This window comes from Bos grunniens, chromosome 2, assembly GCF_055505025.1.
Source record: "Bos grunniens cultivar Pamir isolate PY7600 chromosome 2, Bosgru_T2T1.0, whole genome shotgun sequence".
Lineage (NCBI taxonomy): Eukaryota > Metazoa > Chordata > Mammalia > Artiodactyla > Bovidae > Bos > Bos grunniens.
Window position 1 is genome coordinate 8,792,430 of NC_141166.1, and position 144,179 is coordinate 8,936,608.

Below are 144,179 nucleotides of genomic sequence, written 5' to 3' on the forward strand. Positions count from 1 at the left end.
CCATGATCTTAGTTTTTCAATGCTGAGTTTTAAGCCAGCTTTTGCACTCTTCTCTTTCACCCTCATCAAGAGGCTCTTTAGTTCCTCTTCACTTTCTGCCATTGGAGTGGTGTCATCTGCATATCTGAGGTAGTTGATATTGCTCCTAGCAATCTTGATTCCAGCTTGTGATTCAACTAGCCCAGCATTTCACATGATGTACTCTGCATGTAAGTTAAATAAACAGGGTGACAATTTACAGCCTTGTTGTACTCCTTTCCCAATTTTGAATCAATCTGTTGTTTCATGTCTGGTTTGAACTGTTGCTTCATGACCTGCATAAAGTTTCTCAGGAGGCAGATAAGGTGGTCTGGTATTCTCATCTCTTCAAAAATTTTCCAGTTTGTTGTGATCCACACTGTCAAATGCTTAGCATAATCAAGGAAGCAGAAGTAGATGTTTTCCCGGAATTCTTTTGCTTTTTCTATGATCCAATGGATGTTGGCAATTAGGTCTCTGTTTCCTCTGCCTTTTCTAAATCCAGCTTACACATCCTGAAGTTCTCAGTTCATATGTGGTTGAAGCCTAATTGAAGGATTTTGAGCATTACTTTGGTAGCATGTGAAATGAGCACAGTTGTACAGTAGTTTGAGCATTCTTTGGCATTGCCTTTCTTTGGGACTGGAATGAAAACTGACCTTTTCCAGTCTCGTGGCCACTGCTGAATTTTCCAAATTTGCTGGCATATTGACTGTGTAGCATTTTCACAGCATCATCTTTTAGGATTTGAAATAGCTCAGCTGCAATTCCATCACCTCCACTAGCTTTGTTCATAGTAATGTTTCTTAAGGCCCACTTGACTTTACATTCCAGGGTCTCTGGCTATTGGTGAGTGACCACACCATCGTGGTTATCTGGGTCATTAAGACCTTTTTTGTATAGTTCTTCTGGGCATTTTTGCCACCTCTTCATAATCCCTTCTGCTTCCATTAGGTCCTTGTTGTTTCTGTCCTTTATCGAGCCCATCTCTGCATGAAATGTTCCTTTGGTATCTCCAATTTTCTTGAAGATCTCTAGTCTTTCCCACTCTATTGCTTTCCTCTGTTTCTTTGCATTGTTCACTTAAGAAGGCTTTCTTATCTCTCCTTGCTATTCTCTGGAACTCTGCATTCAGTTGGGTATATCTTTCCCTTTCTCCTTTGCCTTTCACTTCTCTTCTTTTCTCAGCTATTTGTAAGACCTCTTCAGACAACCACTTTGCTTCCTGGTATTTCTTTTTCTTTGAGATGGTTTTGGTCACTACCTCCTGTACAGTGTTATGATCTTCTATCCATAGTTCTTCAAGCACTCTGTCTACTAGATCTAATCCTTTAAATGCATTTGAGAGATGTATACCACCTCCACTGTATGATCATAAGGGATTTGATTTAGGTCATACCTAAATGGTCTAGTGGTTTTCCCTAGCTTCTTCAATTTAAGCCTAAATTTTTTGATAAGGAATTCATGATCTGAGCCCTAGTCGGCTCCCAGTCTAATTTTTGCTAACTGTGTAGAGTGTCTCCATCTTCGGCTGCAAAGAATTTAATCCGTCTTATTTCAGTATTGAAAATACTAATGTATTGAAAATAATCTGGTGATGTCCATGTGTAGTTATCTCCTGTGTTGTTGGAAGAGAATGTTTGGTGTGACCAGTGTGCTCTCTTGGCAAAATTCTCTTAGCTTTTTCCCTGCTTCATTTTGTACTCCAAGGCCAAACTCGCCTGTTATTCCAGTTTATCTCTTGACTTTCTGCTTTTGCATTCCTATCCCCTATGATGAAAAGGACATCTTTTTTTTTGGTGTTAATTCTGGAAGGTCTTATAGGTCTTCACAGAACCTTCAACTTCAGCTTCTTTGGCTTTAGTGTTTGGGGCATAGATTCAGATTACTGTGATGTTGAATGGTTTGCCTTGGAAAAAACCAAGATCATTCTGTCTTGAGATTACACCCAAGTACTGCATTTTGGACTCTTCTGTTGATTGTGGGGGAGTACTCCATTTCTTCTAAGCGATTCTTCCCCACAGTAGTAGATATAATGGCTGACCCAGGGATAAAACCCAGGTCTCCTGCATTGAGGCAGATTCTTTACCAACTGAGTCACTAGGGAAGCCCTAGATAAAATGGCCATCTGAATTAAATTCACCCACTCCTGTCCATTTTAGTTCACTAATTCCTAAAATGTCGATATTCACTCTCACCATCTCTTGCTTGATCGTGTCCAATTTACCTTGATTCATGGACCTAACATTCCAAGTTCCTATGCAATTGTTCTTTAGGGCATTGGACCATTGTCCCTTATTACTCATTACTGGTTGAGAGCTCTTAAGTAATCCCTTCTTCTGAACTCACCATTGCTCATATGCTCACATCTGTGGCTGCAGCACTTACGTAGTTTTAAGTTAAGGCGACAACCTGTTTCCTCGTTCTGCTTCTTTCTAAATAATTTTTACACCTTGTAGAGCCAAATCTCATGTAAGAGAGGATGTGATTGGTTCTCTTATCGTTAGCTTGCCAGTACTTCCCTTGCTGGCCAAAGCATTCATGCCAGCTTGCCTGTTGGTTGCTAGCCAACCTATAGATGGCTGTCCAAAGACCAGAGCCCCGCCCACTTCTGGACAGAGATGTTTGGGGTCATTTTTTAGCTTTGGCTTTTGCAAGTGTTTTCTCCTCTTATCCTGATTTTCCTGTGGGTCTGGGCCAGTTCCCCCACCAGAATTCTTAGCTCATTGTTTACAGAGGCTTATTCTTCTCCTTCCTAGTGTTTCTCCACCTTTTCCCTGCCGATTGTGTGTTTTGGACACAGCTCTGATCATTTCAACCAACAGTCACATGTATCGCTGTGAGCAAGTCTCTCACCTGCTTTGAACCTCAGTTTTTCTGCGTGTATGTTGGGGCTGCGTGTGTGTGTGTGTGCTCAGCTGCTCAGTCACGTCCTACCCCATGGGCTGTAGTCCACCAGGCTCCTCTGTCCATGGAATTCTCCAAGCAAGAATATGGAGTGGGTTGCCATTTCCTCCTCCAGTGGATCTTCCCAACACAGGGATAGAACCCACATCTCTTGCATCTCCTGCACTAGCAGCAGATTCTTTATCACTGAGCCAACTGGGAAGTCAGTGCTGGGGTCACTAATTCTCATCTCACAGGGTTACTGAGAAGATGAAAGGAGTCCATGTGGGCAAGCTCCACAGAACTGAATCCTAAACAAACTCAGTGTTGGTCTTTCCTTTTGGCATCAGCCCTTAGTTAAATTGATCAAAAGCTGGACCAGGAGTGAGAAGAGGCTTGAGTTCAAGCCTCAGCTGGGCATCTAATTTTCTGTGTTTGGGAAACTCCCTTCCCCTCTCTGGGATCGGTTTTCCTATCTGTATACAGCTTCACTGAAAGGCAACTCCCCTTACCTATCACCCATGGATCAGTGAAAGTCTACCACGTCCTCACACATGACCTTGGAGAAAGTTTTTACAAAGTGGGTGGGCTGTGTTCAACCTTTGGGTTACCAGTGGAGTGGAAAGGGCCTTTACGGGAGTGGAGAACTGAAGGCGATCAAGAATTCAGCAGGAGTAGGTTTTATGAAAGGAGGAAGTGAATAGGCTGACTAGGAGAAATGGACCCCCTTCCCAAGAACCCCCATAGAGATTAGGAGGCGTGGTGGTCCTAAAACATTGTGCCCAAATGCTTTCTGCTCCTCCCGTAAAAACGAGGGTTTTTGTACGCCTTCCCCTTGAACATGGATTTTGTGACTGACCAATAGAATATAGGAAATGACCCAAATCTTGAGACTGGAAGGTCACTTCCTATTTCCAGGAATACTTATTCTTGGAATCCAGCTGCCATACTCTGCACAGGGAACCTTAAGAGGCCACGTGTGAATGTTCTGCCAGACAGCCCCGGCTGACATACCAGCCAACAACCAGTATCAACTGCCAGACATGTGAGCGGAGGAAGCCTCTCAGTTCAGTTCAGTCCAGTTCAGTCGCTCAGTCGTGTCCGATTCTTTGTGACCCCATGAATCGCAGCACGCCAGGCCTCCCTGTCCATCACCAACTCGCGGAGTTCACTCAGACTCACGTCCATCGAGTCAGTGATGCCATCCAGCCATCTCATCCTCTGTCGTCCCCTTCTCCTCCTGCCCCCAAAGTACTGGAGTTAACCTCTAGAACACTCCAACTCCACTATCTACACGTGATCTCAGCCAAAGGCCGAGAAGCATTCCATCCACCCTCTGATTGCAACCACATGGAGAACCGTGAGACAGAACCCAGCCTAGCTAAGCACAGTTGACCCAGAGATCTGTGAGAAATAATAACAAATGATATTGTTTTAAGCGACGAAGTTTTTCAGTTGATTCATTTTACAGCAACAGTTTAACTGGAATAGGAGACTAGTTATGAATCCTTTCACAGTGGGATAGGATAGGAAAGCACATTTTTCATGAGATCTTAAAGCACGGGGGTGGGGGATGCCCAGCAAGCTGTTAAACTTGAAGGTCGAAAGCAGTGACATCTGGAGGAACTTGGCATGAGATAAAAAAGTTTCTGCTGTGACCTTTAGGAGTTGGCCAGAGACTCACCAGGTGAGTAAAAGTGTGACTTGGAAGTTTCTATCTTGAGCAACTGCCCTCAGTGATAGCAGGAGATGAGCAGGTTTGGGTGAGATGATGAGATCAGTTCTGGACACAATGTTGCATTTGCCAAGTGTCTTCTATAAATACAAGAGCCTGCCCATGACAAAAAGAGAGGAAATCTTTCTGGAAGCTTCAGCTTAGAACCCCAGTCCTCATTCATCAATGCCCATGCTAATTCACTCATTCATTCATTTATTCATCCACTCATTCACTCATTTTGTAACCCATTCAGACAGAAAGGTATATTTAAGAACCCAGACTCTAGAGACTGCCTGGGTTCAAAGCTCAATTCTCCCTCTTCCTTCCCACATCCCCCATGGCCTTGGGCAAGTAACATAATCTCTTGGTACCTCAGCTTCCTTATCTCTAAACAGGAATGATAATAACAGTATTTATATTATTATAAAGATTAAAAGAGCACATACTTGGAAACCCTTAGAATAGTACTTGAAACATAAATACATATTACATGTTAGCTATTAATAGTTCAACAGAATCTTTATGTTGGACCCCTTACTGCACTGAGGGTGCAGCTGAGAACTGGGCAGACACAAGCCCTGTCACAAGGCTTACACTTTTGTCTTTATCCCGCACCTGGGCCCTAGGCTTCCTCAAGTTTTCTTTCATGTGTATTGTCCCATTTGATCCTCAGGAAGAGACTATTAAAAAGAAAAAACAGAAAGAGCCCATGAGGCTGGCATGATACTGACCTTCTCCCCATTTGACAGAGGTGGAAACTGAGGCCCAGAGAGGAGCATGGATGTCCTCTTTGCACAGTGCCTCTGTCTAGGCACAAATCGATGTGTCCCTTTAACAAAGGCACACTGGGGACTTCCCTGGCAGTCCAGTGGTTAGGACTCTGCCTTCCAATGTAGAGTGTGTGGGTTTGATCCCTGGTCAGGGAACTAGGATCCCACACTCAGTGGGGTGCAGCCAAATAGTTAAACAAACAAGCAAACATAAAAACAAAGACACTCCAACATGAGTGGGCCTTTCTCCTGTCAGGTAACCATGCTTCCTCTGCCCGTAAATCCTTCAGCAAACGAAATCTCAACCATGATTAACTTGGGACCTCTGAGCAGGGATCTCCACAACCCTTTGAAGGCAGAGTTTCTGGAGGGACGAGGTCAGGACCCTGTGCTCACACTGCCCCTCTTCTTACTTGGTCTTCTAAGTGAACTGGGTGTTTTTCCGCTTGGTGGGACCACACCAAACCCCACCCAATCCATATTATCTTCATGGATGTCTGAAATTCTAGCGCTCATGATTCATTCTTTCAAGTTGAGCAATGGCTCCCAGAAACATCCTGTAATATCCCCAAATCCCTCTGAAGCGGGTCACCAACACCTTATTGAGCTAAAAGCGGGCCTTGAAGACGATCGCCTTCCTCCTACAAATGAAGAAACTCTGGTCCAGAAGGAACTTGCCCGCGGGCGCAGAAGCGGTCAGTGGCAGAGCAGGAGTGGGAGACGGCCCTGTTTCCTCTAGGTCCATGGGTCTCCTGCTCATTTCAGTTCAGTTCAGTTCAGTTCAGTCGCTCAGTCGTGTCCGATTCTTTGCGACACCATGGACTGCAGCACACCAGGCCTCCCTGTCCGTCACCAACTCCCAGAGTCTACCCAAAATCATGTCCATTGAGTCGGTGATGCCATCCAACCATCTCATCTCCCTGCTCATCTCATCTCCCTGCTCGTGTACAGCCTGCAAAGAGCTTCCCCATCGGAGCTAACCTGATGGAGGCCATGCCTACGAGCAGACCGTCTTCCTGCGAGGTGCACGCGGGCTGCCTGAGGCTACACAACAATCACGCCCTCTTCTGATAACAGGGCCTGGTCGATCCTTTAGGGAATCAGCTCAAAGGTACTGTTCATTGGTCCTAGCCCAGGTCCCCCGAGTGGCCCTGGTTGCTGGCCTTTCCAAGGCCTCGTTCAGCTCCTCCTCCCATTCTTTCTGGGCAGACCCAGACCCTTCCAAGGCATTCCATTTGCTGTCGTTTAGGGAAAGCCAAGTTGCTTTCTGTCGTGGTTTCTTAAGAACTCTAATTGACATACCCACTTTACAGGTAAGAGGGATGAGGTGTGGAGAGGAAATGTGAACAATAAGAGATAAGGCCAGGGGACTTCCCTGATGATCCAGTGGTAAAGAACCTGCCTGCTACTGCAGGAGACGTGGGTTCAATCCCTGGTTTGGGAAGATCCCCTGGGGAAGGAAATGGCAACCCATGCCTGTATTCTCGCCTGGGAAACCCCATGGACAGAGGAGCCTCGCAGGTTACGGTTCACAGGGTCACAAAAGTGTCAGACACAACTGAGTGACTCAAACAGCAGAAGCACCTCCCCTGTGCAGTCAACAACTACACACAACAGCCCTAGAGACAGATTGTTGTTGTTTCGTTGCTAAGTTGTGTCTGAGTCTTTTCTGCAACCCCATGGACTGTAGCCCTCCAGGCTCCTCTGTCCATGGAATTTTCCAGGCAAGAATACTGGAGTGGCTTGCCATTTCCTTCTCCAGGGGATTCTCCCCACCCAGGGATCAAAACCAAGTCTCCTACATTGGCAGGTGGATTCTTTATCACTGAGCCATTTGCCTTATATGGTATAAGGACTAAATGACATAAAGTCTTTGGCACTGTGCCCAACACTTAGTAAGTGCTCAATAAATAGTAGCTAAATATGACACCCTCATCACAGGCTCTGTCTGGAAGGTGTCTGGCAGTCTGTGGTGAAACTGCAAGTCTTAGGTGCCTCCCTTTCTCACCGCCCACTCCCAAACCTCCCAACCTTTCCTGGATGGCCTCCATGCCTGGTTTCTTCCTCCAGGGCCCTGCAGGCTTGGCTGGGCTGTTGAGGAACAGGGTTCTGGCCTTGTCAAGCACACCGTGGCTTCCAGTTTGCCGAAGGCCCCAGATATACCAGGGCTCAGCTGTCGTGTTGTTCCTGCTCCAAGGTTCAGAAGGTTCCAGCAGGGTGTTCTACCCTCCAGCCTCCTTCAGCCCCCAGGCAGATAGAAATCAGAACGCAGCATTTCTTCAGGGCCTACCTACAGCAGGCCCAGTAGCCTCCATAGCTGCCCAAGCCTCCTCACACCTCCTCCGCCCTCCCACGCAGCCAGAGACAGGCATGGCTGGACCCAGGGCCTTTGGGAGAGCCACGTGTGCCAGCCCAGCGCCTGCCAGCTCTCAGGCTGATCTCACAATGGCCCCTTTCACCAGGGAGAGGAGCTGGCTACCCTGGAGCCCCAGGGGTGACGTCCCAGCCCCAGGGGCAGGGAGGAGGAGGTCAGAAACTGAGGAAGGGGCGGCCGAGGCTGGGAGAGGGCAAGGTGCTCAGTCCCTGCCGCCGCCACCACCACATGACAGCGAGGTGACCACCACACAGCCAACACCACAGAGATCAGACTCCCTGGGGCCCGGGTGTGGGGGAACAAATAAGTGTGGGAGCAGATGGAGGGAAGGAGTTAGTCATGGGGTTCTGGGGGAAGGGAGGCTGGGCCCTCAGCCCACACTCTGGCTGGCATCTCCAGGCCCATAGCAAAAGGGTGACGTGGTCTTGGTCCTTGAAACAGCCCTTCCCGTAACAATCCGGGCATCGCAGCCAGGCACCTTTTGCCCCTCCCCTTTGTCCCCATGCCTTCTGCCCCAGGACTCCAGGAGCTCTTAAAGGAACTTGCATCTTCCTACAAGTTTCTCTGTCCCTGTTCAGTTCAGTTCAGTTCAGTCGCCTCTGACTCTTTGTGACCCCATGGACTACAGCACACCAGGCCTCCCTGTCCATCACCAACTCCCGGAGTTTACTCAAACTCATGTCCATTGAGTCGGTGATGCCATCCAACCATCTCATCCTCTGTCGGCCCCTTCTCCTCCTACCTTCAATCTTTCCCAGCATCAGAGTCTTTTCAAATGAGTCAGCTCTTCGCATCGGGTGGCCAAAGTATTGGCGTCTCAGCTTCAACATCAGTCCTTCCAATGAATATTCAGGACTGATTTCCTTTAGGATGGACTGGTTGAATCTCCTTGCAGTCCAAGGGACTCTCAAGAGTCTTCTCCAACACCACAGTTCAAAAGCATCAGTTCTTCAGCACTCTGTCCCTGTTACCTGCCCCCTTCTCTACTCCTAGTGCCTAAATTTAATCTAAGGCACTCAATCCCCAAATTAAAGCCTTCACTGGCTCCCCACTGCCCAAAGGACCATGACCTCAAAGTCTGGACTTTCGCCACCTTTTCCTTAATATCTCTAAATTCCTTTATTCTAGGGAAGCCATCCCTCCCTCACTCTGTCCATGCAATTTGGATGAGGCTCAGGGCTAGGGAAAGGCTGCTGTTGCTGCTGCTAAGTTGCTTCAGTCGTGTCCAACTCTATGTGACCCCATAGACGGAAGCCCACCAGGCTCCGCCGTCCATGGGATTCTCCAGCCAAGAACACTGGAGTGGGTTGCCACAGCAACTTGGCCAATCAGAGTAGTTCAGCCCCGCCCCCAAACAGTGATTGGTTCAGGCGTAGTCAGGCGTAGACCCAAACCAGTCCAGGGAGAGTCAACTGCAGAACCTGTGTTTAACCACTGGGAGACATTGATTTTTTCCTTCCACTGGGCTGGAAATTGGGATGGGTTCAGTCTGGAGCTGCCTTCATTTGGAAAGGAACTGCTCCAGAAGGAAGGCAACACAGGGAGAAGCAGAAAGATGGGGACTAAGTCCTCGTGGCAGCATTTCAATCCCTAGATACAGCTCTTTCCTGAAGCAGGGAAAATGAAATTTTTATTTTTGGTGGGGGCAAATTTCCGTCTCATTTAAGCCTCTTGGGATTGTGTTTTCTGTGTCTTGCAACCCAGGAGTTCTGACCGATTCAGAGACCCTCCCTAGTCCAGTGGAGCACCGCAGCTGCCGTTTTGTCTGCCTTCGTCTGGGTATACCAAACTCGCTGCTCTCCCAAACACCCCATGTACCCGATGACTCTACTGGGCTCTCTGCCTGTGATGAACTCACTTTTCCCTTTTGCTTTTGCTCAGCTCTTAAAAGGTCCAGTTCAAATGCCCAGTTCCTCCATAGAGCCTCTGTCAGCTCCTCCAGGGGGAGAATTTGCTCTTTGCCCCTGGTCACTATAGAACCATTATTTGGCTGGATCACAGTGGTTTGTGTGTGAATCCATCTCCTCCACTAGATTACTGAGCTTCTTGAGGGCGACTGTGATTTTCTTTTCTTAGCATACAGTACCTGGTCTGGCATATCACAGGGGCTCAGAAATGCTTGTGAAATGATCTGAATTGCCATCAGACTGGGTGGCTCCCAGCTTGGGGTTGGCATCATGGGGCTGAGCCCTGACTCCTGCACCACTACTAGGCAACTCTGCGGCCCGTTTCCGCCTCTGTGTGGATGAGCTTTCCTCAGCTTAAAACGTCTGTCTCGGCCTGTCCTGGTGGTTCAGTGGTTAAGACGCTATGATCCCAATGCAGAGGATGTGGGTTTGATCCCTGGTCAGGGAACTAGATTCCGCATGCCATCAGTAAGAGCTCATCTGCTGTGACTAAGATCTAGCACAGTCAAATTAATAATAATAAAAAAATCTGTCTCCCCTCAATCTATAAATCCTGCTCATCCGTCAAGGAGCTCACATCTCTTAGTATGTGAGATGAAGGCTGCTTTGAAATTGAACAGACTTGAGTCCGAGTCCTGGCTCTTCCACATGACACACGAGTTTATGGGGCGAGTCGTAGAACTTCCCTGAGCCTCAGTTTCCTAAAGTGGCAAGTGCATAGGGTTTATTACATGCTGGGCATTGTTCTAGGTGCTTTACTGGTGCCAGCGTGCCTCATTCTTCTGTCCACCCTCTGGGGTGGACATACTCATATTATCCTTATAATAGATGAAGCAACAGAGGCCCAGAGAGGTTAGGTGCTGCCTGAAGCCATGACTTGGAGGTGGTAGAACTGGGATTGGAACTCACACATCAGTCGCCAGAGCAGTCCTGCCCCTCGCAAAGTGAGGGCAAGACTAGCACGTTCTTTTCAAGGTTGTTGTGAAAGTTAACCTCCGAATAATGTGTGCCGAGGACTAGCAGAGCTGAGCACTGCTGTTACCTCTGGTGTGTTCTGAGCCTGGTAAAGTCCAGTCTTCCCAGAGAATCCTGGACCAGGCTGGAGGGAGTGGGGCTGTGGCTGGACTGGGACAGTGTCCACATGGCTTTGGCTGCATTTTAGGGCTCTCTCTGCTTGGCAGAAGGTTTCTGCTCATAATGCTCATTTGTCCAGACCGTAGGTCAATGGCTTCTGCATTCTCTGCATGCACTTCCCTGGGCACAGAACGGGTGGAAGAGGACAGTATGGGCTCCAGCCAGGCTAGGGAAAGCTTCTGGGAATTGGGAGGTCTGGGGTGGCCAGAGGGCCTCGTTTCTAGAAACCCCAGCTCTGCCACTGCCTGGATATGAGAACTTGATCACTTAATCCCCTGGGGCCTCAGTTTCTTCATCTGTAAAGTGGGGACAGTCATGATACCTACTTGATCTGGTGGTGTGAAGATGAAAGATGGTGTGTTTTGCAGGATGTGTTGTGGGCACTCAGTGAAAGACAGTTGATTATCAGTGTCATTTTGCTTTTTGCTCAACCAGACTGTCTGGGTCTCTGTCCTGGCTCTACTGTTTCCTAGCAATGGGACTTTGAGCAAATTACTCAACTTCTCTGTGCTCAGCTCCTCATTTATGAATCAGGGACAGTGACAAGACACAATGAAACAACTCTGTGTCTGGCACATTAAGGATGCTCCATACCTTTCAGTGCTTGTTGTTATTATTCTCCAGCTGTAAGATCTTGGGCGACAACCAGTCCCTCCCCAAGTCTTGGCTTTCCCATCTATTCAGTGAAGTTTAGACTTGGCTCTTGGGGCCATTTCCTAAGAGATTCCCGATTCCAGCCCCCACCACTGAAATCACTCCCTCTGGGAGAGAGGCCAGATGTCCTTTCTCTGGGAGCCACTGTGTCCTCCTTCTTCTTGCTTCATTCCCTGCTGGGTCACCAAAACCTGACCTGGACCTGGCACATGATGGACCCTCAGTAAATGTTTACTGAATTTATGTGTGTGTGTGTGTGTTTAATGAAACAAACACCGATTTAGAGATTTTTATGTTCCAGGCACGCCTCTGAAGTCTTTACAGACAGATATAAATGCATTCACTCTTTGCGATCTTGGAGGAAGGGACTCTTTTTTTTTTAATTAATTTATGTATTTGGCTGCACCAGGTCTTAGCTGCAGCACAATGGTTCTTCAATCTTCGTTGTGGCATGTGGAATCTAGTTCCTTGACCAGGGAGCAAACCAGGGCCCCTTATCTCCATTTTTTTCACAAATGAAGCAACTGAGGCAGGGAGTCAGGATAGTGTACCCAAGATTTACACTCAGGCCCTCTGGCTCCAGATTCATCTTCAGACCTTCTCTGACCCTGCCCTGTCTGTTCAAGAACTGACATACACAGCGTACACACCCATCCACGGGCATCCGTTACACATCTCCTGGGATGGGATTCTCCCATCCTCAGGGTGAGAGGCGGGGACTGGCCACGAGATGCGCAGAACTGAGCAATGGGTCCAGCCTCTTGGGGACAGTCTGCCAACACCTGCCGCTCTGCCAAGTCCAAAAACGGCCTGGGAAAAGCTCACATCCTGCTGTTCTTCCGGAGCCCGAGGAGCTAACAGGAAAGGCTGAGAGGTCTGGCTGCGGTGCTGACTCGCTGGGAGGCGGGGCGAGCAGCCGGTAGGGAAGGGCGAGCAGCACATTAAATTCATCCTTCCTTTCTTGGGCACTCACTGGAATAAGGCTGGGTCAGGGAGCCAGAGGCCTGAATCCTCCAACCCAGAACCACAAGATGCTGGGTTATAACCTGGCCATGACAACCCTCCAGGAAGATGAGGGTCTCTGCATGGCCAAACCCAGTATTGGCAGCCCTGGGCACTGCCCACTTGCTGACCACAGCCTGGAGGCCTAGAAAGGCCCAGGAAGGAAATAAGGAGAAACTCGAGGCCTGAAAGTGGGAGGAGGGGACGAGAGCAGAGAAATGCAATTGGAAGAAAGAAGCAATCTGTCTAGACTCTGAAAGCCCCTAGGATGGAAATGGTTGCTGGACTTTTAAGAAGAAGGATATTTAATACTCAAATTTTATCTTTTAGTGGTGCCTCCACCCACCATTACCACCAACCGTCCCACAAGATGGCCTTGTGGGATAAATTGTGAGGGTGTGAAGGGTAGGGCTTTGTTTCTGGCTGGGACTTGGGGGTATGCACAGCACAGGTGGGACACAAGAGATGTCTGGGGACTGAGAACTCAGTAAATGCAGCCCTGGGAGGCTGGTGAGTCAGGCTGGCTGTAACCTGCACATCTCCTGGGCTTCTTACAGGCAGTGCTGGAGTGTGGTAGAGTGCAAACTTCAGAGCTAGATTATGTGAGTCAAACACTCACTACATCTGTCATAGACTCCTTGAGCCTTGATTTCATCTGTAAAATGGGAATAATAAAGACTAATTTTTTTAGTACCTAGTATGTGCTCGACACTGATATCAGTGTACCTTATACGGATTACGCCTCTTAAAATTCTTACTGCAACCCTATGAAGTACCTTCTATTTTCAGATGAGGAAACTGAGGCATAGGACGTTTAAGTTTATACAATAAGTAGCAGAGTTGCAAAAACCCAGGAGGTCTCAAATGACACGGGTCACATCTACCTACTAAGGGAGTTGTGAGTGTTCAATGAATTTACACATATAAATCTCACAGACCAGTGCCTGGCACACAGTTGCTGCTGCTCAGTCTCTCAGTCGTGTCCAACACTTGTGACCTCATGGACTGCAGCACGTCAGGCTTCACTGGCCTTCACTATCTCCTAGACTTTGCTCAAACTCATGTCCATAGAGTCGGTGATGCCATCCAGCCATCTCATCCTCTGTCGTCCCCTTCTACTGCCTTCTATCTTTCCCAGCTTCAGGGTCTTTTCCAATGAGTCAGCTGTTCACAACAGGTGGCCAAAGTATTGGAGTTTCAGCTTCAGCATCAGTCCTTGCAGTGAATATTCAGGGTGATTTCCTTTAGGATTGACTGGTTTGATCTCCTTGCAGTCTAAGGGACTCTCAGAGTCCTCTCCAACACCACAGTTTGAAGGTATCAGTTCTTTGGTGCTCAGCCTTTCTTATTGCCCAGCTCTCACATTCATACATGACTACTGGAAAAAACATAGCTTTGACTATACAGACCTTTGTAGGCAAAGTAATGTCTCTGCTTTTTAATATGCCATCTGGGTTTGTCATTGCTTTTCTTCCAAGGAGCAAGCATCTTTTAATTTCATGGCTGCAGTCACTGTCCACAGTGATTTTGGAGCCCAAGAAAATTAAGTCTGCCACTGTTTCCATTGTTTCCCCATCTATTAGCCATGAAGTGTTGAAGCCACATGCTATGATCTTTGTTCTTTGAATGTTGAGTTTCAAACAAGTTTTTTCACTCTCCTCTTTTACCTTCATCAAGAGGCTCTTTAATTCCTCTTTGCTATCTGCCGTTAAAGTGGTATCATCTGTATATCTGAGGTTATTGATATTTCTCTCTGCAGTCTTGATTCCAACTTGTGATTCAACCAGCCTGGCATTTCCCATGATGTAGTCTGTATAGAAATTAAATAAGCAGGGTGACAATATGCAGCCTTGATGTACTTCTTTCCCATTTTGGAACCAGTCTGTTGTTCCATGTTTGGTTCTAACTGTTGCTTCTTCACCTGCATACAGATTTCTCAGGAGGCAGGTAAGGTGGCCTGGTACTTCCAGCTCTTTAAGAATTTTCCACAGTTTGTTGGGATCCAAACAGTCAAAAGCTTTTGAGAAGTCAATGAAGCAGAAGTAGATGTTTTTCTGGAATTTTCTATCTTTTTCTATGATCCAACAGATATTGGCAATTTGATCTCTCATTCCTCTGCCTTTTCTAAATCCAGCTTGTACATCTGGAAGTTCTCTGTTCAGATACTATTGAAGTCTAGCTTGAAGGATTTTGAGCATTACTTTCCTAGCATGTGAAATGCGTGCAATTGTGTGGTAGTTTGAACATTACTTGGCATTGCCTTTCTCCCTCTTCCAACAACCTAAGAGATGACTCTACACATGGACATCACCAGATGGTCAATACTGAAATCAGACGGATTATGTCCTTTGAGCCAAAGATGGAGAAGCTCTATACAGTCAGCAAAGACAAGACGGGGAATGGACTGGCACATAGTAAGTGCTATGCACCCTAAGTACTGGTACATAATAAATTAAATATGAGCTTTTAAATATGCTGGCAACCCACTCTAGTATTCTTGCCTGGAGAATCCCATGGACGCAGGAGCCCGGTGGGCTACAGTCCATGGGGTCACTAAGAGTCAAACACGACTGAGCGATTTCACTTTCACTTTCACTTTCATGCATTGGGGAAGGAAATGGCAACCCATTCCAGTATTCTTGCCTGAAGAATCCCAGGGACAGAGGAGCCTGGTGGGCAACCCCTGCCATCTATGAGGTTGCACAGAGTCGGACACGACTGAAGCGACTTAGCAGCAGCAGCAGCTTGGTCATAGCTTTTCTTCCAAGGAGCAAGTGTCTTTTAATTTCATGGCTGCAGTCACCATCTCCAGTGATTTTGGAGCCCCCAAAAATAAAATCTCTCACTGTTTCCTGACCTATTTGCCATGAAGTGATGGGACTGCATGCGATGATCTTAGTTTTTTGAATGTTGAGTTTTAAGCCAGCTTTTTCACTCTCCTCTTTCACTTTCATCAAGGGGCTCTTAAGTCCTTCTTCACTTTCTGCCATAAGGGTGATGTCATCTGCATATCTGACATTATTGATATTTCTCCTGGTAATCTTGAGTCCAGCTTGTGCTTTATCTAGCCTGGCATTTTGCATGATGTACTCTGCATAGATGTTAAATAAGCAGAGTGACAATATGCAGCTTTGTTGTACTCCTTTCCCAATTTGGAACCAGTCTATTGTTCCATGTCCAGTTCTAACTGTTGCTTCTTGACCTGCATACAGATTTCTCAGGAGGCAGGTAAGGTGGTCTATTATTCCCAACTCTTTGAGAATTTTCCCCATTTTGTTGGATCCGCACAAAATGGATCACAAATGACTGGCTTTGGCATAGTTAATAAAGCAGAAGTAGATATTTTTCTGGAACTCTTGCTTTTTCGATGATCCAGCGGATGTTGGCAATTTGATCTCTGGTTCCTCTGCCTTTTATAAATCCAGCTTGAACATCTGGAAGTTCACGGTTCACACACTGTTGAAGCCTGGCTTGGAGAATTTTGAGCATTACTTTGCTAGTGTGTGAGACGAGTACAATTGTGCGGTAGTTTGAACATTCTTTGGCATTCCCTTTCTTTGGGATTGGAATGAAAACTGATCTTTTCCAGTCCTGTGGCCACTGCTGGGTTTTCCAAATTGCTGGCATATTTTCCAAATATGCTGGCATATTGAGTGCAACACTTTCACAGCATCATCTTTTAGGATTTTAAATAGGTCAACTGGAATTCCATCACCTCCACTAGCTTTGTTCGTAGTGATGCTTCTTAAGGCCCACTTAACTTCTCATTCCAGGATGTCTGGCTCTAGGTGAGTGATCACACCGTCATGATTGTGTCATGAAGATCTTTTTTGTGTAGTTCTTCTATGTATTCTTGCCACCTCTTCTTGATACCTTCTGCTTCTGTTAGGTCCATACCATTTCTGATCCTTTATTGTGCTCATCTTTGCATGAAATGTTACATTGGTATCTTTGATTTTCTTGAAGAGATCTCTAGTCTTTCCCATTCTATTGCTTTCCTCTATTTCTTTGCATTTATTACTTATTACTGAGGAAGGCTTTCTTATCTCTCTGTGCTAATCTTTGTGTTTTTTTTTTAATTTTATTTTTAAACTTTACACTATTGTACTGGTTCTGCCAGATATCAAAATGAATCCGCCACAGGCATACATGTGTTCCCCATCCTGAACCCTCCTCCTTCCCCATACCATCCTTCCGGGTCTTCCCAGTGCACCAGCCCCAAGCATCCAGTATCGTGCATCGAATCTGGACTGGTGACTCGTTTCATATATGATATTATACATATTTCAATGCCATTCTCCCAAATCATCCCACCCTCTCCCTCTCCCACAGAGTCCAAAAGACTGTTCTATACATCAGTGTCTCTTTTGCTGTCTCATATACAGGGTTATCATTACCATCTTTCTAAATTCCATAAATATATACATGTATTGGTGTTTTTCTTTCTGGCTTACTTCACTCTGTATAATAGGCTCCAGTTTCATCCACCTCATTAGAATTGATTCATATGTATTCTTTTTAAGGGCTGAGTAATACTCCATTGTGTATATGTACCACAGTTTTCTTATCCATTCATCTGCTGATGGACATCTAGGTTGCTCCCATGTCCTGGCTATTATAAACAGTACTGCGATGAACATTGGGATACACGTGTCTCTTTCGATTCTGGTTTCTTCAGTGTGTATGCCCAGCAGTGGGATTGCTGGATCATAAGGCAGTTCTATTTCCAGTTTTTTAAGGAATCTCCACACTGTTCTCCATAGTGGCTGTGCTAGTTTGCATTCCCACCAACAGTGTAAGAGGGTTCCCTTTTCTCCACACTCTGTCCAGCATTTATTACTTGTAGACTTTTGGATCACAGCCATTCTGACTGGCGTGAAATGGTACCTCATAGTGGTTTTGATTTGCATTTCTCTGATAATGAGTGATGTTGAGCATCTTTTCATGTATTTGTTAGCCATCTGTATGTCTTCTTTGGAGAAATGTCTATTTAGTTCTTTGGTCCATTTTTTGATTGGGTCATTTATTTTTCTGGAATTGAGCTGTAGGAGTTGCTTGTATATTTTTGAGATTAGTTGTTTGTCAGTTGCTTCATTTGCTATTATTTTCTCCCATTCTGAAGGCTGTCTTTTCACCTTGCTTATAGTTTCCTTTGTTGTGCAAAAGCTTTTAAGTTTAATTAGGTCCCATTTGTTTATTTTTGCTTTTATTTCCAATATTCTGGGAGGTGGGTCATAGAGGATCCTGCTGTGATGTATGTCGGAGAGTGTTTTGCCTATGTTCTCCTCTAGGAGTTTTATAGTTTCTGGTCTTACGTTTAGATCTTTAATCCATTTTGAGTTTATTTTTGTGTATGGTGTTAGAAAGTGCCCTAGTTTCATTCTTTTACAAGTGGTTGACCAGTTTTCCCAGCACCACTTGTTAAAGAGATTGTCTTTAATCCATTGTATATTCTTGCCTCCTTTGTCAAAGATAAGGTGTCCATATGTGGGTGGATTTATCTCTGGGCTTTCTATTTTGTTCCATTGATCTATATTTCTGTCTTTGTGCCAGTACCATACTGTCTTGATGACTGTGGCTTTGTAGTAGAGCCTGAAGTCAGGCAGGTTGATTCCTCCAGTTCCATTCTTCTTTCTCAAGATAGCTTTGGCTATTCGAGGTTTTTTGTATTTCCACACAAATTGTGAAATTATTTGTTCTAGCTCTGTGAAGAATACCGTTGGTAGCTTGATAGGGATTGCATTGAATCTATAAATTGCTTTGGGTAGTATACTCATTTTCACTATATTGAATCTTCCAATTCATGAACATGGTATATTTCTCCATCTATTAGTGTCCTCTTTGATTTCTTTCACCAGTGTTTTATAGTTTTCTATATATAGGTCTTTAGTTGTGCTAATCTTTGGAACTCTGCATTCAGTTGAGTATATCTTTCCTTTTCATTGCCTTTAGCTTCTCTTCTTTTCTCAGCTATTTGTAAGGCCTCCTCAGACAAGTATCTTGCCTCTTTGCATTTCTTTTTCTTGGGGATGGTCTTGATCACTGCCTCCTGTATAATGTCACGAACCATTTAGGTATGACCTAAATCAAATACCTTATGATTATACAGTGGAGGTGATAAATAGATTCAAGGGATTAGATCTGATAGACAGTGCCTGAAGAACTATGGATGGAGGTGCATAACATTGTACGGGAGGCAGTGACCAAAACCATCCCCAAGAAAAAGAAACACAAGAAGGCAAAGTGGTTGTCTGAACAGGCCTTACAAATAGCTGAGAAACGAAGAGAAGTGAATGGCAAAGGAGAAAGGGAAAGACATACCCAACTGAATGCAGAGTTCCAGAGAACAACAAGGAGAGATAAGAAAGCCTTCTTAAGTGAACGTTGCAAAGAAATAGAGGAAAGCAATAGAGTGGGAAAGACTAGAGATCTTCAAGAAAATTGGAGATACCAAGGGAACGTTTCATGCAAAGATGGGCTCAATAAAGGACAGAAACAACAAGGACCTAACAGAAGCAGACGAAATTATGAAGAGGTGGCAAGAATGCCCGGAAGAACTATACAAAAAAGGTCTTAATGACCCAGATAACCACAATGGTGTGGTCATTCACCTAGAACCAGATATCCTGGAGTGTAAAGTCAAGTGGACCTTAGGAAACATTAGAACAAAGTTAGTGGAGCTATTTAAAATCCTCAAAGATGATGCTGTTGAAGTGCTGCACTCAACTTGCCAGCAAATTTGGAAAACAGCAGTGGCTACAGGACTGGAAAAGGTCAGTTTTCATTCCAACCCCAAAGAAAAGCAATGCTAAAGAAAGTTGCTAAGACACTACCGTACAATTGCTCCCGTCTCCTATACTAGCAAGGTGATGCTCCAAATCCTTCAAGTTAAGCTTCAATTGCATGTGAACTGAGAACTTCCAGATGTGCAAGCTGGATTTAGAAAAGGCAGAGGAACCAGAGATCAAAGTACCAGCATCTGTTGGATCATAGAAAAAGCAAGGGAATTCCAGAGAAACATCTACTTTTGCTTTGTTGACTACTCAAATGCCTTTGATTGTTGGATCACAACAAACTGTGGAAAATTCTTAGAGAAATGGGAACACCAGACCACCCTGCCTGCCTCCTGAGAAACCTGTATGCAGGTCAAGAAGCAACAGTTCAAACCAGACATGGAACAACAGACTGGTTCAAAACTGGGAAAGGAGTACGTCAAGGCTGCATATTGTCACCTTGCTTATTTAACTTCTATGCAGAGTACATCATGTGAAATCCTGAGCTGGATGAATTGCAAGCTGGAATCAAGACTGCAGAGGAAATATCAATAACTTCAGATATGCAGATGGTACCACTCTAATGGCAGAAAGTGAAGAAGAATTAAAGAGCCTCTTGATGAGGGTGAAAGAGGAGAGTGAAAAAGCTGGCTCAAAACTCAACATTTAAAAAACGAACGTCATGGCATCTGGTCCAATCACTTTATGGCTAATAGATGGGAAAAAATGGAAACTGACAGATTTTTTTTCTTTGGCTCCCAAATCACTGTGGACGGTGACTGTCACCATGAAATTAAAGGGCGCTTGCTCCTTGGAAGGAAAGCTGTGAGCAACCTAGACAGCATATTAAAAAGCAGAGACGTCACTTTGCTGACAAAGGTCCATCTGGCCAAAGCTATGGTTTTTCCAATAGTCATGTACGCATGTGAGAGTTGAACTGTAAAGAAGGCTGAGTGCTTAAGAATTGATACTTTCAAACTGTGGTCTGGAGAAGACTCTTGAGAATCTGATGAACAGCAAGGAGATCCAACAAGTCAATCCTAAAGGAAATCAACCCGGAATATTAATTGGAAGGACTGATGCTGAAGCTGAAGCTTCAGTACTTTGGCCACCTGATGTGAAAAGCCAACTCACTGGAAAAGACCCTGATACCAGCAGGTATTGAGGGCAAGAGGATAGGGGGTGACAGAGAATGAGGTGGTTGAATGGCATCGCTGACTTAATGGACATGAGTTTGGGCAAACTCTGGGAGATAGTGAAGGACAGAGAAGCCTGGCATGCTGCAGTCCACGGTGTCACAAAGACTTGGCCGTGACTTAGCGACTGAACAGCAAGTCTGATTGGTCAAGCTATGTCTTGTGCTCATTCGTGGGCCAATAACAGCACCAGAATAGTGCCAAGAGCTGCTAGTATTAGCCTTTACTGGCTCCACCCCCAGAGCTGAAACTGGAGCAAACATTCCCAGAATAGGGGGCGCTGGCCAGAGGAGGACTCTGTTGGGAAGGTATAAGGAGGGGTATGGAAGCAACTTTAAAGAACCGGTGACCCTTGTTAGCTGGAGGACAGGGGGAGCCCTGGGTTACACAATACTGTGTGCTCATCCAGTGTCCAGTGGTGTTGGATCCAGAGGAAGAAGAGGTTTATTTGGATTGAGGGTGGAGGTATGTTTTTGGAGGATCCCTGGAGGCTTTGCCTCTGAATTCTGAAATATGAGAAAGATTTCCTCAGCCGGGAATGTCTGGAAAGAGAGTCGGAGGGTATAGCATGAGCAAAGATCTGTCGATTTCGGGGAAGTTGGGACCCTGGGCAGAGTAGCCTGGGGGGAGGGAGGTGGAATGTGAGATGGGGCCTTCAGGGCACAGGGCTCCTCTCCACCCCCATCTCACCTCTGGGCTGAGAGGACCAGAATAACAGATAACATTACCAAGTGCTTGCTGTGCGTGTGTACTTTCTGGGCAATTAATCCTCACCACAGCTCTACGGAGAAGTACTGCTGCTGTCCCATTTTACAGCTGGGGAAAGTGAGACACAGATTAAGTAATTTGCCTAAGATCACACAACTGGCCAGGGCAGACCCGAGCTACAAATCCAAGCAGTCTGACCTCAAAGCCTGTGCTTTCAACAAGCCCTTTGCCTTCCTTGCTTGTCCCCATCCCAGTAGGGGGTGAGCAGCACGGGGCAGAGAGAGAGAAGTTCCACCAGGCCTGGGCGTCATTTTGTGAGTCACTGCAGCTGGTGGTTGCCGCAGCAGGGGCACCTGCATCTGGCAGACAAAGGCTCAGGAAGGTTTTGTCTCCAGTGGGCAGGGAGCCGGGCCCCCTCCTGCGGCGTGGGAGACAGGGAGAAGGTGGGAGAGCTGACGTGGAAGGAGCTCCAGGGCCAGGAGATCTTCCTTCCTAGTACTTGAGTTCTTTGAGTCTCCGTTCTCTCCTTTGAAATAATAATAATTCTCATTATTCCAAATATCATGCTGTTAGGAGGAGGCAAATGGAACTCGGTAAAGAATACAAAGCTGCTTTTTACCATGTCATTCAAAGGTTATTTGTTTTTCTTGCTAAAGCAGAAATCCTGGGTTAGAAATGTTAGCAGAGATTGCCTTTGCAGCTTCATTCTTTGTTCTGCTATTCTTTTTTTTTTTTAATCCTCTGTACAATGAACATATTTTACTTTTTAATGGACTCTCCCCCACAAAGAAGAACATTAAAATTCATTATTAAAGTTCTTCCACAGGATATATCTACATAAACCTGTGCAGATGTGTGTAGAATGGCTTCGGAAGGCAACCCAGGAAAATGACTATGTGCAGCCTGGGGGAGGGGAAATGACAGCCTGGGGTGGGGGTGGGGGACTGCCCTTGAGCTGTAGGCTCTCTGGGACTGCTTGAATTATTATTTATTTATTTTAGCATTTGCTTGCATCACCTCTCAAAAACTTTTCTTTTTTTTTCCCTGGTCAAGAGGAAGAATCACACCCAAGTCCCAAATCCTCACTGGGTCCCCTGGTGACCATACTTGGGATCCATCTCTGAGCTCCCCCTCCCCTTCTCTGTTCTGGCTTTTTAAGAGATGCCTTAGGGAGGGACCCCGGTGGGACTGGAAGACTGACTTGCCTTGTCTCCCAGCCAAGCGGCTGATTGCAATGAAGTGGGTGCCAGACATCTTGGAGGTGGGGCAGGGGCTGGGGTGTTCTTCCCCCACTCAGCGTGGACCTACTCACTGCATCCTCCACACCAAGGCCACATTTCTTTTCTTTTTAATTAATAAAATTAATTAATCTTTAACTGCGACGAGTCTTTATTGCTGTGCATGCTCAGGCTTTCTCTAGCTGCAGAGAGTGCGGGCTACTATTCATGGTGGTACGAGGGCTTCTTATTGTGGAGGCTTCTCGTTGTGGAGCACGGCTCTAGACCCTCGGGTTTCAGTAGTTGCAGCCCAATGGGCTTAGTTGCCCCACTGCATATGGGATCTTCCCAGATCAGGAGTTGAACCCGTGTGCCCTTCATTAGCAGGTGGATTCTTAACCACTGGACCACCAGGGGAATCCTGGCCACGTTTCTTAGGGCAGTATAAGGCCCTCCCTGCCCGGCCTTTCCTCTGTCCAGTTTCACCCTCTCCACCCTCTCATCTCAGACTGATGGCCAGGCGCCAAAAGAGCCTATCTTCTCTCACCCCAGGTCCACGCACAAGCTGTTCCCTCCACCTGAACAGTCCTTCTGCCCCGCTGCACAGCTAATGCCAACTGATTATGCAAACCTCGTCTTACGTGGACCCTCCTTCAGGAAGCTCTCCTTGATCCATCCTGTTAAGGGCCCTCCTCTGGACCACCCTGGGATCCCCTAGTGCAGAATTCTAGCTGCGCCACTTTTGGCCTGGCTGTGTAACTCTGGGCTAATGACCTAACCTGTCTGTGCCTCAGTTTCCTCATGTGTAAAAGAGCACTTAGCTCAGACTTGTTGTAAAGATGATATGACTCAATGCAGATAAAATGTTCAAAATTGTGCCTGGTACACAGTAAACTCTGGATGACTCTCGTTCTTATCACATGATATTTGGAATGGCCTGTTTATCTGTCTCCCCCGCTAGACTGTTAAGAGCTTCCTGAACCCTGTGGCTGGGTCATGTCCTGATGCTCACTCAGGGTCTGGTACATATTAAGACAATCTTGAAAAATTCCTGTTAAATAAGTGAAATAATCTGTTCAGATTAATAAACATTTCTTGGGCACTTGCAAAGCATGTACAATATGTAACACTCCTTATTAGACACTGGACTACTAGGTATCTTCTAAGCAATATTTCATTTAATCCTTATTACAAGGGTTTGAGTTAGGTACTTGCAGCATTCCCATTTCACAGATGGGTAAACTTTCATTTTTTCATCATAGCGCATCACCTCCTGACATATTATACATTTATTTGTCTGTGAGAGAGCCTGCCTCCCCTGGCAGTTCTGTAAGCGTAGGGACTATTTTGTGTTACACTTTGCAGTGTTCACAGGGCCTAGGACAATGTCTTGCACAGAGCAAGTGGTCCTTTTTTATCTGTGTTAAACACCATTGCCTCTTGAGAAAACTTTGATGACTGTCTTGCACCCCAGACTAAGTTAGATGCCCTCATCTGTGCTTTCATAGCACCTGGAAATTATGTGCACTTCCCCTAACCCAGCAGTTATCAGGCTTTGCTGATATTTCTTCTTAAATCTGTGGTTTTCTTGGCCAATTGGCAGAATCTGGGAGGGCAGGACCTGTGGTTAATAATAATAATAAACAATGAACATTTGTTGAGTATTTAGCGTGGGACAGCTCTTTCCATGAGGTATCGATCCCTGTCAGTAGTATCTGTCCTCCTCAGTAGGAGCCTATGAGGTAGCATGTTGTCTCCATTTTACAGAGGAGGAAAACTGAGGCTCCTGGAGGTCAAGAGACTTGCTGCAGGTAAAGTGAGTAGCAAGTCACGTGCTAGCAGTGCCGGGCCCAGGCAACTGAATTTAGCATTGGGATCCTTAACCACTACACCTATTGCCTCTTTAGAAAAGACAACAGCTATTTATGCCACGAACTGAGTGGGGAGCACTTGAGAAATGTCTTCTGAATGCCTCTGACAAGCAGGAAACGAAAAGGTGTTCCCTGTTCCGGTTCTGCTGATTTCTGGTCCACCGGAGACAATAGGGGGCGGGGTGCCGAACCAGTCTGCGTAAGGGAGGGACCACGTGGGGCTTTTTGGAAAGGGCGAAAGAGTGCCTCTTCCTTCTCACTCCCCAGCGCAGGTCCCAGAGGCTCAGAATCCCTGGAAAGACCAGTGCTTAAGCCGGTACCGCTGTTGTTTCCTGGCTGGCCCAGCCCCTATGGCCAGACTTGGGGGTGGCCCCAGAGATGATGATCTGGGAGGCTGGAATGTCTTCCTGGCTATTAGCAAAAGGGAAACCAACCAACACATTAAAAAGTCCTTCAAAAGAGAAATATCATAGAAAGAGTTCCATTGGTTCAGCCATTCCAAGAGAGAGGAAAAAAACCCCTGGATTGCAGTTAGGGATCTAGCGTTTCCTGCCTCCGGGCCCCTATGATGTTTATTTTAATTTAAAGTAATTTCAAACCAACAGAAAAGTTGCAAGAATAATATGAAAGCTCATATTATTGATAAGCTTATTTATATGAGATATACAAATATATGTTACTTATATATGAGAAATATGTAAATCTTTGTCACCTAGATTCCACAAACTTTTTACATTATGCCACTTTTATTTTCTCTCTTCATAGATAGATAGATGATAGATATTAGATATAGGTCGATAAGTAGATGGATATTAGATATAGATAGATGATAGAAGTTAGATAGAGATATGGATATACATCTAATTCTAGGGTATATACTATGGTTTCTGAACCATTTGAGAGTAGACTGCAGATATCACAGTCCGTATCCCTTAATACTTTAGTACATATTTCCAAAAAATAAGGATATTCTCTTCCACAACCACAGTACGACCATGAAATTCAGGAAACTTGGCATTGACGTGATTCTGTAATTACTGTGCATACCGCCATCCTGTCAGATGACGCAGTGACTCTTTATGGTATTCTCTTCTCTAGTACGAGCTCCGGGGCGAGGTTATGTGCTGCGTTTGGCTGCTGCATCGTTTTACTCCCCTCTAACCTGGAAAAGCCCCCTGCCTTACTTTGCATTTGTGACATTGAAATCTTGAAGAAAACAGAGCGTTTTACAGAATGTTGCTCGTTTGGGGTGTGTCTGATGTCTCCTCATGATTAGATTTGGGTCATACACTCTCGGTTGCAATCTTACAAAAGTGATGCTGTGCGCTTCTTCAGACATCACTTCAAGAACCCCCAGTGTCTGTCTGCTTGGAGAGGGTGCTCTTTTTATTTTTCCTAACTTGTTATTTTATACTGGAGTATAGCTGATTAACCGGAGAGGGCAATGGCACCCCACTCCAGTACTCTTGCCTGGAAAATCCCATGGGCGGAGGAGCCTGGTGGGCTGCCGTCTATGGGGTTGCACAGAGTCAGACACGACTGAACACTTAGTAGTAGTAGTTGTATAGCTGTAGTAGTAGTAGTTGGGTACTAAGTACCCAACTTAGTAGTAGTAGTAGTATAGCTGATTAACAATGTTGTGGTAGTTTCGGGTGGAGGGAAGAGATTCAGCCATATATATACATGTATCCATTCTCCCCCAAACTCCTCTCCCACCCAGTCTGCCCCATAATATGGAGCAGAGTTCCCTGTGCTATGCAATAGGTCCTCATTGGTTATCCATTTTAAATAAAACAGTGTGTACGTGTCAATGAAGAGTGTGCTCATTTTGATCTCCGGGTTAAGGGGTGGTCTGGTTTCTCCACTGTATAAGTTGCAATCTCCCCTCCCTTTCTGGCGGGGTGGGGGAAAGCAATCTGTTAGGGGGCACTTGAAGGTCAGGTAAATATCATGTTCCTGCTGATTCTTGCAGTGTTTATTTCCGATCAGCAGGAAGAGGTGCCCAGTCCCCTTTTACCTTCTTTGTCCCAGTCAGCCCCCACACCGTGAAACTGGGATGAGGCCTCTCCTAGCATACTTCATCAGCGTTCTGTGGGGCTTGGACATGTTTACCCCACCTGACCCTGTTATTTGAATCCAGGGACTCTGGTCCCTGCCTTAACAGGGTGGACTCAGCAGCTGAAGGGTATGGGCAGGTTCTGGGCAAGAAAGGACTCCTTTTAGAGTTTCGCTTGAAAACAAAGAGGCAAACCAAGTTGGGGGAAAAAACAAGAGTTGGGCTCAGCCTTCAGAACCATGGCCATGTCTGAGATCAGCTCAGGAGGAATGGCTGTTGTCCTTCTGTTAGGGATTGTCCCCTGTGTGTATACAAATACTGGCAGTTCTGGTCCAAATACAGACAGCCCAATAGGAAGCACAGTGCTATTTGAGGAGATGAGTGGCTGTTTGATATGGGAAACAAACAGATCAACCAGCCAAGCCTCCAAGTATCACTAAGCCACCGACCACGGAGGGAGGAGGACTGAGCGTGTGGGATGCAGCTGGGAAAACACGGCCCCGCGGCTTGCAGGTCTCCTCTGGATGCTGAGACTTGGCACGGCTCAGAGCTGGGGGCCGTGTTTATTCTTTTGAAGCGTGAAGGGTACTTCTCAGCTTTGAAAAAATACAGTTGCCGGCTTGCGTTTCAAATAGTTCAACGCCTCCTCTGCTACCCAGCTGTGATCTAAAAAACTGGGATTGTTCAGGCCTCAGAGTATCAAATAAATGAACTGTGACTGCCCAAGGATGAGAAAGAAGTGTCCTTATTCAAATCAACCTTTGTGGCTGGAAAAGATTGTCGATTTTTGGTCTGATGTTGCAGGGAAGCTGCTGGGGGCTGGAGACCACCCCCTGCGTTCTCCTGTGGCAGCAGGTGGCTGTCTCTGCACCTTTAGACCATAGGAAATGGACACCTCATCTGAGTCGAGGCCACCACCTCTAGCGGTGAGAGCTACTTCTCTGTGCTGAAGGTCATAGCCATGGTCTTAGGTCAAGAGGCAAAGGGCGGAATAGGCGTCTGGGGGAAGACGGTTGAACGCAGGGTACTGCCCACAGGATGGCTATGGGTGATGGGAGGGGGTGGTGCAGTCTGGAGTCAGAATCGATTTGGGTTCAAATCCCACCTCTGTCCCTTGCTTACCAGCTATTTGACTCGGGCAACTGATTGAAGGTCTCTAAGCCTCAATTTCTTCCTCTGCAAAATGGGGTTCAATAATAACAGTGGACTTGGGTTGTAGGTATTGTATGAGACTATGTATACAGTGTACCCAATAATAAGAAGAGTGCTGATGGCGGTGGTCATTATTATTATTTCTGAACCTCCAGGCTATGTTTGGCTTGGCTAGGAGGCTGGAGCTGGGGTGGAGGTAGGAGTGGGGATGTGGGCCGAGGGAGCAGGTGCGTGGCCCTGAATTGAGGCCACCAGGCACAGAACGCCATCATCCTGATGGCCAACTCCACTAGCTCCTACCCTCATTAGCAGCCTCATTCTCAGCAACCTTGAACACCATTTTAAGGGACTGTGTATTATTGCATTGTGTAGATGAACTATGGGGGGTTTTTGAACTATGTTTTATTTGAGGAATTTTTAACAGCTGCAGAATATTCCAGTGATTGGTTGGATCATGTTTTGACAGGGAAACAAAATGGTGTATTAGAATACAAACAGGGTTTGGAAATACAGATCTTCAACTGTTTAGTCAACATTTTTGAAGCATCAACTTTGGGCCAGGCCCTGTGCTGTATACTGGTCATATAAAGGTTAAGAAGACTGACAGGGACCTGCCCTCAAGATGCGTAGGGTCTAAAGGGGCTGACAAGCATACAAGCGGACCTGAGCTTAAACCCTGGCTGTGTGATCTTAGTCTCGTGTCTTCCTGAGCCACAGTTTCCTCGGATACAGAGGCTCAGTGTAGAGTGTTATAGCCACAGTTTTTGGCCAACAAACATTAGTTCTCTTTTATATATATGCATATATATATGTGTGTGTGTGTGTGGTTTTATATATATACACACATATATGCATTAGTGGTTTTATATATACGCATATATATATAAACATGTATACATATATATCTGTATTATATATACATATATAGTGTAAGTGAAGTCGCTCAGTCATGTCCGACTCTTTGCGACCCCATGGATAGTAGCCAACCAGGCTCCTCCGTCCATGGGATTTTCCAGGCAAGAATACTGGAGTGGGTTGCCATTTCCTTTTCCAGGGGATCTTCCCAACCCAGGGTTCAAACCCTGGGTCTCCCACATTGTAGGCAGATGCTTTACTGTCTGAGCCACCATTAAGATGGGTACATATATAGTATATACATATCTAATTATAAAATATATTATACATAATTATTAATATATAATCTTTTTTTGCCCTTATGGGTAATATGGCCATGGATAGCTTCCTAAAATAGCTTTTTCTTTTGGAGATGGACTATTTATCATAAGCTGATTTTTGCTATCTAGCTAAAGAAGGTGTTTTTTATTTTTTCTTTCTTTCTTTGTGTTTTTAGGCTGTGCTGGAGGCTTGTGGAATCTTACTTCCCGGACCAGGGATTGAACCAGGCCCTGGCAGTGAAAGCACCAAGTCCTAATCACTGAACCACCAGGGAATCCCCTAAAGAAGTTTTTCTAAATCCTCTGCTAGTCTCCAGTGTTCACCAGGCAGGAAATGGGCAGGAGCCACCGAACTGGCAGGAGGCCTCAGCAAGTAAGACCTTTTGTTCTCATCTGCCTATTTTGTGTTCCTCCAACACACCAAGGAAATTCTTGCCTCAGTGCCTTTGCACCGGCTGTTCTCTCTGCCTAAAGCACTAGATACTGCCTAGATATCACCTTCACTTTCTTCAGGTCTTTACCTAAATGTCATCTTATCAGAGAGGCTGTTCTTAACCACTGCCCCTCAACTCCTCTCTTCATCTCCTTTCTCCTATTTCTTCTTCTTCATAACTCTTATTACCTCCTAGCATAGGTATATTGGCTTAGGTATTGGCTTATTATCTTTCTTCCTAAATGGAATGGAATGTTTGTGAAAACCAGGATGTTGTCTGACCTGGGCCTGGAACAATGCCTGGCATATAGGAGGCCCTCAGTAAAAATTTGTGGCATAAGTAAATAAAGAGATCACATGGGACTACTCATAATACATACAGTATATACTAGTGTCTGGAAACAGTAAAAAGCTGTTCAAATGAAAGGGAGAATGAAAATAATTGGAAACTGAATATCGTGCCTTATTTGGGTGATAGGCCATTGAAGATCTTGGCTGGGGTGTATGTGAGTGGGGTTTGGGATTGGAGAGGCAGTATTTCTTCCTGGCCAAGCTGCAGTGAGAGGCTGATGGCCTCTATGGGGATCCAATCCAATTAAGGCCCTGGCTCCAAGTCAGCTCGGATTCCCTTGCTGGCTGCAGCAGCTTCCAAGCGACAAAATGAAACCTGTAACTTTCCCGAGATGAGACAGTCTCCAGGTGAGCAGGGCAGAGAGGGGCTGAGCATAGGGTTTCTGCTCCCAAGGGAGCAAATCTGCATTGCATGCACAGGGTTCTAATATTCTGTGTATGTGTGTGTGTGTCTCTGTGTGTGTGTCTGTATGTCTGTGTCTGTGTGTGTGTCTGTCTCTGTGTGTGTGTGTCTATATGTCTGTGTCTGTGTGTGTATCTGTCTAGGTGTGGCTCGTGTGTGTGTGTGTGTGTCTCTGTGTGTGTGTGTGTCTATATGTCTGTGTCTGTGTGTGTGTCTATCTATGTGTGTGTGTGTGTGTGTCTGTCTCTGTGTGTCTCATGTGTGTGTGTGTATGTGTGTGTGTGTGTCTGTCTCTGAGTGTGTGTGTGTGTCTCTGTGTCTGTGTGTGTGTCTATATGTCTGTGTCTGTGTGTGTGTCTGTCTATGTGTGTGTGTCTGTATGTCTGTGCCTGTGTGTGTATCTATGTGTGTCTCGTGTGTCTATATGTCTGTCTGTGTGTGTGTCTGTCTCTGTGTCTGTGTGTGTGTCTGTGTGTCTGTGTGTGTGTCTGTGTGTCTGTGTGTCTGTGTGTGTGTCTATATATCTGTGTCTGTGAGTGTGTCTGTCTCTGTGTGTCTCGTGTGTGTGTGTGTCTATATGTCTGTGTGTGTGCGTGTCTGTCTATGTGTGTGTGTGTGTCTGTCTGTCTCTGTGTGTCTCGTGTGTGTGTGTGTGTTCCAGGCAAAGTGGCTATTTACCATCCTCCAAACCCAGTGCTCACAGAGAAGCAGCTGGATGCGGTGGAAAGACGTCAGATGCAAAGCGAGGGGACACAAGTTCTGAGATCCGCTCCTGCACAGCTGTGTGACAGGGCGAGAAACCAAGAAGGCAGGGAGGCTGAGACCTGCCCCGACTCACATAGCTCCCTACTACAGAGCTGGAAAGGTGGCTGTCCACAGGTTTAGGCTTCATTGCGCTCAGAATGCTCTTTCAACTTTGTTTTTCTTTTTTCAAAACATTTTTTTGGAGAGGTAATACATAGCTTAAGGACAAAATTTTAAATTTATGTAAAAAGAATCCATATTGTAGAAAACAAATGTACATCTCTCCCCCCCAGTGACCTGGTTCTTCTTTCTGGGGGTAAACACGTGTCCAGTTTCTTGTGTATCCTTCCAGAGAGAAATGCACTTGTGACATAGAGTTATGAAAAGATTATTATGGTGTGTGAATGTGATACGCAAGCATGCAGAAATGATGCACAGGCATTACATTAAAATTTAGACTAATATAGAGAAATCTAATATCACAGGTAGAGATTATGCTTCTTTATGTATCCAAGCATTTTCAAGGTTTTTTGGTGAACATATTATATGTGTGTGTGTGTGCTCAATTGCTCAGTTATGTCTGACTCTTTGGACCCCCTGGATTGTAGCCCGCCAGGCTCCTCTGTCCATGGGATTTTGCAGGCAAGAATATTGTGGAGTGGGTTCCCATTTCCTATTCCAGACTATCTTCCCAACCTAGGGATCAAACCATGTCTCTTGCATCTCCTGCCTGGGCAGGCAGATTCTTTACCGCTTTACCACCTGGGAAGCCTGGTTCATGTATATGTGTCTCAGTCAGTTCAGTCGCTCAGTCGTGTCCAGCTCTTTGCCATCCATGGACTGCAGCACACCAGGCCTCCCTGTCCATCACCAACTCCCAGAGCTTGCTCAAACTCATGTCCATCAAGTTGGGGATGCCAGGTGATGCCATCCAATCATCTCATCCTCTGTCATCCCCTTCTTATTCTGCCTTCAGTCTTTCCCAGCCTCATGGTCTGGGTCTTTTTCAATGAGTTGGTTCCTTGCATCGAGTGGCACTGGAGTTTCAGCTTCATCATCAATCCTTCCAAAGTATATATGAATATACATATTCTAAGAATATATTCTAAGCATATATATATGCTAAGTTGCTTCAGTCGTGTCTGACTCTGTGACCCTATGTACTGCAGCCCACCAGGTTCCTCAGTCCTTGGGATTCTCCAGGCAAGAATACTGGAATGGATTGCCACGCCCTCCTCCAGGGAATCTTGCTGACCCAGGGATTGAACCTGGGTTTCTTTTTCCTGCGTTGCAGACAGATTCTTTACTGCTGAGACACCAGGGAAGCCCAATTTCCCTTACAATGTGCCTTATATATAAATAACATATATCTGCCATATATATGTATGTTTCTCAAAAATAATTTTGATAGCACTTCACATATTATTGAGGGATTTCCTATTCCCAGATATTTTTATGTTTTTGGTTGCAGGAATAACTGAGATGTTTACTTCTATTATAATTTCAAACTGGCAGGGTTTTGAATATAGGAAGGCACTGGTTTCTAAAAAAAATATTAACTTTATATCTTATCATTTCCATGAGATTGCTCTTACTATTTTGTTGTTATTGTTGTTTCGGTCATGCCATGTGGCATGCGGGATCTTAGTCCCCAGACCAGGGATTGAACCCATGCCCCCTGCAATGGAAGCATGGCGTCTTAGCCACTGGACTGCCAGGGAAATCCCAAGATTGCTTGTTGTTGCTTACGGATTTCCAGTTGTTTTTCTTTGGAACTAATGTAGAAGACAGTCAGCCCAGTAGATCCTGCTCCCATGGATGCTTTGTTAATAAACTCTTTTTGATGTGACTGATGACCTATCACGTCTGTGTAAACTTCCCCTTCTTTCCCTGACTCAACATAAGCCTCTGTTATAGACATTATACCCACACTTGACAGAAGAAATTGTGGCTTGGCAAGGTGAAATGATTTGCCTTAGCTGGTGAGTGGCAGACCTGGCATTTCAACTGAGGTCTGTTATGCAAAATCTTTGATCTTAGCATGGCAAAATGAAGGAGAGAAGAGGTTAGAGAGGGGTTTGTGCAAAAGCAGCAGAAGACGACATTTTTTGAATGCCTAAGCCGTGCCAAAAACTTTATATACTATCGTTTTGAATGTTCATAAGATCTCTTGGAGGCCAGCATTATGAGCAGATGGTTGGCCAGGGCCTGGGCTCAAGGACAAAGAGATCTGGGTTTGATTATTAGCTTGGCTGCTTTCCAGCTGTGTGACCCTAGGCACATTGCTTAGCTTTTCTGAGCCTCAGTTTCTCTGCTGTATCCTTGTTACAAACAGTACCTGAATGGTCCTCCTCTCAAAGGTCTGTGTCCTGGAGCTTGTGGCCGAGAATACCTCAGTCCTTGGACCCACACACTGGAACTTTGTTTCTAGAGCCTAGAAAAGTGGAATTGACACGTGTCTCCAGCTCCTATGTTTGTTGAATGACTTTGCTTTCTCCAGGGGAGCCCATATCTACAGGGAGGTGGGAAGTTGGTGCTTCTGTGGACACAGCATTCAGGTTAAACTTTAGCCAAAATTATGGCTAAGTCACAATTAGCAGGATTTTATAGGACCTAATTCATATTGTGGGGACACATCTGAAGTTCAAAGATGCATTGGGATTTTCCATAACTGAGTTGACTGACATCACTAGAGATTAGTTTGTTGTTGTTTAATCGCTCAGTTGTGTCCGACTGCTTTCGACCCCATAGACTGTAGCCCACCAGGCTCCTCTGTCCATGGGATTTCCCAGGCAAGAATACTGGAGTTGCCATTACCTACACAGGGGATCTTCCAGACTCAGGGACCAAACTCATGGCTCCTGACACGTCTCTGGCATTGCAGGTTGATTCTTTACTGCTGAGCCACTGGGGAAGCCCCCAGAGACTAATTAAGCACCTGTTACAGGTGGAATGAGAAAAACAACAATGTGAAACTCAGGGGATGGAGGTTAAAAGGCAGTGGTTGAATTTTATGTATTCTTTCACTGAATCTCATCAAACTTGGGGCTTCTCAGGTGGTGCTAGTGGTAAAGAACCTGCCTGCCAATGCAGGAGACATAAGTCTCAGGTTCAATACCTGGGTCGGGAAGATCCCCTGGAGGAGGGCATCAAGATTATTATTATTTTATTATGTCCCAAGCACTGAGCTAGGTATAAGAAAGCAAAAAGAAGAATTATAGGTATACATGATTTTGTTGTACATCATTGTATTGTACTTTGTAAATATTGCATTTTCTTACAAATTAGAGGCTTTTGGCAACCTGGCATTGAGCAAGTCTATTGGCACTATTTCTCCAACACTGTTAATTTATTTAATATACTTATTTTTAAAATGTATTTTAAAATGTATTTAAAATCTTTAATGTATCAAGTACTCTGCTAAATCATTTGCATGCATTATCTCACTTAATCCTCACAATTACCCTGTGATATTAGTATTCTTATCACCCTTATCTTATACATAAAGAAACTGAGGCTTACAGACTAATTTGCTATTTTTCCCATTGTCAATTTAGTTAGCAAAGAATAAATATTTGAAACCCAGGTCTAGTGTACCAACAGCATTATTTTTATTTACTTAGTTACTTTATTTATTTACTTTTGCTTGTTATTTTTGTCTATGCCATGGGATCTTAGTTCCCCAACCAGGGATCAAACCTGTGCCCTCAGCAGTGAAAGTGTGGCATCCTTCTGCCAGGGAGTTTCCTAACACCATTATTTCTTTTTTGAATTTTTAATTTTTTTAAAACCTTTAATTTTGTATTGGGTTATAGCCAATTAGCAATGCCATGATGGTTTCAGGTGAACAGCAAAGGGACTCAGCCATGCATACACTTGTGACCATTCTCCCCCAACCTAGACAGCATATTCAAAAGCAGAGACATTACTTTGCCAACAAAGGTCCATCTAGTCAAGGCTATGGTTTTTCCAGTAGTCATGTATGGATGTGAGAGTTGGACTTTAAAGAAAGCTGAGTGCTGAAGAATTGATGCTTTTGAACTGTGGTTTTGGAGAAGACCCTTGAGAGTCCCTTGGACTGCAAGGAGATCCAACCAGTCCATCCTAAGGGAGATCAGTTCTGGGTGTTCATTGGAAGGACTGATGTTGAAGCTGAAACTCCAATACTTTGGTCATCTAATGCAAAGAGCTGACTCATTTGAAAAGACCCTGATGCTGGGAAAGATTGAAGGCGGGAGGAGAAGGGGACGATAGAGGATGAGATGGTTCGATGGCATCACAGACTCAGTGGACATAGGTTTGGGTGGACTCCGGGAGTTGCTGATGGACAGGGAGGGGTGGCATGCTGTGGTTCATGGGGTTGCAAAGAGTCAGACACGACTGAGCGACTGAAATGAACTGAACTGAACTGATTCTCCCCCAAACTCCCCTCCCATCCAGTCTGCCACATAACATTGAGCAGGGTTCCACGTGCTATATAGTAGAACAGCATTATTTTAAAATTAAAGTATGTATATTATTTTTTTCAGGATAATGCTACTGCACACTTAATAGACTACGTACAGTGCAAACATAATTTTTATACGTACTGGGAAACCAAAAAGTTTGTGTGACTTGCTTTATTAAGATACTGGCTTTATGAGTTAGAGGTAGCTGCGGAGGAAATTGAAAGCTTAGGCTTTGCTGTGATTACTCCAGTATTACCACAGTGGGCAGGGAGACCAGGTCTACATGCTGAAGAAGCCTGACTCTATGGCACAACAGACCCTTTGGGCTTATCCTGCTCAATTCTCCCTGGACGACAAATACTCTCAAGATGAAATCACCATCAAGAAATGCTTCAAGGTACTCATGACCCAGCAACCTCGGCCTGTCCTCTGAGGATCTCTTAAAATCTCATATCCCTTATGCTGCCTGCTAGCCCCAGAAGACTTTCTGAAACCATGCTCTTCAATCTGTGAGCCTTGAAGTCTTGCTACAACTCTTGCTTCTTGAATCTGGTCTCATCCTTGCTTTTGATCATGCTTGTTGTGAGGCAATTATGGTAGCATCCTCTTTAAAGGGAAGATGTTTGAATCATCTTTTCATACTTTGAATCACTGCCAGGTTATTAAAATGATTTGAAAGAGAAAAAAAAAAACCGATACTGGCTTTATTACGGTGGCCTGGAACTGAACTCACATCTCTAAGGCCTGCCTCTCATGTTTATTAGCACTTAGTATATGCCAGGCCGTGTGTTAATAAGCTTTACATTTATTTACCTGTTTAATCTCCATAACAACTCTATAAGATAGGTATTGTAATTATCATCATTTTATAAGAGGAAATTGGTATAGAGGGGACTACTTGCTCAAAATTGCAGAGCTAGGAAATAAGATATTTTGCTCAACTAAAGATGGATATAAGGTTCCTTTTATTCCTAGAATCTCACAGTATACCAAAGAAGAAGACATTGATATGAATAGTAATAATAGCTAACATTTATCAAATGTTTATAATTAAATGCTTTACATGGATTATCTCATTTAATCCTCAAAGTGACTTTATTAGTTAGGTTCTATTCTAGTCTCTTGTGATGAGGAGGCTTGCTTGAGTTAAGTAACTTGTCCAGATGGAGTTCAAAATCAGGCAGTTTGCTAGAGAAGCTCACTTTAGTACATGCAATACCACCTAACCTCCTTGATGGGTGATGTAGAATCCAGACCAACACATTGGTTCAAGGCAGCTCCTTGGAGCAGGGGAATATTTGAGCTGGGCCTTAAGGATAGGTAGGCACTTACCCATACCCACTAAGTATACAATGTGGTGAAAAGACAATTGTGGGTTGAAGTCTCAGCTCTGCCACCTTTCCAACTGAATGACTTGTGTTTCATCTCCTGTATTCCCTAGTTTCCTTAATTGTAAGTGTGGACAATGAAAATTATTCATCTGAAACACCATGAGGAATAAAGTTTTTTTATTTTTTTGAGTGCAGGCTCAGTAGTCGTGGCATGCACAGGCTTATTTGCCCCAGGTTATGTGGGATCTTCCAGATGTACAAGCTGGGAATAGAAAAGGAAGAGGAACCAGAGATCAAATTGCCAGACTCTTTTGAATCATAGAAAAAGCAAAGGGAGTTCCAGAAAATTATCTACTTCTGCTTCATCGACTACTCAAAGGCCTTTGACTATGTGGATCACAAAAACTCTGGAAAATTTTTAAAGAGATGGGAATACCAGGCCACCCTACCTGTCTCCTGAAAAACCTGTATGTGGGTCAAGAAGCAATAGTTAGAACCTTACATGGAACAACTGACTGGTTCCAAACTGAGAAAGGAGTACATCAAGGCTATACATTTTCACCCTCTTTATTTAACTTATATGCCGAGTACACCATGCAAAATGCTGGGCTGGATGATCACAAGCTGGAATCAAGAGATTGCTGGGAAAAATATCAACAACCTCAGATATGCAGATGATACCGCTGTAACGGTGGAAAGTTGAAGAGGAACTAAAGAGCCTCTTGATGAAGGTGAAAGGAGAGTGAAAGACCTGGTTTAAAACTCAACATTCAAAAAACTAAGATCATGGGATCTGGGCCCATCATTTCAAGGCAAATAGAAGGGGAAAAAGTGGACGTGGTGACAGATTTTCTTTTCTTGGTCTCCAAAATCACTGCAGACAGTGACTGCAGCCATGAAATTAAAAGATGCTTAATCCTCAGAAGAAAAGCTATGACCAACCTTCTAGCATATTAGAAAGCAGAGGCATCACTTTGCCAACAAAGGTCTGTGTAGTCAAAGCTATGGTTTTTCCACTAGTCATGTACGGATGTGAGGGCTGGACCATCAAGAAGGCCGAGCACTGAAGAAATTATGCTTTCTAATTGTGGTACTGGAGAAGACTCTGGAGAGTCCCTTGGACTGCAAGGAGATCAATGAGTCAATTCTCAAGGAAATCAACCCTGAGTATTCATTGGCAGACTCTTGAGAGTCCCTTGGACTGCAAGGAGATCCAACCAGTCCATTCTAAATGAGATCAGTCCTGGGTGTTCTTTGGAAGGACTGATGCTAAAGCTGAAACTCCAATACTTTGGCCACCTCATGCGAAGAGTTGACTCATTGGAAAAGACTCTGATGCTGGGAGGGATTGGGGGCAGGAGGAGAAGGGGACGACAGAGGATGAGATGGCTGGATGGCATCAACGACTCGATGGACATGAGTTTGGGTGAACTCCGGGAGTTGGTGATGGACAGGGAGGCCTGGCATGCTGCAATTTATGGAGTCACAAAGAGTTGGACACGACTGAGCAACTGAACTGAACTGAACTGAACTGATTCATTGGTAGGCCTGATGCTGAAGCCGAAGCTCCAAAACTTTGGCTACCTGATGCGAAGAGATGACTCATTGGAAGACCCTGATGCTGGAAAAGATTGAAGGCAAAAGAAGAGAACATCAGACGATAAGATGGTTAGATAGCAACATCAACCCAGTGGATATGAATTTGAAAAAACTGTGGGAGACAGTGAAACATAGGGAAGCCTGTAGGCCATGGAGTCACAAAGAGTTGGACATGACTTAGGGATTAAACAACAATGTGTTCCCCAACCAGGGAGCCAACCCACATTCCCTTCATTGGAAGGCAGATTCTTAACCACTGGACTCCCAGGGAAGTCCCCATGAGGAATAAATGTGATTGGATATAAAAACACTCAGATATCTGGCATGCATCATGAGAGTTCAGTAGTTGAGATTAAGGACAGATGGGTTTAAGACCAACAGCTATTTCCTAAGCAGCACTTACCATGCACCAGGCACCCCTGCATGCACTTAACATGGATTTACTTATCCACAATCCTATTAAAAGTCATAACTATTATTGGTTACTATTTTCAGACCCATTTTACAGAGGAGCAAAGTGAACACAGCCAAGTTAAATAAGGTATTCTGAGCTAGTAAACGACAGTGGCAGAACTGCAACCTGGGCAGTCTGCCCCAGAGTCCACGTGCTTAGTACTTCACTGCCTCAGTTGCAGACAATGGGTTTGAGACAGTCAGCTAGAGCAGCACTACAGAGTCAGGACTGGGAAGAGGCAAGTGTGCCAGCAGTGGGGGCTTTCTGGAGGTGCCATCTTGCCCCTTGGAAAACCTGACTTCTCATTTAGCAGCAATCATAGACAAACACAAACCACCTGACCTCTCAGAAAGGCACGAACAAGACCTTCCAAAGGGTACATCACGGGTACAGGAAACAGTAGCTTAAACAAGGCACATACACCCGTTCCGTAAGTTCTTACTGTGTATTATGAATTGTTCTATGAGCTGGGAATATTAGCCATAACCAAAAATCAAACAAAAAGTTCTGCCCTCATGGAATTAATGTTTAGTGGCAGGAGAGAGACAATAAGCAAATAAACAAGTAAAGTATTTCAGAGGGTGATACATGTTATGGAGAGAAATGAAGTGGAGAGTAGAATGAGGCTGGACCACTTGGAATGTTGAGTAGGATGGTATTGGGGGAGATTTCCCTGAGAAAGAGGTATGTGAGCAAAGACCTGAAGGAGGCAAGGGAATGGGAATTGCAGGAATCCTGGGGGAAGAATGTTCCTCTGGGGGAAGAGTGTTCCATAGAAGGAGGAGAGCAAGTGCAAAGGCCCTGAGGCAAGAGGGCATTTGGCACATTCAAAGAATAGCAAGGAGGCAGATGTGCCTGGGATAGAGAGCAAAGGGGAGAGGAATAAGAGATGAGGTCAGAAGCGGGTGGGGGTGGAGGAGGGAGAATACATCTCTACCTGTCTTCAAGATCTGTGTGCGTGTTATAAAAACAAACCAATACAGAATGCAAAACATGCATGCATTTCAAAACTGGAATATGAGACTTAAATGCAATATGCTTGTGGACCCTGCCCCACATACACTTCCTGGTTCTCTCCCTTTCTACCTCTCCCTGGACTGGCTCTGCCCATCCATGCAAGCCACGTGGTGGTGGAAATTGGGAAATGTAGGTAGAAGTGACTGTGATCAGATTTCTAAGCACAGGCTCCGGGTCTCATCACTGCCTCAAGGTTCTGTGGGGGAGAATGTCAGCGGCTTCCTGTCAGTTAGGATCTGCCTCAATAAGGCCTAAAATCTCCTGGTCAGCTCATCCCTCCACGCCTTGGTCAGCTGCATGCCCTCGGCCGAGAGGCCAGTACGGGGCTGTCAGCAGACACTCACCACAGGTAATAGTGACTGATTCAAGCTGAATTTGATGACCATCAGGCAACCTTTTCACAAGAGGAACGCCTGGAAACATTCTTTGCCTCAGGGCCAGTCTGGGGTCATCTTGGAGGTCCCATTTGATTGTTTTGGACCTGGATCCACTTTGAACTGGTTCACTATTTTGGTTCCTTTTCAGGCAGGTAGACACTGGAAGCAAACTTTGGTTCACTTTCCTGACTCCATGAAGAACTAACACTTAGGTTCAGTTGGCACTTCAGTTTCTGTTTTATTGTTTTTTTGGTTTGGGTTCCCATCTCGGGGACAGCCTTCTGGCATTTTACTTCTTCTCAACAAATGGGCTGGTCTCGGGGAGTTGAGTGTGACGCCATCCTCGCCTGTAGGGGTGGACAGGGACAGGAGGCCTAGAGTGGCGATAGTAGCTATCACTGACTAAGCAGGACATGATGTAAGGAAGGCCCAGTAACAGCCCCACCCCCATCTAGAGAATGAAACTGAGGCTTAGGGAGTTGGGGCTTCCCAGGTGGCTCAGTGGTAAAATAATCTGCCTGCCAATGCAGATTCCATCCCTGTGTCAGGAAGATTTCCCTGGAGGAGGAAATGGCAACCCACTCCAGTATTCTTGCCTGGAGAATCCCACGGACAGAGGCTCCTGTACAGTTCATGGGGTCGCAAACTGAGTGACTGAGCAGGCAGGGATTTCAGGATCTTGCAGTTTAAGGGCTTAGTCTGACTCTAGATCATGTGCTTCTAACCCCTGGGGTAGGATGTTTCTTTAAAGAGTTCCTGCAAGAGAATTTGAGCAACAGGCTATGGACTGGGAGAGGGAGGAGCTGCCGGTTTCACTATATTTTCACACATACGTTCACTTTGTTAAAACATTCTGACATGTGCTATGCTCTGAGGATGTGGAGAGATAAACCTCGGTCTGATCCTCTCAGGACTCAGCCTTCAACTTAAGCTAGGAGGTGGGGAGGAGTAGCTGAGTCATGTTACGGAAAGTCGGAAAGTCAGAAGAGGGGACAAGTAACTGTTTCCAGAGGGGATGACACTTGCCCCAGGCATTCATCAGTCGCAAAACCAGACCGGTGCTTACCTCCTGCCTGACTCAAAGTATACAGCCACTGTCCTCAGGGACTTCAAATCCCAGTAGAGTTTTTCCAGTTTGAAGACCACCCGCATTCAAAAGGTCCCGGTGCTTGTTAAAATGGGAATTTCTCCCTTCCCCTCGGGAGGAGAAGCAGAGAATTGGGTAAAGCAGGTCTGGGTGTAGCACCCAGGTGATTCTGATATTTCAGGTTTGCCAGGTGGATGGGGAAAGGAAATCACTTCGGGGAAGAGGAACCCTATGAATGAATGGCTTGAGAGTCCTTCGTAGCCTCGGGCAAAGGCGTTCAGTTCAAGCAAGACCTTAGGCTCTCGGAGGAGAGGGATCACGGTCCGTGCTGTTTATTGCGGGGGGGTGGGGGGTAGGCACACTGTAGGGTCTCATAAATATGTGTTAATACGCTGGCTCCCAAGACAGAAGTGACGGGAGAGTCAAAAGGGAAAACGGAGAAGTCAGAGAGGAAGGATAAAACGGTGCTTCTAAGGGGATGAAAACTTTCTTCGAAGAGGCAGAAGGGAGCTCTGCCTAACTGAGGGTGTTGCGGGGAGGCGACTGCTGAGGTAAAGGGCGACGAGTCCTGGGGGGCTGCAGCAGAGGGGAGAGGGCGGGAGATGCCTTCTTGCTTCTCCAGGCCGGCCGAAGGCTGAGGTCACTTGGCACAGCGCCAGTAGCAGCTGCGAGGACGCGCGCGCACTTCGGCGGGAGGCGGTGTCAGGCGCTGGTTCCCGGGGGACTTTCCCCTCCGCCCCACCTAGGGAGGCGAGGCTCAGAGTCCCGCCCTCCGCTCGCCCAAGCCCTGGCTTCTCTTGGTCCCCACCGGCGCCACGCCCCTGAGCCGAGGTCTAACCGCCTCAGCAGCCTCCAGGGGCCGGAGCCATCCTTCTGCCCCCAACCCCCCACCCCAACTCAACACCCACTTGGCCGAGGCCACGCCCCCGAGCTCCGGCCGCCCACTTTTCCTCTGGAGAGTCGGGAGACTCCGGCCTTTGGCCCCGCCCCCAGCCGAGACCCCGCCTCGGTGCCCCGCCCCCGCGACTTGAAGGGGCCGGGGCTGCGGCCGCCTCAGTCGCGCGCGCGGGGCGTGGGGCGGTGCTGAGGAGACGAGCCTGAGGCGTGGAGGCTGAGGCAAGCTAGACGCCAGGACAGTCCAGGGAGCTGCAGCGCGGCGGGAGCCCGTAGCCAGAGCAGTCCCGGAGCAGAAACAAGCCCAGCCGAACCGGCCATGGCGTTGTCGATGCCGCTGAACGGATTGAAGGAGGAGGACAAAGAGCCCATCATCGAGCTCTTCGTCAAGGTGAGCCCTCGCCGCCGTCCCGTCCTCCCAGAGCCGCCAACTGCCCCCACCCTGCGCCCGCCTGGCCGCGGGGGGCGGCGTCCCCTGGGCGCTCCTCAGCCGCGGCGCCCCCACGCGGCGCAGGGCAAGCGGGCTGGAGCGGAGCTTTGCTCCCGCGCCCCCGGCCCATTGTCTTGGGCCCACCCGCGCCTTCCCGGCGCCGAGGCCGGTCGAGGGAGCCGGGGTGGGACCGGGACCCCAGAAAGCCAGCACTGAGGGGCGGGGAGGCGGGGGCGGGCACCGTATCCAGCCGCGGGGACCCCGGTGGATGCCTCACATCGTCCCGCGTCCGGGTGGGGCGAGCTTCTCCCTCCACCCCCGCCGCCACCCCGGGGCCCCGGAGGCCCCAGTTCCTGGGACCGCGGCGGGGGTGGGTCCTGTCACCCCCCTCTCCCCAAGCCGCCGCCGGGGCGCCCGACCCCACCCCACCGCAGCCCTCGGCTCTCGACCCAAGTCCACTCCCAGCCCGGGAGGCGAAGCCTCAGCCGTCGTGAGCTGATGGACTGAACTTCTTTGAACGCTTTCTGAAAGAGCGTGTCACTCCGGCTGTAGGAAACTGTAACTTTAATTTTCGATTCCGTCTGAAAAAATGTTTTAAAAAGAGTAGACATTCCTGGGCCTCCGGAAAAGACCGAGATTCCCAACTTGGGTTTTCCTGTCCGAGGTATTTTACCACCATCTGGTTTCTTGTTTCTCAAGCGCGAGTGTTTTGTATGATGCAACATTTTGGCTGCTCCCCTCGGTGTTGCTGCCTCGGGAAAGATTATGTGCCCTTTTGTTTTGAAAGAAAAACTGACGAGGAAAGAATTCGTAACTTGCTTGGGCTTTAAAGGGTTGATTTTTCCCCCCCTTCTGGTCTTTTCAGTTTTTATATCCTGGAACTACCATGTTTGTTGACAAGTACTACCTCTAGCCCTTTACTTTTTTTCTTCAGTGTTTTTCGTTTTCGCAAAGGAGAAAGAGAAGTTATGAACATCTGGATCCAACTGCCTCTCTCAAAACTTCTTTAAAATCCTCCAGATTTTCTATCTTAGTCACTTACTTAAGCCAGCTCTCAGATTTAAGCTCTTAGTTGGAGAATTTAACAGATATCCGGAACAATTTTGTTCTTTATTTCCTGAGTTTTTATTTTAAAGTACAGAAGACATTTAGGTGTGTGTTTGAGACATGGAAGGAAGAAATGCTCTGCAAGTGATGGGAACAGTGTTTTGAGATTTTCAGTTATCAGTTTTAGAAGCAGTTGGATTCAGGGAACTGAAACAGCAGACAGGTACAGAACTCGCAGAGTATCTTCAAAGAGTCTCAGTTATGTGTAGTGGCAGATATAGTACTTTGAGATACAGAGAATGTAGGAAGAAATCTGAAATAAGAAAAAGGAAAAAAAAGAAAAAGGAAGAGGCCTGGAAGGCAGTATGGAGAAGGGAGAGGGGTGGGTCAGAGAGAAGTATTCAAAAAATTTCACTGAGCCAGAAATAGGAAGGAATTTCCATAAATTCAAGAACAGTGTGTCTACTGAAAACCTAAAAAACATGTTACTTAAGCATATTACTTCAGAAGTATCATTAAATTTACAGTCAGATAAAGGTGCTATCAGTACTGGCCTTTCAGCATTGTACTGGAGGTCTAGCCAATACAATAAGACAAGAAAAAGAAATAAAGGATGTGAATTATAGGCAAGGAGATCAATGCTTAATGCCCTATTACTATTAATTTAACTCTTCAGTTAGGAGAGAGATGTGGTGCCTTGTTTCCCAGACTTGAGTCACTTGTATACATCCCTTCTTAATTTTCTATATATTTCTTGAATTGGTATTATTTACTAAATCCAGCTCACTTTTTAAAAAGCATAAACACATTGCCCTAAGCAGTAATGCTTGTGAAACTGGATTAGGTGTGGTGGTTATATTTCTTACGTGCATAACTATCTAAATAAATGTTTGTGAGCCATTTAAAAGCATCCTGCTTCTCAACAGTTGTAAGTCTCCGTCACTGGGCTTGGTGGCAAAGAACCAGGTTCAAGTCATAGTTCTGTACTCACCGGCTAGTTTAATCTGGGCAGGTTATTTTCCCTCTCTGAGACTTGTTTTCCTCTTTATGAAGTAAGAGGTGAAATGTTTTCTGCTGCCCCATGATTCTGCATAGGCAAAACTTTGTACTGATATAAATCAGGATAGCTGTTTCAAAGGGGGAAAAGGGGACAGGTAAGTTGTGGTAAAGAGTATTCTTGATTACCAAAATCTATGTGTGGGAAATGCCAGTGGGGAAAATACCCTTGTAAATAAAATTATTTTGAAAGCAGCAAAGGGGTGGAGACTGTGGTTGTCCAGTGTGGTGTGTTAAACACCTGAGTTTGTAGCAGGAAACTGTTACCTACACCTAAAGGAAATGAGTATAAACATGCTGCCTGTTCAGGTAGCATTAAATTTTATGGAAATAGGCTAGGACCTTACGAGCTAGTGTGACTAGACTCACTGCTACATTTTTTCCCCCTTGTTTTTGGAGTTGTCTGTTCATGAGCCCAGTGAATTCTCATTGCCTGTATAACAGCAGTGCTCCATTTTTGTTTACCCCAGCATGTACAGGATGGGGGGGTGCCCTTCCAACAGTAAAAGAGGCCTACAAAGGCAGTCATTCTCAAGAGTTAGGATGCCCTCTTTTTCCTACTCTAAGGGGCTGGTATGGATTTTGATACACTAGCCCTACTTGGGGACCACTGATTAATAGGGTGAAGTTCAAGCCCTTTAGCAAGGTCATAAAGTCTCTTATCTGCTGCCAGGTTTCTAATCCAATTTGTCCACTTACTAATTGTGAGTCCCAGAGCACATTGCTTAAACCTCTCTATGGCTCATCTGCATAGGTGAGATATTAATAGACCAACCTCATGGGATTAAATTAGTTAATAGATATGGTGATAATAAGCTTAGAACAATGCCTAGTTCTAAGATACTAGAAGTAAATAAATAAGTAAATAAATGCTAGTAGTGTGTCATTTTGTATATACTTATTTGTGTATACATCTTCCCTGCTTGAAAGGCAGTAAGTTTCTTGATGGTAAGGTCTGTGTATTGTTCTGAGTGGGTACCTAAGATGGTACCAAATAGTTGGAATGAGATTGTTTCCTTCTTTCTGAGCATTTTGGTGTTGATATATGTGTCTGACATGCTTTGGAATTGATGGCTACTTACTTTTTAGATCCTGATGGTCTGTGTCTCAAACCTCAGTCCTTCATTTGTTCAACTTTGCTTACCCTCCAGCCTCCAAAACTGTGTGGTTTTATCTATTTTCCTTTCCATTTTTGGTACTTCTAGTCTTTTCATGTATCTGCCATATATTTTCCACCAGTATTTCTTCTTTGTTACATTCAGAATTTGAAAACTCAGATTTCTGTATGGGGTAAAAGTAAATACTGTGTTGATCAACAAAATGAGAGAAGATGAGAAGAGTCTGAATCTTTGGATTTTTCCTTTGCTTCTATATGCCTAACTCCTGTTGATTCCCCTGCTGCCCTCTCACCCCTCCCCCTGCTAGAATCTTTGGTATGATGTGATGATGTTTCTGATCTTGGGGAGGAGGATTCCCTTTGCAGAGTTTAATTTTATTGGCTGGAATGTGAAGTTTTTGGTGTTGCCATTTTGAACTGGGACACTCACTATTGGCAGTCATTCCTAAATTGCTAGAATTGGAGTGGTGTAAAAAGTTAATCTGGTGCAGAGTGGCTTAACACACAAGAATAATTGTTTCTTTTGAGGTATTTGGCAGAATTTTTAATGTGCGTGAACCCTGACTGCTTGGAGCCAGACTGCATGGCTTGAATCTGGCTTCTAGAGGTGTGTCAGGGAAGTTTCTTAAGTTCTTAGTAGTACCTCAGTTTCTTGACCTCTAATATTGAGATGATGAGAACAGCACAATTTTATGGGGTTGCTGAGGGGATTAATTGGTGATCTATGTGTATTAATTAGGGTAATCTAAGCTTCTGTAATAAGTACTGTTATCTACCCCAAACAGTGGTTCAAACAAAATGGAAGTTAATTTCCTTTCTCACCTGGCAACCCAGGCAGGGTGTTCTCAGTGTTGACGGCTTTCCTCCTTAGAGTCATTTAGGGACCAATGCGCTTTTCAGCTTCTTTTCCCACCAGCCCCCATGGCATTGTCTTCTTCAGTTGGCAGAGCTAGTGACTGAGAAATCAGCAGTTGGTGAAGAGTATGGAGGAGGCTCATCATAAGGGCACCAGGCTAGAACTTCTACCTGTCACTTCCTTTCCTTCTCCACTGGGGAGAACTATAATCACATGATTTCATCTAACTGCAAGGAATGCTGGGAAATATGATCCAGCTATATATCATCATATGTAAAGTATTAGGAATAGTGCTTGGCACACAGTAGAACAGTGGACACCTATTTTCATTCTTGATAATATATTCTTCTTCTTTTTTTGGCTGTGTTGTATGGCTTCGTAGGATCTTATTTCCCACCAGGGATTAAATCCAGGCTGTCGGCAGTGAAAGTAGAGTCCTAACCACTGGATTTCCAGGGAATTCCCAATAGTGTATTATTCATAAGTACGAGCTTCCTTAATTGGATTCAGGATTTCGTAAATCCTTAAAATTACATCTAAAATTCTATATGAATCTCTTTTTCTGGGAATTAGGAACCATTGTTCTAAAAAGTAGATGGTGGCATTCTGATTGTTGAATATTAATTCGTATAAGAAAGATATAAAAGATAAGTTTGACCTAGATGATCCTTAAAGTCACTTACATCTGATTATCTGTGATTTAAAGCATTTATTGGAATGAAGTAAGTGCCTAAAACTGAGTTAGGTATTATGAGAAATATAAGAAATTATTAAGAATTTTCTATTTTTAGGTTTATAAATTTTATTGGAGAGAAAACAACAATACAGGGTAGTACGTGCTTAACGAGTCAACTGTGGTTCACATTAAGTTGGGCCAGGACAGATGGGTAAAGGCAGAGGAGTAAGCTTCGACTTGACTTTGAAAAAATAGCTATCATAACGGAATTGGGAATAGCCAAGAATGGGAATGTTAGGGGAGTGTGTGTGTGTTTTATAATTTTATTTATTTATTTCGGCTGTGCTAGATCTTCCTTGCTGTGAGGGCTTTTCTCTAGTTGCTGTGCTCGAACTTATTTCGGTGAAGGCTTCTCTTGTTGCAGAGCGCAGGTTCTAGGATATGCAGGCTTCAGTGGTTGCAACTCCCAGCCTCAAGAGCACAGGCTCAATACTCCTGGGATAGGGACTTAATTGCTCTGCATCATGTGGGAACACCCTTGGACCAACCCAAGTCTCCTGCATTGACAGGTGGATTCTTAACCACGGAGCCACCAGGGAAGCCCTGGGAATATTAGTTTTGACATCACTTGTAAACTCATTATGCAGGAAACAGTAGATAGATGATACTTTCAGAAGAAGAAGGAACCAGCAGTGATTCAAACTCTTAGTGCCAGGGAGACCAGTTAGTTAAAAGTTGAGAATGAGGCTTTCAAAACCTAAGTCTGAGTCTCATTGTTTTCCCAACACTTCTCTACTTTTTGGATTGTTGTCTATTCATCAGCTTCTCAGCAGCATTTGGAAAGGTGCAAATGGATTACGGGCAGGCTCGCAAGGCAGGCTTTTTTTTAAACACAGACAAGTGAAATTAATTTTCTATAGGCAGTGATGCTGAGAACTTTGTTTTAACAATTGAACAAAAACTAACCCAACATCAAGACAGTGTTACCTTGGATGAATTGCTTTGACATTTATTTGAGATTTTCAGAGGGGAAAATTCAGGAGATAGAAATGAATGTAAAAATGTGAAGTTAATGGCAACACTATTTTGTTATGTTTTGTCTGAGCTGTTCCTGAAAACTTAACAGTGCTCCTCTTGGCAAAAGCCAAGGTGATAACTTTAAATGTAAAATTTCTGAGAGAAAGGGGCCCCAAATGGGTAACAGATGGGAGGATTCTGAGACAAGGTGACTGAATACATGAAAAGTCTAACATGAAGGAAGGAGATTGGTGGGAAGGATAAATTATGAGGTAGAGGTTAACACGTATACACTACTATATATAAAGTAGATAACCAACAAGGATCTACTCTGTAGCACAGGGACCTATACTCAATATTATGTAATACCATAAAGAAAAAGAATCTGAGAGACTGTGTATAACTGAAGCACTGTGCTGTACACCTGAAACACAACATTCTAAATCAACTATACATCAATTAAAAAAAGTCTAATGGTATGAATAATAATAGGAAAGAGCAATGTGGAAGACCTGGCTGTCACTAAAAGTTAGAGCTGGTTTGGAAGGGTGCTTACAGAGATGCCTGGAAGCCAGTTAAATGATGGTGAGCAAGACTTTCCCATTTCCTGTTTGATCAGCAGTGTGGAACCTCAGTGTTCTTATGTCTCCTGACTAGGAAATTAGTGAGTCCATAAAAGGGAAGTTTGTTAGCCAGGGTGAAGAGTGTGATTAAGGCAGATTTCAGTCAAGTAGGGGAGTGAGTTAAGATGGGTTTGTCCATTTATAGGTTCTTGTAGAAAATGGAAAGGGAGTTTCTGAAGCAAAGTAACATTAAGGTCATGAATGCAAACTGTCCAAGTTTGATTTAATAGAAATCTAAATTTAATTCAGAGATCAGTTTGTGAATTCTTTTGGAAGTTTTAATCCTTTTGTCTTTTTGGTAACTTGACTTTATCCCTCAGTACCAAGAAGTGGTATACAGAATATCAATTAGCCTTATTTGGTTTGTTGTTTTCCTTTATTTAAAACAGAAACCCAGGAAACTATATTAGTGTAAATTGATGAAAATAGCAACTTAATGTAGATAAATGAGACTATATTTTAAAGGTGTGCCAAAGATGGTCTAGGAGTATTTTATATTTTAATATCAATGTAAAGAAGTAGTAATATTAGAGTCAGAGTCAGGTATTGACCCTCAGAGCATATATTTTGTTTTATAGATTTTTTGTTGTTGCTGCTTTGCTTAGAGCTGAAATACATTATGATTCTGGGCAAGAGGTATAACAGTTTTCTTACTTTTTTTGTAATAAAATTATTACTTCCAACTTTACAGGTGAGATAATTTATTTTTATGGAAAGAATTTTTATGGAAAGTTTTCATTATAAGAGAATTATAAAAATGTCAATCATCTGTAATAATTTATTAAATTTTACCATCATGTAGCATAGCTGTTTATTTGTATGTGTGAGAGAAGGAAAAACAATCTGAATAAATATTAGAGACTACAAAAGCAATTAGCTGAAAGTTGAAGTACTTAAGAACTTTTAAGAATATGTGAGTTCTGTGTATGTTTTCCTTAGTTAACAACCTGTTGCTTTATTATGGAGGTAGAGACCAGGTGGTAGATTGCTAGTGTGAAAGTTCATTAAAAGCTAAGGACAACCCAATTAGTCTGTTGTGCTGTGTAGGAAAATGGAAGAGTGGTAGCTGTGGGACCAGACTACATACATAGACTGACTGAGAGAAAAGAAGACAGTTAGGCTTAAATGAACTTTTGGCCTTGAATATACATATGCCCAAGACTTAACTGAAAAATTTGCAGAGGTATAAACTTATGAAGAGTGTGGAGTTTTGTATTATTTGATTTTCTAGGTTACAGAATATATTAGTTAACATGTGAAATGGAAGTCACACTCAGTCGTGTCCGACTCATTGTGACCCCATGGTCTATACAGTCCATGGAATTCTCCTGGCCAGAATACTGGGGTGGGTAGCCTTTCCCTTCGCCAAGGGATCTTCTCAACCCAGGGATCGAACCCAGGTCTCCCGCAGCGCAGGTGGATTCTTTACCAGCTGAGCCACAAGCAAAGCCCAAGAATACTGGAGTGGGTCGCCTATCCTGTCTCCAGCGGATCTTTCCGATCCAGGAGTTGAACTGGGATCTCATGCATTGCAGGTGGAATCTTTACCAACTGAGCTATGAGGGAAGTCGATATTAGTTAACATAGAGATCTAAAATTTTGATTTAGTGTTGAAGGCTTGTTGGTCTTCATTAAATCAAGTAAAAACTAATGCTAGCCATCAATAACATAGACTTTACTGACATTTTTAATTATCAGCAGGACCCTTGATTGCAAAGGTATATAAAAAAAAATGACTCAGCATAAGTGGTATCTGTTTTAGTTTAAATATTGGCCCTAAATTTGAAAAATAATGTCATTTTTCTTCTGCTTCCTAGTGTATTCATCTGTGTGTATTATGCTTTTAAAAAAATGTTTCTTTCTAGTTATAAAACCAACAGTTATTTACTGTAGACAATCTGGAAAACACAGAAAAGCATCATAAAATAAAATTACTTTTGTCCCCCTTTTCTTAAAATGACTGCTGTTGCTATTTTGTTATATGTTCTAATCTTATTCATAAACTTTCATTAATTATTGTGACAGTTTATGTATAATGTTTTAATGTTCTTCATGCAGAATGCTTGGAAGAATGAAAAGTGAAACCCAATCTAAATTGAGTTAAGTGAGTTGGTTTAAAGAAAATTAACTTTATTTAAGTTTTACCAGAGAAACTCATATTGAATTTGGATTTATTTTCCTAATGGCACTAAAAGAACGTTTACCCTGTTTGATCTTTGCAGGAAGAAGGGAAGCTTTTAAGTTGTGAAATCTGCCAACACCTGTAATTGCTCTCAGTATAGATATTGTTTAAGTGGTTTGAAGGTAGGCCCTCCTCTGTGCTCTTTGGGATATCCGTTCTGAAAAGTCTTTTTTTTTTTTTTTTAAGTATTTTCCTCCTCAAGTTCTATCTATTAATAGTAGGCTGAGGTTTGCCCATTTTATAGTTGGAGACATAAGATGCAGTCTTTGTCTAGGAACAGTCAAGCACAGTAAAGGGATCATAATAGAAGCAAACGTTGAATACTTTCCATGCACCAAGTGCTAGAAAGATAAAGGAATAAGAACAGTTTCCTTTGTTTTCAAGGAGCTTGCAAAACAGTTTAATGGACAGGGGGTGAGTAAATGAGCCATGTTTGATGATGACATTTTCCATATAATACAGTGACTTTTTTGTCTCATGTGCTTTTAAAAATCCAGTTGAATTAAGGTCTTAAGACACAATTTATGTGGCAACCTAAATGACAAAATTGACTTAAGAGATGAGTGAGATGTTTATGTTGTATTCTAACAGATGAAGGGTAGTTGGTATTACTGAATCTACCAGGTATTATATATTGCTAGTTTGAAGAAACTTTTATCCTTTTCTTCAATAATTGTGTTATATTCTGTAATTTTGCCTGAAATAAAACTGATACTTTAGTCATAAATTTTAAATGGATCCTACTTTCTCTAGCTGTTTATTGAATTAGATACAAACTCCATGATCTAGCATTTGTAGTCTTTCAGATCATGATCCCAACGTGTTTTCAGTCTTGTCCCCCCACTGCAGCTGCAGATATGTTATGTTCTAGCTGGATTGGTCCTCAGCATGCCCTGTACTTCTCTGCCTTCATGGAAGACTTTTGCTCTTGTTTCTTTCATCTGAAATATGCTAGCCTCTCCCCCTACCTCCAGTTTCTGCCTGCCAGAATAATATTTGTTATTTTTTCAATCAGTCATTTAACAAATACTGCAATACTGTTCTGCTGCTGCTAAGTCACTTCAGTTGTGTCTGACTCTGTGGGACCCCATAGACGGCAGCCCACCAGGCTCCCCTGTCCCTGGGATTCTCCAGGCAAGAACACTGGAGTGGGTTGCCATTGCCTTCTCCAATGCATGAAAGTGAAAAGTGAAAGTGAAGTCCCTCAGTCGTGTCCAACTCTTCACAACCCCATGGACTGCAGCCTACCAGGCTCCTCCGTCCATGGGATTCTCCAGGCAAGAGTACTGGAGTGGGGTGCCATTGCCTTGGACTTGGATACACCAAAGAACATTATGGCATTCATATTCAGTTGAGGGAGGCATGTAGTAAATGTATGTCTACTGGTGATAAGTGCTGTGAAGAAAAATGAAGTGTAGGGAAAGGAGTGTGGAGAATGGTAGGGGTGCTCTTTTTGATTTAACAGGACATTCTATTAAATCTTTAGCTCTGCAGAAAATAGCAAATACAGAGGCGAGGGCAAAAGCAGAGACTAAGTAGTGGCTGTCTATAATTCAGGCAAGAAATGATGGTGGCTTGGGCTAAGGTGAGAAGTAGTCTAATCTGGATATATTTCTAAGATGGAGATCACAGGATTTCCTGATGGATTGGATGTGGAATTTGAGAGAAGGAGAAGATGATACCGAGATTTTTTTTCTTAACAACTAGAATATTAGCCAGGATGGGAAATGCTTTGGGAAGGGCTAGTTCTGATGGAGAGATCAGGAGTTTTGTTTTTGATATGTTAAATTTAAATATTTTAAGACCTCATAGAACCTGTTGTCTAGTGAAAGAGGCTTCTGTTAAAGAAATACACAGATATGATATATAATTACATTAAGGACAAGAACAGGGTATCTAAAGAAAGAATGACAGGAAACCAATTTAGATGGAAGCTTAATGGGAGCTTCTCTGAGAAAACTACTTATAGGGTGAATAGTAATTAGGGGAAGAATGAGAGGAAGATCATTCCAGGCTGGAGGAATTAGCATATGTAAAGGCTGGAGATACTCAGTGGAGGTATTCAACACACTGAGGCTGTGTTTGGAATAGAGAGAACAAGACTGAGGTGCAGAGTGAGAAACAGGCCACATCATGGCAGTCCTTGTGTGTCATGTGAGTTTCATCCTTAGTAAAACGGCAGTGTCATGATTTAATCTGCATTCTAGGATGAGTAGTCTAGCCATTCTGTGGCAAGAGTGGAAACAGGGAACACTACTTGTAGGCTGTTGTGATGGACAAAGATGGTGGTAGTAGTGGCTTGAATTGGCTTGAATTAGGATGGTGATGGAGAGAAGAGAATGGATTTGAGATAAATTTTGGAAGTGGAGTACATAAGAAGATGCTGAAGAAGGAGTTCTATGAGATGAGCGGGGCATCTTGGTAGAATCACTGGTTGATAGTGGTGCCTTTTATGAGAAGGAGAAGGAGCAGTGTTCAGGTTTTGACTTGTTGAGTTTGAGATGACCGAGATGTCAAGCGGATATTTCTAGTAGAAAGTTGGATGTACAGACCCAGTACTCGGAAAGAAGTCTCAGGAGGGTAGGGAAATTGTGTGTGTGTGTGTGTGTGTGTACATACTTTATGTGGTATTTAAAGTGTGTGAGATCATTCTGGAAATGAGTGAAAAATAGGAAAATGCTCAGGACCAAATTCCTGGGAGCTCACAACACTGAGGGGTTGTGTAATAAAGAATCTGGAAAAGGGAAAGTAGGAGGAGTTGCAATCAAGCAACAGTGGAAAGAGGAAAACTATAAGAGCAAGGTACCAAGGAAACTGGAAATTTTTGAGGAGGGAGCGATTGGTTGTGTCAAGTAAAAGTTGAGTGTTCTATTTGCTTTATCAGCCTGAAAGTCATGGGTAACCATAGTAGTAACGGCTTTGGTGGAGAGGTGGTGGGGAAGCTATAACTGAGCTAGAAGAGTTTAGAGGAAGCGAGAGAGTGGGCTCAGTGAGTAAGTGAAGCCAAACTAACAAGAACCTTGGCTGTGTCAAAGAGACAAGTTGGTAGGTAGAAGGGGATACACGTCAAGGGAAGGGTTTTAAGTTCAGCTGTAAGAGCTATAATGTAGGAAGGAAAACTTACAACATCATCTTAGAAGTGAAAATAGTTCTCGTGAGAATCATGATAATTCACTGATTGGGATGCCTTTTTACTACAAGGAAGATCTGATTTGTAGATTTTAAAGAACAGATGCTTAATCTCACTGACTTAATTTTTCTGTTACATTTTCCAAATGCGTGAGATAGAAATGTAGAAGAGTATTTCATACTTAACTGAACTAATATAAATATTTATGAGGTGCTTTCTATGTGCCAGGCACCACTGTTCACTGCATTATGTCTATTAACTCGTTTGATTCTTCTTCAATAAAATATTTGCTGAAAGAACATACAGAAGCTTTTTTTTTTTCCTCTGTTCCCTTGAATAGAGTTGATTCCAGAGGAGACTGGGGGGAAAAGAAGAAATAAAAAATCACATTACTGGGGAAAAGCAGATGCCTATTAAGTTCACAGAAATCTTCATATAGAGAAGCCAGAGAAATAGGCTGAGAGTATAGTGCACATCATGGGGCTCAATTCATATTTGCAGTTTTGATTTAGTACCTCAAAATTGTTGTTACTTTAGATTGAAACGAACAGTTACCTTTTTTTCCTGGCAAAATAAAAAATTGCAGGGAGAGGCCTTGGCTGTGTTCTGGCCCTGAGTTTGTGGTTTAACAGCCGCTGGGATGAAGAGCTGCTGTCATTGTCCTGATGACTCAGCAGGGACCCCATGCTAGACTGTAGCGTTGCCTCTGTGTTACTTGCAAAAGTTCTTTCTATCCTGGGTAGTAGTTGAGATTCCAGACCCCAACGTCAGAGTCAGAAAGTGATTGTTGACTTGAAGTATCATTTGTATTCCCTCTGTGGGCACTGAAATAGTCTATTTCAGAGTTGAAGATCATTAGGATTAATATTTCAAGTAAGGTAATTGAAGTGTCATTTGGAAGAATTTGCTGCTACAGGGTAGTGGTTAAGAGCCTAAGGCTCTGAAGCCATGTAGACTGTTTTAATCTTAGTTCCGCCTTTCTTCTGCCTGAGTGTCTCCACTGCGTAACAGTGTTTACTTCTTGGGTTTTGTGAAAAGTAAAAGAGTTAATATAAGAAAAGCATTTAGTGTCTGACACAGTTAACAATGTTTGCTTATTATCCCATGGACCTTTGGGAATGCTGAGTTAAGCCTGCCTGTGGTTACTTTATATGTTTAACATATCTGGTTTCAACCACCAGGATGTTACTATGAGAAGCATCTGCCAAGCTGTCATAGGTGGGGAGTTTTCTATTCTTTATCAAAAGACCAGGTTTAGTACAAAAAAAGATTAGTTCTGAACTTATTCCTGAATTTAACTTCAGTGAACCATGATCCTGTTGACACTTATTAGGTAACCAAAGGACAGTCAGGTGGACTCTGCCATCTTAGAACATCTGCCTCAGCAGCTCTTTCTGGACTTGGAGCTAAAGCTGAGAATCCATTATTATCAAGAGTGTTTTTCTTATTTTTTTATTTCTTCTTTATCTTTCTTTTCTTTTTGTGACAGCATAAAAAAAATAGAGATAATCTAAAACATATAGGATCTAGTGGTTCTGTAGAAGTACGTTAAAATTATGGCTCTTGGTGTATATGTGTGTGTATACATATATATGTGTGTGTGTGTGTTGCTCAGTCATGTCCAACTCTTTGCGACCCCATGGACAGTAGCCTGCCAGGCTCCTCTGTCCATGGAATTCTCCAGGCAAGAATACTGGAGTGGGTTGCCATTTTCTTCTCCAGAGGATCTTCCAAACCGAGGGATCAAACCTCATGCATTGCAGGCAGATTCTTTACCATCTGAGCCCCCAGGGAATCCTATATATTACATATATATATATATATATATATATATTTTTTTTTTTTTTCCCATTTAGCTCCCTGTGGTACTAAATTTTGGAGAAGGAAATGGCAGCCCACTCCAGTGTTCTTGCCTGGAGAATCCCAGGGACGGGGGAGCCTGGTGGGCTGCCATCTATGGGGTTGCACAGAGTCAGACACGACTGAAGCGACTTTGCAGCAACTTAGCAGCAGCTACTAAATTTCACTGTTCCTTGATTTTTATGGTAAACTTTGGCATGAATATAATTGATACATGATGTAAGGATCATAAAGTGACTTTGAAATACTTATTTTATAATGTTATAAGCTTCTTGAAACTACTTGATTTATTCCTATGCAAGACAGAGTACACTGGTACATGAAAATGAACAGTAGGTTTTTGTTTTCCTAACAATAGTCATAAGATGATAGATCGCTTTGAGTGCTTGCTGCGGTTCATGCACAGTGTGCCAGGCCCTGTAACTGTGTTAGGGAATTTAATCTTCATATAAACTCAGAAATAAGAACTATCAATACTGTTTAACACAATGAGGTTTAGTTCATTTCTTGTGTATAGTAAGAAATGAACCATTACAGGCCTGGTAAGTAGCAGTACTGGAATTTGTACCAGGCTCTTTGTAATTCAGAGAGGCTGCCTCTTAACCACTAAGAGCTTTTTTATTTGTTTGTATTCTTTTTCTGTATTTGAAACTTGAATTTTTAACTAAGTTTTGTTTTCACTATTCACTATTTTCAGTCACCCTGAAATATAAAAAAGAAAGAATTCAGAGAATGTTTAAGAATATTTCTAAAACACTAACCCATGGACTTGGATGGTTTTTAAATGAGTTTGGTGCTTCCAATTCTCTTGGTTAAATTTGAAGGAAGCTATAAATTTTCCATTATTTCATCTCTTTGCATTTTGGGGGCCTGGTTAATTAGTATTTTTAAAAGTACTTGAAGGGTTTATTGATAATCTTGTTGAGGAACTTGAACATCACATATTTGATTTAAGGATTGTTTTCCAAGTTAAAAGTTTCAGACAGTCCCAAGTTTAACAGAAATCACATACTAAATTGTTAGTTTTCCTGTGTTTTTTTTTTTTTTTTTGACCTCTCCCTTCAGAGGAGCCTGCACTAATCTTTTCATTGTTGATAGAAAAAAAGCAAGGAAGTTTCTTTTTGTGGCGAAAGGAAATGGCTGTTAGTCCAGGACTTTATCCATATTAGGTATAAACTAAATATAGATGTGTAATCCAGGAGTGAAGTCACATCTATAAAGTTTCTTAAGCAGAGCCAATGACATCAGTTAGTGCTTTTGGATCTGGGTTTTTTTTCTTTAAATTTTTGTTGTTGTTGGACTTTTGGTTCACTAAAAGGTTACCAAACTTATTAGTTCTATGATCTGCCTTCCATGTCCCTTGAATTTTTTAATAAGGAATCTTTCTTTAAGCAAACATAAATAAAAAAATTCTGCTTTGTCTGTAAGGAATAGTTGCTTATGCTTTTTTTTTTTAATGGCTGCACTGCACAGCTTGCTGGACCTCTGTTCCCTGACCAAGGATTGAACCCTGGTAGTGAAAGCCCAAAATCCTAACCACTAGGTCACCAGGAAACTCCTGCTTACGCTTCTTTTTGAGGGGAGGTAATAAATATGTTAGTTTCTTTAGTTTCTTGACCCTATTGTTATTTTCCTATCTCTGTGTTTTTTTTTTTTAAACTTAGTTGCACCCTTAAGTCTTCTTTACACATATTTGTACTACACGGCTAGACTCGAGTCTTGTGTAAGAAATGTGTTTTACTTAGCATCTTCTTGGTTTAAGTCAGATCTCATTGTGGCCAAGTGGTAACAGGATTCTTCTGATTAGTTAGTTAGTACAAATACTGTAGCAGAACAGAATGAAGGAATAAATTTCCTGTTTCTGGCCAAAAGCACAAATGAGGACTTTTAAAAGACCCCCCAAAGAATTCTTATAAATGTAGCTTTTATGCTTCTTCTCAGAGCCCTTTGCAAGCATGCTGGCACATTCAGGCACTTAGCACTGTTCAGTGCAGCTGAAGAGAATGATCTACCTTATGGCATATCATCATTATAAATATTTTAAAATACAAACTAACTGTAAAAAATTTTATCTTAATGTGCCTCAGGGTTTTAGTTCATGAAACCAGTGCCCTCCAAGATTTAAGTTGAAATATCTTGTGAATCTGTTTCTGACTTGGTTACTCCCTCAGCGAAGCTAATCCTTTCCACTATCCGTCTGGAGCACTATGTGTATTTGCATATTCTGCCACTCATTGAGTCATTTTTCTTCATATCTTTGTTCCAGTTAGAATGTGAATTCCATGAGATCAGCGATCAAGGATTATTTTCTTCATCTTTTGTATCTCCTAACACAAATCTTGTTACATAGGAGATAACTCATTGATTCAGTAAATATCTATTAATGTTTTGGGACAAATTGGTATGTGTAGTCTGGGGATGGAAGCATATAAGAGAGTATTAAGCCTATTTCTGGTATTGTATTCTATATTACCTCATAGTAAAATACCAGAAATAAAAATAGTGTTCAGTTATTGAACTTGAGACTTGTAATTAGGGTTTTATGACTAAGCTGTTCACTAGATAGATAGCTGTTATTCTAAACTTAATAATAGATTGGTTTAGAGGGTGAGAATCTTCAAATTATATAACTGGAAGATCAGGTTTAAGTTGTTTTCATCTGTAAATCAGGTGTGGTTTCTTAGAAATGATGACCACTCTAGCTCAGATTTATGTTATGTACCCAAAGTAGACTTAGTCTTGAGTATTTGGGTCTAGACAGAAAGTTGAGACCTGAGATTTCAAAATCAGGTCCAGATAATTAAATTTTCATAATTGGAAGCAGTTTATTAGAAAACAGATATAAATGGAGCCAATAAAATTTCTTAGTGATAATGGGGGCAGTTTGCCAGAGAAGTGAAAAATATTTCAGGAGTAACTTATTTGACCAGAAAGAATATATTGTATTTTTCAAATAAACTACCTGGAAGATAATGGGAAGATTTTGTTGTGTCTAAAAAAAAAAAATATATATATATATATAGAACTATTTTAAGTTCTATAGAACTGAGTTCTATAGTTCTTGTACTATAGTACAAGAAAGAACTATAGTACAAAAAGAACTATATTGTCTTTATAGTATTTAAGGAACCCATGCATTAAAATGGTAAGTAACTTTTCATACCTGCAATATGTTGTTGAATATATAGTTTTAAAAGAAAAACTTATTTTGTAATATATTTTAATGAAAAATTTAAACATAATCAGAATAAAATACCAGAGAAAGATTAATTCGTTCATGTGTTCATTGTGTGCCAATATTGTATAGTAAAATATTCTTTAGCATTTTTGTGACTGCAGTTTTGCATTGCTCATTATCACTATTAATCCTCTGTTCCTAGTCATTCAGAGGTCCAAAATTTAGCTCTTAAACAATCCTGTAGTGTAGTGAGCACTTGAAAAGGTGCTCAGCATCTCGAGTGATTAGAGAAATGCACATCAGAACTACAGTCAGGTATCACTTCACACTGGTCAGGATGGCTATCATCCAAAAGTCTCCAAATAATAAATGCTGGACAGGGTGTAGGGAAAAAGGAGCCCTTGTACACTATTGGTGGGACTGTAAATTGGTATAGCCACTATGGAAAGCAGTATGGAGTTTCCTTAAACTAAGGAAACTTAGTTTAAACTAGTTTCCTTAAACTAAGGAAACTTAAGGAAACTTAGTTTCCTTAAACTAAGAATTGATCTACCATATGATCCACCAATCCTACTCCTGGGCATATATCTGAAAAAGATGAAAACTCTAATTTGAAAAGATACATGTACCCCTAATAGCACTATTTACACTAGCCAAGACATGGAGGCAACCTAAATGTCCATTGACAGATAAATGGATAAAGAAGATGTGGTACATACATATAATGGAATATTCCTCAGCCATATAAAACAATGAAATAATGGCATTTTTAGCAACATGGATGGACCTAGAGATTATCATACTAAGTAAGTTAGAGAAAGACAAATATTCTATGTTATGACTTTATGTAAAATCTAAAAAAATAGAATCAATGAATCTATATATGAAGCAGAAACAGATTGATAGACATAGAAAACAAATTTATAGTTACCAAAGGGGAAAGGGAAGGGTGGAGTATGGAATAAACATATGTACACTACTGTATATAAAATAGTTAAGCAACAAAGATTTACTGTATAGCAAAGGGAACTATGGTCTTCCCTGGTGGTTCAGATCATAGAGAATCTACCTGCAATGCAGGAGACCTGGGTTTGATCCCTGGGTCAGGAAGATCCTCTGGAGAATGAAATGGCAACCTACTCCAGTATTCTTGCCTGGGGAATCTCATGGACAGAAGAGCCTGGTGGGCTACAGTCTGTGGGGTTGTAAGAGTTGACATGACTTCGTGACTAAAACTACCACCATCACAGGGAGTATAGTATAGTATAGTAAATATAGTAAATATTCAATATCTTGTAATAACTTGTAATAGAAAATAATCTGAAATATATATATACACACACACATAACTGAATTACTTTGCTGTGTACCTTGAAAAGTGAAAGTGAAAGTCAGTCACTTAGTTGTGTCTGACTCTTTGTGACCCCATGGACTGTAGCCTACCAGGCTCCTCTGTCCATGGAATTCTCCAGGCAAGAGTGCTGGAGTGGGTTGCTATTTCCTTCTCCAGGGGTGTGTATACCTTAAACTAATACAAAATTGTAAATCAACTGTATTTCAATTTTAAAAAAGGCAAAAATAAATAAATAGGTCAAGAAAAAAAATACCCCGTGCTGTAATGTGTATTTTTATAGCCAATTTTCTGTGCATAACCATATCATGTAATTGTTTTTAAAGACCCTCACCTATCTCATTTATCCTCTGAATTCATTTTCCTTTATTTATGTAAAGGAAATTTACATAAATTTACATTTATGTCTCTTAGATTCTTTGTGCTCACTTGTGTCCAACTCTTTGCAACCCCATAGACTGTAGCCCACCAGGCTCCTCTGTCCATGGAATTTTCCAGGTAAGAATACTGGAGTGGGTTGCCATTTCCTACTCCAGGGTAGGTTCTTTACAAAGGAAGAAATTTTTGACTCTACTGCTGAATGCTTGATGGAATTTCTAGTTAAAATCGCTTGGTCTTGGAACATGTTGATAAAGAGAAATAGCTCTTACCTACTATAGTTAGATAGTTGCTGTAAGCACAGACTGGGGAGGGAGGAGTATTTTTTTTTTTAACACTCAATTGTTTTCTTCCTCTCCTAGGATTCTTTCTGTATATTTTTAAACTACCTTTAGGGATTTTGACTTGCATTAGAATTTCACTCATACCTCTAACATATTTGTCTTCAGCTGATAAGCAAAGGAGCACTCTGACAGTTAGTGAATTTATCTTTGGTTAGAAGATGTTCAAAGAACAAGGCTTAGGCAGTGACAAAGTTTGAGTTACATTTTTTCTATGTGGCCAGAATGAGAATATCTAACTGTAAAGGGGATGTTTCTTTTTAAAAATAATATAATCATGCCTTAATATAATAAACATTAATTAATTTAAATGAAATTAACTCATTTAAATGTCAGACATTCAAATTCTGTATAGTTTTATCTGAAAATGCCTTGATTCACCTCCATTCCAAGATATTTTTTCCTGGATGTAAGGTTTGGGGGTGATTTTTGTTGTTTTTGTTGTTATTGTTGTTATTTCAGTATTTTAAAAATGTGATTCTGTGTTTTCTGGCCTCCATTATTTCTGATGAGAATTCAGATGTCATTCAAATCATTATTCCTTTGTTTGCAGTGTGTATGTGTGTGTTTGTTCTGGTTCCTTTTAGGATTTTCTTTTTTTTCCTTCACTTTCTAGCATTTTAATTATGATCTACCTAGGTATGGCTTTCTTTATGTTACTTCTACTTGATGTTAAACTTCTTGAATCTGTAAATTTGTCTTAATTTGGGCAAACTTTGGCTGTTATTTCTTGAAATTTTTTTGCCTCATTCTTTCCTCTACTTCTGAGATTCTAATTAAACATACAGACCTTTTGATATTTTCATGGGTCTTTGAGGTTCTCTTAGTTTTTTTTCACTTATTTTCTTCTGTTCTTCAGATTGAGTAGTTTCTTGCATCTGTCTTCACATTCATAGATTCTTTTCTCTCTATTCTACTGTTAAACCCATCTTGTGGTTTTTAAATTTTTTCAGATACTGTATTTTTTAGTTCTAGAATTTACTTTTTATTCTTTTTTTGTGGTCTCCTTTCTTTACTGAGAATTTTCTACCTTTCTTTATCATGAGCTTATTTTCCTTTGTCTTTGAACATAGTTATAATAACTGCTTCAGAAATTCTTGTCTAGGGACTTTGCTGGTAGTCCAGTGTCTAAGACTTCATGCTCCCAAAGCAGAGGGCCTGGGTGCGCTCTCTGATCAGAGAACTAGATCCTGCATGCTCCAGCTAAAGATTCCACATGCTGCAATGAAGATCAAAGATACCACATGCTGCACCTAAGACTCGGTGCAGCCAAATAAATAATATTAAAGAAAAAAATCCTTGTCTGTAAAATACAGCATCTGGGTCAGTTTACCATGTGTCTCCTTGATTATTTTTTCTCTTGAGAACAGTTCATGTTTTCTCATGTTTTTATAGGGAATCATTTGGATTGTATTCTGTATATTGTGAATAATAAATTATAGAAAATTTGGATTTTGTTATATTCTTCAGAAGAGTATTTTTTTCTTCCTTTTTTTTTTTTTTCCAGGCTGGTAGTTTACTCAGCTGAACTCAGATGTCTCTTGAAGTGAAGGCAGCTCATATTTCAATTCAGTTCTTTTAGCTGGCCTACTTGGAATCTGCCCTATGCATGTGTATGCCAGGGATCAGCCAGAGATCTACACAGAGTTTTGTGCAGATTTTAGGACTCCCTCCCACTAGTTCTCTTTTTTGTGATGTTCGACGTTATTTTCCATTGGTTATGGTTTCCCTGAATCGCTGAACTCTGTTCTTCAGTTCTTCAAGCCAGCAGGACTGTGAATTGTTCATTGGAATTTTAGCTGCCCTGCATAGCACAAGGTTAAAAGATAAAAATTGGAGAAACTTGTCCAGTGCATTTTCCTCCTGGGTATCAGCTCCCCTCCAGCATATGTTGCTTTTGTTCATTCTGCAGTGTAGTTCACTGCAAGTGGTCGTTTCTGTCTCGGTGTTATCATTGTTATGGGTGCAGAGAGTTGATCTTAGGGAACTACAGTTCAGTTCAGTTCAGTTGCTCAGTTGTGTCCAACTCTTTGCAACCCCATGAACTGCAGCACGCCAGGCCTCCCTTTGCATCACCAACTCACGGAGTCCACCCAAACCCATGTCCATTGAGTCGGTGATGCCATCCAACCATCTCATCCTCTGTCGTCCCCTTCTCCTCCTGCCCTCCCTCAGTCTTTCCCAGCATCAGGGTCTTTTCAAATGAGTCAGCTCTTTGCATCAGGTGGCCAGAGTATTGGAGTTTCAGCTTCAGCATCAGTCCTTCCAATGAACATTATTGATCCCCTTTAGAATGGACTGGTTGGGTCTCCTTGCAGTCTAAGGGACTCTCAAAAATCTTCTCCAACACCACAGTTCAAAAGCATCAATTCTTTGGCGCTCAGCTTCCTTTAAAGTCCAACTCTCACATCCATAACATGACTACTGGAAAAACCATAGCCTCGACTAGATGGACCTTTGGTGACAAAGTAATGTCTCTGCTTTTTAATATGCCGTCTAGGTTGGTCATAACTTTCCTTCCAAGGAGTAAGCATCTTTTAATTTTATGGCTGCAGTCACCATCTGCAGTGATTTTGGAGCCCAGAAAAATAAAGTCAGCCACTGTGTCCACTGTTTCCCATCTATTTGCCATGAAGTGATGGGACCAGATGCCATGATCTTAGTGTTCTGAATGTTGAGCTTTAAGCTAACTTTTGCACTCTCCTCTTTCACTTTCGTCGAGGCTTTTTAGTTCCTCTTCACTTTCTGCCATAAGGGTGGTGTCATCTGCATATCTGAGGTTATTGATATTTCTCCTGGCAATCTTGAGTCCAGCTTGTGCTTCATCCAGCCCAGCGAACTACTGGGTCATACTAAATGCCTCAAATTGTTTTTTTAAAGCTAACTTTATAATTTAGGAATAGTTTTAGATTATAGAAAATTTGCAAAAATAGTGTAGCGTTCTAATTGGTTTTATTTGTTTTTAAAACTTATTTATTCTGTCACTGTGCTGGGTCTTCCTGGCTGTGCACGGCCTTTCTGTAGTTGTGGTGGGGCGGGGGCACTGCTGCCTTGTTGTGGAGCATGGGCTTCTCCTTGCAGGGACTTCTCTTGTTGTGGAGCATGGGCTCTAGGCAGCGAGGCTTCAGTAGCTGTGGCACAGGGGCTTAGCTGCCCCAGGGTCTGTGGAATCTTCTTGGACCATGGATCAAACCCATGTCCCCTGCAGTGGCCGGTGGATTCCTATCCACTGCACCACCAGGGAAGTCTAAAATTGATTTTAAATGAAAATATTTCTAAAATATGTTAATACTTCCTGGACTTCTTAAAATGCTGAATTTAACTGTCAATTAATGTCAATATTCTGAATACAAATTCAAAAATGCAATGATGGCCTCAGAAACTGTTGAGCTATGTGGACTATTTTTGCCTTTCTGCTAAAGGGCCTCAGCTATCGTGCTTTTTGAATCTCCTGTGTGTGTGTGCATACCATGGCTGCGTGTGTGTTTGTGTGTGTGTTTTCTATTTCTTCCTTTACCAGCTGAACTCTATTGATGCAGCCCATTTCCTTTAATTTTCTATTGTAGTCTTTTGTGGCTTGGGTAAGCCAGATAAACAAACTCATTAAAGTTTGTTTGAAATAAGAGTAAATAATCTGAGTGTCAGTGTTGAGTTGATGCATCAGGTACATGACTTTTAGTACATGGTCTCGGTGACAGACATTAGTGTTTGCTGTTCACAGACTGATGATCTGGCCATGTGCTGTCTGGTATGATAGCCACTAGCCATATGTGGTTGTTAAGTGCTTGTTTGAATTGCGATGTACTCTAAGTATAAAATATACACCAGATTTCACAGATTTAGTACAAAGAAAATAAGCTAACAACTCTGTTGATTACATGTTCAAATGATACTAATAATATTCTAGATATATTGGATAAAATAAAATATTATTTAAATTAACTTCACTTTTGTTTCTTTTTAAGTATGGCTGCTAGAAAATTTTAAATAACGTTTCTGGATCCCACTGTCATGGTTGTGGTTCAGGTAGTTTAACTTACTTGATAGTAATGTCATGTGTAAGATGGTGGTTGTACCATACAGATCATGGGACTAAGCAGGTGCCATTCCAGGTTTTCTTTCTTATCTTGGTGTTAGAAACTGTAAAAGTGGTTAATAGCATGAACTTAAAGTTCAAACTTCAGTTCTGCCCCTCCTCAGTTATATGACCTATGGCAAGTTACTCAGTTTCTCTAAATCTCAGTTTCCTTATTTGAAATATGAAGAAAACAAATACCTAACTTCATATGGTTATTGTGAGGGTTAATGTATCAATAAAAAGCACTTTCCTATAGTGCATGTTGAATGATAAATTAACCACTAAATTAAACAGTAGCTGTTAACTTGTTTGTAGGCAGTTTTGGCAACATTTCCATTTATTATTGTTGATTCATATAAGGAATACTTTCAAGATTGATCCAGACAAGGAAAAGGGTTATACCTTTGGCTGTCTTTTTTTTCTTTCTTTCTTATCATTCAGTAGTTTTAGTTATATGAATTATAATTTGTTCTGAAGAGATAATAGACTTTGTTCCTCCTAATTTAGGCTTTGGGTGACTGACCGTGAACAGGGTTTGTTTTTTTCCATTATGGTTCTGTTGTTCTTAGATGGAAAGCCTGGTCATTGTATATCTGGCATTTAGTTTTAACAAATGATTCTGGCCAGACAGTTCAGATTTGATTTTAATCTTGATTAGAACTTTTGTTTTCATTTTCAGCATACATTTCAAATATGTAATGGAGAACAAAAGTAGTACTCAGTAGAATCTCAACTGTCATTAATTCCCTACATTAGTTCAGGTAGGTTTTGAGTTTGCATTCAGAATTTCTTTTGAGTTCTTCATAGTGCTTGAAAAAATGCTGTCATATTTAAACAGCTTAATCTTTTGACAGTGATGAGGAGCATGAATAAAATTATCGTGTATAAACATGTGGAACATTTTCTTTAAAAATTTTTTTAAATCTTAAGAAGAAACAGTACAGAGATATATAAAGTTAATACCCCTGTTTCTACCTTTTCCCAAGTCTGTCCTGAGGTATAAACAATGCTAATTTTGGTTTGTAGTCTCCTACACCTGAGAAATACCTTCAAATCAAGATTATAGCTCTTGTGGTTAAGAGCTGTAAGTGGTTATCTCTTGAAGGGATTTCTCTTTCTGTCCTCCAGCAAAGAACAGGCAGGCACAGCCTCACCTCCATCCATCTTGAGGCTTTTCTCTACCCAGTTGCCGAAACCCAGAAATCTAGAAGATACTTGATTTCTTCATTTCCCTCACTTCTCACATCCAAACCATCCACAGTTTAGGATTGTACCCTCCCCAGTTAAATTTGATGCATGCATTTCTTTCCACCTTCATTGCCTCCCTGTAATCCAAGCCACATTCCACTGGGACTATTGCAGTAGATCTCTCAGCTTCCATTATTCATCAGCTTCATGCTCCCAACCTGTTTTCCACTTGATAGCAAGTGTTATTTATTGTCTTAAAATTGAAATTGGATTTTACCCTCATGTACCCCCACCTACCAAAACCCTTCAGTGGCATCCCATTACTCTTTTCCACACAGACACACTCCCAGCACACACACACTCCCTTCCCATCAACACATACTCCCCTCCCATCAACACATACTCCCCTCCCAACACACACGTGCTCATTCTATACACACACACCCCTCCCAACACACACACACTCCCCTCCCAACACACACCCATCCCAACACACGCATGCTCATTCCATACACACACACACCCTCCCAACACACACCAGTCCCAACACACGCGTGCTCATTCCATACACACACCCTCCAAACACACGTGTGCTCATTTCATACACACACCCTCCAAACACACACCCCTCCCAACACACGTGTGCTCATTCCATACACACACACCCCTTCCCAACACACACCTCTCCCAACACACGCATGCTCATTCCATACACACACACACCCCCTCCCAACACACACCCCTCCCAACACAGCATGCTCATTCCATAAAGTTGTACCCCATTAACACACATCCCTCCCAACGCACACACACACATGCTCATTCCATAAAGTTGGAATATATTCTCTTCTTGGCACATACTTTGTTACCAAGCACCTACCACATGTTGGCAATATTTTAAGAGATTTTCATATATTAACTCATTTAATCTCATAACTATGAAATGGATATTATTCCCATTTCATATATAAGGAAACAGTTCCAGAGGTTTAAGTATGTGCCCAGTATTATACAGGTGTTAAGTAGGAGAACCCTTATGTCAAACCAGGTTCTCTGCTTTCAGAATCCTTGCTCTGATGTTAAATGATTTTTTTTTTTAACATAGAGGGTGCATGATAAACATTTGTTCAATGAATATAAAATTGTTCCCTCTGCGAGTGTAAGTTTAAACTCTGTAGTTTGGTCTAGAAAGTCTTTCATGATCTGGCCCCCTCCAACACCACCTTCTCTAGTATTCATAGCAATGTAGTCACACTGGCTCTTTGTGGGGCTGGTTTCTTCTTATTCTTAAGGTCTAATCTTTTATGACCATCTTATCTAAAGTAGGTGCTCCTTGTCTTTTCTCTTAGTACATTGTTTCCCTTTAGGTACTTATTGCAGTTTACAATTTTTAACTTGATGGGTTTATTCTGTTCTCTTCCACAGTCATAAAGTCAGCTGTTACCTTTCTCATTCACAGCTGTTTCTCCAGTGCCAATCACCAGCACTTGGGAGATAGTGAGTCCTCAGTAAATATGTCGGAGAAGGCAATGGCACCCAACTCCAGTACTCTTGCCTGGAAAATCCCATGGACAGAGGAGCCTGGTACACTGCAGTCCATGGGGTCGCCAAGAGTCGGACATGACTGAGCGACTTCACTTTCACTTTTCACTTTCATGCATTGGAGAAGGAAACGGCAACCCACTCCAGTGTTCTTGCCTGGAGAATCCCAGGGACGGGGGAGCCTGGTGGGCTGCCATCTCTGGGATCTCACAGAGTCGGACACGACTGACGCGACTTAGCAGCAGCAGCAGTAAATATGTATTGAATGTTGAATAAATAAATATATCTGGGTCCTAGGCAAGAAGGTGTATATAAGACGTTTGTGAATGAGGAGAAAGCCCATAGCTTGAACTTCAGTGGCAGGTATTACACAGACTGCTGAAATCCTAGAACGAAGTCTAAATGGCAGCCTATGAAAATAGAATTAATTGTAAACAAACCAGAGCCCTGGTTATTATATCTCCTTTAACTTACCTTGTGAGTTTTCTTCTTTCATTCCGTACCACATTTACGTGTTTTTATTTTTCCTCCTTTTTTTTTTTTTTTGCTGTGATGTGAGGCTTGCAGGATCTTCCCTGACCAGAAATTGAACCCATGCCCTGGGCAGTGAGTGTGGAGTCCTAACCACTGTACCACTAGGGAATTCCCTCATACTTCTAGTCTTAATTGGAGATAAATGGAAATGTTAGTTTGGATACTTATAATTGTAAATAACAGAAAACTTTGCCCCAGATTGTCTTAAACCACTAAGACATACCTAGTGAACGAAGTCTAGCAGGGAGATTGCCTACTGTGTGATTTTCTTGTGTTGGTTGTAGCCTCAGCTTACTCTCAAGTTGGACACATCAGCCACAGGTTTCTCACTGAAGGATTTCCTCTCCTGGTATCTTTGTCTTAAGAGTGAGAAACTCTTCTGTGGGGACTGTTGACTAGAACTGGGTCACATGACTATACTGTCAGTCACTGGCAAGAGGATTGGAACTATCATGACTGGCTTAGAATCAGTCAGGATTTACCCCTAGAATTGGAGATTGGGCTATCATCCCCTGTGTCTCTTAGGGGAGGGAGGAATGGATTGCTGATCAAAATTTCAAGGTCAATCAGCAAAAAAAAAAAAAAGGGAGAATGTATCTTGGGCAAGCAACTGTCAGACTTTGCTTGTACTGGTTTCTGGTTTGTTAACTTTATCCCAAGGTGATTTGGAGACCTAATCAAATTTTTTGAAAAAACTTATTAAATCAGAAAGATTTGACTTGTTTTTCTATACTGATAATCCTTTTTTGTGACTCAAAAGCTTTCATTGTTAGCAACCAATAGAAAGCTATTAAATAGTAAGACATTTGCAGCAGATGAAGTCTGATAGATTAAAAAAAAGTATGGTGTGTTACTGAGTTTATAGTCTAGTTCAGAAGATACAGTGCAGAGATACGAATATTAAAGTAATGATACATAGTAGTGTTTTAAGAATCACAAGGCAAGTTACAATTAACTTTTAAAAAATGGTGTAGAGTTGCTAAGAGTTTGTAAGATGCAGAATCTTGGGCTTTACCCAGGATTTACTGAACAAGAATCTGCATTTTAATAAGATCTTCTTCCTGCATGCCAAAACTAAAAAGATCTCCATGTCCTAACAACAACAAAAAAAAAGCTGCTGATTTGTGTTGAGATCAAGGTTTGAAAAGCTGGAATAGAAAGTTCTCTTGAGGGTGAGACTAGAGCTTGACCTGAAGGACAGATGCAGCCAGGGGCATTTCTGAAGGATAATATGATTTTCGTCATGAAAGCGTCCAAATTGTACAGGATGAATGGAAGGGGATAATGGAATAGTAGTGTGAATCCTCATGAATATTGGTAGGGATTCACTCTAGGAAAGAAAGAAAACTTTTGCAAGACCTCATTTTTTAAAAAAATTATTTATTTATGGTTGCCCTGGGTCTTCATTGGAGAAGGAAATGGCAACCCACTCCAGTATCTTGCCTGGAGAATCCCCATGGACTTCAGCCACCAGTCCATGGAGTTGCAAAGAGCTGAACAGACTGAGCATGCATACACACACATACAGTTTTCTAGTGGAAAACCAGGTATTGGTTCTCATCCCTAAATCACAGCAGAATCTGTTTTTTTTTCCTTCTCTTGACAAGTCAAATCATTTAGTAGTGTAACATACTAATTAAAATGTGTAATTGTTCTTTTAAACCAGATACAGCCATCCTGCAACATAAAGGACTTGATCTGTAAAGGATTCTAGGTCACCATCATTGTCTTTGACATTATATTTGGTCTTAAGATATAGACAGTGGTGGTAGTGAGCTTCTCTGGTGGCTCAGAAGGTATAGAGAATCCACCTGCAAAGCAGGAGACCTGGCTTCGATCCCTGGAGGAAGATCCCCTGGAGGAGGGCATGGCAATCCACTCCAGTATTCTTGCCTGGAGAATCCCCATGGACAGAGAAACCTGGTGGACGACAGTCCATGGGGTTGCAAAGAGTCAGACATGACTGAATGACTAAGCACAGCACACTAGTGGTTTAGTTGCTCCGTCTTGTCTGACTCTCTGGTCTTAAGATAAGCTTCTAGAAGCTTTAATGTACTATTTTGCACCAAAAGATACTTGTCTCTGCTTCTTAGATTGTGTGGAATAAGAATGAGTGTTTAGGCTTTAAGAGGCTTTAGGCTACTAGTTTGGTTTAAGTAACTTGGCTTTTGCCAGGTTTGAGGCAAGATAGCTTGGCATTCCTTTAAAGTATGAGAGGAGGCTGTTATTTATCAAATCCTACCCTAGCAAATCGTGACTAGATTGCTGGCTTACAAAGAGCAGAGTCCAAAAGCCATCATGAGGAATTTGAAGTTTAACTGTGGAGTAAACTTCTTTCCTGTCTTTTATTTTTTGGCATGTTTTCCCTCCATGTCAGTGTTTGCCAAAATATGTTCTGCCCACCAAATGCATGAGAATTAGAATTGTTTGAAGTGCTTGTTAAAAACTGAAGATTGCTGTACCCCATCACAGACATTCTGAATCAGTGTCTGGAGGTGAGACCTGGTATCTGTGTTTTAAACCCACTTCCTTACAGATTTATGTATCCTAAGGTTTTGAGAATCAGTTTCTATGTGGATTCCTTTTATTTTCAGGTCTTTTCCACATTCATCTATAATTTATGTTTCACTTAACTTTCATATGTTGAGGGCAGGAAGTTTTCTTTCTTTCTTTCTTTCTTTTTTGGCTGAATCACACAGCATGTGGGATCTTAGTTCCCTGACCAGGTATCAAACCTGTGCCACCCACAGTCCTGCAGTGCAAGCACAGAGTCCTAAACACTGGACCACCAGGGAATTTCCTAGGGTAGGAAGGTTTTGGGGGTTTCCCAGGTGGAGCTAGTGGTAAAGAATCCCCCTGCCAATGCAGGTGATATAAGAGACTCGGATTCGATCCCTGGGTCGAGAAGATCCCCTGGAGTAGGGCAGGGCAACCCACTCCAGTATTCTTGCCTGGAGAATCCTATGGATAGAGGAGCCTGACAAGCTACAGTGCATAGGGTCGGAAAGAATTGGACGTGACCGAAGCGACTTAGCATGCATGCTGGAAGGTTTTTGATTGCTTGCTTTTTGTTGTTGTTGTTAAATGAAAGATTCATGTGCATGGTATGAATATCAAAAAGTATGAAAGGACATACAATGAACAGTTCACTCCTCATCTCCCTGTTTTAGTGCATTGTGCTGTTCTAAGCCCTTTAATATATTAATTCATTCATTTCTTCCAAACAATCCAGTTAGGTAGTTCATGTTACTGTTTCCATTTTATAGAAGACAGAAACAGGTCCAGAAAGGTTAAATCACTTTTGAAAATCACACAGCTGGGATATGCTGGAATTGTCTAGAAGTCTGACTCTTAACTCTTAACCACCATCCTCTGCTGTGCAAGAAGGATATAAGGGTTAACTAGATTAAAACATGTGAAGAGCTTCTTTTGGGAGAGTATAGAGTTCATCTTCAACATGGTAAATGTTTCACATGAACTCTTAACAGCCTACCCTGGAGTTTTGTCTAATCCTGGTATCTATTCCTCATGTAATTTCTTTTCAAACTAATCTGTTCTTCTCTAAATTGCACTGGCTCTCATCTGGAGAGTAGACTTCATGGATTGGTAATACTGAACAAGAAAAATGGTAGCAACTGAGGTCTTTTCAATGTCCTGTCATTGACTGGCTTTGTTTTATTTACATGAGCAGAGCTTGGGATGTGGTAATTCTTCCTTTACACATCCGTTGCCTTTATTTATGGAGTTATTTCTATGATGCTTCTTTCTCTTCCCCTAGTCATAGCACCCCTCACCCCCAGCCCCTTCAACTCAAAGAAATATGGAGAAACCAAGTTAAAACTTTCTTCCTAGGGTGTTTTAAAATCTGACTATTCTGAAAACTGATTAAACTGGGTTTTCTAAGTGAGCAGTTCCTTAACCTTGAATTAGTAAAACATTAAAAATATTTATGTCACTTGCCACTGACTTCTCTTCTGCAATGTAGTAGTTAATCTGGTTAGTTTCTGAATAACTACTAGTATTGGGCAATTCAAGAATTACAACAGAGGTGGGACGGGAGAGGGTGAGGAATAGACAGTGTACAAGAAGAGCTCTTGATCGCAGATTAAACAACACTACCCTTTTTATAAGAGCAAAACCTAAATGAATGCTAAGACTCATTATTTGTCTGGAATTGGTGGTTGTTTCTGTCTGTGGTATTGTTCATGTTTTTGCTTTGATTATTTGGAGTAATCTAATTTTTAAGGAAATGTTTTCTATAATATGAAATCATAATTTAAAAACTATTTATGTATTCCAAATTAAAGTTTTGTCTAGTATGTAATCTTTGTCTACTTGTAATCTGTATATACATTTAAAACAGCTTTATCGAGATACTCAGATATTACTCAATTCACCCATTTAAAATGTACATTTCAGTGGTTTCTTGGAATACTCACAAAGTTATGCAACCATCATCAGCACAGTCTAATTTTAGAACATTTTTATCAGTTCAAAAAGAAATGACTACCCATTAGCAGTCCTTCTCAACTCCCTTTTCTTTCCATCCCCTCTCCCCTACCCTCAGCCCTAGGCAACTGCTAATCCGTCTCTTTGGATTTGCCTATTTTGGATATTTCATATAAATGAAATAATGTGATCTTTTGTGACTAGCTGCTTTTTTTTCTTAAACTTTATAGCTACTTTTTAAATATTTTTATTTATTTGGCTGCACTGAGCCTTAGTTGGAGCACGTGGGATCTGGTTCCCTGACCAGGGATCGAACCTTGGCCGCCTTCATTGGGAATGCAGAGTCTTAGCCATTGGACCACCAAGGAAGTCCCTGGCCCCTTTTATTTTACATAATTATTCAAAGTTCATCCAAGTTATAGAATGTATCAGCACTTCATTTTATGTAGATATACTACCACCTTTTATCTATTTTTAATTTTTATACGTTTTATTGACATATAGTTGCTTTGCAGTGTTGTGTTAATTTCTGAAATACAGCCAAATGATTCAGTTATATAGTTTTCATTTTCTTTTCCACTTCCAAATGTTCATTTGTGTTGTGTTTTAGATTCCACATATAAGTGATGTCATATAGTATTTGTCTTTCTGACTTAACTTTGCTTATTAAGATAATTTCTAGGTTTATCCTTGTTGCTGCAAATGGCATTATTTCTTTTTTATGGCTTAGTAATAATCCATTGTATTAGTTTTGCTTTTTAAATTTAATACATCTGAAAAACTTGCACTTCTGGGAAGATGGAGTAGTGGATGGTGGTGGTGAGTTTCCTGAGTTTTTGCTTCATATATCCCAGACTTGGCGCTATAGAAACCAGCAACCTGGAAACACCAACAGCTGCAGACAAAACACCACCAACAGAAGGCTGCTGTCTCTAGCCAGAAAACCAGGAAAGGGACGGCCTAAACAAGACAGAAAACTTTCAGACAATAGCTGCTCTACTCCAAACACCACAGGAAAAACTATATGGTCCTATCCCCTACCCGTGCCAGCAAAGGCCAAATGGGTTAGCCCTGACTTCCACCCTCTGGTGGGGTGATAACATTTACCAGATCCTTTACTAATGGGCATGGGGTGGGGGGAGTCTCCAGTGTTTTGTTTTCTGGTTCCTCTTTATATCTTGAATTTCTTTGCTAAGGCTATTTTTATGTTTGTTTTTATGTTTTAAGCTGTTCATACTTGCTCATTGAAGCATCTTTATCATGGCAGCTTTAAAATCTTTGTCAGATAATTCTGACATTCTGTCATCTTGATGTTGACATCTTTTGATTGCTTTTTTTAAAATTCAGTTTGATAAGGTTATTGGTATGACAAGTGATTTTCAGTTGAAACCTAAACATTTTCTTATTATGTTATGAAACTCTGGATCTTATTTAAACCTTTGGTTTAAACTTCTCTGACATGCAAATAAGGCTTCTCTGACACTTGTCTGGAAGGGGGAGGCAGAGAGGAAGGGTGGTGGGCAGGAGAAGCCGGGTGGAGATAGATGTCCAAGTAGAGACAGAAGTCCATGTGCCCCGCTTGGCTTCCTCTGATACCCAAGGTGGGAGGCTCCTCAGTATGCTGGGCCAGGATCAGAGTTCCAGCTCCCCAGGTGGTCTCTACTGACACCCCAGTTCGAAGTGGCCTCATTATAGCTGGTTGAGCTTGAAAGTCCTGGCTACTCTGTTCTAGGCCTCCTTTTCTGACACCCCTCACCTTACTTCCCTCCAACCAAGGAGAAGGGAGGGTTCCCATCACTGGCTGGCAGTGTTGAAGGCCCTGGCTCCCTCCTTGGCCTTCTCTGATGCCATCCTGGTTGGGACATTTACAGTCTCCAGAGGACTGATCATATTAGTTTGGGAATAAAATGTTATAAAAAGCTATGCAGTGTGATTGCATGTTTAAAAGTAGTATGTATGTAGAAAATAAAAATCTAGAAGAATGACTAGTGAATGGTTCAAGGGTAGGGGAGCCCTGACCTTCTGTAGTGTTTCAGTTTTTGTTTTAAAAGTAGTAAAGTTAAAAGACCTATACTCAGAAAACTATAAAACACTGATGAGAGAAATTAAAGGCAATGCAAACATAAAAATATACCATGCTCTTGCATTGCAAGAATTAATATTGTTAAATAATCAGCATTCAAAAAACTAAGATCATGGCATCTAGTTCCATCACTTCAAGACAAATAACAGGGGAAATAAATGAAAACAGTGATAGACTTTATTCTTGGACTCCAAAATCACTGCATTGACTGCAGCCATGGAATTAAAAGATGCTTGCTTCTTGGAAGAAGAGCTATGACAAACCTAGACAGTGTGTTAAAAAGCAGAGACATCACTTTGCTGACAAAGGTCCATGTATTCAAAGCTATGGTTTTTCCAGTAGTCATGTACAGATGTGAGAGGTGGACCATAAAGAAGGCTGAGAGACAAAGAATCGATGCTTTGGAACTGTGATGCTGGAAAAGACTTTTAAGAGTCCCTTGGACTGCAAGAAGATCAAACCAGTCAATCCTAAAGGAAATCAGCCCTGAATATTCATTGGAAGAACTGATGCTGAAGCTGAAGCTCCAATACTTTGGCCGCATGATATGAAGAGCTGACTCATTGAAAAAGACCCTGATGCTGGGAAAGATTAAAGGCAGGAGAAGGGGACGACAGCAGATGAGATGGTTGGATGGCATCACTGACTCAATGGACATGAGGTTGGGCAAGCTCTGGGAGATGGTGAAGGACAGGGAAGCCTGGGGTGCTTCAGTCCATGGGTTCATAAAGAGTGGGAGGTGACTAAGTGACTGAATGACAACCCAAGGCAATCTACAGATTCAGTGCAATCCCTATCAAAATACCAATGGCATTTCCCACAGAATTAGAACAAATAACTAAAAATTTTGTATGGAAATACAAAAGATCCTGAGTAGCCAAAACGATCTTGAGAAAGAACAAAGAGGGAGAAATCATGCTTCCTGACCTTAGACTGAACTACAGAAGCTACGGTGATCAAAACAGTGTGGTACTGGCACAGAGACAGATTCATAGATTTGTAATAAGCCCATTAACCCACCCACCTATTGGCAATTAATTTATGATGCAGGAGGCAAGAATATACAAAGGAGCAAAGATAGTCTCTTCAGTAAATGGTGTTGGGAAAACTGGAGCTACATGTAAAAGAATGAAATTAAAATATTCTCTAATACCATACACAAACTCAAAATGGATTAAAAACCTAAATGTAAGACCAGATACTATAAAATTTCTAGAGGAAAGCATAGATAAATGAGGTTTTAAAGTATACCTGTAGTGTGGTAGTGGTGGTTTAGTCACTAAGTCTTGTCTGACTCTTGAAAGCTCATGAACTGTAGCCCTCCTGGCTCCTCTGTCCATGGGATTTTCCAGGCATGAATACTGGAGTGGGTTGCCCTTTTCTTCTCCAGGAGATCCTTCCTGATGCAGTGGTCAAACCTGTGTTTCATGCATTGCAGGCAGATTCTTTACTGCAGAGACACCAGGGAAGCCCAACTTTTAGCCTGGATTTTGTCTAAATTAGCTGCTAAATTCATGAAATGTATTAGATTAACCTAGATTAGATTAACCTATAAGTCATATAGAACATTCTTTGACATAAATTGCAGCAATGTTTGTTTGGATCTGCCTACTAAAGCAAAGAAACAAAAGCAAAAATAAATAAATGGGATCTAATGAAACTTAAAAGCTTTTGCACAGCAAAGGAAACCAACTACAAAATGAAAAGGCAGTCTACTGAATGAAAGAAGATATTTGCAAATGATAGACTGATAAGGGGTTAATATCCATTAATATCCAAAATATATAAACTGCTCATACAACTCAACATCAAAACAGCAGGTTAAAAAATGGCCTGAAGAACTGAATACACATTTTTCCAAAGAGGAAATGCAGATAGCCAACAGGACATAAAAAGATGCTCAACATCACTAATTATCAGGGAAATGTAAATGAAAACCACAATGAGATATCACCATATACTGGTCAGAAAAGAAATCATCAAAAAGAATGCAAATAGCAAATGTTGGCAAGAGTGTGGAGAAAAGGGAACCCTTAGACACTGTTGGTAAGAATGTAAATTGGTACAGCCACTGTGGAAAACAGTATAGAGGTTTCTTCAGAAACTAATAATAGGACTACCACGTGACCCAGGAATTCCCCTCCTAGGAATATATCTGAAAAAAACAAAAACACTGATTCAGAAAGGTACATATGCCCCAGTGTTCATAACCGCATTATTTACAATTGCCAAGGTAAATAATATGGAAACAAGCTAAGAGCCCATCAACAGATGATAAAGAAGATGTGGTATGTATGTGTGTGTATATATACACACACACATATATAAAACATACAAGGGAATACTACTTAGCCATAAAAAATGTAATTTTGCCTTTTGCAGCGACATGAATGAACTTGGGGAGGGGGCATTATGCTAAGTGAAATGAGTCAAACAGAAGACAAGTACTATATGATATCACTTATAAGTGGAATCTAAAAAATGCAACAAACCAGTGAATAAAAAGAAGCAGATTGACAGATTTAGAGCGCAAACTAGTGGCTACTAGTGAGGAGGACGGAAGGAGAAAGGGGCGGTAGAGGGGTAGGAGTAAAAAAGGGTAATTTTGGGATTATATGAAATTGTGTGTGAAACTTTGAAAATTTTAAAGCACTATAGAGTTTAAAGAATCTTTCATTTAATAAAAAAATTGAAAATGTGTATGTTACTGTTAGAAGAAATAGAAAAAGCAAAACTTTGAAAAAATGCTGTATGAATGCTTTTTAAAATGCTGTATGTACCTTTTTAAATGCTATATGTTCATTTTTGTCATCAATACAAAACAGTGTAGAATAAGATACCATGATTCCCAGTTGTAGTATGCTTTTTGTATACTACATTGTACCATAATACCCTCCTCAGTTGGTTGGACCAACTATTTATTGTAGTTGATACTCAAAAGCTTGATTTAGATCCTTTAACTTTGTTGAAATGGAATTTTATTAGTACAACTTGGATTAAAAGAGAAAGTTTTGATTTATGACTACTGGAAATCTTGAGTTTTTCCACAGTTTCACTCTACTTTATGAAAATATCATCTGACTAGTAACTCCCAATTTTCTAGTGGTCTTATGACTTTGGAAAAACTTATTCATGGTACTATTTCTTATTTGAATTGTTTTGAGTTTTAGGAGAGTAGTTAATAAAAAACCTTTTTCCGGATTTGTATTGGAGAGTGCACATACTATGTTTTTTTTTTAATAATTATTTCACTGCACCGACTCTTAGTGTGTCATATGAGATCTAGTTTCCTGACCAGGGATCAAACCCAGGCCCACTGCACTGGGACGCAGAGTCAGCCACTGGGCCACCAAGGAAGTCTCCTACATGCTATGTTTTTACTTGTGCATAAAGGAAAGTAGCTTGATGAGGAGTATGAGATGTGTAACAAGCTTTTGCTATACCTGAAAGAGAAGTAAATTGGTAAAACCAGTGGAAAATTATAGACAAAAGGGGTGAAGACACAGGGACATTTGTAGTCTGAGCAGGTTTTCATGAAGCGGTTCACGTGCCAGGATTCTCCTGTCCGTGCTCTAGGCTGCGCTGTGTAGGCCGCTGCAGGAAATTGAGGCACAGTTTCCTCGCCCTGTAGCAGTCATGGTGTACCTCCAACGTGTCTGCAGTTTAATGTGTTTCCAGGTGCTTAGATACAACATCTTTATTACATCTTCTTTACCAATTTATTTATTTTCGCACTGCTGTCACAGAGACTTGGAAAATACAGTTAATTTTATAGATTAAATAAATGGAATAGGATGAAGACGATAAGCCATACTCATTCTTTGTCTATCAAACTACTGCTTTTCCAGTAAGTCTCAATTTGTTCTACTTTTTTCTTATATTTATACTTCTGCTGCTAAGGATATTAAAACTGGGAGGGGAAAAAATGCAAAAAATAAAAGAAAATTGGGGCATATGAAGCTACAGGTTTGTATGAAATATGAAAATATTAATCATTAAGCTGTGTAGAAAGGTAGTATGTTACCTTTTTATCTGTGGTAAATTTAGTTGTATGTTATCCGTGTTCCATATGTTGTTTAGATGGTCAGCATCTTCTAAAAAGCAGATTTGGGTGCCGATTTATTATACATTTAACCTAGTGGGGTGACTTAGTACTGTAAACTGACTTGTGCTCTGAAGAAGAAATTACTGTCCTAACTTTTCCACATCAGTGTTTCTTCATGTGTCCAGCGGATGCCTCACTTTTTCTCCTTGAAAAGTGAGTTAGTCGCTCTGTCTTGTCTGACTCTTTGTGACCCCATGGACTGTAGCCCACCAAGCTCCTCTGTCCATGGAATTCTCCAGGCAAGAATATTGGAGTCGGTTGCCATTTCCTTCTCCAGGGGATCTTCCCAGTCTAGGGATGGAACCCAGTCTCCTGCATCACAGGCAGATTACCACCCGAGCCCCGAGGGAAGCCCCTCTTCAGGTTGTTTTTAATCACACCAAAGTTTAAGAACTAGACCTTCTTTAGGAAGTAAATTTTTGTACAAGTTAATAGTATTAGAAATGAATATAATTCATGCTGGCTACAATTTGATGTTTTGTTACTGATAAAGAATGATCAAAAATTCTTTTAATGAAACCAAGCATATCCTGTGCTATGTGATTAGGGTGGAGTTCTGAGATCCTCCTTATATGCCCATGTATTTTGTTGGTTGTATCAATATTATCTTTAATCAGGTAACTGCTTTTGTTTTAACTCCCCTCCATTTCCCTGTTGTATAGGAATTAATGACTTTACTAATGTAGCATTTTACTGAAATGGCTTCTGAAGTTTCTGAGAATTACTTTAGGAAAATAAACAGTACTTTTACCAACATCTTTGAGTGACTTGTTGAAAGGTAACTTCTGGCTCTATTCATAGACTTCATGGTCAAGAGGGCTGTGTTGGCTGCTGGTCAGTATCAGAGTGTTCTCTTCTACCCTGCAGGCTCCTTCTCTGATTTCCTGTTCCCTCCCTCCTTTATAAACTCAGGGACCTACATGATGGAGTTAAAGATTTGTCTCACTCTGATTTTTAGGAAAATTTTGTGTCATTGTTGAGCTCAGTGAAATCAATTGAGTAGGATTATAGATAACTTGGCTTCCCTGGTGGCTCAGATGGTTAAGCGTCTGCCTACAATGCAGGAGACCTGGGTTCAATCCCTGGATTGGGAAGATCTCCTGGAGAAGGAAATGGCAACCCACTCCAGTACTCTTGCCTGGAAAATCCCATGGACAGAGGAGCCTGGTAGGCTGCAGTCTATGGGGTCACAGAGAGTCAGATACAACTTTCACAGATAACTTATTCTAAAGATATCTTTTGTTATTTTCTTGTTCCCTGAAGGAATGTGTAAACAGGATACGGGATTTTTATAATGAATAATTTAAAAATTATTATTTTAAGTTGGCGATTTAAATATTGGGGGAGGTTGGTGATTATTTTACTCTTTGGAGGCAAGTACGTGTTTCCTTTTTTTGTGTGTTGCCCTGTAAAGAATACTGTCTCATAGAGTAAGGAGTAACTTACATTTCATAAAACCTGTGATAGTTTTTGCCCCAACACAAGGATATATGTTCCCCCTAGGGGTTGATCATACCTGTGCTATCCAATATGGTAGCCATTAGCCACATGTGGCTGTTTAAATATAAATTAATTAGAAGTAAATAAAATTCAGTTCAGTTGAACCAACTACATTTTAAGTACTCACTGGCCACGTATCACATATAACTACTGTTTGGGACAGTGGTGACTCAGGTAGTTTCTATCATTGCAGAAAGTGCTCTTGGACAATGCTGTATTAGGCTAGCCATTTTTAAGAAGAGAAAGAGGTGAGAATTCTCTGGTGGTCCAGTGGTCAGGACTGTGCGCTTTCACTGCTGAGGCCCCGAGTTCAATCCCTGGTCAGGGAGAGCTAAGATCCTGCAAACCACGAAGCATGGCCAAATAAATAAGAGAGAAAGAGGCCAATGAAAGACCTGAGTTTCTTCCTTCCACAGAGCAACTTTCCCTGTCTCCTCGTACCCTTGATTAAAAATTCAGAAAAAGGTCTGTAGTTTTGTGTATCATCACTTTGACATTTTTTTTAATGTTCATTTCTGTTTCCCAGGCTGGCAGTGATGGTGAAAGCATAGGAAACTGCCCCTTTTCCCAGAGGCTCTTCATGATTCTTTGGCTCAAAGGAGTTGTGTTTAGTGTCACAACTGTTGACCTGAAAAGGTAAGATTTGGTTATAGCTGGGGATCAACTTGAGTACATACTTTACTGTTTTCAGTTTGATCCTCTCCCCATCTCTCACTTTGCTTGCTTATGTTCTCTAAAGAAATGTATTAAAGTTCAGCTGAATGATGGACACATTTAACTTGCGTGAGTATTATGGATAATTCACAGTGTCAGTATATTGCATGTGACCACTCTGTGTTTTTAAGAACTTATTGTATGTTTACTTTATATTTCAAGAGCAGCACCAGGAGCTATTTTAGTGTAGATGCAGTGACATCTTTGACTTTACAGGATGAGCATGGAACTATGAGGAACTTTCTAAGCAGATGACTTCTCATGTGTTAGGAAACACATGGCCTATGTATCTGGATTTTTAAAGCTAAGCATGGAATTTTAGGAGGCTGATTACTGCTGTGGTCTTTTTCATTTAACCTACTTTTTAGGGAGTAATAGGAGTTTTTTATAATATGATTTTGACCATATTTGGTTAAATACAATTATAGAGTAAGAGCAGTTACCTTGCTCTATGGCCCTGTGATTGTTCTTGCTAGTTGAAGGATGTTTCTAATTTTCTCTCCATAGACCAAAGTGGAGAGGGCTGTGAAGAGCCCTGATAAGCAGTAAGCTTTTTTCCTCAAGAACTTCTGTTCTCCCCTAGCAAACAGATCCGAGGCAAAGAACATTCATACTTTTTTTAAAAAAAGGTTTAAGCCAAGGATTGAGAGCATTTATACCAATAGACAATTTAGGATGTGGCAGTGGAAATGTATTCCTCTTGACACAAATGCCACAACATGCTTTGCTGTTTATTTTTTAAGCATATCAATCATGAACAGTATCCAAGAAAAAATATTGACAGGCTGTCACTTGGTGGGTAGCAGAATTCATGTGCATTCTTCTTCTGGGCATCACAAGATGAGAATTATCTGATAGCTGTAATCCCATTCCCTGTTCTCTATTATCATTCTCTGGGACCGTAAAATTTTTTTTTTGCTTCACTTAATTAGATTTTGAGGACTTAAAATTTCTTTATTGAAAATAAGTCATAAAGTCTTCTCGGAACCCCTTTGGTTACATATATGAACATAGAAGTAAGCCTTGGAAATTATAAGAATTAAAACTACAGGATCATTTGAAGAAAAACCTAGCTCATATTGGACAGGACTGTTGTAAGAATGAAATAATTTATACTTACCCTTCTATTACTGTTTTTTTCCTACACGCATTCACAAAGGGAGTTTCCCAATATAACTCCTAAAAATAGACCATGCCACCAAGCACACACCCTTAGTGTGTCTTAAAATACATGGATTCCTCCTATTCCATTTTTGGCTTGGAGCAAGTGAGTTTGACTGCCATGCTTTGAAAAAAGCCTTCTTTGAACAGCTCAATACAGTGCTTGATTGTGGTACATACCAGTAATAGCACAAAAAACGATGGGAATCTGGTTCAGAAAAGGAAGTGAACTCGTCACAGCCGTTTCTAACTCATCTGTTTCACTTTTCACTTACAAACTTTTTAAGACATTATTCCTGGAAATTGATTGATATTTGAGGGCTTGTGTATGTTTAGGGCTTGTATATGTAAGGTACCCGACATGTAAAAAGTGACATGTGAGAAGTGGGATGAAAGATTCAGGGTTTCCTGATAGAAAATCTACTCCTCAAGATATATGTTTATTTCTTAGAGCTTTGTGTTAAATCAACAGAGAGCACTGAATATTGGAGCCTATATTCTTTAGCTTTCTTTAAAAATCTTAGGTCTACAGTATATATTAAAAAAAAAAAAAAAAAAGCCTTCTTAAGATCAGTTAAAAATATACAGCTAGTACATGATAATGAGTCCCCTTCATTCCCAACCTTGGTCATCAAGTTCCCCTTCACAGAGATAATTGAACTTAGGTTCGGTGTTTATCATCCTTCCAGACCTTTTCTATGAGTTTCACCCTTATATGGGCTTCCCAGGTGACTCCGTGGTAAAGAATCTGCCTGCCAAGTAGGAGACATGGGTTTGATTCCTGGATCTGGAAGATCCCTGGAGAAGGAAATGGCAACCTATTCCAGTATTCTTGTCTGAGAAATTCCATGGACAGAGGAGCCTGGCGGGCTACAGTCCATGGGGACGCTAAACAGTTGGACACGACTGAGCAACAACACCACCCTTAATATATAGTCTTAACTAAGATTTCAAAGAGAAGGTACCTCAAGAAAGTGAACATTGGCTCAAAAAAAAAAAGTCAATAGAATAAAGTTGTCACAGAAGAATAAAACATCATGTAGTAAAAAGTACCTTTCATAATTCTTAAAACTTAAAATGTGACTGTTTTTAGAAAGCTGTGGGGGAGAAAAGATTTGGTGCCCACAGTGGTTGTTTTCCTGCTTTTTCTGCTAATTGCCTAATTTCTTGGTGAAATGTACTGATCCCAGAACAAGCTGGTGGAGAGCAATAGAACTCTACTGAGAGCTTTTTCAAGCCCACTCTCTGCTCTGAAAAAATGATTGTTACATGCCATTCCATCCATAGGAACAAGCCAGTCTCTGGTTCTGGTGCTGTATGACAGGTTCTGTCTGCAGCTCAGTTGGTGTTAATGCCCACGCTGGTGGTATCATACGCCCCTGTGAGGCTTGGAGCAGCCTCCCGCTGCTTGCCTGCCAGTGCTGCCTTAAGACTTTTGTGGGAGTAATTTCTAAACCTAATTTTCGGTTTATGCTGAAATCATATTATAGAACTTTTAGATTAAAAAAACTTTTGTAGGCTTTAGGAGGAATTTAAGTTTTTATCAACTGCCATTTGAACAAAAGCTTCAGGCGAATGTAAGTGAAAATAATAAAGTGTGGGGCACATTTCAAGATGTTACCACATCATCAAAAGGGGAGCAACCATGGCATAGTAGAAAATGTGAGGGGCAGAGGCCTGGATCTGTGCAGAGAGAGCCCTGTCCCTGGTTTCCCTGGGACCTCGGGCAAGCTATCTCATCTTCTTGGAGATCTGCTGATGCTAAGTCGCTTCAGTCGTGTCCAACTCTGTGCGACCCCATAGACCGAAGCCCACCAGGCTCCCCCGTCCCTGGGATTCTCCAGGCAAGAACACTGGAGTGGGTTGCCATTTCCTTCTCCAGTGCATGAAAAAGTGAAAGTGAAGTCGCTCAGTCGTGTCTGAGTCTTAGCGACCCCATGGACTGCAGCCTACCAGGCTCCTCCGTCCATGGGATTTGCCAGGCAAGAGTACTGGAGTGGGTTGCCATTTCCTTCTCCAATGCATGAAAAAGTGAAAGTGAAGTCGCTCAGTCGTGTCTGACTCATAGCGACCCCATGAACTGCAGCCCACCAGGCTCCTCCGCCCATGGGAATTTCCAGGCAAGAGTACTAGAGTGGGGTGCCACTGCCTTCTCCGTCTTGGAGGTCAGTTACCTCATTTTTAATCTCAGGAAGGAGGAAGGGAAAAGTAAACTGACAATTCTTCAGTGTCCATTACATGTTAAATATCTTCACCATACTTATTAGAAACTACTCATATCAAACCATGTTCAAACCTTTCATTGAATAGAATTCATTATTTTATCACACTGGTATTATAGGGCCTTTCTGGCTAACAGGTTCATGACAGTGATCAAGATCTTTATTTAAAGACTTCCACTATCTTCACTGTGCTCAGAAGTTCCTAAATCAGAGATCAGCATCATTAGAGCACAGATAAGCCTGAGAGGTAGGCTGGGGGAAGAGAAAGAAGAAAGCATGAGAACAGTAATGAGAGAGACAGTCACACTGAGACACTGACTTGGATATAGCTGAATGTGGCCATGTAGTTGTTAGGGTAAATTCCTCTGGTTTGGGGAATTGAGAGTAGAAATGATAACTTTAAGAAATTCAGTTCAGTTCAGTTGCTCAGTCATGTCTGACTCTTTGCGACCCCATGAATCGCAGCATGCCAGGCCTCCCTGTCTATCACCAACTCCCAGAGTTCACTCAGACTCACATCCATCGAGTCAGTGATGCCATCCAGCCATCTCATCCTCTGTCGTCCCTTCTCCTCCTGCCCCCAATCCCTCCCAGCATCAGAGTCTTTTTCAACGAGTCAACTCTTTGCATGAGGTGACCAAAGTACTGGAGTTTCAGCTTTAGCATCATTCCTTCCAAAGAAATCCCTAAAAGCAGTGTTATATTACCACTGCATAAAATTCCTCCTCCATGATATTCTCAGAGAAAATAAGTAAATTGGAGAAAACCCCCTTAAAAGTCTGAGCAGTATTTGTTTTCATTTTCCATTCCTATCTTAAACATTGAAACTCTCATCCTTTGTGGTGTCACTAATTTCCTGCTTTAGAAGTCTGCGCACCATTTGTAACATTGTGTGAGTCAGACCCACAGTAAGTTGCCATTATCATGGCGTAAAGTTTGGAAGATTACTATGATAGTTTAAACTTTAACAATTTTGAAGTAATTTAAAATGTTACAATGGAACTATGAAAATGATAGCTCTGTATATCTTAAAAGGACTTATAAACTCAGAACAAAATCTGATTTCCAAGTGTATTCTTGAGGTAATTTGCTTTCATTATCATGTCTCTGTGGTTCCACCCTTCTGAAAATAGTCTTTAGCAAGTTTGAGTTCCAGATATGTCTTTAGTAAACAGCAGCTTGAATAACATGTACAGAGAGACCAAGTGGAGTGGAACAGTCCAGCCTTTTAGAGAAATCATTCATTTCCTGCTGCTGGTCAGGCAGGAAAGTACAGACTCTGTCCTTTCCCTTTGTAAAGTTGACTTGGGCTACATGAAGCCCTTGTTAGAATGGTCCTACGGTTGAAGATACATGTCTCATGAATGTGTTCTGAATCACATGTGTGTGTGTGTGAGAGAGAAACAGACAGACAGGGAGAATTTCATTGCCATGTGTCTTTATGTTCTTTTTCAAGATAATTTCAAAGATGGAAATCCTGTTGAGGCCACTAAGAGCTGGATTAGAAAATTGGATTGTAAATGAAAGGTTTTCTAAACCTGTTATCGTGTGTGTGTGAGTGCTCAGTCACTTGAGTCATGTCCAACTCTTTTCAACCCCATGGACTGTAGCCCACCAGGCTCTCTCTATTCATGGGATTCTCCAGGCAGGAATAGTAGAGTGGGTTGCCGTTCCCTTCCCCAGGGGATCTTCTCCACCCAGGGATCGAACCTGTGTCTCCTGCATTGTAAGTGGTTCTTTACTGCTAAGCCACCGGGAAAGCCCTGTTATCAGTATACATTCTGCTTATAAACTATAAATCTGTTAAGAATTATAAAAGTTGTATTTGGTACCTTGTCATAGATGTTATTTTGTTTTAAAATGATTGCTCCACAAATGGACCTTAAAGTAGACAGGGATCAGCAGTATACCACATTTGATCACAATAAATAAAATCCTTTAACTGGTTGAACGGGGACACATAGGCAGATGCTTAGTAACTGGGATCTTGGTGTGTGTAGTTTGATGTCCACAACAATTCAGTCATTCAGTTAGTGACTTAGTCAGAATATAGCAAATCTAGTGAAGAATAATTAATAGGAGTAAAGTGATCTGAACCAAAAGATTTGTGTTGTTACTTTTCTTTTCTTTTTTGCTTATTTGCCATATACTGTGTCTAGCATTGGAGAAGGCAGTGGCACCCCACTCCAGTACTCTTGTCTGGCAAATCCCATGGATGAAGGAGCCTGGTAGGCTGCAGTCCATGGGGTCGCGAAGAGTCGGACACGACTGAGCGACTTCACTTTCACTTTTCACTTTCATGCATTGGAGAAGGAAATGGCAATCCACTCCAGTGTTCTTGCCTGGAGAATCCCAGGGACGGGGGAGCCTGGTGGGCTGCCGTCTATGGGGTCGCACAGAGTTGGACACGACTGAAGCGACGCAGCAGCAGCATGTCTAGCATTCTCTTGACTTGTGTGAATTAATTTTATGTCTGAAAAATCAACACCTTTAAAGTTTTAAAAGGAAACTCAATTAACAAATAAGTCTACATCCTTAGTATTTTTTTCTATTTAGTGAGTCAACTAGTTAGAGTTGGTTATTTTTAAGAACCATCTCCAGTCTCCTGTGGCTGTGCTATACTCATTTTTACCAAGCTGCTGGAACGGAGCCACCAGCTCGAGGACCTCCAATTGTTTGTGCTGAATTAAATTTTAATTGAAGTTAAGCCACTTAAGTTGCTTGAAGTATTAGCTTCTATAAGGTGCCTCCTTTTCATTCCGTCTTTCTCTTTCTGTTTCTTGTTTTACTTTTTTCTCTTTATATATTTCCTTTTCTTCATCTGGAAACAAAATAGGCAATAATAGAATAATTTTTTTTCATCTAAATAGAAGACTACTATAAAAAAAGACTTACTCTGATGACTAACTGTGAAAATAAATAGCCTCTGAAACATTGGAGAATATTCATGCTCTCATATCAAGGCATGAATTCTGTGCACTTTACTTTCCTAGATATCCATTGAGGGAAACATTTGAATGAATTTGAATGAATTGCTGAATACTTATTGAAGGCCTTTTATGAAATAAACCAAAGATGTCCTGAAAATTTTAGTCATCGCCTATTCAGTTGCATTGTTTTCACATTGCAGTCCCTGTTTCTGTGAAGCCTCTGTAAAAATGAGCCTTTGTGGGTCAGACAAAACACCTGAGACCTTAGAGGACCAAGTGAGGACTTGAAGAATCTTAGATTCTATCTGGTTGCTGACTTGATAATAGCTTCTAAATGAGTCACTTCAGTGCTTACAGCTTGTCTGTTTGAAATCTGCTGATCTGTTTAGAGGCATTAAAGTTTCTTCTCAAATCTACTTTCACTTGGAGCAAGGACCTAACATGATTGTCCTTCATCTCAACAGTTAATCTTGGAAAATAGTATCATCACCTTAAAAAAAAAAAAATCTATATAGCCTTTCAGCAGAAACAAGAAGAACTATTCACTAGTCGTGCATGGTTTCACTTTACTTACACACTTTTATGTTAATCAAATTTCTTAGTACCAGCTAATGCTAAATAACCATCAGACTCAAATAGAATTTTGAACCATCAGACTTAGAGTTTTAAAATTGTCACTTTCGTGAACACTTATATAAAGTTTAGTTCACTTTCATACCCATTATTTGATTTGATCTTTACAGACAAACCAAGTCTTATATCCATAATACAAATGAGGAAATCTAGACCCAGAGAAGTTGTGATTTATTTAGTCACATAGCTGGTGAATAGCAGAACTGTTCAATTTGGGACTTTAACCAGGTTCTTTTTATTTGGTTTTTTGGTTCTTTCTTCTTTACCATGCTAACTTTATCCTTCCTCTAATAAATATTTTTGTTTGGAAACCTTGAAAATTGTTATAATTTATTGTAGAAGCAATAACTGCTATCTATTTTGCCACCCTCCCTAATGGATTATTTTACAGCATTGATTTCTTTCTTCTCCTTTACCTAACTCTGCCCTGTTCATGAAAAAATGATTACCTTATACTTAAGCATTAATGGATGCTTCGTTAGTCATAAGAATGTTAGTGGATATGTTTTATAACTTTGAAGTGAGAAAGGTGTCTTCCAGGTGGCCACAATTTGTGTGTGACAGATTAAAGGATGTTCTTATTCATCACTGGCATTGATGGAAGATATGTGTATTTTCTTTCTCTTGTGTATTTTATACAGTTTTATTAGCCCTCCTTGCAGTGATGAGATACTGTTGTTCTTTCTTACCTTTGTGCTACTTTCTTAACTTTTTTAAGTGTTAGGAGTTGGAAATAAATATATAAACCCTAAATTGTTAGGATTTCCAGACTCTTGATTTTGTGTATGGTCTTTCTGAGTTGAGGAGGAAAAAAATTGTAAGTGGGAACAAATGGGATTCTGAGTGAGAATATGAGTGGGTGACTTGAAAACTAAGAAGACTACCATCTTGGACATGCTGGACCCTTTAGTGATCAAAGAACAGGTGGTTAAGATGATGAGTAAGAAGGAATAACAAAAAGAAATGAGTGGGAATTCCCTGGTGGTCCAGTGGTTAGGGCTGCCGTGTGCCCATGCCCAGGTTCAGTCCCTGGTCAGAGGAACTAATATTCTGCAAACCATGCAGTAGAGCCAAAAATAAAAAAGAAACCAGTGAAATGAAAAACAGAACAATTCTGATTTGGAGTTGAGTACTTATGTAAAAGTTACTGGAACCCTCTAGTCATACCTCACTATTCAACTGAATGTGCATCTGGAAGACTTGCTCACGTTCCATGTACTCTGATTATTTGGTGCTCAACTTTACCTTGTCCAACCAAAGAGTGCTCAGTAAAAGAATAAGAGTTCAAAATCAGATCAGATTTTGACTTTTAAAAGCTCTCTTTTGGAATTTAGGTTATTGCAGAAGTTGATAAATAGTCCTATTTTTCTTTGGCTTGGGAAGGAGATATGCTGTAGAACTTGAGTAGAGGGAGGCCCTGAGTTAGAACATTTGAGCTATTTGGATGATTACCAAGTCCTTGTATTTTTTATTGGAATATAACAGTAGATGAGGCACTCTCCAGACATAAACTGACAAAATATTTTACCTTCATGGTGCACTTGAAGATATCCTTTATTTTATTCAAATTGTGTGCATTTGTGGTAAGGAGGGAAGGAAGGTCTGTACTAGGGGAAAAGTTCTTGGAAGCAATGCGTTATTTTTTTTAAGTTTTTAAAGTTCATCTTCTTAATTATAAGAGTTCTCAAACATATACAAAAATGAATCAACTTCCTCATAACTTCAGTTCTGTTATCAAGATTTTGCTTCCATTTGCTTTGTCCCTTTTTTTTTTTCTTCCCTGAAATATTTCAAAGTGCACCCCAGGAATACTGTCATTTCACCTCTACTTATTTCACTGTATATCTCCAAACAGTAATGACATTTCCTTACCTTACCAAAGCACTTTTCCCGTAGTACAGACCTTCCTTCCCTCCTTACCATAATGCCATTAGACTATCTAGTTCCCAGTGTATAATCCAGTTTCCCTGTTGTTTAGTCACTCAGTCGTGTCCGACTCTTTTGCAGTGCCATGGACTGTAGCCCCCATTCACCTCTCTCAATAGAATTTTCCAGGCAAGAATACTGGAGTGGGTTGTCATTTCCTTCTCCAACAGATCTTGCTTGAGACCCAGGGACCGAACCCGCAGCTCCTGCCGTGTCTCCTGCATTGCAGGTAGATTCTTTACTGATAAGCCACTGGAAAGGTTCCCCTCCCCCCACCCCCACCCCAGTTTCCTTAGTTGTCTCCAAAATATTTTCTCTTTCACTGGTTTGTTCAAATTAGGATTCAAACAAATTAAACTCATATTTGGTTGTTATGTGTCATAAATTTTTCTTAATCTACAACAATCCCTTCTAACTCCCACTTGTGGCTTTTTGTCCTTCTGCCATTGACTGGTGAAAATCCAGTTAGTTGAACTGTAGATTGCCTCAAATTCTAGATTTGGCTGACTGCTTCCTTGTGATATCACTTAACTTTGTCCTGTAACTCCTCATGTTTCCTATAAATAAACTTTTTGGTCCCAGGACCCCTTTATTCTTTTAAATTATTGAGGACCTCAAAGAGCTTTCAGTTAATATTGATTTTACTATATTAGAAATTAAAATGAGGAATAAAATTTTAAAATTTCTATTTAAAGTTAGAAATTTAAAATAATTATTTACTAATTCATTTAAGTAGAACAATCATGAATTCATTGTCATCTCAGTTATTCTCCAAAACAAAATTAGTGAGAAGAGTGGCATTGTTTTATATTTTTGTACATATCTAATGACCGCCTTAATAGAAGACAGATTCTTGTATCTGCTTCTGTATTTGTTACTTTGTGATATCTCCAAGTAACCTATGGAAAACCCCACTGTACAACACGAGAGTGAAAAAGGTACGTGATGTCTTTGTATTATTTGAGTGGTTCTGACCTCATGGACTATCTGATGAAAAAGTGAAAGTGAAAGTTGCTCAGTCGTGTCCAACTCTTTGCGACCCTATGGGCTACACAGTCCATGGAATTCTCCAGGCCAGAACACTGAAGTGGGCAGCCGCTCCCTTTTCCAGGGGACCCTGGGTTCCCTAAGGAATTCCCTGGCGGCTCAGATGGTAAAGTGTCTGCCTACAATGCGGGAGACCTGGGTTCGAACCCTGGGTCAGGAAGATCCTCTGGAGAAGGAAATGGCACCCCACTCCAGTACTCTTGCCTGGAAAATCCCATGGACGGAGGAGCTTGGTTAAGCTACAGTATGTGCAGTCGCAAAGAGTTGAACATGGCTGAGCGACTTCACCTTACCTGGTTCCCTAGATTGCAGATTGAGAGACAGCTGCCCTAGGCGGCTTGATTTGGTAAGAATGGTTGTTAGGTGGTGATGTATGCTTCATGTTTTATCCTTAGGATGCATACCATATCTGGTCATGTTACTGATTCTAGGATTCATTGGGCTTAGGTGAGGCATTTTGCTTTTTAATAGGGCAGCAGTGGCACCCCACTCCACTACTCTTGCCTGGAAAATCCCATGGGTGGAGGAGCCTGGTGGGCTACAGTCCATGGGGTTGCAAAGAGTCGGACATGACTGAGCGACTTCACTTTCACTTTTCACTTTCATGCATTGGAGAAGGAAATGGCAACCCACTCCGGTGTTCTTGCCTGGAGAATCCCAGGGACGGGGGAGCCTGGTGGCTGCCATCTATGGGGTCGCACAGAGTTGGACACGACTGAAGCGACTTAGCAGCAGCAGCATACCAGTTTTACCGTTCTTATTAGTGTTCTGTGTATTTTCAGTTTTTCCTAATTAACAGGAAAATGTCTTCATTATTTAATTTTGAATTTCTTGTATAATTGCATTTACGGACATTTTTCCATGTGTTCACTTATCTGTTGCTTACCAATTTATTTTGACCTATACTTATTAGAATTTTTTAATTTGGACAAAGTCCTTCTTAATTACTGTCACATTTTGTCCATTCTGTGTTGCCTTTTATCTTTGTTTGTGCTGTCTTTTATATATTAAAGTATTTTGATACTAGTCAAATCTTGTGATTTTTTTCCCATCAAGTCTGGACTTGGAAAATGGAAAGGAAATAACACCTGAATTTATGGAACACCTGAAATGTTATGGAAAAGGACTGTGGGAATCAGCTACTCCTCTCCCTTATTTAAAAAATAAAAGGCCTTGAGAAGTAGAAAAGTTATAGTTTGTCCAACTTTACACAGTGAGTTGGTGCCAGGGTTTAGACTAGAGACTGACTTTCCCAAGTCTTCTTCCCCTCATTCTATCTCCATTTCTAATAAATACCTCAGTTAAATTTGGAACATGAATGAAGAACTTTGTAATTAAAATCAAAGATTTAAAATTTTCTTATCATAAATTACATGCTTTGTGGAGGTTTGCCTCTTACTAGAATACTGTTGCGGCTGTTATACTTAGTGGAAAAAGTATATTTTTTCTTATTCATTTTTATATACTTTAAAATTTAGAATCACTCTGAGAATGTAAAGTCTTGTTGCCTTCTTTAGTTAGAGTTAAAAATGACCTGATTTTGACCACTGTTTTGCCTAACAGGAAGCCTGCAGACCTGCAGAACTTGGCTCCAGGGACCCACCCACCATTTATAACTTTCAACAATGAGGTCAAAACGGATGTAAATAAGATTGAAGAATTTCTTGAAGAAGTCTTATGCCCCCCCAAGTGAGTATCCAAGAAAATATGCTTGGAAATATTGCCGTCTTTTTAAAGCTTTGTTTTGTCTGGCCCTTAGAGACATTTCTCTTGATTGTACTTAAGTTAAATTGTCCCTGAATTAAGTTGGAATGACTAGGACTTCTCTTCATTCATTTTAAAGCTACACAGATGTCAGAACTGGCTGCTGGCTAGGCCCGTAAGCCATACTAAGAGAGGTAGGAATCGGATTAAGCTGGTGAATACCTGGTGAAAGTAGGTTTGGGATATGTGAGATAGGTCAGGAAAGACTGATTATTTGAGGTCCCAAAACGAGAGTGAAGTTTAAGGATAAGAAGAGATGGGGAAAGACATACTCACGTTGAACCCAGCCAGAATGTCTAAGCAGGAGTGAGGTACAGGTTGCTGGGAGATTTCCTATCAGGTTATTTTAAAGGTAATTTTCTGAAGCTACTACCCAAGGGCATTAACTTTTTAGACTGTGTCCCTGGGATTCCGTTTTTATATATATATTTCTTAGAGGTGTTCTAGATCCCCTGGTCCTGCATATTAGCTCGCGTGGTTAATGATTTTAAAGTACTCAACTGTTGCCTATAATGTGAGATGTAGTTGAGAAATAAATGTACTGTAATGATGGTTACCTAAATTGCAACTATGCAGGTTTGCATCATAGTGTAATCTTGGCATAGATTCAAAGCTTCATTGATTTCTTTTAGGCTTTTCCAGTTTGATTATCCTGAAAACCAGGTTTCTTTTTTTTTGGGCCCAAGCCTTTTCTTGTTAGTTGTCTTACTCTCCACACATACAGTTAAATTTCCTTGGAATGGGATTATTGAGTTAGAGAGTTCTAAAATAATAGTTACTCAGTATTCCTTCCTTCATTCATTGGTTTATTCTTCAAACAGTTACTGGGCAACAAAGCTCTATGGATACAATATGAGATAGTTCCTGCTCTCCAGAGGTGCAGTTGAATATGGACAGATAGTGGTGCTATGGGAAGGTGAGTGGAATCAGGAAAGGCTTTAGAGAAAGAGATAACATTTGAATTAAGCTATAATTGAAAAAAAAAAGATTGGCATTCAGCAGGTGAATGAGAAGATGACAGACATTCCAAGCAGAAAAATAATTTTGAATAAACTTTCTTTGGAGGACCTAAGGATGTGGCTGGGTTGAAGATGGTAGGCAGGAAAGCTGCCAGGAGGCATGTGAGTAATGAGACCCCTGTCTGCAACTAGTTCATCTTCAATTGGGAACAGAATTGCCCTCTATTCAGCAGTCTTATACTAAGCTTAAAATTTCACTTTCTTAATCCTGTGTTCTAATGTTTGTCCTCTGCCTTCCTGTCTTTCTGAGAACCTCAAACTTCTTTTATCTCTACTTTCCAAGAGTCCTAACCTACCTTCCATCCCTAGTAAAGTTTCTATAGACAAATATCTATAAAACTGTGTTTGACTTTTCCTCCAGACCATGTATATAGTTACAATACTGATAAACTGAAACTCAGATCTTTATAAAATAAAAACGGAAGCTTTATATACATCAGTAATGAACTATTGTGGACATTCATTCAACTTAGTGGAAATAACTTTTGAGAGAACATAGAACCTGCCAGATCTCTTTTTATTTTTTTTGTATATGTGTATCTTACCCTTTTCATTTTTAAAGTCTGTCAGCTGTGAGGAAAGTTCCATATTCACTAGTTTATCCTCAGACGCTAATGAAAGTAGTCTTTCTCTCATAACTGTAGATTATTGTATCAACATTAAATTATAAATAGAGAAACAGTTTGAATGACATTCATTTTCTGGGAGGGAAATTGTATGTTGTTTCAAATCATAGTCTGAAATGTTTATGGTGTAAATCCTTCCAAGGATATTTACATTTTTGAAGTCAGTATTTGATAACATTATATACCATTTCAGTAAAATGGGGGCATTTTTACATATTCTCTCCTAACCTTCTTCTTCAACAATATCAGCAATAACAACAACAACAAATTTCATTATTCTTATTTTTTCTAAGAGGGAATAAATATTAATAATATTTAAGTTATTAATAAATAATGTTAGCTCCATAATAAATATTAATGGAGCTAATATTAAAGTATTCTAATTTTTTGGCATCTAGGACTAAGACATTATAGCATTTTTAATTTGATTTGAACTTTGAAAATAAACATTTTCACTTTTTTTTTTTGGCCACATTGTGTGGCTTGTGGGATTTTAATTCCCCAACCAGGGATTGAATCTAGGTGCTCAGCAGTGACAGCAGAGTCCTAAGCACTGGACCACCAGGGAATTTCTTCACTTTGTTTTTCATATATAGAAAATTTAGCTTCATTTCATTTGGGCATATTTAAAAAGATACTCTAACCAGAGATGATCTTTTCATCTAAATAATTTAAAAATTGGGAAATCTTTCTGTTATTAAGGGTTCATAATCTGCTAAATTCTCTCTGTGGTTAGTTTTCCTTGTTTTTATGTTGATGTTTCTGATGGCTCAGATGGTTAAAGAATCTGCCTGCAATGCGGGAGACCTGGATTCAACCCCTGGGTAGGGAAGATCACCTGGAGCAGGGAATGGCAACCCACTCCAGTATTCTTGCCTGGAGAATTCCATGGACAGAGGAGACTGACAGGCTGAAGTCCATGGGATTACAAAACTGATTGACTAACAACTTTGACTTTATATTCTGAAGAGAGTTTCTAAATAAAGTTAAAAATTTTACTTTAAATAGAAGGGAGTATTTTTGATGTTACTAATGCCTCTGCTGTTATTAACTAACATTCAAGTGCTAATAGTGTGCCATGCACTGTGCATTGCGGAGTATTTTGTGGAGTATCTCAATCCTCTCCAAGACTTTAGGGAAAAACTGAAGATGAATAATCAAAATAATTCGTGCAAGGTTTCACAGTTAATAGTGGCAGAGTTGGCATGTGCATGCTGTGTGCTAAGTCGCTTCAGTTGTGTCTGACTTTGTGTGACCCCATGAACTGTAGCCTGCCAGTCTCCTTTGAACATGGGAATTCTCCAGGCAGGAATACTGGAGTGGGTTGCCATGCCCTCCTCCGGGGGATCTTCCCGACCCAGGGATTGGACGTGCTTTTCTTATGTCTCCTGCATTGATAGGCGGATTCTTTACCACCAGCGCCACCTGGGCAGAGTTGGCATACTTCCTTTCAAAGCTAGATCTATATGCCTTCAAAAACCTGTTTCCTCTCCTATTTTTCATTTGGTTGAGTTTGACTTTTGTTAAAGGTAAAATGTGAGTCTTTAATTGGAATTGTGCTTTAGTGAGTACAAAATTGAAGGCTAGCTCAAGTTTAGAGGAAGGGCAGAATAGAAAGCGAAGGGAGTTTGTTTTACTGTGATGGCCAAGTGGGACTGAAAGTGGTTGTCCAGCTTAATTTAGTGAACCCTGTTTAAAAAGTACGGGAGGTTTAACTTCTGATGAGTTTTTGTTTATATGCATGGGAGCAGCATGTTTCGGAGAAGGCAATGGCACCCCACTCCAGTACTCTTGCCTGGACTATCCCATGGATGGAGGAGCTTGGTGGGCTGCACTCCATGGGGTCGCTAAGAGTCGGACATGACTGAGCGACTTTACTTTCACTTTTCACTTTCATGCATTGGAGAAGGAAATGGCAACCCACTCCAGTGTTCTTGCCTGGAGAATGCCAGGGATGGGAGAGCCTGGTGGGCTGCCGTCTATGGGGTTGCACAGAGTTGGACACGACTGAAGCGACGCAGCAGCAGCAGCAGCATGTTTGGATTGAGAGTACTTTGCCCTTAGTGGGTTCTGTAACCCATAATGTGAAATGCTGATGAAACAGCATATTTTCTGTCACGCAGACTTGCTTCTAGAGGATGAGAGAGAGAGAAGGAAGTGTTTCTGGGATCATCACATGCATTCTTTTCCCTTTCCTCTGTTCTAGGGCAGTCAGGGATCAGCCTTTTCTCTAGGATGAGGTCTTCAGGTCCTTAGCTGATCCTATTTACACTGATTGTAAGCCTGCTTGTTTCCAGGTAGGAGGAGGAGGAAAAAGGCAGAAGAGTTGTGTAAGCTGGTGAACTAGAATCCAGCATTTCTAATAACATGTTTTTGGCATTTGATGAAACTGAGAACAGAGGGGGTTTTATGTGAACATTTCTGATTTAATCGTGACAAATACAAGCTATTCTAGAGTTGTTTAGAATTTAGAGACTAATGAAAAGCTAAAATCAAGGAGTTTTTGCTAGTCTAGGTAACTATAGGTTTTAATGGAGAAACTGTCTTCTCTTCTGGGGTGTTTTTTTTCAGTTTCCCCCTTGCTTGAAAGAAGGAACTACTTTGCCACCCCCTACCCCGACCCCCACCAAAAGCTTTTTAAAAACTTTGAAATTTGGATTTTTAACTGAAGCAGGCTTGTATACTTGGCCCACTTACTGTGATAAAAGGAGAGGAGGATAGAGGAAGCTAGATAATTTTGGAGAAAAGTTCTATAAACTGTTGTTAAGCCTTTTTTCTTTCTTTCTTTCTGTTTTTAAGAGAAATAACAATGAAACTTGAATTTACAGGAGTAATTTAATAGACTTGTATAACCACACTTTATTCTCATATTAACACAAGAAAGGAGAAAATGTCTGAGATTTTTCTTAAAGGATGGAAATACTCTTAGCTAGTCTGCCATAAATACTAGTCAGTGATGTGATATAGGATGTAATAAAGGACTGATCTTAAAGTCTCAATGCCCTGGATGTGCATGTCTGTTCTGTGGTTGACACATAGCCTTTTATTAATCATTTACTTTTGTTTTATTAAATGTTAAAGTAAATGTTCATAATAGTTGAAAAGTATTGCTTAGTCAAGCAGTTTGCCAATACTACTACTAATGAATTATTAAAATCCAGTGTTTGGGGGAAATGCAAAAAAGTTGACAACTGATTTTGGGCCTAATGGTTTAGTATTTGATTTATCTTTTTGAACTTGATCTGTAATAATACAAAAACAACAGCACTGGACTTGGGGACAGGAGATGTGAGTTTGATGATACTTTTAATTAGTCCAGTGATTTGAGGGTAACTATGTAAGTTTTCCGAAATATAATTTCCTTTCAGCAAAATGAGAGATTGAGGTTGAGTAGTCTCGGTGTACTCGGTGTACACTCGCGGTGTGCCTATAGTATTATATGCATTAAATTAATACTACAAATTTAATGGTTTGTCTTGGAGAAGAATAGGGCATGTTTAACCTGTTTTAGAGAACAGTAGTGTTTTGTTTTTTTTAAAGAGTTGTAATAGTATATGTTTCCATATAATAAAGGATATGCTGATTGCAAGTCCTACATTTTTACCTGCTCATTAAAATAGGTCTCTGGTAAGTATGATTCTGTGTGTTCGTCTTTATAACCCTAGTACAACTTCTGACACATAGTAGGTACCTAATTATTAGAATAAATAAATATATGCATAAAATGAATATATAAATAATCTATAATTCAAATCTACTTCCCTATAAGTTACTTTGAGAATTATGAAGTTTACTTCATTAGAAAAAGTAGGTACTCTTAAATACTGGTTGGGGAAAAGAAGAGTAAATTTGGAAACTTGGCTAGAGGAAGACATAGGTGTACTGAAGAGACGCTTTTGTTCCTTGCACTATATTTTCTTTGGAATGAGTCAATGAAGGTACTGTATTAAAAGTGGTGGAACTATTTAAACTACAGGCTGGTTATTTTCATAGTCAAGGGAAATCCAGGGATGTTGAAGCTGGAATTAACTGTTTCAGCTCAGGCAGAGGGGAATAAAAAAAAGAGAGAGAGATGATAAAGTTTTCTGTAGTTAACAGGAAAAAAAACATGTTATATATGTATATTTATATATAAACACACATCACACACATATACATTACATACACTCAGGTGAAATTTATTTACTGTAATCATTCACTGAAAAGCTCATTATGTAGGTAATTTAACTTCTAATTATAAAGAACCTTTCAAGCTTAAAAATAGATATTAAAAAGGAAATAACTTGAGCATATAGGTATTCAATAGATATTTTATATTCTCCTTCCCAGTATAGTACTATGTCTAATTTAGAAGATATCTTTTCTTGAATTTAAAATGGTAAACATAAAAAATATGACTATAAAAACTAGCCTGAAACTACAACTTGCAACTGGACTAAATTTTTTTCCTAAAAATTTTTTGTTTTCAATTTAAAGACAAGTGGTAAGAAAGCATCTTAAAATGTATGAATAAATCTGAATAACTAGTTCAATGTAAGATTTTTTTTCTGTAGTTTTACTGCCCCAGTCCATTTTCCAGGGAAGTTTTGCAGGGCTTTTAAGAATAGAACAGTCTTTCCTAAAGTGGTGCTAAGAGTCTGAATTTCTCTAGTTCTGATGAGTTGCTGCAAACTCTACTGAAGGGAAAAGTAAAGAATTGGGCTTTTTCATGTATATTTTCCAATTTAAGGAAGAAATAAAAATTAAGTATATGTATTTGAAATTTAAGTATATAAAATACACGTGTGTGTCTTTTTAAAAAAGTTGTTGTGTCATGAAATGTCTCTTCTCATAGTAGAAAGACTTTATAATAACACAACAGAGCACTTGTTAGAAAAATTCTTCTGTCTTATTTTTCTGTTGCTCAGTGTTACCCTTACAGTATTTCGTATATGGGAAGTTTTGGAAAATCCTGAATGTAGGGCTAAAGTGAATGATCGGCCTCCTGCTGTTTTTGTCCTTGACCTAAATTTGGCCAGTCTAGATTCTTTTCCTACTGCCAGGGTTCTGTGGCACTGTTGTACACGGCTGGCTCAGTGCATGGCATACCAAAGATGTCTGTTTGGCATTCCTATCTGAGAAAGCTCTGCAGTTGAAATGTGGCTAGTGCAACTGAGGAAATGAGTTTTAACTTTATTATGATTAATTTAGATTCCTATTTGGATAGCCACAAGTCACTAATGGCTACCATATTGGACAATTCCGATATATAATATTTCTGTCAGCACAGAACGTTCTCTTGGACAGCTCTGCTCTAGAGTTCTCTTACTAAGACGCCCATTGACTTGGCACCACTCTCTGAACAAGTAGACTGTTTTCCCAGAATTTTAATTTATAAAATGGAGATGGGGTGCGGATGCCCTTTGGATGCCAAGAATATTAATACGTGAACAAAAGCACTGTGCAGAACTTTGTTTCCTAAGGAAAAGTACATCTTAAAAGTACTGTGGAAAACTGGTGATGGCATTTCTTAGGGTAATAACTGTTAAAAGATGTCTAGTAACTGCTATCACAATGGTTTGATTGAGAGTATTTATGCTAATATATCTTTGGAGGCTGTATAATCCATTATTACATTTTTCATTTAGGTACTTAAAGCTTTCACCAAAACACCCAGAATCAAATACTGCTGGAATGGACATCTTTGCCAAATTCTCTGCATATATCAAGAATTCCAGGCCAGAGGCTAATGAAGGTAAAAAAAAAAAAAAACAAGTGGTTGAATTAGCAATGTAGAACCAGTCCCTCCTACCTACACCCCAAAAAACCTCCAAAACAAAACAAAACAAAAATAGGAACAAAGATCAGAAAACCCTATTATGACAGTGATTATAAATGATTACTTTGGAGGCCGTTCCTTAAAGTATTAAAAACTAGCTTTCAGAGTTGATCAGAGATTTGATGATAAACCAGAGTAAGTCCTTAAATTGTTCTTTTTCTGTTTCTTTTTGATTAACTGTGCCTAGCATAAAGTGGGTGTGTGACTAAATATTTATTGAATGGATTTGTTCTTATATTCTTCTGAGAAGTTACCATGAAGGGAGCTATACAGAAAATTACAGTCTCAGAAACAATGGATTGGGTGGTTGTAGTGGTTGGAATAGATTGATATAGCTTAATTAAACTATTGTTGGGTGCCAGGAACCTAAAGTCAGCCTGGGTGGATTTTTGTGCTAATTACCCTTATGGTTAATTGGAGTTTTTGGAGTTGCTCTAAGAGAGCATTTGGACACACCAGCCTTGCAAAGGTCTCTGTATGCTAAAACTAAGGTTTTCACTTCAAGTCCTATTTTCCTGGTGAGAATGGTTTGTGTAGTGCAGATGCTACCTCCTTCTTTTATTTATTAAAGGACACTGTCTTATTTCATTTAGCAAACTTACATATAGTAAAAGGAAAGTCTCTTTAAAAGAGGTCCCATTGAATGAACCTTGTCCTAACAACACCGTTCAGTCACTTCGCCTTTTCTTTGGGATGTTAAGCATTGTTCTTTCTGCCAAAAACTATATAGAGAGAGCATTAGTGTTTAATTAAAAGTAACAGTAATTACCAAAGCGCCAATTCCTAAAGACACTATATATAATCCATCATAATTTTAGACTGTTTGGTAGCTTTGGTGGGGTTCTTTGGGTGGAGTTTATGGCCCCAAATGAGCAAGAATACCAAAGGGAAAAAATATCAGTGCCAGTTGAGCAAGAATAAACATCTTTTAAAAAGTTGACACATTTGCCGATTTCCTTCTGTTATTTCGGTGGGTAGATTGCCAAGCTATTCAGGCTTTTAAAAATTACTATTAAATTTTTAAATTGCAGCATTTTACAATTTAGTATTGAATTTCAGTGGTTTCTGGAATGATATTCACTGCATGAAATCGTGTTTCTATAGGGAAAGGAAAAACTTTAGTGCTCAGGCCTGTCTTACATCTATTAAATGTGTTTGAGTAGCTGCCGTAGCTAGGGAGCAATTTTCCTTAGTAATTGTCTTTATTTTTTTTTTTTTTTGACTAATGGTTCTGCATGAGTCTTTTATACACTGAGTAAACAGTTCACTGGGGCCCCTCCTATCCAGAGACAGTATCTCTCCTCTGTTCTACCTTCCTTCCTGCAGGTGACTGTTCTCTGTACACCCAGATGTTCTTGCTGAACATCTTCTATGAACTTGTTCTATGAACTCTCTTAAAGTCATAATGTTTTTATTTCTCAATGTGGCTCTTGGAAACTAGAGGGTGGTTGAAATTTCTTTTGATGCTTGGTAAAGAGGAGAGGGAAATAAAATGTGTCTGCTTTAAAAAAAAATTGCTTTGAGGGCTGGGAATGGGGGAGGAGACTAGGGGAGAAAGTGACTCACTTAAGTATAACTTTGTATTCTATTTTTTCCTATCAATTTGTTCCTGTCTTAAGTAGCCACCTACATTTACTGTCCTTTGAATGCTGTAACCAATAAGAACAAACAACATAGTGGATTATACCGCGCATAACTTAGAAGGCTTTTTATATTAAATTACCTATTGGTAAATAAGAATTCCAGTTGCCAAACAACTTCCCCCCACACTGCCATGAGACTTTAGAAAACAGTATTCCAAATCACTTTGGAGCTTACTGGGTCTCCCTTGTGTATGTTTGTTGCAGGTCTTTTATCTGTCTGTTTAGTACAATTAAATACCTTAAATAAGCCTTAATGATCTACCTTCTTATTCCTCCAAATAATAAACAGCCTACATATACATTGATAGATTTTTTATTTTACATGGTAAATTAAAGTAGGCAAGTCTTTGATTGGTTTTTAAAACCTATTAAACATTTCACAAAATTCAGTGTGTTTGGACAGTTTTAAGGCCTTTTAGGACCTACTTCTATCTATGTAAGGGATTAGATGTTTGGATACTTTAGCAGTTGGGCTAGTGAAACAGAAGGGCCAACGCTTATATCAGGGTACAGAGTAAATAAAAAAGATTTAGAGAATAAAATAAAGGAAACATAGATAGATAAAACATATAATTCTTTAGTAACATGTAAAGGTGACCGAGAGTAACTGTGTTTTCTTTTGAAACATTAAAGGAGAAATTAATGGGTAATTACTTTTATGGGTTGGGTTAGGTATGACCTGTCCCAGATCTCACACTTTTTTTTTTCCAATTCTGTGATGTCCTTAATTTATATAATTTATTAAGCTCCCAAGTGTAACCCATAGATAATTTGTTAGTCTGTTGATGTTTATAATATTCTTAAGAGGTCAGTGAATTTAGCAATGATGAATCTGCCATTATATCCTCAGAGGCATATTCCATAATGTCTCAATTCCCATTTTTAAATGGAGGCAAGGAATCTTTAGGTTCTGATTAGTTCCTTTTTATTCAAAGTTTATTCTCCCTCCCTGTTTACCTCCTCTCTTGTGCTGCCTGCCCTCCACCAAAAAGTGTGTGAAATAGAGGATGATTGTTCATCATTGTAGCAGTGAAACTGTATTGGGTATTTAATCGTTTTTAAGTACCTAATACCTCTCTCTGTTTTCTGCCAACATGTTACCAGATCTTTAAAAATTGCTTGTGTAAGATTACCTCTTTATTAAAACTAGCAGTAGCTTTAAAATAGTTTTATTGATGTAAGTGCACATAATTTTTTTCTTCACTATAAATTATATTCTTTTTCTGTAACAGAAATTGTCTTGTTATAGTTAATGCCTTCTGCCTTGTTCTTACTCATTCAAATTACACAATTCATAGAGTAATTCATGCTTATTGAAGAAGTTAAAATAGTACAGAAATTAATAAAACTTCAGTGTCCTTTTTGAGTCAATCATATAACCTGTTCCCCAACAGTTAGGATGTCTCCTTCTTTTTTCTGTGCACACATATTGTACTTAAATGTGTATTTGTGTGTGTATGTGTGTGTGTGTACACACACAGCAGTTGTCTTTATCATGTATTATATGGTAGAAATACTTCCATTTCAAAGTGTAGATCTCCCTCACTTTAAGAAATGCTGCTTAATATTCCATAATATGGATATTTTTGGTTAACTATTTCACTACTGACATTTAGAGTGCCTCAAGTTTTTTCATTATGACAAACTGTGCTGCCTCTGATGTCCTTGTGCTAGATTTCAAATAGGTCAAAAGATTTTGTTCTCCAAAGACTATACCAGTTTATCATCCCACCGTGAAGGTATTCATATCCCCACACTTCTGATCCTGGTGTGTTTGTGTGTTTGTGAGAGTGTTTGTTAATATTTTTATTTTTCACAATTAAATTTAAAAATGATTTGTATAGCCTCTGTTGTACTTCGTAATTTTTTTTTGAGAACTTTTGAAATACCTTCTTAGAGATACAGCATTAGTACAGTAGGGGTATTAGAGAATAATAGTGCTTGTTATTAGTTACAAAAGACAAGGAGCTTAAAAAAGGAGTTACTTTCTTTTTTTTAATATAAATTTATTGATTTTAATTGGAGGCTAATCACTTTACAATATTGTATTGGTGTTGCCGTACAGCAACATGAAAGGAGCTACTTTCTATTACTTTACAATATTGTATTGTTTCGCCATACAGCAGCACGAAAGGAATTACTTTCTGATGGCCTGCTACTGCCTCCTAGTGGTTACCCTTGAGATTTTCATCTTAACCAACTTCAAATTCCTCTGTGATGGTTTGTCTTCAAAACTTTATTATGTTTATTAAATGATGTTCTTTAGTTCTTGTTACCTCATTTTTTAGTTCTCGTTACCTCATTTTTCATTTTTATCCATTCCTTATATTGTTACATAAAAATTGTATCAAACTAATTCATCCTTCTTTGTTTTCTTTAATACACCCTTTATTCCAGCATTCTTAACTATGAAAAATCACTAACACTGGCCGAGTACAGCAAGTCGACTTCATTGCAGGTATTTTGCTAAGTCCAAAATTACAGGGCAGCAATTGTAGTGTTCTGTTAGCCTCTGAATTTTAGTGCCTTACAGCTACAAATGTAAACACTGTACATTAGAGACCTTGTAAATTTAGGATATTTTATTTTTCTTTTGGGTACTTTTGAGAATTAATTCAGGAAAAGGATTTATTTAGAGCAGATCAGAGATCGTAAACTTGCTTAGACTGGTCATGCCACTCAAGTGCCGTTTGAGACATTATTTCAGTGTTTGAATTCCTTATTATCTTTCCTTGTAGGCCACTATCCTGTTCATTGTAATCTGATCAAAGAACAAGTCCTTGTATCTAATGTGTATTTATTCTGTATTCACTGCTTTTGACAGAAGCATATTGAATCTTCAAAAGTGAAAGCAAGCACTTCCAAGTATTTTATTTTTGCCTCAAGATCTGACACTTATATTTACAGCCCTGGAGCCATATAAGGGCTTCCCTGATAGCTAAGTTGGTAAAGAATCTGCTTGCTATGCAGGAGACCCTGGTTCGATTCCTGGGTCAGGAAGATCCTCTGGATCCATATACTTGCTAACTAGTCAGCTTTTTCTTACTGCCTCCTCTATGAGCCTCTGAAATTTACAGTTCACTTTATAATATTCAGGGAGTTGTAACAAGTCAAATTCCAAGATGTCAGATGTCTCCTTTCTTTGATGTTGAGAAAGGGCAAATTCTCTTCTCCTTTATCTCAGTATCTATAAGATAGGATAATATCTACTTTATGTCCTGTGACTGCTCTGAGAATCAGTTCTCTTAACATATGTTCATCAAGTTTTTCAACTGAACAATAAGAAAGTAATGATTGTTTTTTATTTATGAATTTTAAATGGTAAAGGCAAAACAGACATTTTCAAATAAACAGAAACCAAACATTCATGTTAGCAGGCTCATACTAAATGAAATACTACTAAAAGTAGCTTTTCAGGCAGAAGGAAAATGATTTCAAATGAATACCCAGAGATGTAGGAAGGAAGAGAAACCAAAAAGTAGTACAAATATATTACAAAATATAAATGAATACTGTCTGTATAGAACAGTAGTAACTTCTGAGATTTAAAATATATGTCAAATTAATAGAAAAACCAATAGTAGCATGTGAGTGAAGTGAAGTCACTCAGTTGTGTCTGACTCTTTGCGAGCCCATGGACTGTATAGTCCATGGAATTCTCCAGGCCAGAATATTGGGGTGGGTAGCCTTTTCCTTCTCCAGGGGATCTTCCCAACCTAGGGATTGAACCCAGGTATCCTGTATTGCAGGTGGATTCTTTACCAGCTGAGCCACAAGGGAAGCCCAGGTGAGACAGGAAGGCAGTTAAATACAGTTAGAGTGTTCTAGGGCTCTTGTATTATCCTGAAAATGGTAAAAGTTATAATTAAGCTTTAGTAAGTCAAGGAAACATTCTAGCCAAAAAAATGTGTAATACATGAGTGAGGGAGAAATGAATAATAATATGTATTTTTTAATTAATCCAAAAGAAGGCAAGAAAGTAGAAGAGAACAAGAATAGGCAAATAGAAAACAAATGTATGATGGCAGTTCTAAACCAAAGTTTGTTTAGATGTAAATGATTCAGATACTCCCAAGTAGAAAACAAAATTTGCTAACAGGATTAAAAATAGTTGTTTTTGTACAAGAAGAAATACTCCCCCTTCACACACATTTGAAATACACACAGATAGATAGACAGATCATCAGACCCAGGAAAGTTGAATGTAACAGTGTAAATACTAACCAAAAGAAAGATGGTAAAGCTATATAGACGTTGCACAAAGTAGACTTTGAGGAAAGAAGCATTGCTAGAGATAATGAAACATGTTTCAGAATGATTTAAAAAGATCAATCTACCAAGAAAATAAAATAACTCTAGATTTATATTTATAAATAAATTCACTACCCTGGCCTGGAGAAGTCCATGGACTGTATAGTCCATGGGATCACAGAGTCGGACATGACTGAGCGACTTTCCCTTTCACCCTCAAAATATATAAACCAGATTGACAGAGCTAAAAGAGAAATAAACTAATCCACAATCTTGGTGGGAGATCTTAACTGACTCCTTTAGTAACTGTTAGAATCTGCCAAAAAGAAAAATTCAGTGAGAATATAGAAGAATTGAATAAGACAGTAAACAAGTTTAATCTCACTGATGTTATAAATTTAATCTCACAGTGCCCCCAAACTGCAGAATATACCCTTGTGTTTCAAATGCACATGAAACACAAAATTGACTGTAAAGCTGATGTGTGTGTGTGTGCTTAGTCACCCAGTCGTGTCTGACTCTTTGCAACGCCGTGGACTATGTAGCCTGCCAGGCTCCTCTGTCTATGGGGATTCTCCAGGTGAGAATACTGGAGTGGGTTGCCATGCCCTTCTCGAGGGGATCTTCCCAACCCAGGAATTGAACCCAGGTCTCCCACACTGCAGACAGATTCTTTACTATCTGAGCCACTCAGTTCAGTTCAGTTCAGTTCAGTTGTGTCTGACTCTTTGCGACCCCATGAACTGCAGCATGCAGGCCTCCCTATCCATCACCAACTCCTGGAGTTTACTCAAACTCATGTCCATTGAGTTGGTGATGCCATCCAACCATCTCATCCTCTGTTGCCCCCTTCTTCTCCCACCTCAATCTTTCCCAGCATCAAGGTCTTTTCCAGTGAGTGAGTTCTTCACATCAGGTGGCCAACGTATTGGAGTTTCAGCTTCAGCATCAGTCCTTCCAATGAACACTCAGGACTGATTTCCTTTAGGATGGACAGGTTGGTTGGATCTCCTTGCTGTCCAAGGGAGTCTCAAGAGTCTTCTCCAACACTGCAGTTCAAAAGCATCAATTCTTTGGTGCTCAGCTTTCTTTACAGTCCAACTCTCACATCCATACCTGACTACTGAAAAACCGTAGCTTTGACTCGATGGACCTTTGTTGGCAAAGTAATGTCTCTGCTTTTTAATATGCTGTCTAGGTTGGTCGTAACTTTTCTGCCAAGGAGCAACATCTTAATTTCATGGCTGCAGTCACCATCTGCAGTGATTTTGGAGCCCCGAAAAATAGTCTGTCACTGTTTTCATTGTTTCCCTATCTATTTGCCATGAAGTGATCGAACCAGATGCCATGATCTTAGTTTTCTGAATGTTGAGCTTTAAGCCAACTTTTTCACTCTCTTTCACTTTAATCAAGAGGCTCTTTAGTTCTTCTTCACTTTCTGCCATAAGGGTGGTGTCATCTGCATATTTAAGGTTATTGATATTTCTCCCAGCAAACTTGATTCCGTCTTGTGCTTTATCCAGCATTTCTCATGATATACTCTGCATATAAGTTAAATAAACAGGGTGACAATATACAGCCTTGACTTACTCCTTTCCCGATTTGAAACCAGTCTGTTGTTCCTTGTCCAGTTCTAACTGTTCCTTCCTGACCTGTATACAGATCTCTCAAGAGGCAGGTCAGGTGGTCTGGTATTCTGAGCCTCTAGGGAAACCCATAAAGCTGAACCATAAAGCAAATCTGAAAAATTTTCCGAAAGAAATTGACATCATATCAACCACAAAGAAAATAAGCTAGATATTGGTAGCAAAAGTACAGCTAGAAAATTTCTACATGTTTGAAAAATAAGCAGTGTCTTTCTGAATAACCCATGGGTTGAAGAATAATATGATGAAAATATACCACGTCTAAACTTATATGCTATCATTTGGGCTTCCCAGGTGGTGCTAGTGGTAAAGAATCCACCTGCCAGTGCAGGAGACACAAGAGATGCAGGTTCAATTCCTGGGTTGGGAAGATCCCCTGGAGTAGGAAGTAACCACCCATTCTAGTATTCTTGTCTGGAAAATTCTATGGACAGAGGAGCCTGGCAGGCTACAGTGTGTGGGGCCATAAAGAGTCTGACAAAACTGAGTGTACACACACAAAGCTTCTTTAGAGGAAAATTTATAGCTCTAAATCTGTATATTAGAAAAAAAGAGCTAAAAATTGGTAACCTTAAAGTATCCACCTTAGGGATTTAGTTAGATCAGCAAATTAAACCCAAGAAAGTAGAAGGAATGAGATACTCAAAGAATAGAATTTTATGAAATAGAAGAAAACTAGGAGAGGATTAGCAAAGCTAAAAGTTCTTTGAAAAGTATAATAAGAAAATTGATAAATTCTTCACAGGAAAAATCAAGTAAAAGAAGGTAATAACCATTTTTAGCAATGAAAGGGAATTACTACAGATCTTACATTTAAATGATTTGGGGAGGATATTATGAAAATGTTTATGTTTATAAATTTGAAAACACTTGCATAAATTTACGGAGAGTACCATGTAAGAAAATTATTACAAGAAGTGATTCAAGATGTGAATTCTCTTATATCTATAATTAAAAACCGTCTCACAAAGATGGCTTCACTGATGAACTCTTCTAAGTATTTGGGGAAGATGTAACATCAGTCTTGCATATACTCTTCCAGGAAACAGAAAAGAGGAAATACGTCTGAGCTTGCTTTTTAAGGTCAAACGATAGAAAAACATCAAAAGGAAGGAGTCTTTCAGGCCAGTCTCTCTCAAACAGTCATAAAAGTCTAAAACAAAATATGCCAGATCCAGCAATATGATAAAAGATCATATATATAGTCAAGTTGAGTTTAATTCAGGAATGGAAGATTGGACATTCAAAAAAATCTATTCAAATTGTCACAATAATAGAATACAAGAGAAAAACTATGATATTATTTCAATTGATGCAGAAAAAGTACTTGATAAAATTTAATACTATTAAAATGTTTATTTAAAAAAATAAACTATATATAGCAAGGAATTTCCCTAATCTGACAGAGAATCCACAGAAAAGTCATACTTAATAGAGGAATAGTGAAAGATTTCCTCTTCAAACCAAAACTAGAACACAGTGCTACTGTCACCACTTCTATTAGCATTGTATTGGTGGTTTTGACCAGCATAATAGGCAAGAAAAAGTAATGCATTATATGAGACTTGTGAAAGAAGGGATAAATTTGTCATTATTCTTAATATAATCAAAAATGTAGAAAATCCAAAGTAATCTACAGACACACCCTAAGAATTAAAAAAAAGTGAATTATCAGAGTGATTGCATATGAGGCTATTATAAAAATGAGTTTTATTTGTGCCTGCTAGCAAGAAGCATTAGAAAATGTGATAAAAATATTTATACAATAAAAAATATCAGATATTTAGGAATAAACTTAACAAAAATGGACAAGACTTCTGCATAGAAAACATAGAAGCAATCTCTTTTAATTTCATAAAACTGAATAAAATTTAAAAAAAATGATATTCATAGATTGGGACACTCAAAATTATAAAGATGCCAGTTCTCAAATTGAAGTTGTGTTGAATCTATAGATCATTCAGAAGTTCAACAGTTTGTGTGTGTATCTACGTGTGCTTACACACATGTAAATTAACACGCTAATTCTACAGTTTATGAGGGAAATGTAAGGAGCCAGGAATAGTCAAGATGATCTTGAAGAAAGATGTGTTTGAAAACTTATACTGCCTGATATCAGGATGTGTTGTAAAGGTACAGTAGCTAAAACAGTGTGGTATTAACAGAAGGATAGACAAATAGAACAAAAAACAGAATGCAGAGTCAAAAAACATCCCTCTATACACAATCAATTCTAAGTGGATTAGAGATATAAATATACTTGGTAAAATATCTTCCAGAAGATAATGGAGAATAGCTTCATAATTTGCCTTTAGATAACCAAGGCAAACCATTCAATATCACAGTAATCCAAATCTATGCCTCAACCAGTAATGCTGAAGAAACTGAAGGTGAACGGTTCTGTGAGGACCTTCTAGAACTAACACCAAAAAAAGATGTCGTTTTCATCATAGGGGACTAGAATGCAAAAGTTGGAAGTCAAGAGATTTCTGGAGTAACAGGCAAGTTTGGCCTTGGAATACAAAATGAAGCAGGGCAAAGGCTAACAGAGTTTTGCGAACAGAACGCACTAGTCATAGCAAGCGCCCTCTTCCAACAACACAAGAGACTACTCTACACATGCACATCACCAGATGGTCAATACGGAAATCAGATTGATTATATTCTTTGTAGCTGGAGATGGAGAAGTCTATACAGTCAGGAAAAACAAGACCAGAAGCTGATTGTGGCTCCGATCATGAACTCCTTAATGCCAAATTGAGACTTAAATTGAAGAAAGTTGGGGAAACCACTAGTGGTTTTCAGGTATGACCTAAATCAAATCCGTTATGATTGATTATACAGTTCAGTTCAGTCGCTCAGTCGTGTCTGACTCTTTGCGACCCCATGAATTGCAGCACGCCAGGCCTCCCTGTCCATCACCAGCTCCCGGAGTTCACTCAAACTCACGTCCATCGAGTTGGTGATGCCATCCAGCCATCTCATCCTCTGTCGTCCCCTTCTCCTCCTGCCCCCAATCCCTCCCAGCATCAGAGTCTTTTCCAGTGAGTCAACTCTTTGCATGAGGTGGCCAAAGTACTGGAGTTTCAGCTTTAGCATCATTCCTGCCAAAGAACACCCAGGACTGATCTCCTTTAGAATGGAGTGGTTGGATCTCCTTACAGTCCAAGGGACTCTAAAGAGTCTTCTCCAACACCACAGTTCAAAGTGACAAATAGATTCAAGGAATTAGATCTGATAGAGTGCCTGAAGAACTATGGACAGAGGTTCATGACATTGTACAGGAGGCAGTGATCAAGGCCATCTACAAGAAAAGGAAATGCAAAAAGGCAAAATGGTTGTCTGAGGAGGCCTTACATATAGCTGAGAAAAGAAGAGAAGAGAAAGGCAAAGGAAAAAAGGAAAGATATACCCATTTGAATGCAAAGTTCCAAAGAATAACAAGAAGAGGGATAAGGTCTTCCTCAGTGATCAATGCAAAGAAATAGAGAAAACAACAGAATGGGAAAGACTAGAGATCTCTTCAAGAAAATTTAAAGATACTAAAGGAATATTTCATGCAAAGTTGGGCACAATAAAGGACAAATGGTATGGACCTAACAGAAGCAGAAGATATTAAGAAAAGGTGGCAAGAATACACAGAAATATCTTAATGACCCAGATAACCATGATGATCACTCACCTAGAGCCAGACATCCTGGAATGTGAAGTCAAGTGGGCCTTAGGAAGCATCACTACAAATAAAGCTAGTGGAGGTGATGGAATTCCAGTTGAGCTATTTCAAATCTTAAAAGATGATGCTGTGAAAGTGCTGCACTCAATATGCCAGCAAATTTGGAAAACTCAGCGGTGGCCACAGGACTGGAAAAGGTCAGTTTTCATTCCAATCCTAAGGAAAGGTAATGCCAAAGAATGTTCAAACTACTGCACAATTGCACTCATCTCACACTCTAGCAAAGTAACGCTCAAAATTCTCCAAGCCAGGCTTCAACAGTATGTGAACTATGAACTTCCAGATATTCAAGCTGGATTTAGAAAAAGCAAAGGAGCCAGAGATCAAATTGCCATCATCCATTGGATCATCGAAAAAGCAAGAGAATTCCAGAAAAACATCTACTTCTGCTTTATTGACTATGCCAAAGCCTTTGACTGTGTGGATCACAACAAACTGTTGAAAATTCCCAAGAGATGGGAATACCAGAGCACCTTACCTGCCTCCTGAGAAATCTGTATGCAGGTCAAGAAGCAACAGTTAGAACTGGACATGGAACAATGGACTGGTTCCAAATCAGGAAAGGAGTACGTCATGGATGTATATTGTCACCCTACTTATTTAACTTATTTGCAGAGTACATCGTGCAAAATGCCAGGCTGGATGAAGCACAAGCTGGAATCAAGATTGCCAGGAGAAATATCAATAACCTCAGATGTGCAGATGACACTACCTTATGGCAGAAAGCAAAGAGGAATTGAACAGCCTCTTGATGAAAGTGAAATAGGAGAGTGAAAAAGTTGGCTTAAAGCTCAGCATTCAGAAAACTAAGATCATGGCATCTGGTCCCATCACTTCATGGCAAATGGATGGGGAAACAATGAAAATAGTGACAGACTTTTTTATTTTGGGGGGCTCAAAAATCACTGCAGATGGTGACTGCAGCCATGAAATTAAAAGACGCTCCTTGGCAGAAAAGTTAGGAGCAACCTAGACATCATATTAAAAAGTAGAGACATTATTTGCCCACAAAGGTCTGTCTAGTTAAAGCTATGGTTTTTCTAGTAGTCATGTATGGATGTGAGAGTTAGACCATAAAGAAAGCTGAGTGCCAAGGAATTGATGCATCTGAACCATGGGGTTGGAGAAGACTCTTGAGAGTCCCTTGGACTGCAGGGAGATCCAATCAGTCCATCCTAAAGAAAATCAGTCCTGAATATTCATTGGAAGGACTGATGCTGAAGCTGAAACTCCAATACTTTGGCCACCTGATGCGAAGAACTGACTCATTGGAAAAGACCATGATGCCAGGAAAGACTGAAGCCAGAAGGAGAAGGGGCTGACAGAGGATAAGATGATTGGATGGCATCACCAACTCGATGGACATGAGTTTGAGTAAAGTCTGGGAGTTGGTGATGGACAGAGAGGCCTGGTGTGCTGCAGCCCATCGGGTTGTAAAGAGAGACACGACTGAGCAGCTGAACTGAACAGAAGGTTTCTTAAGCTGAACACAAAGTACTGATCATAAAAGAAAAAAATAAATGGGACTACATTAGGTTTAGTGATTTATGTTCATCAGAAGTCATCATTAAGCAAGTGAAAAGCAAGAAGGAATGTGTAATACATGGAAGCACAAAGAATTTGCATCTGCAGTATATAAAAAAACTGCAAGTCAGTACAACAGATAGTCCAAGAGAAAACTGAGCAAACAGCACTTTACAAAAAGCAGATATCCAAAGAGGCAATAAAGAGGAAAAGATTAAAACCAAATCTGTCATCCTCAAAAAGGGTTAAAATTAAAGAGACTATACCAAATGTTGAAGTTGTGAAGTCACTGGAACGTCCATACCTGCTGCTTGCTGTGCTGAACTTGGAAAACTGATCAATTTCTACTAAAATTGGATGCACGCATACCCTATAACCTACACCTCCACTTAAAAAAAGCTGAAGGGACCTCCCTGGTGGTCCAGGGAATAAGACTCCACACTCCCACTGAAGGGATCACCATGAGAGTCTTTTGTTGATCAGCTTCTCTATACCACTTTCATTTTCCCAGGTATAAACTCAGAGAGTGGGGACCTTTTATGTTTTATTCAGTAGTGAATTTAATGACGCTTAGAACAAAACTTGGCATATACTAGGGCTTCAGTTTGTGTTTTGTTGAATACTTCTGTCCTTTTTCCATATTCAGCTTGGTTTCCAAGCTCAGAAGGTTTTTATCTCTTATGTACTTCTAAACCCTTTTTATACCTACAGCCATCTACCTAAGACCACCATCTATTGTCTGGACTGCTTTGAAGGGATCAAGGGATGAGTTGGGGGGAGCAGTCTGGAGCAAGTGTTGTGTTTGGACATTTGTGTTGCTGGTGAAATATCTAGTATATAGCATGTAAAGCTTTCCCTTTTTCTGTAATGGATCCAACTTTATTCAAACTTACAAGTAATACAGAGTGTCACCTTATGATTTTAACTTTCTTTTATGGCAAGTACATGTACTGTACTCATCATTGTGAACTCATCTATTCTGGGGGTGGGAGATACAGGTGGGTTGAGAAGATAAAAGGTAAAAAAAAAAATTTTTTTAAAAAGGGATAAGCAAGGGTCTGTCTTTGTTACTTCATACCCATTCTAATGGTGTTCCCATCCCCTCTTTGCTAAGGGTCACCGACCTTGACTTTCTAAATATACAGAGGGGCTGCATGCTACTGTTCTCTGAATTATAATAATTTTAGCATCTTAATGTATTTTGCGGGCTTCCTTGATGGCTCAGCGGTAAAGAATCCACCTGCCAGTGCAGGAGATGCAGGTTTGACCCCTGGGTCAGGAAGATCCTCTGTAGAAGGAAATGGTAACCCACTCCATTAGTAATGGAGTAAATCCCATGGTAAATCCCATGGACAGAAGAGCCTGGTGGGCTACAGTCTACAGGGTTGCAAAGAGTCACATCCGACTTAGTGAATAGACAGCAACAAACTCTATTTTGCTGAAAGTGAAATCGCTCAGTTGTATCCGACTCTTTGCGACCCCATAGACGGTAGCCTACCAGGCTCCTCCGTCCATGGGATTTTCCAGGCAAGAGTGCTGGAGTGGGTTGCCATTTCCTTCTCCAAAGGATCTTCCCGACCCAGGGATCGAACCTGGGTATCCCGCATTGCAGGCAGACGCTTTACCGTCTGAGCCACCAGGGAAACCTGAAGAGGGCTCCAGTTCAGTATTGTAAATTGAACTCTCATCTGCTCTCTGTTTTTCATATTATTATAAGATAGTGCTATTTTTGGCTTCTTGTATATATTAAGGCAGTGCAGAAACTTCAGGCTTCTCTACTTGAATTGGTGTTTCTTAACACATTTCATGGATATAAATCCAAATATTTTTATAGGAGCAGGATTTAAAATTGAGGGCAAGAATCTCTGTCTCAGCAAGACTTTCTTCTCTATATTTGAAATAATAGGTTTGTCTTTTCTCATCCATTTTTGTTTGTTTGTTTTGTTTTCCAGTTTAGACATCAACTGTGTTGGGCCATGATGCGTTTGTATATGGGGCATTTAGTTATTAACAAATGTTTATAGATGACATTATCTGAAATGATCATACTTGTTTTTATATTTATCTGTAGTTTTACTTGTAAATTTGTCTCATCTCTCCTCCCCAAGTGAATAAATAAGCTCCGGGAGAGTAGGAACCTTGTCTGTTTTGTACCCCAGTGTCAGCGAGACCAGTTACTGACTGAAGGAGTAACACTTCTTGAAGTCTTACTTCAAAGTAAGACTTTGGGGATTGGGTGGTTTTCCTTCTTATAGCATTTCCATCTTTCTTTCAGCTTTGGAGCGAGGTCTCTTGAAAACACTGCAGAAACTAGATGAATATCTGAATTCTCCCCTCCCTGATGAAATTGATGAGAATAGTATGGAGGACATTAAGTTTTCCACACGTAAATTTCTGGATGGCAATGAAATGACACTAGCTGACTGCAACCTGCTGCCCAAGCTGCACATTGTCAAGGTAGGCCTGCAGGATGTGGGTCACGTTGCTCTTAAACCTGATACCTTTTTACAAAGACAGGACTCCCCCTGTGTGTAAAACTTGACTGGTATTCTGACACTCACTATTTAGAACCTCCAAACAGTGTAACTTAATGTTGTCTAGGCAATAGGTGAAACACCCTAAGGTGTATTAAATGGAAAATTGTGTATTAAAATCAATGCCTATGAGAAATGGAAAAAATTTTTTTCTGTGACTGCATAAAAATTCAAGGTAACTTTAAAGTGCTTGCTACACTTACATACAGCATCAAACTTTGTTCTTTGATCACCTGGCTTTTTCTTTGCAAGGCAGAAAATATTTACTGAGCATTTATTGTGTGACTACATTTACTGGGTTTCCCAGGTAACACTAGTGGGGAGACATAAGAGACATGGGTTTGATCCCTGAGTTGGGAAGATCCCCTGGAGGAGGGCACAGCAACCCACTCCAGTATTCTTGCCTGGAGAATCCTATGGACAGAGGAGCCTGGCGGGCTGTGGTCCATAGGGTCACAAAGAGTCGGACTCGACTGAGCGGCTAACACAAGTGACAGTGTGTGAAACACTGTGCTGTGCACTAAAGATCAAGGTCAAGAAAAACAGGTCTCGACTAGTGTGTGTGTTTGCAGCGATATCTTTTCAATCCATCTCTCAGAATAATGGAAATAAAAACAAGAATAAACAAATGGGACCTACCTAAACTCAAAAACTTTTGCACAGCAAAGGAAACAAACAAAATGAAGAGACAACCCACAGATTGGGAGAAAATATTTGCAAACGATGTGACTGACAGGAGATTAGTCTCCAAAATTTACAAACATCTCATGATTTTTAACAACATCAGAACAACCCAATCAAAAAATGGACCGAAGACCTAAACTATTGTGTATGTTTTAAAGTATTTATCCAGTGATTGCACTTGACTGTTTCTCTTGTTGGTAAAGGCAGGCGTTTGCAGTCACCACCACACTTCTGAATTTCTGGTGTGGTTTGCGGTCCTTATCATTATTTTAAATGTCTAGTTATAATGAAGGGGACAGACTTCAAGTAGAGGCAGTTTTGAGAGGTTCACGGAATTAATTTGCCCTAAAATCAGATACATGTCTGGTTTATAAGACATGGCATATAAACATTAACTTTTGATCTCTTTGTATTTTAGGTGGTGGCAAAAAAATACCGCAACTTCGATATTCCAAAAGGAATGACTGGCATCTGGAGATACCTAACTAATGCCTACAGTAGGGATGAGTTCACCAACACCTGCCCCAGTGATAAGGAGGTTGAAATAGCATACAGTGATGTAGCCAAGAGACTTACCAAATAAAAGAGCACTTATGAGAGAAGCGTCTTCACATCTTCCCCTGACTAAGAACATACTTTCCCTAACAGACTGCTCCTCTTCCTAGAAAGTAGAAACTTTATTTGGCACGAACATGCAGTTATTCCAGATTAGGATAAAGGATAGACAAGGTATAGTAGCTCTCTCGAAATATATATACTCCTAAGCAGTATTATTTTAAAATTCATTTACCCTGCCTATATCCCCTAGCCTGTATCCTCCTCTCCTCCAATTTGGAGACACTCCATCACAAACTTTCACTTTAACGGTAGTTTAAAGGTAGTGTGCCATCTCTCTGGAGCCTTCATCCCTGGAGTCCATTCACTGTGTATCGATGACAGAAATTTTGAGGTGCACTGTTCAACTGTTAAAATAGTAACCGTAAAAAAAATTTAAAAAATAGTAACCGTGACCCCTTCAGTCAGGCCCAAACTGGTGCATAATGCATGGTACAAGGAATATTTATGTATTTTTGGAATTTTATAATATTTAGTAAGAGTATATGAAAGGATTGCTACTGTATCAAAGTATTCTATTTCAGTTTAGTCTATCCTGGATATGTACTAAAGGATGTTACCACCCGAGAAGAGTGCTTTCTACCAAAAGTCAGTGCAGATTTTGTTATTTTACTTTGTACATGGATTTTTACTTTTGCCTAAAAGCATTTTTCTTTCATACTAATGATACTATCTGACACTACTTAGAAGCTGGAAGTTCAGAGGGAAGGATGGTATTTTCAAGATCTTCTCAAGCATATTATGAATATAAGAGAAACCAATGGGCACCTGATACGCTCAGTCTAAATATGTTACTGGTTATATGTATTCTGTCCAGTGCCATTCATTTGGAACATTATTGCTCTCTTCCTATATTGTAAAAGTGCTCTTTTTTAAGGTAAGCATCAGCCTTGCTGTCTGTAGATCTTCTGAGCAACACTATGTACACTGATATTTGGTTCATTTAGCTCTAGCAGTGCAATGATTAGTAATGTAAAAGTTAGCCTAAGGAAGATAGCATGGATTTGTCAACATATCAAGTAGAGTTTTGTTTATAAAGCATATTTGATAATCTAAAGAGTGCAGTATAAATCCTATATTAAAAATAAGATTAAACAGGTTATTATTCCATCCCATTTACTGTTAGACTTCAGGCAAGGTATGGTTCACTCCTTTTGGACTAAATTATAGTTGTGATGGTGACTTCATATTTACTGCAGTTTTGCCTAATCTCAATCATTGCATTTCCTTCAATTAAATTTTTCTGAAGCTACATTGAGGAATAGCACTCTGCATGTTTGTTTCTTAAACTGAAGTCCTAAACCAGGAATTTTTTGTGTGGTAACAAGGGAGGATAAACTTGATGAAAATAAAAGTTTGCTAGGTATTTATTCACTTAAAAAAGAAAAAAATGACTTTCTGTGTACTACTCCAAAGACTGGTTGTGACTATAGTAATGTTTTTGGTCATTTTTATACCTAACTTGTTTAAGAAGTGCTATTTCTCATAGGCTGTTTTTGGAAATTTTAAGTATATTTCTTTAAAATAGCAATGTTTTTTTCCTATGATATGCTAACATTTAGTAAACACTGGCTTTATGGAAGGCAGCCTGATTTTTTATAAGCATTGTGCATTTATATAAATCTATCAGTAATTAGCTTGGTGTAGAAAGATAAGAAAAACTCCATATTGTATCCATTTGGCTCAGGGAGATTTCTTTGCTTTACCTTTTTTAGAACTCCTTATTGCTGAACAAATTTAGGGTACCCACCATTTTGTAATTAAGTATTGGATGATGACTTATCTTGTTCCAGGAAGAAGCACTATCAGGTTATATATTGAGAAATTCTGTGGCAGCAGCTTCCATGGGTGAATTGCATCACTTGTGCACCAGTACACAGACAGCCGTCTTCACTTTTCACTTACTTTTACCATAGGACCAACTTGGCGTCAGGTGATACTGAATCTTGCCTCATAGCTTAAAGCATAATTCAGGCGAAGCAGGGCGTCTGTTTCAAGTGAATGGTGGACTAAGTGATGCAGAGTAGAGGGCTAATGCGGAAAGAGCTACAGTCCTCAAAACAGGGATGAAGAACACATTCTGAAATTCAGTTGTGAAGAGTTTGCCACTTTGGATATTTATTCTCTTCTTTTTAAAAAATGTACCCCATGATTACACTTGGCTGTCTCTCTAGATATCCAAGGAAGGGGGAGGGTCTATCTGTTATAATTTTGATGAAGGCAGAGTTGTGTTTCTGTAGAAAGACAGATCTTATTACTTTATCAGGAAAGTTAGATGAGATTGAGATTGAGATTGGCAAATGGACAAAAGCTAGTAAAAAAAGATGACCCTAGAACATACCTTTTTAACCCCATCTTACATTTGTGGAAAAATCATAGCTTACAGTCTTGGGAAATTTGGGACATGAAAAGTTTTCATGGTAGTTCATGTAGTGTATGGGTTGATGTAATAGAAATAGTCTGATATTATTTCTACAACTACTGAATCATTCTCCCCTTCATTTAAACCCCTTTTGTTTCACTTAAACAAGATAAGAGTCTGAATGGAAGATCTTATAGTTTCCAAGGGGTTCTGAGAAATTTTTGTGTTCAACATTTGGAAGGCTGTCTACTATTTCAGTTGATATAACTTCTCCCTTTAAAAAAAAATATAGATGTGGATTTTCTGTATAGTTCTGTTATTTCCTTTTACCAAGATTGTTGACTTTTGTGATAAAATTCATACAAGATTTTATTTCTTGGTAACTTTGGCTTATACAACTATCTTTAAACCCTTGAGCAATCTGTATACAATGAAGAGGTTTCTGACATTTATTTCTTACACTCATTTGTTTGACTTTAGAATTTAGGCACATTTACTTCTGTTGTTTTGAATCTCTTTAGAGCTGCGTGTAGATAGCTTTTATTTCTGTGCATTTAAAATAATCCATTTAGAAAATATCTACATGGTAAAAATGAGAAGAAATAGAAATGTATTTTTTCATGAACATTTTGATACACATTTCATCAAATTTATTGATTAACCAATTTCTTACACTGGTTATAATCAGTATTTGATTCAGAGAGAGAGAAACATTCATTATTATACTGTATCATTATTTTTATCCCATCCTTTACAAATTACCAAGGTTGGGGCTTTCAAAATTATACTTTTATTATGGAAAAAAATGTCAACTCCCCCAAATCATAAACTTGAACAGAATTGAAGCATTTTTTTTAATTACTTGAAAAGGAAAATGAAAGCTTATTGTAGAATGCTTGTCTTTTCTTTTCTCTCTCTGGAACCAGTATATTGCTGGCAGCTATTGTATTAAAAAATAAAATATATTTTCACTATCATAAAAGGTTCTTTTTTCCCCCTCTCATGAAAATAAATAACAATTTGGGGTAAAAGTGTTTATTTGAGACTATCTTGTTTTTCTTGAGGGGGCAGTTCAGTACATTTAATAGATTAAAGGGGAAAACCATACGATCATCTCAGTAGGTACATAAAATAACTTACAAAAACTTTCACGGTACCCATTCTTAGCAAAACGGGATCAAAGGTTAACTTTTTTTTAACCCAACAAAGACATCTGCCAAAAACCTACAGCAAATTTCATAAATAAATGTGAAACAAGCCCTCATTAAAGTCAGAAGCAAAATACGATTGCCTTCTATCACAGCCATTACTCAGCTATTTTACATAACTACTGTATTTGAGGTATCCTATACCAATGCAGTAAAATCAGTAAAAGAAATAAGGAGTGGAAAAAGATGGACCAAGTGACTTCTCCTTTGTAGATGATACATATATAAAAAAGATGTGAGAGTTGGACTGTGAAGAAGGCTGAGCGCCGAAGAATTGATGCTTTTGAACTGTGGTGTTGGAGAAGACTCTTGAGAGTCCCTTGGACTGCAAGGAGATCCAACCAGTCCATTCTAAAGGAGATCAGCCCTGGGATTTCTTTGGAAGCAATGATGCTAAAGCTGAAACTCCAGTACTTTGGCCACCTCATGTGAAGAGTTGACTCATTGGAAAAGACTCTGATGCTTTTCTATCAGAGGAAATTGGGGAGGGATTGGGGGCAAGAGGAGAAGGGGACGACAGAGGATGAGATGGCTGGATGGCATCACTGACTTGATGGATGTGAGTCTGAGTAAACTCCGGGAGTTGGTGATGGACAGGGAGGCCTGGTGTGCTGCGATTCATGGGGTCGAAAAGAGTCAGACACGACCGAGCGACTGATCTGATCTGATTAGAAATAATAAAATTCAATTGCTTACTAGATACAAGATTGAACTATATACTAACATTAACCACATTAAAAATAAATAGATAACATTCATTTCTTCTAGAAGAAAACTGGGTGACAGAAAAATGGATGAGAATTGTCAGTGTTACTTTTTTGAGCTTTTGGAAATTTGTACCATAAATACATTACCTATTCTTTTTAAAAAGTACTTTAAAAGATCATCTCTAAGGTATTTGGGATAAAACCTGATAAAGTATGTGCAATTCCTTGATGGAGAAAAGTACAAAATATTATTAAAGAACCTAAAAGAAACCTACTCAATGGATAGGTATACCATGTTTGTGGATGGAGAATGTAAAAGTTATAAGAATTTCATTTGTTTTAAGTAATTTATAAATTCAGTATATTTTCCCAACAAAATCCCAAGAGGGTTTTTTTTTGGGGGGGTGGGGCGGGACACAGATAAATGGATTTAAAATATAAATGTGGAAGAAGTATGCTCCCCAAATAGCCAACATATATCTGGAAGGAGAGGGAAAGAAAAGAAACTTGCTTGACAGGATATAAAGTCTTAAAAGCTTAATATAATTGATGAGTAGGATATATTAGGTCACATCAACTCAACACTCCTGCTGCAACTACCAGAAAAAACTGGTTTAAAATACCAAAAATTCAATACTGCTTTTAAACATCAGAAAACTGTGGAAGCAATGACTAAATGAATTGGATTTCAGAAGAGGAAGCCTTTCTGAGGTAAACTGATGGTCTGGCCATTTTTTCCTTAGGGAGTATTTGCTGATTCTGGGCCAGGAACTGAAGATTGGGTTTAGCCCATGCAGAGGGGCACTTCTGGGTAAAAGAAAACACATGGTCCTTGGTGACGACATACTGGAAACCTGAGACACCTTAAATAAGTTGTTGGCTTTCTCCCAGGACATTTGCTGAATTCCAGAGCTCTACGTGACATGCCAGAAGCTAAGCCCAGGGCCACCAAAAGGCAGAGTGAAACGTCCCACAATGACACAATACTTAGACAAAATTTCATTAAAAGGTGGGCTTACCTGAAACAGCAGCGGTAACTTAGTGGTTGCCTGTTACTAGGGTTGGAGTTCACGAAGAGTCAGACATGACTGAGCGAGTGAACAACAGGGTTGGGAGTGGGAATTGACCGCAAACGGACATGAGAGGTCTGTTTTAAATACAGGTTGTAGATAAGGGTCTAGTATCCAGAATATATAAAGAATTGTTAAAACTCAATAATAAAAACACAACCCAGCTGGGGACTTTGCTGGCGGTCCAGTGGTTAGGACTCTGCGTCCACTGCAGCGGGCATGGATTCAGTCCCTGGTGAGGGAACTTAAGATCCCTGCATGCCATGGTGTGTGGCCAGACAAAACCCCACAACCCAACCAAAAAATGAACCAGGGTTTAGATATGTATTTCTCCAAAGAAGATCTACAGAGGACCAATCAACACCTAGAAGCTTAACATTATTAGTCATTCAGTTCAGTCGCTCAGTCGTGTCCGACTATTTGGGACCCCATGAATTGCAGCACGCCAGGCCTCCCTGTCCGTCACCAAGTCCCAGAGTTCACTCAGACTCATGTCCATCGAGTCAGTGATGCCATCCAGCCATCTCATCCTCTGTTGTCCCCTTCTCCTCCTGCCCCCAATCCCTCCCAACGTCAGAGTCTTTTCCAGTGAGTCAACTCTTCACATGAGGTGGCCAAAGTACTGGAGTTTCAGCTTTAGCATCATTCCTTCCAAAGAATACCCAGGGCTGATCTTCAGAATGGACTGATTGGATCTCCTTGCAGTCCAAGGGACTCTCAAGAGTCTTCAACACCACAGTTCAAAAACATCAGTTCTTTGGCACTCAGCTTTCTTCACAGTCCAACTCTCACATCCATACATGACCACTGGGAAAACCATAGCCTTGACTAGACAGACCTTTGTTGGCAAAATAATGTCTCTACTTTTCAATATGCTATCTAGGTTGGTCATAGCTTTTCTTCCAAGGAGTAAGCATCTTTTAATTTCATGGCTGCAGTCACCATCTGCAGTGATTTTGGAGCCCCCAAAAATAAAGTCTGACACTGTTTCCACTGTTTCCCCATCTATTTGCCATGAAGTGATGGGACCAGATGCCGTGATCTTCGTCTTCTGAATGTTGAGTTTTAAGCCAACTTTTTCACTGTCCTCTTTCACCTTCATCAAGAGGCTTTTTAGTTCCTCTTCACTTTCTGCCATAAGGGTGGTGTCATCTGCATTTCTGAGGTTATTGATATTTCTCCCGGCAATCTTGATTCCAGCTTGTGCTTCTTCCAGCCCAGCGTTTCTCATGATGTACTCTGCATATAAGTTAAATAAGCAGGGTTACAACATACAGCCTTGACGTACTCCTTTTCCTATTTGGAACCAGTCTGTTGTTCCATGTCCAGTTCTAACTGTTGCTTCCTGACCTGTGTACAAATTTCTCAAGAGGCAGGTCAGGTGGTCTGGTATTCCCATCTCTAGGGAAATGTAAATCAAAAACCATTAAAAACACCCTTTAGGATGGCTGTGATCAAGAAGACAGACAATCAGTGTTTGCAGTGATGTGGATAAATTAGAACTCACACATACATCGCTGGTACAGCCACTTTGGCAGATCCTCAAAAAGCTAAGCATAGAACTAGTAATACTTACCCAGCAATTCCACCCCTAGCTTTATAACCAGGAGAAATGATGTTCATGGCATGGTTTTTCATAATAGCCCCAAATGGAAGCAAATAGCCATCAACCAGTGACTGGATAAAATGTCCATATAATGGAATACTATTTGGCCATTAAAAAAATACTCATACAACCTACAGTGTGAACCTTGAAAACATGCTCAGTGAAAGAAGCCAGACACAAAAAGGCTACATATTATATGGTTCCATGTATATGAAATGGCCAGCATAGACAAATCTATAGAGACAGTAAATTAGTGGCTGCTAAGAGCCGGGGAAGGAGAGGATGGGCAATAACTGCTAGTGAGTACAGGTTTCTTTTTGGAGTGATGAAAATGAATGTTCTGGAATTAGCTAAGAGTGATGATTGCACAACTTTGTGAATATACTAAAACCCACTGAGTTGTATACTCTAAAAGGTAAACTTTATGATATAGGAATTATATCTCAATTTTTAAAAGTTACAAGGGGGCCATTCTGCCTGCTTAAAAGTTTTGGATAAACAGCGTATAGACAGGTTTATTGGCAAAGCTAGTGATGTCTCTTTCCTTTGTATTTGACTTAAATTTCAATTTAGATGTCAACCAGAATATATTCTTAAAGAAGAAAGAGGGGGGAATTGTGCTAATGGCTGCCCAACTTAACACATTTACTAAAAAAATTTTGTTTGCCTTAAATGGGTGAATTCTGCAGTTTGTAAGTGAAACCTCAATAAAGCTGTTTGAAAAGAATATTGCAGTAACAGCTCAAATCTGAAATGAAGAACTCACTGTGTGGGTTTAACAGCAGAGTGCACACAGCAGGAGCTAGGATTAGGTTTGCAGATAGGCCAACAGAAAAATTCAAATGGAAGCAAAGAGTAAAAGAATGTAGAAACTAAACAAAAAGCCAAGAGCATGAGAAACATGATGAACACAACCTAAAGATACATGTAACTGAGGTCCCAGACATAAAAGGGAATGGGGCAGAATCAATATTTGATGAAATAATAGCTGAGAATTTCCCAAAACTGTTGACAAACTTGAACCTACCTATTCGTAAAACTCAGCAAATTCATTATGGAGTAAAAGCAAAACCAGAAGGCACACTTAAGAATATCTTATGCTGGAAACCCAAGACAGAAAATTCTCGAGACGGCCAGAGAGAAATACATAACCTTTGAAGGAGCAGTGGCTGACTTCAGCAGAAACTTTGGAAGCCAGAGTCTTAAAACTCCTGAGAAAGGTCTGCCAACTTAGAATTGCCAACTTAGTAAAAATATTCTCAAAAGCAAACTAAAGGCATTTTCAGACAGACAAAAGTTGAGAGAATTAAGCACCATCAGACATGTGCTATAAAAATACTTAAGGAAGTACTTCAGCCTAAAGGAAAATGACCCCAGGTGGTAGTATAGAACCAGAAGGAAGAATGAAGAGCAATGAACAGAGTATATAGGCAAATATGAAAGAATATTGACTTTTAAACCACAGTAATGTCTTGAGGACATATATTGTTAAAAATATGTAGTGTGGAATATATAACGGTTATATGTTATGCATGTATAGTAGTGTGGGAGGGTGGAAGAAAGGGTTGTTTGTACTTGGCAAGTAGTAAAACTGCTAATTAAAACAAAACTGTAATAAATATTGTAATCTCGAGAAGATTAGGTATTATTAGGATAACTATCAGAGAAGGCAATGGCACCCCACTCCAGTACTCTTGCCTGGAAAATCCCATGGACAGAGGAGCCTGGTGGGCTGCGGTCCATGGGGTCGCTAGGAGTCGGACACGACTGAGCGACTTCACTTTCACTTTTCACTTTCATGCATTGAAGAAGGAAATGGCAACCCACTCCAGTGTTCTTACCTGGAGAGTCCCAGGGACAGCGGAGCCAGGTGGGCTGTCGTCTCTGGGGTCGCACAGAGTTGGACACTACTGAAGTGACTTAGCAGTAGCAGTAGGATAACTATAAAAATAGCTTGAAAATCTAAGCTTCAAGAGTACAGTAATACATTTATCAAAGATGCAAGAGGAAAATGGAATTTTTAAAAAATCCAGTGATTTTTTCCAAAAGGAAAAATGACTAAAGGAACAAAAGTTGGAAAACAGCAAAAGGTTAGCTATAAAGTCTACACAATTAGTTATAGTCAATATAAGTGGGGTAAACAATCCAACTAAAAGGGAGTATGAAACTGTTTATAATCAAAACCCAATATATGACATTTACAAGAAACAAACTTCATAACCACACAGAAAGTTTGAAATTCACAGATGTAACACCACAGGAAAGTGCATGTAACCATTGTATTTTATTTTTTATTTATTTTCAGTTGGGTGTAACCATTATAAAAAGCAGGCTTTGAGGCAAGAAGTATTTACCAGAGACAAAGAAGGACACTTTACAATATAGACACGTATGCTGCTAAGCTGCTGCTAAGTCGCTTCAGTCGTGTCCGACTCTGCGACCGCATAGACGGCAGCCCACCAGGCCCCGCCGTCCCTGGGATTCTCCAGGCAAGAACACTGGAGTGGGTTGCCATTTCCTTCTCCAATGCATGAAAGTGAAAAGTGAAAGTGAAGTTGCTCAGTTGTGTCCGACTCTTAGCGACCCCATGGACTGCAGCCCACCAGGTTCCTCCGTCCATGGGATTTTCCAGGCAAGAGTACTGGAGTGGGTTGCCATTGCAATGCCCTTTTATAATTATGAAAGTTGTATTCACTAGGAAGATACAAGACTCCTAAATTTATACTCATCTAATAACACAGCCTTGGATACATACAGCAAAAGTTAGTGAAGCTGAAAGGAGGAATAGACAAATTCACCATCATTCAGGAGATTTTTAACAGCTCTCTCACTAACTAATAGAACAAGCAGGAAATGAACCACACACACACCCACATACTCAGTATGGAATAACTCAGTTAACTAATTTGACTTAATTGACATTGGAACATTACATCTGACAGCTGCAGAAAGTACATTCTTTTCATGGTGCACACAGAGGTTTTAGCAGAGCAGTCCATATGCTGGCCCAGAAAGCAAGCGTCCACACATTTCAAAGGAGTGGCATCATACAAAGTAAGTTCTCCCAATGCAGTGGAACTGAAAGAAAATTGGCTTGGTTGAAAGACAGCAAGAGGGCTTCCCTCGTGGCTCAGTGGTAGAGAGTCTGTCAATGCAAGAGACACAGGTTTGACCCCTGCTGGGGGAAGATTTATTTATTTTTCCCCCTGCAGCGGAGCAACTAAGCCCCTGTGCCACAACTAGTGAGTCTGTGCTCTAGAGCCCAGGAACCGCAACTCTTGAAGCTTGCCCCCGCCTGGAGCCTGTGCTCCACAACGAGACAAGTCAGGGCAATGAGAAACCCTTCCACCACAACTAGAGAGCAGCCGCCCTTCTCCACAACTAGAGAAAGCCTGAGCAGCAAGGAGGATCCAGCACAGGCAAAAAGAAATAAAATTTTATATATATAAAATTTTATTATATAGACAGCAAGAAAATCCCCAGAATAAGGAACCAGTTACAGCAAGTTCAACAAGCCTTCACGCTACAGTGAAATTTAAACAATTTAACAGACATATGTGCACTAAGCCAGGAAGCTGTTCTAAGCACTTTTACATGTATTAACTCGGTCTTCCCTACAACCTTGTGGGGTGGAGACTATGATTCCCATTTTATAAATGAAACTGAAGCACAGGGGACTTGCTCAAGGTCACACAGCTAGGAAGCGACAGCAAAATCAGAGCCCCGGAGCGGTGCTCTGCCATCTTTAGAAGGGCTTCTATATTTTTCTCAGTAGGGTGGGCTTGGCTCCGACCCCTGGACTGCCAAGGTAATTGGGTTGCCAGGGTCTTCCCGGTAGCTCAAACGGGTAAAGAATCTGTCTGCAACGCAGGAGACCCGGGTTCCATCTCTGGGTCAGGAAGATCCTCTGGAGAAGGGAATGGCAATCCACTCTAGTATTCCTGCCTGGAGAATCCCCATGGACAGAGAAGCCTGGCGGGCTACAGCCCGTGAGATCGCAAGAGTTGGACACGACTGAGCGACTAAACACTACTAGGTAAGCAGAGCCCAGCTGGAGCAAACCTGAGAATTCTTCCTCTGCGGTGTCTGGCAGGGAGCCGAAGATAGAGGATCCAGGCCCAGGCAAGCCCCGTATCCGCGCCCCCCGCCCGCCTCGGGGACTTACCCACCCACGGCCTTTACCACCTAGGAGTGGAGGCGGGAGTAGAAGGGGACGACAGAGGATGAGATGGTTGGATGGCATCACCAACTCCATGGACATGAGTTTGGATAAACTCCGGGAGTTGGCGATGGACAGGGAGGCCTGGCGTGCTGCAGTCCATGGGGTCGCAAAGATCGGACACGACGAGCGACTGAACTGAACTGTGAACTGAACTGCGGAGGAGGCGGTGGCCGCGCCCCGGTCCCCGCAGCCAGGCCGGCTCTCCGGGCCCGTCGCTCCGAACGACCGGCAGGGGGCGCAGGCTCCCCGGTCTTTTGGCCGGGCCGCCGCGCGCCCGCAGGGGCCGTGACAGCTGCAGGACCTCGTCGGTTTGGGGAGCCGGCAGCTCGGCTCAGCCGCGTCGAGGGCTTCCTTCCTCTTTTATCAGATCTGTCAGGGCTGCCGCGCTGTGAAGGCGCCTCCGGCCTCTTCCCTCCTTCCTGTGGCGAACCGACGCACCCCGCGCCGCCGCTCATCTCCGCCCCTGCCGCCCGCCGCAGGCCCCGCGGGCCCGGCTTGCACCCTTTTCGGGGGGTGGCGGCCAGGGGGTGAGGGCCCCTGCTTTGAGGTCAGGTCTCCGGGGGGCTCTGGTTTGCCCACCCGCCCCCCGGCCCGGGGCTGCGCGCGGAGCCGCTTCTTGCAGCTCTTTGCGCAGTACTGCACGCGCTGGGCCCGCGGAGGCTGGAGGAAGAGTCTCGGAAGCGAAACTCTTGGCCGGTCTGGGGGCAGTTGGGACTCGGGGGCCGGGATGCAGCCGACGTTAAGGCCCGGGCCTCCTCCCAGCTTCGCCCTCGCGCCAGGGGCGGGCCCCCTACTCCTGGGTCCAGCTCCCGCAAGGTGCCCCGCCCCGGTGCCTCCGCGAGGGGGCTCCCCGCGCTGAACTTGACCCTGTCCCCCGGGAGGAGGGCCCCGCCTGTAGACGGCCTTGGAGGGGGCATTGTCCTCAAGGGAGGCTAGCTGCCTTTGGGACGGCCATTGGGGGAGGGGGGCGGGGGTGGGAAGAAAAAGCCAGCCACCCATTTCTGATCTCATTTCTTACAAGAAATGGACCTGCTTCCGTTCCTTCCAGTGTTTCTTCGTTCTCCGATTTCCTCAAAGAAGAATAAATGCTTTTCCTTAAACACCATGTGCCCGACTCTTGGTGATCCCATGGACTTGTAGCCCACTGGGGCTCCTCTGTCCGTGGAATTCTCCAGGCAAGAATACTGAAGTGGGTAGTCATTCCCTCCTCCAGGGGATCTTCCCAACCCAGGGATCGAACCTAGGTCTTCCTCATTGCAGGCGGATTCTTCCCCTTCTGAGCCAAAAGGGAAGCCCCTGTCAATTATCCGACTTTATATGCTGCTGCTGCTGCTGCTAAATCGCTTCAGTCGTGTCTGACTCTGTGCGACCCCAGAGACGGCAGCGACTTTATATACGTATAGGTATAAATATATTTTTAATGTAAGTAACTGTTTCATCTTTTCAGCTTGTCTCTTGGAGTATTAACCCCATTTTAAAGATAAGGAACATTGAGCATCCAGAGTTTCAGTAATTGGCCCAAGCTCATGCAGTCAAGAGCGGATGGAGGCCATCTGGCTCCAGAGCACTGGATTCCGGGCTGTCGCCTCTCCAGTGTTGGAAGGAGCTCAAGTTGGGGACACATGAAGCCTGATTCCTTGGCACTGTGGTGGAGTAGCCCTGAGCTTCCTACTGGACTTTTCTCGTGGAGAGTTTGGGAGTTCCTGGTTACACCATGCACAGCTCCAGTCTCTGAAGTGCATACAAGTGGGGACAAAGCACGCGGAGCTCAGGGCTCTAATACTAAGAACCAAGATTCAGGGCCAGCGCTCCATTTCTGTGTGATCGAGGGGGTCCTGGTTGATAAGAGGGGACTCTGGGAGTCTGGGGAGAGCAGGAGGGGCCTCTCCTCTTCGGCTCAGAGACAGACATGCAACACCCTGCTGTCTGCAGAGGTCACTGTACACCAGCGAAACCACCTGCTGCGGATGAATGGGAGAATTCTGGACCAAGGAGGGGCAAGAGAAGAAAAGCCCAGGATCCTCTCCATTCTCTGCCCTCATTGGAAGCACTGACATTTCAGTGAGTCATCTCATTCTCTGAAATCATTGACTGCAAGAGGAATTGTTGCTTATCTCTACAGATGCTCCAGGAATCCCAGGGTCCTTGCCAGAACCTTAAGGTTGCCTAATTTAATTATTAAGATTGATGAGAAAGACAAAAATGTCAGTGAAGTGGAGCCCAGCTCACGGGTGCACATTATTGATTTGGTTTATCAATACAGGGTGTTTTGCTTTTTTTTTTTAAGAACAATTCTGCCGTGTTCTGAAGATCCCTTTCACCTTGGTATTCCAAACCAACTTTCACTATCAGATGCTTTTTAGAAATCCTAGTGACAGCAAGCTAGAAGTACTCCAGCGTCTTTGGTTCACCCATGAGTGAACTAAGGATGAGTGACTTGCCCAGGGTCCCGTAGGTATTACCTGCAGCATGAGGGCTCCTAGGACAGTTCTTTCAGGACCAGACAGCAGCTTTGGCATAAATACCTGATGGCTTCCGGGTTGGGGCAGAGTTGCCACTAGAACCCCTGTTTTGATCTCCTTGTTCTTGGCTTTCAGGGAGTTCTACTTCAGGAGGCTTGGGTTTGTCATAGTCTTTGGCATCCTGAATCTTTATCTCATATGAAAAAACACATAACTGTATGATATGCTCCATTCATTTAAAAATAACATTTGGAGCTCCTCCTGGGTTCAAGGCACTGGCTGGATGTGAATAAATGGAGACATGTGATTTCTGCCTTCTGAGACCTTCCAGGGTCACAAGGGAGAAAGACATATACACAAATAACCAGGCAATAAAAGCAGAAAGTGAGAAATAATTCACAAGAGTCTTAAAAGCATTATTCACTCATTTGCTCACGAATATTTATTGAACCTACGTGTCAATTCATAAAGGAACAATTGCTTTTCACTAGAAAAATCGACTGTATCAAGGAGAATTTTTTTTTTTTTTTACAGATTTTAACTACTTAAGTGATTATCAAAGTAATTCTGCACACTGAAGACATTTCGAAAATCACGGAAAACGGTAAAGAAGCACATATACAAATTTCCCCTAAGCTCACCAGCCAGAGGCAATCCATGTGTGGGGTTCCCTTCTATTGGCTAAAATTTTTTTTTCTTTAAGAAATTGAGAGCTTACTTCCCACTGCAAACCTATTACCTCATAAGCGTTTCCCCACACCGTTTGGAACCCTTGACTGTTACAAGGTTTTTTACCCAGTGCTTTTAGTCACAAGGACGTACGGTAATTGCCTCACCCTCTCCCCAACTGTAGGTCACTTAGGTTCTTTCCAGCTTTTCGTTATAGCCTGTTCACATTGCAGCAGGCATGTCTTTACGTACATCCATCTTCAGCCGCATGTCAACTTTTAGATTTCGGAGAAAATAATCAGAAATCTGAGTCCAAAGTACAAACATCTCAAGAAGATTGATAAATATCACCAAATTATTTGCTGAAAAGTTTCTAAAGAAACAGTAAAAAAAAAAAATGTGAACAAAGTAGGAACATTTTTAAGGCTTTTGATAAAGATCACCAAGTGGCTTGCCAGAAATAGCTCACGAATTTACACACCCCAGTGCCTACACGCAAATGCTATCCCTCTGTGCTTCAGTTAGCAGGGAGCAGTGTCTTTGATAACTTAATCTATCTTATTGCTATTTGCGTTTCTTTGACCTTTAGAGAGATCGAGCATTCTTTCCGCCTCCACATGTTTGTTAGCCTCTTATATTTGCTTTTTATTAAGCCATTTGCCCTTTTATCCATGAGCATCTTTGTATATGTATCTTCAAAACGGATTTATGTGGGTTCTTTATAAAGTAAGGGCCCTCGCCATCTGTCTGTGGTATTTGTTGCTAACTTTTCCCCCCAGTTGTTTGTCTTTTAATTTTGCTTGATTTTCTTAATCGCACCGGAATTTCTTGTTTTTATGTAGCGTGGGACTGTCAAGCATTTCCTCTGTGGTTTCTTCCACGGCTTTGAAGCTTAGAAAGCCCTTCCCCATGTAAAGATCATCTGGTGAAGGGAGTTCCCAGGTGATAGATACAGTGGGCTCTTGGCCAGGTGGCCGGCGGTGACACAGTCTGGGGTGCCTGGGTTGGAGTTGTTACTTTTTACCATGCTGGGCCAGAGACACTTTTTAAGGTTGTGCTGGGGGTTAGTGGGGGAATCCACTGACGGTTTTTGAGCTGGGAGAGGGCATACGGAAGGAGTGTGCCAGAGTCTGTGTCTTCAGGATGCTACCGAATACTGTAATGTGTGATTTCTACTGAGAACAATGTGGAACCTGTTCTGGAAAGCTGTTATGGGAAATCCAAAATTTATAGCTCAGTGAAATTGGAGAACTTTCTCCACTGTCTTCTGAGCCTGCAGCTGTTTGGGGATTTGAAGGTGATATTTCTGATTCTATTACTATCAGCACTGGGAGAGTTCCTCCAGGCCCGCAAATTTCCTTACTTTACAGCAAATTAATACCTGCTGCTCTGCTTGCCCACCACGTCGCCAACACCTCCTGTCCGCCTGGCCTAGCTTCTCTCCACGCCCAGCCGGACCGCGAACCTTGAGCACGGGCGCCCACTTTTCTGCTTAATGAGGACGGCAGTTTCAATAACTGATTCTGCTAGAGAAACCGCACTTGAACAGCTTGTGAAATCTCTGGGAAGGCATTATTCTGGGTGGTCAAATTTTGGGTGAATAAAAAGCTTACTCCTTATAGGATCGTATTTTAGTCTCTGGTTAGACCCCCTGTGAAAATGTATTATACCTCTTGGCCCTTTATTCATTCTCTCTGACAAGACAGTCTAATACATTCCTAAATGAAACACTTAAAACATTTTTAAGTTGCCCAGAATCCCTGCCTCGCAACACAAACATTTCATCTTTTTTCCATCTTGCCTTCCATATGTGTGTTTTACAGGACTGCAAATCATTGTACAGACTCTCCTGAAGTTCTTCCCTTTTCATGGCCCAGAACCTCATTTTCGGTCTCTAGATTTCAAACAGTATCCATACAATGATCATTTAGAAATATTTCATGTTGAAATATAGTGTGCATACAGACTAGAGCATGAGTCATAAATGTACAGCTTGATGAGTTTTTACAAAAAAAGCATACCCATGATCTCAACTATACAGCCCCCAGTGTGTGGCCATACCACCCTGAATGTGGCCGATCTTGTCTAAACCATATAGCCCCCAGCCCAAGAAGTGAAGCGTTATCAGCACTTGGAGGCCCCCTGCTAACTGCTCCCGGTGGCCACCATGCTTCCCCTCCCAAAAAAGAACCACTATGCAGACAGCCAAGATTAACTTTGCGCATTTAGGATCTTTGTGCCAATAAAATCACAGAGAATGTCCTCTTTGGTATCTGGCTTCTTCGGCTTAACATTGTATTTGTGAAATTCATCGTGTTTGTGAAACTACGGCTATTGTGTGAGTAACAATAGTTTAATCACTTTTTACTTTCGTCCTGTTTGAATTCCATCGTGTGTATTGCTTTCAAACAAATGACTCAAATCCTAGTGACTTAAAACAATGGCATTTATTGTCTCTCATAGTTTCTATCTGTTAAGAATGTCAAGAGCAGCTTAACTGGGCAGTTCTGGCTTGCGGCCTGTCATGAATTTGCCCTTGAGATGTTGGGTAGGGCTGCAGTCATCTGAAGGCTTGACTGGGGCTGGCCATCCATTCCCAAAGTGGTGCACTCACCTGGCTCTTGGCCGGAGGCCCCAGGCCCTCTTCGTGACTTGAGTTTCTTTACAGTGTGGTGGCTGGCCTCCCCCAGAGTGAATAATCAAGAGACCAAAGCAGAAGCTGCAACATCTTCCAGGACCTCTCCTTAGAAGTGACACATGGTCACTTCTACCCAACCCTACTGGTTACTAAGTCAGTTCTATTCAGCATCAAGTAGGGAACTTCACCAGGGCATGACTACCAGGAGGTGAGACTCACGGAAGGCAACTTGGGGGCTGGCTATCACATTCAGAAAAACTACTCATCATAAAAAGCCACTTTCTAAAGCATCTCCCATCACATTGTTGGGGCTTCCCCTGGTGGCTCAGCTGTAAAGAACCCACCTGCAGTGTAGGAGATGTGGCAGGAGATGTGTGTTTGATCCTTGAGTCGGGGAGATCCCTGGAGAAGGGAGTGGCAACCCACTCCAGTGTTCTTGCCTGGAAAATCCCATGGACAGCGTAAGGGGTCGAAAAAGAGTTGGACACGACTTTGCAACTGAACAACAAAATCACATTTGTCGTGTTATCAGTCATTTGCTATTGTAGTTAATACTGACATGAACATCTTTATGCATGTCAATTTCTATTTTTTTCTGCTGAAGTAGTTCTTAGAAATACATGCTTGGGAATGGAATTCCTGAGTCAAAAGATCTTAACTTGTTTATGAGTCTTGCTCTATTGTCACCTATTGCTTCCAAAAAGGTTTGTACAGATTTTCTGTGCTACCGGCAACCAAATGGCAGACGGAATCCACTGCAGCTTTATCTGCATTAGGCATTAACACTTCCAGATAAAACATTGTATACAGAACATAAAAATGACCTGCTGTCATCAAAAGACTTGACAAACAATAGCTGGAAGGGCAGCTGTATTGTGAGAAACTGGTGACTCTTCTCTAAGAAGCCCTAGATAATGGATACTGTAAAGCAAACTGGTTTGCTTGTTTGTTTAATATGCGTCAGGTCTTAGTTGCATCATGCGGGATCTTTCATTGCAGCAGACTCCCTGGTTGTGGCACGTGGGCTCCAGAGCACGCAGGCTCAGTTGTTGTGGGGTTTAGTTGCTCTGAAGCATGTGGGGTGTTAGTTCCCACACCAGGGATCAAACTCGTGTCCCTTGCATTACAAGGTGGATTCTTAACCACTGGATCGCCAGGGAAATCACCAAACTGGTTTTGGAGCTGCATTTTCTGCCACCTCTTGGAGAGGCAGCTTGGTGAGTGGAAAGATGCTTTCACTCTCAGCGTCCATATCTATAAAATGGGGATCAAGGCGCTAAACTCCCAGGGTCGGTGTGAGCATTGAAGACATAATGGATGAGGGGTCCCTGGCCCTATGCTTGCCACGTAATAGGCACCCAACAAATATTGGTCGTCCCCCTTGCGCCCTCTCCTATTCTCTCTTCTCGTTTAACAAGAGTCACACATTTTACCTTCATTTGGATGAATTACTTCCTGCGATACGTCCTTGGTTTCTCCTGGAGGGGAAAAAAAACAGTAATTTTTTTCTAATTATAACACTGATGTGTGCTCACCCAATAAAAATTTGGAAACTGTGGGAAAGTACAAAGAAGGAAATAAAAATTACCCACAATTTCACGCCTCAGATCTGCCACTGCGAACACCGGGGTGTGTCCTCAGGGTGTCGGGGCTGCTGCTTATTCTCAGAATTCTAAGGTGTGGCTCCAGGCCAGCGTGGCATTGCCTCTGTCCAGGCCCCGCCCCAGGGATGCCGAGGATGGGGTGCGCTGGAGCGGTCGGGTCCCAGCCGTGACTGGCTCCCCCCGGCGGCCTCACCTTTCACTGCTCACGGGAAGCAGATAGGATTTCAAGACATCCTCACTGCCTGTGGAGAACAAGACCACGTGGGGCAAGGCCTGTGGGGTGAAGGGCGGTCTTTGTTCTTCCGCTTTCCTCTGCAAGGTCCTGACCAGACTCATCCAGACTCGGGCACTTCCTGTCTCCAGGCCTCAGTTTCCTCATCTGTCCAATGAGCAGCTGGGGCCTTGATTTGCAGGATTAACCCTGGGTGGTCTTGGTGGTGTCTGTGTCACCTGTACATACACGTGTGTCTACTTTATTCCTCCGGTGCCCGTCTCTTCTCCTCCTTAGAAGAAGATGGGCCCCTCCCCCAGCTTCAGATCATGCTGCCACCTGGACCATCTCCAGTCAGGCTCCTCAGTTGCTCTGGGAGTCTCGAGTCAGGCAAGGAGCCCTTCTGAGAGCTCCACGAGGAGGAAATGGAACAGCATTGTGTCCAGGCCTCTGTGCTGATACAGTAGAGTTGTCATGGTACTACTGGTAGAGAAGAACTGCCCAGGTCCAAATCCCAGCTTCGACACTAACTGTGTGGCCTTGGGTAAGTTCCTTAAAGAGCTGTGTCTCATTCACCTGTAAACCGGGAAGGATGAAGATGGTAGTGTGTGTTAAATCATATGTGGATTAACTGAGTTAATATGCCTAACATCCTTGGCATGTGGTATGTTCTGTTATTGTTCAGTTGCTCAGTCATGTTCGATCCTTTGCAACCCACTGGGCTGCAGCACTCCAGGCTTCCCTGTCCTTCCGTATCTCTCAGAGTTTGCCAAACTCTGGTCCACTGAGTCGGTGATGCCGTCCAACCATCTCATCCTCTGTCTCCCCCTTCTCCTCCTGCCTTCAATCTTTCCCAGCATCAGGGTCTTTTTCAGTGAGTTGGCTCTTCTCCATCAGGTTATGGAACGTCAGCATCAGTCCTTCCAAAATGAATATTCAAGGTTGAGTCCCTTTAGGATTGACTGGTTTGATCTCCCTGCAGTCCTATGTGGGTATTGGTATTACTACACTGTGCAGAGGGTAGTCAGTGATCTGAGATCTGTGTAGAACTGTAATGCAAAATGCATTTGTGATTTTCAAAAAATGCAAACGTGGTTGACGTGGAAAGTGAGTTTCTTCTCCATCACCTACTCTCACACTCCAGAAATAACCACTGAGAATAGATCAGTGGGCCACCTTCCAGAACATATGTAGGGACTGTTTTCTCTTAAAAGCATTACATATTGTTCTGCAATTTGCTTTTTCACTCGGGATGTTATTGAACATACTTCCATGTCACAAGGCGCAGAGACATGGCTGTTAAATTTATGCCTTCAACTCCCCGTAAATGGACAGTTAGACTATTTCCATTTTTTGACTATGCAAAGTACAGCAAGGAACATCCCTCTTTAGAGTTTCTCATTCCCAAAAGAGTACCCTGGGAGGAGGGCGTGGGGGGCATGAGCTGCTCATTGCTCCTACCCTGGGAAGGTCCTGTCAGTGCCACTGAGTGTTCTGAGTGGATCTGCTGTGTCCCCCATATCCCCAAAGGAAACAGGAGTCCGCCCAGGAGGGTCCCTCCTGGAGGTGAAGACAGCAGAGCACCTTGAGGAGAGGACAACGGGCACTCAGGTGACTCAAGAGCCCCTTTCTCACCATTCCCTTCTTAAAAATTATTATTTGAATATCTTTATTATAAAATTATCAAGCACATAAAAAGATGCAAGACTAGTCTAACATATATGCATACAGTAGTAGTAGAAGTGTTAGTTGTGTCCCACTCTTTGCAACCCCACGGACTATACAGTCCAAGGAATTCTCCAGGCCAGAATACTGGAGTGGGTAGCCTTTCCCTTCTCCCCAGAATCTTCCTGACCCAGGGATCTAACCTGGGGCTCCTGCACTGCAGGCAGATTCTTTACCGATGAGCCACTGGGGAAGCATACATGCATACATCTACCATTAAATGTGATGACTGTTGTCACGTGGTCACGTGTGTTTCCCCATTTATATTATACCTTTCTTTATCTCTAGCCCTACAGTTCGGCTGGAATATTTCAAAGTAAGCTGTAAACTTCACAACATATCCCTCCTAAATAACTCAACATTCATCTGCTAAGAATATAGATATTCTTCTATATAACCCAAGACCTGAGGAAATTAACAAGCATTTCCTAATATCATCTAATAATAAATGGATTTTCGAATTTCCCGAGTTGTCCTCCATATAAATAATTTTACGAACCAGGCAGGCTCCAGTGACCCGGGGCTGGATGACAGTCCTTGGCAAAGGCTGATACCGGCCCCGTGATGGGAAGTAGCCTGAGCTCCGCAAAACCCGTTGCTACCCGTGTGGTGCTTTTGGAAAGAGTAGAAAACATGGCCCTTGTGGGCACAGCTCACATGCCAGCGTGCCTGGCTCAGTGGAGGCAGGTTGGATTCCAGGCCCGACAGTGCCGCCGACAGCACTTTGTGCAGTGCGCAGACTAGGCAACTGCATGTGGCAATCCGACTGGGAGGGGCAGTTTGGTCAGCAAGGCAGGGCAGAGAGAGCTTCCAGCCTGAAAGTGAGCAAGGTAGTGGTTACCAGCAGGCTGCCGAGCACCCAGCGACTGCAGTGACAGCAGCGGTGTTTACTGGGCGTCTCTCTGGGCTGAGCCCTGCACTGGGCGCTGTCTCGAATTGTTTCATTGGTGCCAGTATTACCCTCACTCGAGGGATGAGAATACAGGCTCAGAGAGGTTCAGTTGTTTGCTCAAGGCTGCGCTGCTCATAAGGGGCTGAATCAGGGCTCCATCCTGGGTCTGTTGGCTCTTGGGATTGTGCCTTAAGAACTGTGGCCTTGTTAGGGGCCCAGGGGCATATTCCAGGGCCAGGACATTAGGGGTTCTGTTTCACAAGTCCAAAGTGGGGTCTGTGTAGTCAGGTTTCGAATGAGGCCCTCTCCACCCACTCCAGGGCATACTCATGTGCCCCCCCACCCCCACCATTTAGGAACCACTGGGTGACAGAAATATCTGGAAATCCAGGGCCCCACCCTCTCTTGGAGACCGTTGGTGGCTGTGTGCTGACCTGTAGGTCCCCAAGGCAGAAGTCCCACCACTCGGAGGTGCAGAGGGGCGTCAGGAAGGCGGTGGGGATTCTGTGCTGGGGCCACAACGGGTCCCAGTCTTGTCGCTCCCCGCTCCCTGGGGCATCAGACATGGGGCAGGGTGGCAGGAAGGAGGTGAGGTTGGGTGTGACCCACAAAGGCACCCAGTTGTCCTGCCTTGCCAGCTGCGTGGCCCCTGAGAGACTGGGGATCACAGCTTGCCCTGGGCTCCCCCAAAATGCAGTGATGCTGCTGGTTCCTCTGGCTGTGACCATAACTGGGGCCTCAGAAGCCCTGCAGAGGGGGGTGCAGATGCTAAAGTCTGCGGCCCTGACGCCACCCCCCGCCCGCCAGGCCCCAGGCCGTCTTCTAGACAATGAACAGTTTACCACCCGCCTGCCCAGAAGTTGGCTTACAGGGATGTGGGTTCTGACGGGCACTCCCTCTTGGCAGAACCCGTTGTTAACTTGGATGAATTGACTACATGGCCTCTGCAGTCTGGGTAGGTGCTTGAGAAGGCTGGGGTGCGGCCTTGAATAATTTCAACTCTGCACTCACCAGCCTGGGACTTGCCAGGTTACCTGTTCTCCAGAACAAACATCAGAACCCGGAGCTGTTTCTCAATTGTCAGATAAAGTGATGTTTTGTATAAAGGGGTCCTAAAAGAAACCAGGCGGGACTTCAAGGAGATCCACAGCAGACCCAAAAGACACTTGGATCGTGACTCCTGGACTGTTTGTTTTGGAGGGAGAGGCAATTAGAAATTCTTGGCTGCTGCCTAAGCTAGGGAGGCTTGGGGTGAGGCGGAGGGCACAGGTTTGGGTGTGCAGGAACCACGCTTGGTGGGGCCAGTGGGAGGCGTCAGACTGAGCCACAGATGGCGGGCATGAGGGACCCTGAGATTCTCAGAGAGGAAACTGAGCCTCGGAGTGGTCAGATGTGACCCCAGGGTCACACACTTTGGGGCAAATCTTCTAAATACAACTGAGCAGACACCAGACATCTTTCCAGGCCACTCCCTGTCCTTCCTCCTGACAGACCACCCCCTCCCCCACCACCCATGCTCAGACTCCATCCTCAGGGGACCTGGGGGGTCCCTGCTTTCATCCATGTCCAGTTTTCCTTTCTGACTGCTGTCTAGGTAACCTGCGGTGACTCAAGCCTCACCCCAGCTTCCTAACCTTACTGTGGACCCTCGCTGAGTTCCTTGGATGGGCCTGGTCTCTGCTGGGACACTGCTCAGCAATCCTTCCCTGATCCCTTGTGCTCCAGCTTCCTCAGTCTTCTTCCATCTCCCTCACCTCCCCCCACCTCAAATCCAGGGTCTCCCAAGGTCCCTGCTGATGATAATAACATGACATAAAAATAATATCTCCCATTTACCAAGACTGTACCAGGCCCTGCAGCTGAGCGCTTTCAAGTCTCATCGGGCCCTCAGGCCACATCACGTGGGGAAAACTGTCTCTTCCTGCAACCCAGGGGGTGGGGTGCTGGCAGTTTTGGACACTACCCCTCACCCCCCCATGGAGGACCTTCTGATGGTTTTGACGGTTTGGTCAAGATGTGTAGATGAGTGTGAGGGAGAGAAGTGGAGCCAGGCCCAGCTCCTCCGCGCTTTGGGAGGGGCAGGGGGACAAGAAGTGAGACCCGGCTGTCCCGCACGGGTGACCCTGCCCTGGAGGGTTCTAATCAAGGGAGTCTGCTTGGGATGGTCCCAGAGTTCTGACCTTGCAGGTATCTTTTCTCCCTAACCCCTTTCCTCTGGGACCGGTTCTGTGTGTGTGTGTGTGTGTGTGTGAGTGTGTAGCACGCGTGCATTTGTATCCACCATGATCTGATTTCCTGCATCTCGCAACTCGCCATCCCCTAGACTTTACGGAGTCGTCCTCGTTAGCAGCCGCATGGTTCGTCGTGTGAGGGGATTTAATGCGGCTTGTAAAACACCGGCTTGACGATGTTTACTTTTCCCCGCTTTTCTCTCTCCTGGCAGCCCGGGTTTCTCCCCTGCATTTGGCAGATCTATAAAATAAATACATCCACTGCACGGGAGGAAGTGACCTTCGGGTCTGGGGGCCTTTTTAATGGGGCCTGAGCTCTGCTGACAGCTCCTGGCTTCCCGGCTTTACCCGCTGGGGTAAAGCCTTGCGAAGCCCTCCAGTCACCCCCATTTCTTGCTCCAAGTTACCAGCTGAACCTCTGTTATAACTTCTGACAGGTTTGTGCTTTCTTTCTTTCTATTTTTTCCTTTTTTCAAGTAATAAAAAAATGTCTGTCTGTCTTTAAGACTGTAAAGAACCCAGACCCGAATGTCCTCGTCTCTTCTTGTCTGAATGGCCTGCACTGTCTTGGGAGCAGGTATGGATTTATCATCCCTCGTCTGGAGTAGAAATTGCTTGAGGCCCCTGTTGGAATCCTCTATGCTCCTCCCATCCTCTGTGGCGAGTGCTTAGCAGGGGGCTTATATATCCAAGTCAGGAGGTGGGCATGTGTCTGAGGACATGTGTCATTTCCTCGAAGCAGGAAGCCTGGCTTGCTACAGGCCCCTGGCAAAGGTTGAGTGAATGAATGAGCAAATGAAGCAGTGAATGCATGAGTGAGTGAATGAATGAGTGAGTGAATGCATGAGTGGATGAAGGTGCGCTGAGCAGCCTGTCCCCACGTGGGTGGATCATCCCAGGGGACACCCTATTCAGCTTTCCTGTGGCTCCACCCCTTCCTCCTCTGTAACCTGGGGCAGTTGTCGTTTCTAGAAACTTCAGTTCTTCCATCTGCTGACTGGGGATATCACCTGCCTGTTTCCCATCGGGGCCTGTGAAGGTCAAGGTAGAAGGCAGGAGGGAAACACGTCCTGGAAGCACCAGAATGTCTCTGAGACAAAGTGCTGATGGGAAAATAAAGTTCAGGCCAAGCCATACAGGATGGTGATGCTCATTTTTTTAACTCACCGCCCCCCGCCGTGCCCCTTCCCCTGCCTGTCTCTCCAGATGCAGTGGAAAGGTCAGGAATGGAAATTACTCACCAAGCCAACAGCGGTTGCTAGGAGCCCATCAGCTTTATTTGCAATGCTTTGGTAACAGGAACGTACTGAGGTTGTACTTTTGTATTGAAAACCTTTTAATTTGTTTGCAGAAGAATACATAGCATTAATCATGGTCTCCATTGATTGGACTCTGGCTCTGTAGCAGACTGTGAGTGTTATTAAGATGTCCATTTTCCAGGTGAGGAAACCAAAGCTCAGAGGAGTGGGTGACTGTCCCAGGGTCACACAGCCAGGAAAGGCCGAGGCCTATTCTGGCCTCCTGCACAGCTGACCCCTGGGGGACAGTTGGTCCCTAAGCAGACCTTGACCACAGCAGCCCCTGGGTGACCGGCTGGGCAGGGCAGGACTCAGTGTGGCTTCCTGGCACAAGGCGAGAAGCAGCCCACAGAATGTGTTACCAGGGCCGGAATTCACAACATCCTGTCGAAGAGCGGGCAAGGGCTTTAGCATCAGAAAGACAGGCCTGTGTCCGGTCTGCCGCTTGCTGGCTGTGTGACCTCAGGCAGACAGGTCCCTTCACCTCTCTGAGCCTTTGTTCATCTTCAGAAGGGACGAGAGACCACCTGCTGCTGGGCTTGTGTGGACTGAATGTGTGGTGGGCTGGAGGGCAGCGTGTAAACTGCCAAGTGCTGCTTATGTGTTCCTGAAACAAGCATCTATAACACTCCTGCTTTCGTGCCTGGCAGGCCCTTCTCACAACAGACAGTCCTGGTCCCCCGAGGTGACCTCCGATGCTGGGAACCGACAGTCAACCCGGAGGCCAGGGAGAGTTTTCCAGGCTGGTGACCCGGTGTGGGGTGGAGGGTGGGCATGGGTGGGAGAGCTGCCTCCAAGGCTGGGTGCTGAGTGGGCGGCCAGAGAAGGCCTCTGGGGAAGGTGACCTCCGACCGAGGCCAAGACGTGGGAGGTCAGTGTGGGAAGCTCTTCAGGGGAGTGCCCGGGCAGGGGAGGAAGGGAAGAGCTGGTGTGGTCGAGGTGCTAGGAAGGCCAGGGCAGGGACAGCAGAGAGAGAGGCTGGGGGCCGGGCCGGAGCTGGAAGGCCTAATGGGAACAGTAGATGGCTTTCCCGGGGTGCTCGTGTGCCTCCTCGATGCCCCCCATCCTCAGCTGGGGGCCCTTCACAGGGGGCTTGTGTATCCATCTCAGGAGGTGGGCGTGTGTCTTAGGACATGTGTCATTTCCTCGAAGCAGAGAGAGGCTATCCTGCTGAGATCGGGGAAGAGCAGGAGGGTTTTGGGCAGGGCTGCTGGGAGGCGGGAGGAGGAGACATCCATCCAGAGGCCTTGGTCCCCGGGAGTGGGCAGGGTGGATTAAAGGGCGGCAGTGGGGTGCAAAGTAGGGGAGCTCAAGGGGCAAGAAGAGCCTAATGTTCCCAGATTTGGGAAGATGTGAACAGACCAAAGTGGGGGGCCAGCGGGGGACCCAGGAGGCCCCCAGAAAGGGGCTCAGAGACGTGCCCAGGGAGCCTCTGGAATGTATTCTCCCAGGCACCCCCATTGGAGGCAGGGGTTTGGACTGGTCCCTGGAGTTGCCACACCCTCAAAAAACCCCAGACATCTAATGCCCATCCGCAGCTCATGATCCTTAGCAAGATGGGTCTTTCTAGAAATGCCATTTTCTCCCCAGTGCAATCGGTCTGATGGGGGTGCCCATGGGACATCTCTAGGAAGGCGCTCTGCAGGGGTGGGGCCTGCCAGTGTCACTCTGGGACCCTGAGTTTCCTCCCTGCCTGCGACTTTGCTGGGAGGCTTGAGGGACTTGTGCTCGCAGAGCCCTCTGCTTAGCACTTGGCCCAAAGTAAGGAACCGGCAGGGGGCTGTTCCAGTCCTGGGTCCCCCAGTCACAGGATCACAGACTCTCAGGGTGGAAGGGAGGTCCCAGAACCCACCCCTCCATCCACTGACTGGTCACTTCTACAGAGTCCTGCTGGGCATCACCCACCTCAGCTTGGTCTCCTCTGATGACAGGACGCTCATCCCCCACCCCTCAAGACAGCTCAGTCCAGTCTTAGGCAGGTCTGTTGGCAGTTCTCTCTTTTGCAGAGCCCAGCTTTATATCCTTTATCTCCTCCCAGGGGCTCCAGTCTTTCCTCTTGGGACTGCACAGAGCACGTGGGGCCTCGTGCTTAGTTGTTCAGTCGTGTCTGACTCTGTGACCCCGTGGACTGAGCCCGCCAGGCTCCTCTGTCCTTGGGATTCTCCAGGCAGGAATACTGGAGTGTGTTGCCATGTCCTCCTCCAGGGGATCTTCCTGTGTCTCCTGCATTGGCAGGAGGATTTTTTTGACCACTGAGCCGCCTGGGAAGTCCCCACATAGAGCACATCATGTGTCTAATCCACACACAGATTACG

General features: G+C 41.9%; 1 protein-coding gene and 1 pseudogene across 2 annotated transcripts; both read left to right on the forward strand.

Annotated features, from left to right (window-relative positions):
• The first annotated feature begins 27,244 nt into the window (after positions 1-27,244).
• On the forward strand, positions 27,245-35,422 carry LOC147377409 (H/ACA ribonucleoprotein complex subunit 3 pseudogene; annotated as a pseudogene).
• Positions 35,423-41,913: 6,491 nt separating this feature from the next.
• CLIC4 (CLIC family member 4) lies at positions 41,914-120,355 on the forward strand. 2 transcript variants are annotated; one of them, XM_086328623.1, is made up of 7 exons: positions 41,914-42,139; positions 60,686-60,769; positions 80,996-81,105; positions 92,666-92,791; positions 100,139-100,245; positions 115,402-115,583; positions 116,763-120,355. In XM_086328623.1, the coding sequence occupies exons 1-7, from the start codon at positions 42,068-42,070 to the stop codon at positions 116,925-116,927; spliced, it is 846 nt and encodes a 281-aa protein (XP_086184749.1). In that variant the 5' UTR covers positions 41,914-42,067; the 3' UTR covers positions 116,928-120,355. The 2 variants fall into 2 exon arrangements, with proteins under 2 accessions (XP_086184749.1, XP_086184753.1); XM_086328627.1 differs by lacking the exon at positions 60,686-60,769.
• Positions 120,356-144,179: the final 23,824 nt, after the last annotated feature.

Coding starts and splice junctions, on each gene's coding strand:
- CLIC4 (XM_086328623.1), top strand. CDS start 42,068: ATGGCGTTGTCGATGCCGCTGAACGGATTGAAGGAGGAGGACAAAGAG. Junction 100,246..115,401: donor CAGGCCAGAGGCTAATGAAG/GTAAAAAAAAAA, acceptor TCTTTCTTTCAG/CTTTGGAGCGAGGTCTCTTG. Junction 115,584..116,762: donor CCAAGCTGCACATTGTCAAG/GTAGGCCTGCAG, acceptor TTTGTATTTTAG/GTGGTGGCAAAAAAATACCG.